Source organism: Prionailurus bengalensis, chromosome E2, assembly GCF_016509475.1.
Source record: "Prionailurus bengalensis isolate Pbe53 chromosome E2, Fcat_Pben_1.1_paternal_pri, whole genome shotgun sequence".
NCBI lineage: Eukaryota > Metazoa > Chordata > Mammalia > Carnivora > Felidae > Prionailurus > Prionailurus bengalensis.
The window spans coordinates 10,731,157-10,867,220 of record NC_057352.1 but is presented as its reverse complement, the minus strand read 5'-3'; the positions used below and the strand labels follow the sequence as shown (position 1 = coordinate 10,867,220).

The 136,064-nt window shown below is 56.6% G+C and overlaps 8 protein-coding genes across 18 annotated transcripts in view; 2 read left to right on the top strand and 6 right to left on the bottom strand.

Annotated features, from left to right (window-relative positions):
• Positions 1 to 2,588, top strand: part of CALM3 (calmodulin 3) — a 9,600-nt gene extending 7,012 nt beyond the window's left edge. For both annotated transcript variants that reach the window (XM_043600522.1, XM_043600521.1), the window contains exons 3-6: positions 1 to 89; positions 239 to 345; positions 586 to 721; positions 862 to 2,588. The exon at positions 1 to 89 is cut by the window's left edge and continues 55 nt beyond it. In XM_043600522.1, coding sequence (XP_043456457.1) covers positions 1 to 89; positions 239 to 345; positions 586 to 721; positions 862 to 890 — 361 coding nt within the window. In that variant the 3' untranslated portion in view covers positions 891 to 2,588. The remainder of the gene's footprint in view (positions 90 to 238; positions 346 to 585; positions 722 to 861) is intronic.
• A 4,953-nt stretch (positions 2,589 to 7,541) lies between these two features.
• Positions 7,542 to 11,445, bottom strand: PTGIR (prostaglandin I2 receptor). The gene is made up of 2 exons (XM_043600508.1): positions 10,331 to 11,445; positions 7,542 to 9,602 (listed from the first exon to the last, which is right to left on the bottom strand). Exons 1-2 carry the CDS (start codon positions 11,096 to 11,098, stop codon positions 9,216 to 9,218), a joined length of 1,155 nt encoding a protein of 384 aa, XP_043456443.1. The 5' UTR covers positions 11,099 to 11,445; the 3' UTR covers positions 7,542 to 9,215.
• Positions 11,446 to 17,314: 5,869 nt separating this feature from the next.
• On the bottom strand, positions 17,315 to 22,613 carry GNG8 (G protein subunit gamma 8). Of its 3 annotated transcripts, XM_043600534.1 has the most exons (4): positions 22,448 to 22,613; positions 19,779 to 19,974; positions 17,731 to 17,816; positions 17,315 to 17,512 (listed from the first exon to the last, which is right to left on the bottom strand). In XM_043600534.1, exons 3-4 carry the CDS (start codon positions 17,812 to 17,814, stop codon positions 17,384 to 17,386), a joined length of 213 nt encoding a protein of 70 aa, XP_043456469.1. In that variant the 5' UTR covers positions 17,815 to 17,816; positions 19,779 to 19,974; positions 22,448 to 22,613; the 3' UTR covers positions 17,315 to 17,383. The 3 variants fall into 3 exon arrangements, with proteins under 3 accessions (XP_043456469.1, XP_043456467.1, XP_043456468.1); XM_043600532.1 differs by lacking the exon at positions 19,779 to 19,974 and having other exon boundaries at positions 22,448 to 22,612; XM_043600533.1 differs by lacking the exons at positions 19,779 to 19,974; positions 22,448 to 22,613 and adding an exon at positions 19,502 to 19,756.
• Positions 22,614 to 27,468: 4,855 nt separating this feature from the next.
• Positions 27,469 to 37,242, bottom strand: DACT3 (dishevelled binding antagonist of beta catenin 3). The gene is made up of 4 exons (XM_043600484.1): positions 36,935 to 37,242; positions 31,044 to 31,140; positions 30,751 to 30,903; positions 27,469 to 29,747 (listed from the first exon to the last, which is right to left on the bottom strand). Exons 1-4 carry the CDS (start codon positions 37,181 to 37,183, stop codon positions 28,351 to 28,353), a joined length of 1,896 nt encoding a protein of 631 aa, XP_043456419.1. The 5' UTR covers positions 37,184 to 37,242; the 3' UTR covers positions 27,469 to 28,350.
• A 7,138-nt stretch (positions 37,243 to 44,380) lies between these two features.
• On the bottom strand, positions 44,381 to 91,225 carry PRKD2 (protein kinase D2). Of its 3 annotated transcripts, XM_043600456.1 has the most exons (19): positions 91,214 to 91,225; positions 78,354 to 79,178; positions 76,198 to 76,336; positions 71,197 to 71,328; positions 68,499 to 68,653; positions 68,180 to 68,402; positions 66,450 to 66,527; positions 66,217 to 66,370; positions 62,802 to 62,919; positions 61,964 to 62,041; positions 60,900 to 61,158; positions 59,270 to 59,322; positions 59,058 to 59,130; positions 58,463 to 58,569; positions 57,084 to 57,245; positions 52,805 to 52,903; positions 49,110 to 49,377; positions 45,165 to 45,250; positions 44,381 to 44,847 (listed from the first exon to the last, which is right to left on the bottom strand). In XM_043600456.1, the coding sequence occupies exons 2-19, from the start codon at positions 78,591 to 78,593 to the stop codon at positions 44,635 to 44,637; spliced, it is 2,637 nt and encodes an 878-aa protein (XP_043456391.1). In that variant the 5' UTR covers positions 78,594 to 79,178; positions 91,214 to 91,225; the 3' UTR covers positions 44,381 to 44,634. The 3 variants fall into 3 exon arrangements, with proteins under 3 accessions (XP_043456391.1, XP_043456390.1, XP_043456392.1); XM_043600455.1 differs by lacking the exon at positions 91,214 to 91,225 and having other exon boundaries at positions 78,354 to 79,357; XM_043600457.1 differs by lacking the exons at positions 76,198 to 76,336; positions 91,214 to 91,225 and having other exon boundaries at positions 78,354 to 78,458.
• STRN4 (striatin 4) lies at positions 81,879 to 108,483 on the bottom strand. 5 transcript variants are annotated; one of them, XM_043600467.1, is made up of 19 exons: positions 108,187 to 108,299; positions 101,448 to 101,565; positions 100,499 to 100,602; positions 99,898 to 99,971; positions 98,785 to 98,863; positions 95,777 to 95,974; positions 93,765 to 93,906; positions 90,396 to 90,555; positions 89,708 to 89,842; positions 89,251 to 89,366; positions 87,527 to 87,702; positions 87,401 to 87,448; positions 86,977 to 87,098; positions 85,649 to 85,819; positions 85,350 to 85,490; positions 84,811 to 84,909; positions 84,612 to 84,698; positions 83,077 to 83,312; positions 81,879 to 82,845 (listed from the first exon to the last, which is right to left on the bottom strand). In XM_043600467.1, the coding sequence occupies exons 2-18, from the start codon at positions 101,454 to 101,456 to the stop codon at positions 83,143 to 83,145; spliced, it is 2,031 nt and encodes a 676-aa protein (XP_043456402.1). In that variant the 5' UTR covers positions 101,457 to 101,565; positions 108,187 to 108,299; the 3' UTR covers positions 81,879 to 82,845; positions 83,077 to 83,142. The 5 variants fall into 5 exon arrangements, with proteins under 5 accessions (XP_043456402.1, XP_043456398.1, XP_043456400.1 ...); XM_043600463.1 differs by lacking the exon at positions 101,448 to 101,565 and having other exon boundaries at positions 108,187 to 108,483; XM_043600465.1 differs by lacking the exon at positions 101,448 to 101,565 and having other exon boundaries at positions 89,251 to 89,345; positions 108,187 to 108,483.
• A 112-nt stretch (positions 108,484 to 108,595) lies between these two features.
• On the top strand, positions 108,596 to 117,991 carry LOC122494929 (fukutin related protein). Its single transcript, XM_043600496.1, has 2 exons — positions 108,596 to 109,793; positions 114,878 to 117,991. Exon 2 carries the CDS (start codon positions 114,917 to 114,919, stop codon positions 116,402 to 116,404), a length of 1,488 nt encoding a protein of 495 aa, XP_043456431.1. The 5' UTR covers positions 108,596 to 109,793; positions 114,878 to 114,916; the 3' UTR covers positions 116,405 to 117,991.
• Positions 117,992 to 123,085: 5,094 nt separating this feature from the next.
• Positions 123,086 to 133,837, bottom strand: SLC1A5 (solute carrier family 1 member 5). 2 transcript variants are annotated; one of them, XM_043600488.1, is made up of 9 exons: positions 132,641 to 133,837; positions 129,864 to 129,906; positions 129,386 to 129,433; positions 128,320 to 128,486; positions 125,375 to 125,608; positions 124,803 to 124,997; positions 124,524 to 124,658; positions 123,477 to 123,898; positions 123,086 to 123,288 (listed from the first exon to the last, which is right to left on the bottom strand). In XM_043600488.1, the coding sequence occupies exons 1-8, from the start codon at positions 133,207 to 133,209 to the stop codon at positions 123,664 to 123,666; spliced, it is 1,626 nt and encodes a 541-aa protein (XP_043456423.1). In that variant the 5' UTR covers positions 133,210 to 133,837; the 3' UTR covers positions 123,086 to 123,288; positions 123,477 to 123,663. The 2 variants fall into 2 exon arrangements, with proteins under 2 accessions (XP_043456423.1, XP_043456424.1); XM_043600489.1 differs by having other exon boundaries at positions 123,503 to 123,898.
• Positions 133,838 to 136,064: the final 2,227 nt, after the last annotated feature.

Below are 136,064 nucleotides of genomic sequence, written 5' to 3'. Positions count from 1 at the left end.
CAAGGAGTTGGGGACGGTGATGAGGTCCCTGGGACAGAACCCCACCGAAGCAGAGCTGCAGGACATGATCAACGAGGTGGACGCGGATGGTGAGCCCCGTGGCGCGGGCGGACGGCCCCACTCTGGGGCACCTTCCTAGGGGTGACGGATGAGCGGGTGCCGCCGCTGCCAGGGCTCTGGTGTGGCCTCCCAGGGTCCGGGCCAAGAGCAATCCCGACTCCCTTCTCCCCGCTTCCAGGGAACGGGACCATTGACTTCCCGGAGTTCCTGACCATGATGGCCAGAAAGATGAAGGACACAGACAGCGAGGAGGAGATCCGAGAGGCTTTCCGCGTCTTCGACAAGGTAAGCGGTCCTTTGCCGGAGTGGTTCTGGGATCCGGCGGAGAGACGGGTGGCTGGGGCCCCGGGGTCACCGCTTCCACGAGGCACGGGTCCCGGTGCCGGCTTGCCGCGCGGCCTCGGGAGGCCCCCCTTCCCCTGCTGAGCGTGGGTGCCTGCCGGTCCCCGCCCTGCTGCCTCTCCCCCTGGGCCCACCCCCCGTCAGAGCTTCCGGTTCAGAGCCCTTCCCCGTCCCCACACCCAGGACGGCAACGGCTACATCAGCGCTGCCGAGCTCCGTCACGTAATGACGAACCTGGGCGAGAAGCTGACCGACGAGGAGGTGGACGAGATGATCAGAGAGGCCGACATCGACGGGGACGGTCAGGTCAACTATGAAGGTGAGCTGACGCCAGGCGCTTGCTCCGGAGCGGCCGCGAGGTGCGGCTTCGGGAACAAGCCCCAGGCCCCTGGCGCCTGGGAGGGCCGCCGGCCCGGCCGCACTCACCCGCTGACGCCCGCTCTCCGTTTCACTCCACAGAGTTTGTACAGATGATGACGGCCAAGTGAAGGCCCCCGGGCAGCTGGTGATGCCCACTCTCGTGATCTCTCTCTTCTCGCGCGCGCGCTCTCTTCAACACTCCCCCGCGTTCCCCGGTTCTAGCGAACACCAGTCGATTGACTGAGAATCTGATAAAGCAACAAAAGATTTGTCCCAAGCTGCATGATTGCTCTTTCTCCCTCCTTGAGCCTCCTCCCTCCCGTGCCCACCGTCCCTTCCTTTCTCCCTCCCCCCTTCCGTTCACATCTTCCGAGGCCTGATGCGTTCATAAGACGAAGCCCCATTCCCCTGAGGGGAGCCTCTGCCCTCCTCCTCCAGCCCGGGTGGCTCTCCTCCGTTTTGGTTTGTTTCCTTTCGTGTGTCATCTTATTTTGGGTGCCGGGTGGCTGCCAGCCCCGTCCCGGGACCTGCTAGGGAGGGGACGAGGCCTCACCCGGACAGAAGAGCATGCCTTTTACTGTTGCATGCAACCAGCCCCGTGATTCCGTGTGCACATCCCGGCAGCCTTTTGGGGCAGGGGTGCCGAGAGAGGCGTTCCAGAAGGACTTGGGGGGAGTTGAGGAGTTGTGGTATTGACTGGCTGTGGCCCAGGAGGGGTCGAGGGGCAAGGGAGTCCTGGAAGCCGGCGTTCTTTTACCAGTCGAGGGGGCCGACTCGCCGAAGGGGACGGACAGAGCGGACCACGCTCAGATCCCACCGGCCGCTGTTCTGAAACCATCCGATCGACTTCCTGAGGTTGGGCTGGGTGGGGGCCGCTCGGCCGGGCCGCTCTGCAGGTTGTCCACACCCGTGTTTCGAAAGCGATCTCCGGCTGTTCTGTAAATACCTGGTGCTAACGTCCCATGCCGCTCCGCCGTGAGGCGCCCGCCCGCCCGCACCGAGGTCCCCTCGCTGGAACGGGTGTGGGGATGTTGCTTTGTAATGTACAGGTTATCCTTTGGGTTTGGTTTTCTTTTTTCTTTCTTTCTTTTTTTCTTTATGCCCCTTAAAACTAATTCTGTCAAAGACCCTGCCGGGCTAGCCGAAGGGTGGGGAGAGGGAAGGCGAGCCCCACCACGCTCTCGAGAGAACATACCTGCAATAAAACGGTGTTGTCGGCTAGCTGCCCGGAGGACTGGCCAGCCGGCCCCTCCCGCTTCTCCGTGGTGACTTGGTTGGCTCCTTAACATCCGTGCTGTCTCTGTGCCCTCTCTCCCTTCGCCCGCCTGCCTGCCCCCACACTCCCCCAGCGGAGAGCATGATCCGTGACCTTGCTTCTGATTTTCGCCTCTGGGACAAGTAAGTCAATGTGGGCAGTTCGGTCGTCTGGATTCTTCTTTTCCTTTTTCTGTTCAGTTCATCTTGCCCCCCCCTCCCCACACACACACACACACACACACACACACACCCCGCCCCCAGGTCGTTCAAGTGGCTTTTCTTGGGACCTGCCCAGCTTTGAGAATCTCCTCACCCACCCTCTGGCTCTCAGCCTCTGGGGAGGGGAGGGGAGGGACGGGGCGTAGTGGGAGACCCAGCCAAGAGCTGAGGGTTAAGGGCAGGTAGGCGTGAGGCTGTGGACATTTTCGGAGTGTTTTGGTTTAGGTTTTGGTTTGTTTGTTTTGTTTTTTGTTTTTTTTTTTTTTTAAACCGGGCAATATTGTGTTCAGTTCAAGCTGTGAAGAAAAATATATATCAATGTTTTCCAATAAAATACAGTGACTACCTGACTTGGGTCTTCCCCTCTCGCCTCTGTTTCTGGGCCTCCTCCCTGCGTGGGCCCTGCAGCCCTGCCCTGGAAGAGCCTCTCCTCCATGCTCACTCAAGAGCCTCGTCCTTGTCACTGGCTGCCGAGAGGGAACCTCTGAGCTGGAGTTCTGATCCCAGCCAGATTTCACGGGTCCGGGTCGTTGAGGGCGGGATACTGATCCGGCCGTGTGGCCCATCAACTTTGCGCGCTCACCATAGTGATGGGGGTGCACCGACCCCTGTATCCGGCCGGCGAGGGAGCCCAAGATGAGGCCAGGGAAGGCCTGAGGCCAGTTCGGGCCACGAGAGCATCCCGTCCCATCGAGCCGAGACCCAGACCCGAAGGATGAGCGCTCGCACTGGGAGGGAGGCCGTCCCAGGGAACAGCAAGGAGGCAGACCCAAGCTGGCAACAGCAAGCTGGCTGAGGCCCAGCTGGGGGATTCTCAGGGTGCTCTGGGGAAGAGGTGACGTTCGCTGGGAGAGGGCGAGAGGGCACGAGCGCGCGGGACGAGATTTGAAACGAGCCCCAAACGACACAGGGGTGCAAAGAAACGGGGTCCGGTGGTTCGTAGGGGAGGCGCAGAACCATCCTCTCCGCAAAACCTGAGCCCCGCCCCCAACTGCAAATCCTACCTGCTCCCCGTTCCCGGGGGGGGGGCAGGGGATGAACCGTTAACAGACAGGGTCTAACTTCTGACCCGCCCACACTCCACCTCCTCCACCTGGCAGGAGGGAAACAGGGGCTGAACCCAGTGGAATTTAAAAAAAAACCCTACTTTTCGCTGCCCCATCCCTGGCCTTGGGAGGTTAGAGAAGGCCAGCAGCGGGGCCCAACCTCGGGGGCCTTCCTGGTGGCAGAGACATCAGGCCAGGGCTGGGCCTTCCCGCCGTGGGCCAGTCGCCGGAGCCCAGCGCCGCGGGTGCGCAAGTCGGGAGCAGCAGGCCATTCTTGCAGAGCCCCAGCTTCTGGGCCCCCTGTTTCTACCCTCTGGCTGTGGTTTGCCTTCTGGCGCAGTGGAGAAGGTGGAGTGTGATGGATGAGAGCCTGCCCCCCCCCCCCCCCCCCCCCCGAGAGGGCAGCTGCCCTCTTAGCTGCCAGGACACCTGTGGAAAATTCTGGTCTCACAGTTGAGAGGAAGACAAGTTTTGGTGACCCACGGAACTGGGCTCCAAGCCGTGTGAGCACTCGCTACAGTGAGTCCGCGGGCTCGCCAAACCTCAAGGTCGGTCGTCTGTGCCACTTCCTACCCGATAACCTGTGGGCCTCAGTTTACCATTCCGCAAAATGGAAAATAGTAATGATCCCGTAAAAGGGAGATCATAAAAACATCCACTTCAGAGCGCCTGGGCGGCTTAGTCGGTTAAGCATCTGACTTCGACTCAGGTCATGATCTCACGGTTCAGGAGTTCGAGACCCGCTTCGAGTGAGTCCCGCTTCTCTCTCCCTCTTGCTCTCTTTCTCTGCCTCCCGCTCAGTTGTGCCCTCTCTCTCTCAAAAAAGTAAACAAAACTGGTATTAAAAAAAAAATAGGGGTGCCTGGGTGGCTCAGTCAGTTGAGCGTCCGCCTTCAGCTCAGGTCATGATCTCACGGTTCAGGAGTTCGAGCCCCGCTTTGAGTGAGTCCCCTTCTCTCTCCTTCTCCCTCTGCCCCTCCCCTGCTCATGCTCTCTCTCAAAAGTAAACATTTAAAAAATATATTTAAAGAAAAACAACCCACCGACTTCAGAGGGCTGTGCCAACCACTTTCTAGACACATCTCATTTCATTGGCGCACGGGCGAGAATGAGTCCGAACGAGACTCCGCACCCGGTTGGGGTGCCCATGCTCTGCGCCAGGGCATCTGGCCCTAAAATAATGATCAAAATCTGGAGGGCCCCGGGCGGGTAAAGCCTCCTGCACCACACTTCTTGGACGTGGCCGAACCGGGTCCCCAAACCCCAGATCATTCGGATTCCCAAACACCCAATGCTTTTAACCACCGCCTCGCCTCGCCCTGCCTGCCCTGCTCTACTGCCTGTCATCGTTTTTCCCCCTTGGGCCCTATGTTTTGAAAGACTTTTACTCTCAGACAGGCTGCGTTATTAAATAATCATGACTTCGCCTTCCCATTCTTTATTAATCAAAGACACGTAGACGGCACTCGGAGCTTCTAATGGACACCAGGCAGGCGCTGAGGGAGCCGACTCCAGCCCCGAGTAGAGAGATGTTTGGAACGGGAATCATTTTCAGTTCAGACTCGCAGGTCTGCCAGGCCGGCTCAAACCTGTCCTTGGAAGGTGACTAGCTGAGGTGACCCAGCGCGGGGGGGGGGGGGGGCGCCCACCCAGGGCCCCCTCACTTCCCTCCCCCCCCCCCCCCCCCCCGCGCCGGTAGTGGCCACTGGGACCACTAAGTGTCATCCCCAGTGTGACCAGCAGGTGGGGCAATGGCTGTAGAAAGCCCCGGAGTTGCCCCTGGTGGAGACCAGTGTGTGTGTGTGTGTGTGTGTGTGTGTGTGTGCGCGCGCACCAGTCCCATCTGTGGGCCAGGCCGAGTGCCTTCCCAGAGGAAGTCCAAAACGACTAAAATGAAGTTATAAACGAACAAAGTCTCCTTCGCTTCCTGACACCCGCTCCACGCTAGGCAGGCCCCTTGGCTCTGCTCTCCCAGATGCCTGTGCTGTGCTCTCAGCACATCCCAGCTTGCAAGTTTGTATCTTTTCTGCTTCGCGTGAGGCTTAGTTCTGTGATGTCATCCAATTGGGAAGTGAGTGAGATGGGGCCAAGGTGGTGTCCCGTCACGCTATATCCCCAGCAGGCACAGAGCAGCCTCGGGCCCCCTCCCCCCACCCAGGGGGCTCCAGGGAATCTGGTGAGTTAATGATGAGCAGGAGGCTGAGGCCAGAGACAGCACCTTGAGGACGGAAACATTCCTCTTTCCCGGGCTCACTTTCTGGCAATCCTCAGGTCCCACTCAGCCACCCCCTCCTCCAAGAAGCCCTCCCCGGTGTCCCCGTAGACTGCACCCCACCCCCCACCTCTCAGCCCCGCCCACTCTGGACTATGGGCCTCAGGAGAACAGGGCCAGGGCTGTCTCTGTCACTGCCGTGTCCCCAGCACCACAGTCTCGACCTGCCCCAAAAGTGCCGAGAGTGCTGAGATAGGAGTGAGTGAGTCTTCTGGGAAGAGGAGTGGGACGCCTGGCTGGCTCGGTTGGTGGAACGTGCAACTCTTGATCTCAGGGTTGTGAGTTCAAACCCCACTTTGGGTGTAGGGATTACTTAAAAACAAAATTTTTAAGAAGAAAAAAGGAGAAGGAATAGGTTAAGCAGGACCTGAAGGGCCAGGGCGCTTTTGAGGGTCGGAAAAGGGGAAACACTGTTCCAGGAAGGGTGAGCTCAATAAACAAAGGGGTGGAGGCCACACAGGTCTTGCGCAGGCTCTCGGGGAAACCTTGGTTGTCCGCTGTGGCTGAGAAGACAGGGAGGGAGCTGTCCCTTGGCCGCCACCAGAGGGAGCCCTCGGAGCTTGGCAAGCAAGGGAATGACCGCTCTCGGCTGGGGACTGTGGAAGAGAATACACCGGCAGTCAGGGGTCAGGACACCAGCTAGGAGAGGAGTTTCCAAATCATCCCGGAGGGGCTGCTGGGAGCTGGGGCGAGGAATGCTTGAAAACCCCTGGCCTGGAAGATGAGGTGATGGGGTCGGCGATTAAACAGTGGGATGCAGAGGGGGGGCAGATTCTTGAGAAGTCAGGCCTGGTGGTTAAAAACCAGCAGGAAACCAGCCCCAAGGGGCGCCGTCCGACTCTTGATTTCGGTTCAGATCATGATCTCACGGGCTCTGCGATGACCGCCAGCTCGGAGCCTGCTTGGGATTCTCTCTCCGTCACTCTCTGCCCCTCCCCCACCTCAAAATGAACATTAAAAAAAAAAAAAAGCCATCTTAGGTATTTAATCTTCACTTCACCTCAGGCTTGGAAGCTGTGGGTTCAACTGCCCAGCCCTGTGCTGCCATTGAGGGAGCCCTAAGAGGCCAGATAGAACTGACCCACTTTCCGAGACAGCACAGAGAGAGGAGACGGGCGCCCCCTGGGGGTCTTGCCTGGACAGGCAGGCCCCCTTTCCCTGGCCTCCAACCCAAAATGCGCCTCTGCAGTCCCTCCACCCCCCACCCCATCCTTTCTCCACCGCCCTCCAAGGGCCCTTTGGGTGGGTTCTCACTGAGGCCGGGCCAGGTTTGGCGACAAAAGCCAGACCACCTGATGTTTCTTGGCCCCCCGTTTGGTTTTTGTACAAGTCAACCTTTTGATTATTAAATTCCACCAAGAGGTCACTCTGGCAAGACTGTCATAAAAGTTTCTACACACGCTCAATTTTTTTTTTTTAGCATTTCTTAGCATCACGTTTAGCATTTTGTTTAGCATTTTTTTTTTATGGTGGTAAATGCCCATAACATAAAATGTACCATTTTAACGCGTACAATTCAGAGACGTTTAGTATATTTTCAGTGTTGTACGACCATCGGCGCTACCTAGTTCCAGAACGTTTTGATCACCCCAAAAGGAAGCCCATGGCCATTAAAGACGATCGTCTGGGGGCGCCTGGGTGGCGCAGTCGGTTAAGCGTCCGAGTTCAGCCAGGTCACGATCTCGCGGTCGGGGAGTTCGAGCCCCGCGTCGGGCTCTGGGCTGACGGCCCGGAGCCTGGAGCCTGCTTCCGATTCTGCGTCTCCCTCTCTCTCTGCCCCTCCCCTGCTCATGCTCTGTCTCTCTCTGTCCCAAAAATAAATAAACATTGAAAAAAATTTAAAAAAAAAAATAAAGAAAAAAAAGACGATCGTCTGGACCTAATTTTTAACTCTCCCAGACACCCCTCTTGCTCCGGTAATGTGATTCAAATCATAGTGGCTGGGGGAAAAAAAAAAAAAAAAAAAAAGAAATGGGGAAACAACGGAAGCAAAGTGTTGCTTTTTCTCAACCCACGTTTCAAGCCACAGACAACAATAGCAGCGACAAGGATGGCAGTAACAGTAACGCGTCTTGGGGTATTTGTTCCAGGAAAGCACTGTGCTACGCTGCTTTCCAGGGGGAACGGGGTAATCCTGAGCACAGCCCTGTGAACTGAATACTACGTTATCATCGCCCTTCTGCACAAAAGGCAGCCAGGGCCCAGGGAGGCACAGCCACTAGCCAAGCGAGCTGGGTTCCGGAGATAGAAAGATCAACTGCACCCTTAGACTGTGCTTCCTCCTCGCTGTGTGACCCAAGGCTGGCGATTGCCCTCTCTGGGCCTTGACTCCAGCTTCTGTGGAAAGGCTCCAATAAGAGCAGGCTGGAGAGAGGGTGCACCCCCCCCCCCACCCTGCAGAGCAGAGGACTCAATGATGTCAGCTGCTGTTATCTCTATGGGAGGGCCATGCCTCCCTCTCCGGTCCCTCCCCAGGTACATATTTATGGTTTAACCCTAGAGCAACCGCAGAAGGGAATTGGGAGGGGCTGGGGGGAAAAGGCTGTCCCGGCTGTCCCTCTGTTCACCGCCTACCACCCCAAACACCACTTCCTTTCCTGTCAGTCAGCTCCCTCTCAAGCACCCTTGATCTCGGGCCTCTCTGTGGGCAGGCAACGGCCACGAAGCCAGAAGCCAGAAGGCTGGCGATCACCCCAGCGGAGTCCCGGGGCGGGGCAGAGACTGGTCTAGGGTCTCCAACACCTGCGGAGTCAGTGCCCGCTATTTGTGGAAGGAATCAATGACATTTTTGTGAGGGCTCCGAGGACACATGAGCTGAGGTCAGGCTTTGTAAGTAAGCGGGCGGCTGTTTACTCAGGGACAGGCACAGGGACTTGGGTCTGCGTCCCTGTGCCCGGGTGGTCCCTGGGATCCGTAACTCCCGTGCCCTTGTCCTCGGGCCGCCCTCGTCTCCGCCAGCACCCGGGCTCCCACCCCCACAGTCCACATCTCGCAGGCCACCAAGCCATGCAGCTTCCCAGGCACGTGTCCAGAGTGCCACCTAGCACATGACAATCTCTCCTTCCTCCGGTCCCCCCCCCCCCCCCGCCCCATCTCTTCCACGTCTGATGGGAAATCAGGAGTGAGGGGAGGCAGGGAGCTTGTCCAAGAATCTCTGGTTCTCATGAGGCAGCAGAGAGGGTGGCTTTTGGAGTGGCCTGGGAGAGGGCAGGGATGTCCCCTGGGGTTTGGGGGCGGGCCAGCCAAGCACCCCGAAGGGATGAGGATGAGAGCCAGAACCTGAACCAGAGCAGACCTGAGTGCACAGAAGCTTCTGGGAACTTTCCCGCCCTCTAAATATTTAGACAGTGAGATAGATGGGCAAGCGAGGACCAGAGCGGGCCGGCCAGGCCCCCGGTTATTTTGAGAGACCTGTTCTTTTTGTGCTCCAGGACAAACGTCCCCTCTGTCCCTCCCTCTTCTCCCAGAGCCTGCCGTGGCCACCCTGAAGAAGGAGCCATAGGGGAATAGCAGCTGATCACCCCCCGCATTCAAGGGGTCGAGATTCCAGCAGACAAGGACCCCGAGACTCATCCCCGCTTGCCCACCAGCGGCCGCGCCGCGCCTGTGTGTCCGGCTCCTGCTTCCGGGACACAGGGCAGGAGATCGCGGCAGCCGGGTCAGCAGAGGGAACAGGCTGCCGCCGACCCCTCTTTGGATGACGTTCCCGTGGTGCTGGCGGATCGCTGTGCCTGGGGTAAGCGTCCCCCCCGCCCCTCGCCCCAGGCTGACAGGGGCACCCATCTCTCCTCCTTCCCCCCAAGAGCAGTGGGGGCCCTTGAGTCCTTCCTCCCCGAGGCGGGCCGGGAGAGGGGTGTCTGCGAGTCGCCGTGGGCAGGCCTGGGGCACAGGCAGCACAACCAGGTCCTGAGCCTCTGGAAGACAGCCTTGCGGAAGAGGATGAAGACCCAGGGGTCGAGGATGGGGTTGAAGGCGTTGAACCGGAAGGCCAGGAGGTCCCCCACCTCGCTGCTGTCCGGGGCGATGGCCTGGGTGAAGCCTCGGACCTGGGGACAGGGCGAGGGCATTAAGAAGCACCCGCGAACCCCGCCCCCTCCCCCCCCCCCGCCCCCGCCCTCACGCCCCGCCTTCCACTTGGGTCGCTGGCAGGAATGAGGGAGGGGCGCCCTTTAGAAAAGGAAGGAAATAAGATAAGATGTAACCTAAGTGAGAAATGCATCCGGGGCGCAGAGGGAGAGAAAGTCCCAGGAAAGTCCCAGCCTAGAGGGACAGAGCTGGGGTTGTGTGGGTGTGTCCCGGGGCCGTGGCCCCTGCGCGTGTGTGTGTGTGTGTGTGTGTCCACACCTTCCAGCCTCTGAGTTGTCCGTAACCCCCGCCCCCTAAGGTTGGACGGCCCCCAAATCTAGCCCAGCCCTCGCATGTTACAGAAAGAGAAGCCGAGGCCCAGAATACAGGGCCGGATGACCAGGTGGCCTTGCCACGTTCCAGTTCCCCGGAGAAGCAGGCAGGGGCTCTGCAGGGAAGGGGCGAGGCCGGGAGAGTGGGGCTAGGGTGGGAAGGGCCGGGGTGGGGTGGGGGGGGGAGCACAGACTTCTCCGGAAAGCTGGGAGTTGCTTGGCCACGGACAAAGCCTCCGGCCTCGTCGGGGGGGGGGGGGGGGGTCTCAGCGTCCCCATCCGTGAAACGGGCGCAACCGCTGGAGGACAGAGCCGGGTGCCGCCCTCCCCCTCCCCCTCCCCCTCCCCCTCCCCCTCCAGCTGCGGAGAGGACTCACCGTGAGAGGCAGGGAGCACACGGCCATGATGCCCGTCATGAGAGCCAGCAGAATCAGGTGGTCAACCTCGTCCTCTCCCGCCCGGGGCCCGGGCACCAGCGAGCCCTGGTGGCGCCTCTGCCGGCGATACATGCGGCAGAGGCTCAGGGTGACGGAGCTGTTGCAGAGGACGATGGCGGCCACCAGCAGGGCCACGAGGCTGGCGTAGGCCAGCGAGAAGGCGCAGCCGCCCGGCTCCGTGGCGCGCATCCGGATGAAGCACCAGCTCCCCGGGCAGTACTGCTGATGTTGGCCCAGGCCCAGCAGGGGCAGCGAACAGAAGAAGGTGCAGAAGGCGTAGACGGCAGGCAGGGCGAGGCGGGCGCAGCGCGGCCCGTCCAGCTGGGCGTAGACGTAGGGGTGGCTGAGCGCCAGGCAGCGCTCCACAGCCATGGCGAAGAGGATGAGCGTGGAGGCCAGGCCGAAGAAGGTCATGGCGAAGGCGAAGGTGTCGCAGAGCGTGGGGCGGCCCCGGGCCAGGCCCAGCAGCGAGCTGTTGCGGGCGTAGGTCACGAACACCGCGGGGCTCAGGAAGCAAGTGCCCAGCAGGTCGGTGACGGCCAGTCCGGTGACCAGCACGGTGAAGGCCGAGGGGCGTGACCGTCGCCGCGCCCCCAAGATGCCTAGTGCCAGCCCGTTGCCCACCACGCCCGCCACGAACATCAGGGTGCTGGTGGCTGGGCCCACCGAGTCCCGCACGTAGGTGAGGTTCCTGCACGAATCCGCCATCCCCCCTGCCTCCTGGACTAGAGGGGTCCCGAGGGGGCGGGGGGGGGGTGGTGAGGGGGAGCCGGGTCTGCCCCCCCCGAGCCCCACTCAGATGCCCACCGTCCTCCGCATGGTCAACTCCAAGGTCCACCCGTCGGTCTGTCTGCCTCTCTCCTCTCTCTCCCTGTCTTTCCCCCTTCCCTCTCCCTGTTCTGTCCTCTCCCTTGCCCACCCCTTCTCTGCCTCTGCCTCTCCTCTCTCTCCCCTCCTCACCGCACCTCTGTCTGCCTTCTCTCTCAGTGCCTCCTCTGTCCCCCACTCTCCTGTCAGCCGAGGTCTGTGTCTGTCTGTGTTGGTCTGTGTGTGTCAGCTTCTCCCTGCTTCCCTCCTCCTCCCTCCCTCCCTCCCTCCTCGCCTGGGCCCAGCTTTTTCATTTCCTCCCTCTGCCCCGCCTTCCCCTCCCCTGCTTGCTCTAGAGGCACCCCTCCCCAACCTCAGGCTCTCTCCATCTCCCCTGCCCGGTCCAGGTGCCCTCACTGAGCCACCTGCCACTTCCTCGCAGGAGGGTCTCTCTCTGCTCTTCTCCCTTCCCCGGTGGCCCCGCGTGGGGACCACTGAATGTCACACTCGGGGGCACACCGGGACAAGACCTAAGGGGCACAGCTGACCGGTCCGAGAGGCCGTCTGGGGGTGGCCTCTGGGATCCATTCTGGGCTCCGGGCCCCGGGGTTAGGACACTGCCCAGGGATTGAGAAATGACCAGGAAATTCCTCCCCGATGTAGTGTTTTACAGGCCTTACTGCCATCTCTGTTCCCCGGACACAATTCGCTCCTTCCAGAAGGCTGGAGAAGGAGGTGGCCGAGCCAGAGGAAAAAATGCCAGTCCCTGGAGCCCATCCCAACTTGCAAGCTCACCCAGCCAGCTGAGTCTGGGAAGAGGGATTCGAGGGACTTGGGACTTGGTGTCGCCGCCGCCGTCGGGGGCGGGGAGTGGGGGGTTGGGGGGGTACCCAGGGCTTCCAAGAGCACCAAAGGGGAGCACCCTCCCACCCTCCGGCTTCTTGCTCCAGCAATCCCAGGCCCTTAGGCCAAGCCCTGGTGACCTTGACTTCCAGGAATAATTCTGGCCACAGACAGCAGTCCAAGACTCCAACATCACTGTCACATGGTTCTCTCCCACACCCCAAACACACCCCCGGCCACCGCCGCCCTCGGGCCAGTGTGGTCGGCCTGTATGTCCCAGCTGCCAGCACAGCCGGTAACCGGTCCTGGTTCCCACTGAGTCCACGGCTCCCCATTCAGCCTCCCCGCCCCTAAGGGCCCAAGACCCTGTCGGATACCCCTCAGGGGAGGCCCGTTTGAGTAGAGGGATGACAAACTCCATTTGCCCTGAGCTCCTGTCCCCATCCCACCACTAACTAACACCAGCTTCACGGGCCTGGCGGCCGACCGCGGCCAGTGGCCCATCCCAGAGCCCCCTTTGTCACAAGAGGAGAGCCTGTGCCCGTGTTGCCTCATGTCCAAGGCCAGGAGGGATGCTCCCGATCTCCAGGGCCGGACACTGGGTAGCTGCAGACTTCCCTCTCTGTACCCAGGCCCCCCAGTGACCACAACCCCCGCACCCCTTCTCCCCCTCTCCCTATCGCCCGTGCCCAGCTGGCATCCCGGTTTCCGGCCTCAGCTCCAGCCATAGCAGGGGCTCTGAGGGGGGGAAGCACCCGTGTGTATGGGCCTCAGGCCTCCTAGCTATGTGGTCCCCCCCCCCTCCGCCAACCTGCCACCGCCCCATGCTCTGCGGTCCCCAGACAGACCAGAGGGAACTCAGGAAGTTGTATCATATTAATGAAAGATGATGCCTGGCAGGCTTCTGTCCTGTCGAAGCATCAGGGGAGTTGGGGGGGGGGGGCGGGGGTAGCTCCGGTTCCTGGAGGCTCCCTCCCACTGGCTTCCTGTCCCCACTGGGGATGTGAAGCGTTCGGGAAGTCCACTCTGCTCCCATGCCCAGTGAGGCCTCACACACCCTGCCCCCCCTCCAGGCCTCAGTTTATCCACCTGTGCCACTGGGGGCCGGGAGTCCCGGGGCCAATTGTCAGTGCTGGACACACTTCCACTTACTTTCCGGGAACCCTGACATCCTGCCCAGCTAGGGCCACGCCCACAGCAAGGGCTACAAAGGGTTCCTCTTCCTGCAGGTGCCTTGGGGTGAAAGGTCGCCCCAGCTGTGCTATGAGGGGGCGGGCGGCTTCCACGGGCCGGGGAACCGTGGGAAGGAGCCGCCCCGGGTGGGTGAGTCAGCCTCCTCCCTCTCGCACTGGTCGAACGCGACTCAGGCGTCCCCAGAAGGACCACGGACAGAGGGGCAGAGGAGGGGACAGCCCAGGGACAGCTGGCGCCGGCCGGCACAGAACCTGGGCAGGGTGGGGCGGGGGTGGGGGGAGTGGGCACCCGGGGGCGGGGTGTGCCAGGGACCGTGGTGGATGTGTGACCTTCACATGCGTGTCTGTGTGGGATTAGTGTCACCCGGGTGAGCCTTGGAAGAGCGCTGTGAGTGTGTGTGTGTGTGTGTGCACTCTGGCGTCCCTTTCCTCGAAGGTCCACTCGCCCGTCGGTGTCTGTTGACCGTCTTGTTGAGGGTGTCAGCGCCTGGGTACCGGGGGCCCGTGGGCCTCTTCGTGGCTGTGTCTCCCGCGTCGGTTTGCAAGGGAAGGTTTGCTGCCCGGCGCCTTGGGAAGACACGGGTTCTGGAAGCACCCCCCTCCGCCACCTGCCGGCCACTTGCTGTGTGACTCTGGACAACGACTTGGTCTAGCTCGGCCCCTGATGTCCTCCTTCCTCAAGTGGCTGCCTCGCGCTTGCTGGGGGCGTGGTGTGGACAGTGGGGGCAGAAGCCACCCCACCCGCCTCCAGGAAGCCCTCAGGTAGCTGCTGGCGGTCGTTATTCCTTCCACGGACTCCCACCTGCTTAACTGTGTGCCCAGGGGGAGGGCCCCAGAGGGGCTCCGAGGCAGGGCGCCGTCCACGGCCCCCCTCGGTGTGCGGCAAGGGGACAGGGGAGGGAGAGGAAGGTCAGGGCTGGAGCCTGGACCGGCAGGCCCTCCCCTGAGTCATCTGCCCCCCCCCAGGTCTCCCCCACCCCTGCTTGTTGGCCAAGGCCTCCGGCTGCCTGCCTGGGCCGCATCTGGCCTTGCGGCTGAGCTCACGTCCCCCCACCCTTGCCCTGGGCCCAACCCTCTCTTGGCTCCCAACCTCCTGACCTTGCCCCGGGAGAAGGGAGAAGGATGGACCCACCCTGTACCCCTCCCGCCCCAGGCACAGACAGGAGTGAGCACAGCCGCGTCAGCTCTGACACCTGCCAAGCCTACCTGTCCTCCTGTGCCCTCTGGCCGCTGCAAGGAGCCGCTGTGTGCCCATCCTGACCTGTCCCTCATCGGCAGGTCCCAACACCTTCAGTCAGAGGCCCTTTTCCTCTGCCCACCGCCCTTTCCTGCACCACAAATGGGCCCTTGCCTACCCGCCAGACTGCCTCTCACCCCTGCTCCAGGGGGCTCTCCCCTGTCGTCCCTGCCCTGCCTTTGCGGGAGGCGGGGGTGCGCCCCTCGCTTCCGTCCTGCAAGCCCCCTCCCGACACCTCCAGTCGCTTCTGGAAGAGCTCATCCGTCGGCCCCCACTCCCACCTCAAGCCCCCACTGGCCAGGTGATGTCACCGCCCTGTGCCTGATGCCACGTCTGAAACATGGGGATAAACCGGGTCTTTGGGGGGGGGAAGGGGTTATCCAACAATCAAGTGAGGTTGGGGCTTCAGAAACAGGACTCCAGGAAGTGATGGTCACAGTTGTGGCTCGGGGCCACCCCGCCCCCAGACCCCTTCAGCAGAACCAAGCACTGCTCAGGGCCTGTGGGGTACAGAGGGAAGACAGCCTGGCAGGGGCAGCCCTCCGGGTTGGGGGTGAAGAGGGAGGGGACTGCGGTCACCTCTCTGCCTCTTGGCCTGGCTCTGACCCCAGAGCTGACCTCACAGCTGGGGCTGGCCGGATAGAGCAGCGGGTCACCAGAAGCCCGTGCTCCCAAGTCATACCCGCTAACAAGATTATCCAGATTTGCACGCATGGATGCTGGTCACCCGGGACCTGCTCTGTCCGGCTCATCCGGCCTCCCCCGCCTCCTCCAGGTAGACCTCCCTTCCTGCCCGCCCTCCCTTCCCCACGCGGGGTCAGGAAGTCAGGAGAAGGGATCTCCGCTATACAGCCCCAAGATTTCGAAGCTGAAAGGGTCTAAAAATCCCAACAGTCTAGGCTCAAGAGATCCTGACACTCGTGAGGTGCAGAGCTCTGGATCCTAGCCGGACAGGGGAAGAGGATTCTGGTCCCCCCCCCTGCCCCCGGGGTTGAAAGACTCCAGCATGCTGGCCCTCTGAGGTCCTGCAATTGGAGATTCCTTCGCCTTTCCGGTTCTAAGAGGCAAGGATGCCGGGTCTGAGAAATTCCAGAACCCTCTGGCGACTTCCCTCCTGGCATCCCTCCTCCCCAGCTCATCCTTGGCTCTCTCTGTCCCCAGTCTCCCCCGGGGCTCCCACAGACATGATGCAACCGGGGCTGGAGCCGGCTGAGAGGTGGGAGGCAGGAGGGAGATGTAATTACAGAAGCTTCTGCCTCGATCCAGCAGGAAGCTCGGAGTTGGGGCCCAGGGGACCCCAATCCGATGTGAATAATGGAGCGCTCGCCAGAAGCGCGCATGGCCCCCTCTAGGGAGGGGAGGCCCAGTGAGGGGGCTCCATCCAGGTCCAGGGGTCCAGCAACCCCCCACCACCCCGTTAGCCCCAAGCTGGGGAGCACAGGTGTTCCTCTGGAGAGAAGAGGAAGTCTGTGAGGACCCTGGGGGGGGGGGGGTGTCTAACTCAGTGGCCCTCCAGCCACCTCACCGGGTCTGCGGTCTGCGACTCATTTTCGACATTCAAGACATTTCCCACTCTCTTCATGCGGCGGTAAGAACCCCCTGGGACTCAGCCACCTTAACCAGCAGCCGGTAGGACAGGGGCGGAGACTCTGGTGAACCGGGAAGCCCCGGTCCCATCCCCCATCCCCCAGCCTCCGGGTCACCCCGAGGGCTTGGGCAGGCCTGAGGCCACCAGAACTTCCGATTTGGGAGAAGCCAGAAATAAGGACTTTTATGTGAAGTACTCCTATTTTTCAATTTGGCAACCAAGTCAAGAACATTTTTAAACGTTATGTAGGCCAAAAGTAGAGAACCAAAAAAAAAAAAAAATTATATATATAACTGCAGGCTATAAATGTCCTGTGGGCCACCAATGTGTGAAGTGAGAAACACAGAAAACTGTGACTGAGGCAGCCCTGTGTCCCCAGAACAAAGAAAACAACCACCGAAGGGAGGAACGTCACACCTCAATTTGTCTCCTCTCCCTCCGGCCACGCTTCTCTCTCCTCTGGGTCCCCAAGTGTTATTACCACCATGTCCCAGCTCAGATGTCCCCTCCTCCAGGAAGCCCTCCCCCGGCGCCCAAGCTGAGTCAAGCGCTCCCTCGGGGCTCCCCGACCCCAGCCCTGCCCTGTCTGGGTCATGACTATCTGGGGACGCGTCTGGGTCTCCTATTGGATTCTGAGCCGCACGAGGGCAAAGCCAAGGGCTGTCTCGGTCCCAGCTATGTCCCCGGCTTCACCCAGAACAGGGCTGGTCACAGAGCAGGTAGGTAGGTCCTCAGGGAGGGCTTGGAAGAGTGAACGGGACAAATGAATGAACAGAGGTCAGTGCTACGGACAGAGGTAAGCCCGGGGCAGGGGGTGGAGTCACTCAGGGGGAGGGAAAGGAGGGGTGGGCACGGGGGCTCCTGGAGAGGAGAGGGGCCAGCTCAGGGGTTCGGGGGTTCAGCGCTGGAGGCCACAGTCTACCCCTCATTACCTCCCAGCTGTGTAACTTGGAGTGAGGGGACCTCCTTTGGCTCAGTTTCCTCCCCTGCAAAATGGATACTATTCAAGTAGCCAGCTGCCTTCTGGGGCCGTGGGGATGATTAAATAAGTTCAGGGTCGCGGAGGGCCCAGTGCAGGACAGAGTCCGAGGTGCTCACTTCCTCCGGTACACCCTCCCCATCCACAACCCCCCCCCCACGCCACACATCCTCACCCCCAACACACTCCAAACACACTCAGGAGGGCCGTGGAGGGACAGGGTCCCCCGTGATGGCCCCAAGCTCTGTGCGTGCCTCAGTTTCCCCAAAAGCACAGGTACCACCACAGCCGCCACGTTTATTGGATTCACTCTTTGGCGAGGGAGGGGGTAAGCTGTGGCGAAGACTCAGAGCAGGACGCAAAAGAGGCGCTTGTCGCGGAAGGGGTTCTCTGCGGCGGGGACCGGCGTCACCAGCGGGTCGTCTTTGGCGTGCGTCTCGCAGAAGGCCAGGAGCTCGGCCGCCGCCTGCGACACCTGCGGACGCCGGGGCGCGGTCCGTTCTCCGCCCAAGGCCCCGCCCCCTCCCCGCCCCGCCCCGCCCCGCCCCTTCCCAGCCCCGGCCCTTCCCGGCCCCGCCCCCCGGGTCCCGCCCAGTTCCGGAGAGGGTCTTCCCGCGGGCCCCGCCTCCAACAGCGCGGGGTCCGGCCCCCGGCCCCGCAGCTGCCTCCGGCCTCCCCAAGCCCACCCCGCACCTTCATGCGATCGATGTTCACCTCCAGCTTCAGCTGTTCCACCGTCTTGCGGGCCTCCGCGATCTTGGCCATGTTGTTGGACATGGCTAAGGGCGGGGAAGAGTTTAAACGCCGGGCGGGAGTAGGGGCTGACGGGGTAGGCTAGGACAAGCCGGGGTCCCCAGGTAGGGGTGGCAGCGGTAGTGGGACCCGGGCGACAGGGGTGTGGATGGAAGAGCGTACGAATGGGGTGCCCGGAGGTGGAGGGAGGGACAGGAAACCAGAGAAAAGAGGAGGAATGAAGGGACCTACAGATGGGCGACCAAGAGGCAGGCCAAGGGAGGGCCAGAGGGGCCAGAGGAGGGATGGAGGGGTGCAGAGACGGGGTACCTAGATGGAGGGAAGGACAAAGACGGGCGAGGGAAGGCCGGAGGGAAGTCCAGTGATAAGGCTGCCTGGCAGGTGGAGGGAGGGACCGAAGAACAGGGCCACAGGTGCTGGATGGGGATCCAGGTGTCCTCAGCCCCCGGGGACCGAGCATGAGCCAGGAGGGGGGCCCTCCCCAGGCCAATTAGCGGCGGCTCGGGGAGAACAAGGAATTAAGATCGCGGCGGGAAGGGCGCAGAGGGGGCCTCATTAGGGCCTTGGCAGCAGCTGCCCCCTCCGGCCCCCTTGGGGAGCTCCCCCACGCCCGGCCTGGCCACCTCAAAGGCGCCTCTGCTCATTAGCCGCCCAACAGAGGGCTGGGGGTGGGGTGCGGCGGGCAACTCGGCCATGACTGGGAGAGGGGCAGAGAGGATGGAGAGAGGGACACATGGAGGGGCAGAGGGAGCCACAGAGTGACAGAAAGACCGAGGCACGGAAGAAATAAAGAGACTGGGCCCGGGAGAGAGAGGTGGAGGGATGAAGCGACGTGGGGGGAGGGGGGAGGGACAAGGAGAGGGGTCAAAAAAAAAAAAAAGACAGAGTGATCCAGGGGGGACAGAGGGGATGAAGGGACAGGGCAGGGACAGAGAAGGGGAGGTGGAGGGTCCAGGAGGGGTGGAGAGAGGGGGTGGGAAAGGATAGAGGGAGGGGCACATGGAAGGACAGAGGAAGGCACAATGATAGAGGGGCAGAGAGAGGCGTGGGGGGGGGGTGGATAAAGGGACAGAGGAGAGAGGGGACAGGGGGACAGAGGGGGATGGAGGGGCTGGGGAGAGACAGGCTGGTGGAGACGCAGACGTAGGAAGTCATTCATTCACTCATCCATTCATTCCTAGGGGGACAGATGGCGGCTGCGATGGGGCACAGGGATCCGCCGTGGGGTGAGACCGGAGCCTCCTACCTGTTGCTGCTCAGGGCCGGGATGGCAGGCAGGTGGCAGAGCCTGGGAGACCGAGTCTGGGTCCCCCTCCCCCCCCCCACGCCCCACGCTCCCTAGTCAGCCCCGCCCCCTCCCCCGAGGCGGCGCAGCCCCCGAGGGCCCGCCTCCTCCTTGCTGCCACCACCGCTGTCCCGCCCCCCCCCCCCCCGCCTCGGGTCTGTTTCTTTGGGTCCCCTCTCTCTGTCCGTCCCCCTCTCCATCTCTGCCTCTGCCACTGTCCCTCTCAAACACGCACGCACACGCTCACTCGCAGGGAAAGACAGTCTTCAAGGGTGCCTGCCCCACGCTCTGCACTCGTCCCGATGTCCCCCAGACCTCGGATGCGGGTCCCGCGCGGCCCCTCCAGCACACGTGCTCTCCCACCCCGTCCCGCCGGCCACCTGCGTCGTCCCGCCACAGACCACCCCTCCCAGCGCACGGGCTCACCCTCGCGGTCCCTCAGATCGACGTGCACGCTCTGTCCCGCGCGCGGCGGCGGGGGCCACGCAGTCTCACGACTGACCCGCGCTCGCTCGTCACAGTCGCGGCCCCTCCCCCTCCCCCTCCCCCCAGCGCCACACACGGGGGCTCCCCGTCTCTCCTCGTGTGGCCCAGCATCACCGATGCCGCCTCACGCGCCGCAGCCAGACACGCTGTCTCAGAGTGTCAGATGGGCACACACAGCTCGGCCGCGTCACACGCCATGTCTCAAGACGTCACGCACCTTGGCACGCAGTTGGAACTTCTGTCTGCCTTGTTCACACCCGGTGGCAACTTCACCCGCGCTTTCACCGTCACCCAGTATGTTAGGGACACACACGCACCAGGTCTCTCTCGTGTTGTCATCTCTGAGTGCCCCACACAGTGGCGCGCTGCCTCACGCGCTGTCCCAACACCGTGACAGTCTCTCGCTGTCCCACCTGCCGTGTGTCGCACATCGTCAGTTTCTCACAGTTGACCAGCGTGGCTGACACACACGGTCACACTCACGTGGTCCCTCTGTCACACCCATTGCCCGGGGCCCATCACGCTGCCTTCTCACGCCACCTCTGGGTGTGTCACACTCATTCACCCTGTCACTCTGTGACCCCCACAGCCCTCGTGTCCTCCCCATGTTGCACTCTGTGCCCTACAACCTCTCGCTGTCACATCCGGCCTCCTGATGTCACAGTCCCCCAAATGGTGTCGCAGGCACATCCAGCCTCACGGCGTGCCACACAGCCACCTGCGTGTCACGACCTCTCATGTCACACACTCCGTCGCACACAGCCTCTCTGCGTAACACACGGTTTCACAGACGCACTATTTCTGGTTGTCACAAAATGTCACCAGGTCACACAGCCACACACACAACGCCACAAGCTCGCGATAGTACACGCTCACACAGTCTCTTGGCGTCCCACGCCGTTTCCCGGGGTCATCAGGGGCACCCACAGGGTCTCTGTCTTGCACTGGTCACACCCCTGGGGGCGCCCATACCCAACCCTCGGGCCTCTCGTGACAGCCCCCGATGGCCACACGGGGGCGCCCGCGGCCCGCCGACACCAAAGCCGTAGGCGGAGGTGGAAATTGGGAGGGCAGGGCGTCCCCGCGGGGCCGGCGGGGGACGCAGACCTGGGAGGGACGCCGGGACACAGCAGGGTGGCGGGGCTGGAGGCCAGAGGGAGAGAACTGAAGACGCACTGGGACAGGAGAAATTCAAAGAGAAGGGGAGAGAGATGCAGGGAGAGGCCGAGAGAGACGGGGACGCAGAGACAAATTTGGAGAGATAGAGACCTAGGGACTAGGTGAGACAGAGACAGGCCGAGGATCGCAAAGACAGAGAGACAGAGACATGCAGGGTAGAGGAGAGACCCACAGACAGAAATGGAGAGGCCGAGACAGGGACCGAGAAACACAGACACCCGAGAGACACGCACAGAAGCGCACGGAGACACCAACTCGCAGACCAAGCCTCCCGCCAGGGACGGTGGCGGAGGTGGGGCTTGCGGGGCGCGCCTCGGGGGCGTGGCCGAGGGGCGATGCGGGGGGCGTGGTCAGGGGCGGGGTTCCCCCAAGGGGCGCGTCCGGGGGGGGCGGGCCAGGAGGGGCGTGGGCTGGCTGAGGCGCGCCCCAAGGGGCGGGCGCTGGGGGAGCAGGGGGAGGCCCTGGAGGGAGCTTCTCCTCGCCGTCAGCCCTTCCCTACGCGGTTTTGGCCGACTGGATGGGGACGCGAGCCGAGCGGGGAGGGGACACCGCCCGGGTGCCGGTGATCTGAGGGTATCCGACCCTGTCTCCCCGCTTCGCCCCGCCACCCTGCAGAAGCCACAGGGCCAGGTGGGGGAAGGGAACCGGGCTCACATCTGGAAAGCATCAGGCGCGCCGGACGTGCCAGGGCCCCGGGCCCGGCTGCGGAAGGGGGGAGGGGAGCCAGGGCGCCCTCGTCCTCCCCCCTCTGCGGGGTCTGCCGGCGCCGGGGAGGGGCCTGGGCGTGCGCCGAGCCTCTGCGCCTCCCGCAGCTGGTTTCCATCAGCGACTTTGGCCCCGGCCGCCCCCAAGGAGGAAACCCAGCTGAGAGTGGGGGAAGCCAGGGTGACGACCCAATCTCCCATCCTGCTTTCTGACGGCGGCCAGACGCCGGGGGGTGGGGGAAGACGGACGGACGGACGCTGCTCGCGCCGTACCTAAATGCCCTCCCTTTCTCGCCGGAGCTGCAGCCCCCAGCCGTCTTTCCACCCGACGTGTACCTTCAGTTTTCAGACGTGCAATCCCGCCTTGTGCTGCCCAGGAGTCGCCCCGGCCTCGTGAGAGCCTAGCAGGCAGTGGTGCTATTGTGCCCATTTTCCGGAGGGAGAAACTGAGACCCTGGATGCGGCTTCCGCTTTGACTTTAATTATTCAAGAAATGGGCCGTGAACGCCAGGAGTGGTTCTAGCGTCCCACACCCAATGGCCCACTGTATATTCCCGGCTGGGTGTCCGCGGGTGTCTCGCGCTCGACGCGTCCAACACTGAGCCCCATCCGCCAAACCCCCTCCTGCAGGCTCAGCCAGCTGATAGTAAATCTTTGGGGTCATTCTTCCCCTGCCCTGCCTCCCTCACGCCCCACAACTGATCTGGTAACGACTGCCATGAACTCCGGCTTGCAGTCTCTTCTCGCCTCCTCTGCGGCTGGCACTCTGGTCCAGCCACAGTTCCTCGCTGGCTTCCCTCATCCGGGGCCCCACAGGGCAGCCAGAGGGACCCCGTTTGAAAGGGAGCCCCCAGATAATAGCCCGTGTTGGCGAGGAGGTGGGAAGGAAAACGCACAGCCAGGGTAGGAAACAGCCTGGCAGTTTTTCAACAGGCTGAAGAGTCACCGTAGGTCCCAGCAATTCCAGCCCCTAGGTATCTACGTAAAAGAAATGAACACATACCTCCAAACACTTGTACCTGAATGTTTCCCGGCGGCTTTGGTCATAATAGCCCCAAAGTGGAAACAACCCAAGTGTCCGTCCGCCGAGGCGCGGAAAAGCTCAATGTGGTGTGTCCGTCCAGACAATGGACGATCATTCGGCGGTAAAAAAGAAATCAAGCCGTGGTACGTGCTCCCCTGTGGGTGAACTTTGAAAACATCATGCGGAGTGAAAGAGGTCGGCCACAAAAGGTCACTTATAGCATGATTCCCTTTGTATGGAATGTCCAGAATGGGCCAAAATACAGAGACAGAGAGAGTAGGTTAGTGGTTGTCAGGGGCTGGAGATACTGGATGGAAATATTCTTATTGGGATGGAAGTATTCTTCAATTGATTGTGGGGAGAGTTGTACAACTCTGTGAACGCACTAAAAGCCACCGAATTCGATTTGGGTGAGTGTTATGGTCTGTGAATTGTATCTCAACGTTTTAAAAAATGTTTCTTTATTTTGAGAGAGAGAGAGAGAAGAATCCCAAGCAGGCTCCATGCCATCAGCCCAGAGCCCCACGCGGGGCTCAAACTCAAGAACTGAGAGATCATGACCTGAGCTGAAACCAAGAGTTGGGCCACCCAGGTGCCCCTTGACTTTTTTATTTGTTGAGTAGGATTCAGGCCCAGCGTGGAGCCCAGCTGGGGGCTTGAACTCACAACCCTGAGATCAAGACCTGAGTTGAGATCAAGAGTCAGAAGCTTAACCGACTGAGATACCCAGGCGCCCAGATATGTGACTTATATCTCAATAGAGCTGTTAACCCTTTCACCTCCCCCCCCCCAAAAAAAAACCCTAAGTCCCTCTTGTGCTCAGAATTCTCCCATGGCTCCCACCTCCCTCCAAGTAAAAACCCAAATCCTCACCATGGCCCATGAGGCCCCACACAATGTGGTAGACACTACGATTCTCTGCCCCCCACTCCGGCTACTCCCACCCTTTTGTCCCTCACCCATGCTATTCGCATGCCTCACTTCCCCCACCTCCTTCAGATCTCTGTCCAAATGTCCCCTTCTCAGTGAGACCGTCCTGATGACTCTACTTAAAATCACAAACATCTCTGCTCCCTCACCCCACCCAATTTCCTCAGAGCTCTGCTCAGTTCTCCCCCATAATCCTTGTCACCTTTAGCAAATTACAGAATTTATTTATTTGTTATGTCAACGCCCCTGCCCCGCCCCCCAGCTCCCACGCCTGTAAGCAGTTCCTTTTGTAGCCTTCTAGAGAGAATCCATATAGGCTATGTGGGACAGCGCTTAAGAGCCTAGACTCTCAGGCAACCTGAACTTCCATTCTGGCTTTGCTACTTATCAGCCTCACGTAGGTTACTTAACATCTCTGTGCTTCGGTTTCTCCATCTGTGAAATGGGCATACTAGTATCCATATATCATCTCTCTAATATACCCTCGAGGCTGTGAGGATTGAGTCACTGAGAATAGAGTCTGGCATGCAATAAATGCTCAATTTCACAGTCAGCTGTTATTTTTTGTTTGGGGTGGGGTTTTTTTTGTTTGTTTTTTGTTTTTTTTTTAATTTTTTTTAACATGTATTTATTTTTGAGACAGAGAGAGACACAGCATGAACGGGGGAGGGGCAGAGAGAGAGGGAGACACAGAATCGGAAGCAGGCTCCAGGCTCTGAGCCACCAGCTCAGAGCCCGACGCGGGGCTCGAACTCCCGGACTGCGAGATCGTGACCTGAGCTGAAGTCGGACGCTTAACCGACTGAGCCACCCAGGCGCCCCATGTTTTTTGTTTTTTTAAGTAGGCTTCACATCCAATGTGGGCCTTGGACACAGGACTCTGAGATTATGAGCCACACGCTCTACAGACTAAGCCAGCCAGGCGCCCCACTGCTATTTATTTATTATTATTCTTTTTTAATGAGTTTGTACCAAAATCTTAAGAAGAAAGGTCATCCATGTGTACTTCAACCATTTTGACCCCTGTGGCCAGTGTGACCTTGGACAAGTCCCTTTACCTTTCTGAGTTGCCACTTTTATGGAATGAAGATGAGGCAAATATTCCCAAAGGAAGGCCTGACAAGCAGTGGCTTTTCCTGGCAATTTTTAAAAAATCTTTATTTATTTATTTTTGAGAGAGAGAGAGAGCACAAGCAGGGGAGGGGTAGAGAGAAAGACAGAATCCTAAGGAAGCTCCACACCATCAGTGCAGAAGCCGATGCTGGGCTTGAACTCACGAACTGTGAGATCATGACCTGAACCAAGATCAAGAGTGAGATGCTTAACCGACTGCGCCCCCCAGGCATCCCTTGGCCAACTTTATTTTACTTATTTATTAAATTTTTTTTCTTTAACGTTTATTCATTTTTTGATAGAGACAGAGTGCGAGTGGGGGAGGGGCAGAGAGAGGGGGAGACACAGAATCCAAAGGAGGTTCCAGGCTCTGAACTGACAGCACAGAGCCTGACGCGGGGCTCGAACCCACGGACCATGAGATCATGACCTGAGCCAAAGTCGGCCGCTTAACCAACTGCGCCACCCAGGCGCCCCTTGGCAAACTTTTAAAAATGACTTTTATTCATTGGTATGCAAAAAGAAATACTTGTTTATCCATACACACACACTGCCCACCCACCTTCTAGAATGGAAACTCCACAAGGAAGGAAACTTCTTTTTTCTGTTTTGTTCCTTGCTGTTTTCCCAGTGCCTCCGTGGGCAGTGGAGATGCAGGTGAGCACAGCTGGCCTGGTCTCCTGCTCTCTCAGAGTTCAAAGCTACCGAGAGGTGGACCCACCCATCTAGACACAAAGTCAAAGCAGAACAAATAACCATTCTCCACCTGACTGTGGGGTCAGGTGGGGGATGGGTTCTAGCCCTAACTCCCTCCTCCTTGCTGTGTGATCAGGGTAAGTAATGGCCCCTCCCCAAACTTCTAGTTATCCGTCCATGAAATGGGTATGATTATTGAACTTACCCAATAGAAATATGGGCAAAGAGTATGAACAGGCAATTCACTGAATTACAAGTGGGCCAATGAATATACCAAAGTATGTGTTGCCTCAAGGGAACGGGAGAGAGACATGCTAATTAAAACAGAACATGGGAGGGGCGCCTGGGTGGCTCAGTCCGTTGAACGTCCGACTTTGGCTCAGGTCATGATCTCACAGCTCATGAGTTCAAGCCCCACGTCGGGCTCTGTGCTGACAGCTCAGAGCCTGGAGCCTGCTTCAGATTCTGTGTCTCCCTCTCTCTCCTTTCCTCCCCCACCAGCACTCTGTCTCTCTCTCTCAAAATAAATAAATAAATAATTAATTAATTAAAAACTTAAAAAAAATAAAATCACAAAAGGTTAAAAAAAAACAGAAATGAAAATATCAGCTGAGGGCGCTTTTAGTGGGAGGAAGTGTGGCAATGTCAATTAAAAGTTTTTAATTTTTTTTTTTAATTCTTGAGAGAGAGAGACAGAGCATGAGCGAGAGAGGGACACAGAATCCGAAGCAGGCTGCAGGCTCTGAGCGGTCAGCACAGAGCCCGACGGACGAGGGGCTCGAACTCACAAGCCATGAGATCGTGAACCTGAGCCGAAATCGGATGCTCAACCAGCTGAGCCACACAGGCGTCCCTCAATTGAAAGTTTTTAAATGAGTGTACATTAATGACCAAACAATTCTATTTCTAGGAGTGAAGCCTACAGAAATACATACATATATGCACATAGAGGTATGTACAAGGACATTCCTGCAGCAAGGTCCCTAACAGCGAAATAATTGGGAGAGCTGACAATCCCACAGTGGACTCTCATGCAGCTAATAATAATACAGTGAGGGGGGCACCTGGCTGCCTCAGTCAGTAGAGCATGCACCTCTTGATCTTGGAGTTGTAAGTTCAAGCTTCACGTGGGGCGTAGAGATTGATTAAAAATAAAATCTTAGAGCGCCTGGGTGGTGCAGTGGGTTAAGCATCCGACTTCTGCTCAGGTCATGATCTCAGCGTTTGTGAGTTCCAGCCCCATTTTGGGTGAGCTCGAGCCCTGCTTCAGGTGAGCTTGAGCCCCACTTTGGGCTCCACACTCTCTCTCTTTCCCTCTCTCTCTGCCCCTTGCTCACTCACACACTGTCTCTCAAAAAAAAAAATTAAAAATAATAAAATAAATAAAAGCTTTAAAAAACAATCATTATACAACTATAGGAAAATGTCATCTAAATTGAGATGAAATGGACAATTTCCTAGACGAATACAACTTAGTAAAACTGACACAGGAAGAAATAGAAAAGTTAAATAGTACCATAACCATCAAAGAAACCGATTTGTTTTTTGTTTTGGTTTTTTTTGTGTGTTTTGTTTTTTGTTTTTTTTTTTTGAGAGAGAGAAAGAGAGAGAGAGAATCCCAAGCAGGCTCCAGGCTCAGCATGAAGCCCAACGCAGGACTCTATCTCAGGACCCTAGGATCATGACCTGAGCCAAAATTAAGAGTTGGACGCTCAACCGACTGAGCCACCCGGGTGCCCCCCCCCCATATCTAATTCTTAATTAAAATCCTTCCCATAAAGAAATCTTTGGACACAGATGACTTAACACCACCAAATGAAAATAATAATAATAGAATAAAAGTGATAAATAATGCAAATATATGGTTCAATTTATATATGTATATATGTACATATACATGGTATATATGTATAATATAGTTATATATTTATATAGTTACTTAAATTCACATATGTATGCAAACACATAAAGGGAAACATTCAAGGATACACATCAAACTGACTATGATGACTCTTGAGAAAAGAAATTTGGGTTGGCCCTTCACTTACATTTTTATGAAACCATGTTTGCGACCAAACGCAACTCAATCGAAGGTCAGATTCATTGTGGTAAAACAGCCCCATGGTAGGAAAATCAGGTTGAGACCCACCCTGAGATCTGCCACCTGGCTCTAGACCCCTATGTTCAAAGCAAATAGTAGTTGCTCACTAAACGTGAGTCCAAAGGAAAGCCATTTTACCACAGAAGGAGAGTCCACCACGTATGGAACAGTGTGCATTTATTTACAAAGAGGTTAGAGAAACACAGAATCTGGCCCCCCTGTGCACTGGGGAGTCACCATCGTCATAATAAATACAGTAATTTTAAAAAAGAAAAAAAAATACTGGATTGGAACAGCTGAGGGTCATCCTGGGCTCTCCCCACTCCCTTTGGGAGGGGGGAGAAAAGGGGGGGCATGAGATAGAAACCATCTTCCTTCCCCTCTTCTACCTCCTAATCCTCCATAACTGTCCCGGGATAGAGGCGAAAGAGTCCATCTTTCCAGGTGCTACCACCTCCTAACTGACCCTCAAAACCCCAAAGTCAGTGGTCCTTCCTTTCCCAGGGCACTCTGCAGGCACCACCCGGGTCAGACACAGCGTCTCTGACCACGGTGCCAAGGGGATAGCTTAAGAATCCAGGGACATGGATGGGGGCACTTTGTGAATGGGGGAGGGGCGGGGAGACACCAGACCTGGCCATGGAAAGGAGGAGCAAGAGGGCTCAGTGACAGTGGTGAACGGGAACAAACGGACTAAGTGTCTAAACTAAAATGGGGAAATTCGAACTGAATTACCCCTTCCGCATACCATATTACACCCATAGTACAGATGAGGAAAGTGAGGCCCAGACAAAGGGGACTTTCTTGCCCAAGGGCTGCAGAGCCAGCAGCTGAACTGGGTCAAACAGGGCTCCTCCCCCATTCCTCCCTACGGTGGAGGGGGAGCCTTTTCAACCAAGACTGCAGTGGATGGGGGCAGTGAGGAAGGGTCTTTGGAAGCAGAGAAAATGGTGGTCTTTGGAAGGGAGGTATGGAAGGGTCAGTGATTGGGAGTGTGGTGGTGCAGAGGCCATGAAGGGGGAGCCCGAGCAAACCCCCAAACTCACACTGTAGTCATGACCTTGAGTGAACCCGAACGGAAACGCAGTATCTTTTTCTTGAGCGCGTGGGAAGCCTTGATCTTCACAAACACTTTGGCGGGGCCCGCGGGGGCCCCTCCACCTGCACCGCCCCCTGCCCCAGAGGCTGCGGTGGCTGCCACCAGCTGCTGCGGCCACACCAGGCCACCGCTGCCGTCTGAGTCGCTGGATGCGGAGCTGAAGGCAGGCGACTCCCCCTCGCTGGCGCTCGATTCACTCTCCCCATAGCCGCCGCCGACGCCGCCGGTGGGACCCCGGCGTCCAAGGGGCCCCAGGCGCCCCGCAGAGCACTCAGAGTCGCTGCCCGCGCAGCCATAGAGAAGACGGCGCTGCGGAGCCGACGGGGATGGGCCGGGCCCCGGGCCGCGGGCTGTCGGGGCTCGGGGACGGCCGCGGCGTCCGTCCGCAGCGTCGATCTCCGCCGTGGAGCGCCAGCGGCGGCAGGACCCCGCGGCCTGCGCCGCGAGTGTGGGCGCAGGGCCGCGACGGGGCCTCGGCGGCCGGGGCTCTTCCCGTTCGGCCGTGGGGTACTTGGGGGGCCCCGGAGGCACCGCGGCCGCGCGGCCCAACAGGCTGGTCTCAGACTGGGAGCGCGCGGCCTTGCGAGCCCTGGGCGAGCCCCGGCGGCCCGAGGCCTCCGTCACGCGTCCGCGGCGGCCGGCGGCCCGGGGACGCTCCCGGGGTGGGGACTGCTCCACGCTGCGGCCACGGGTCAGTGGTGGCGCTTTGCGGCGCGCCGCGCGGCCGGGGAGGCCGCGGGTGGCGGCCTGCGCGCCCGGGATGTACTGCGCCTTCACCAGGCGACCCTCGGCCGGGCTGTCGGGGGGCGAGGGAGCGGCGGGCGGCGCGGCGGGCTCGGGCGCCGTCTCCGACTCCCACGGCGAGGCCCAGGCGCGCCCCAAAGGCGCCGGGCTGGCGGGACGGCCCCCCGCGCGCTCCACTGGGGGCTCGGGCGCGGGCCGCGCGCCTCCGGGGGGCGGGGACACGTCGGGCGGCCTCTGGCGCACGCTGTTCTGGCGCCGCGGGCCCCCGTCCGCGCCCCCGGGACTGGTCCGGGGCTGGCCCGCCCCCCGGCGGCGGCGCCTGCGCAGGAGCGCCGAGATGTAGCCGTCCAGGGGCCGCCCCGTGCCGGGGGCGTCCGGCGAGTCCGCAGGAGGCCGGACGCAGGGCCGCGGGCTGCGCAACGCCACGGCGTGCAGGGGGCTGGGCGTCAGGAAGGGCCCCGCGCGGGCCCGCCGCTCCGCGGAGGAGCAGGCCTCCGGGCCCGCGGAGCCCGCTGCCGTCGGGTAGGGCGCCGAGTACGATCGCGGCACGGCTGCCCGAGCGCTCACCGCCTCTGGAGCGCTAGGACTGGCGTCTCCTGGGGAGGGAGGCAAAAAAAAAAAAAAAAAAAAAAAAGGAAGAGAGTGGAGAGACTCTCGAAGCCCCTTCTAAGGTGAGCCTAGGAGGGTCAAGTTGCCTACCCCTCCTCCTCCACTGTCATCACAAACCCTGCTCTCTCTCCACCCCCCCCCCCTTCCCTCATACCAGGTTCATAACCAAATCTTCACAAGACCCTGAATGGTCTGTCCCGCCCCTGCCTCTCTGACCTCCATCTCTGACGCCTCTCCTCTGTAAGTTTAGGTCTCCGGCTACATTGGCTTCCTGGTTGCACCTGCCAGTCACGTTCCAGCCTCACGGCCTTTGCACTTTCTGTTCCCGCTACCTGGAACACTCTTTCCTGAGGATATCTGTTTGGCCCACTGGCTCACTTATTTTAGGACGCCACCCAAATGTCACAGTCTCAGTGACCTCTTCCCCGGGGCCGCGTCTTCTAAAATGGCAACTTCCTCGCCGATTCCAAAGAGGACGCCCTCCCTGGTCCCCTTCCCCTAACTTTCTTCTCTGTCTGTCTATATCTGACTTATCTTGTTTATTATCTGTCGCTCCCACTGGAAAGTCAGCTTCTTGAGGACAGGGGTCTTCCCCCACCCACCCCCACCCCCGCCACGACTGCATCCCTCACCACTAGGATAGGGCTACGCCGGCACATAGTAGGGGCTCAGAAACTTACTTGCATAAATGGACAACAGAAGTTCCTGTTTCCCGAGTGGCTACTGTGGGTGCCAAGTCTAATAGCAATTAGGGCTGAGGCTCCCTGAATATGCAAAACTTCCCTACGACGTAGGTGCTGTTATCAATCCCACTTTAACCGAGGGAGACACGGAGGCCCCGAAAGAAGCAACAGGCTCAAAATCACACGAAAGGGGAATGTCGCAGCCAGAATTCGAATCCAGGTCAGTCTGACTCAGAAGCTTGGGCTCAAAACCACTCTCCTACTGTCCATTCCCTGGTTCTCAGGGCCCCAACCCCACCCACCTTACCTAGGGACTTGGGCCTCTCGCTGGCATAGATGCCCCGGGGTTCAGCGGGACCCAGGCGTCCATAGGAGCCAGATCCAGAGAAGCCACTGTCCCCACAGAAGGTAGAGGGTGGTGAGTCTGGACCCCCCGTGGAACTGGGGTCTTCATAGAAGCCTGGATTCCAAGGAGAAGAGGAGAGGTCATCAGGGGCCTGGGCGGGGAAGCCCGGGGTGGGGGAAGGAAGAGACCAAGAGGCAGCCTGAGAGGTAGGGGCAGGAGGAAAGATGGGGGTATCCCAGGCACGCCCTGCTTACCTGAGCTGCGCCCGCTCTCCTGTTCCAGGCCCCCAGACTCCAGGCTCAGATCTCCCAGCTGCTGGCCCAGGTCCCAGATGAGCCCAGGCAAGGCCTCCTGAGGGCATGAGGAAAGCAGATTGGTCAGGATGCGCCCCCCAACCTCTGCCAAGGAGCCCCCCACATCTTCCCAGACCATGGGTAGGGTTTCACTTTGACAATGAGGCTCTGATTTCGGAAGGGTAAAAGCACCCAAGCCCCAGGATCTCCCCCCTCAAGTTCTCTGTCCCTTCAGCCCAATAGAAGTCCTTCCGATGGTCTAACTCAAGTCCTTCGTGCCGCAGCGACATCACCGTCTCTTGGGTGTGCTAAGCTTCAGAAGGCCTGCTCCCTATCAGGTGTTCCCTCCATTTGTGCTCGTGGCCCCTTAACACCTATTAGGATGTCCCTCTTCGAGCCTAAGCTCAGGTGGTCCAGCTGGAAGGGCAATTCGCTGCTACCTAGCAGATCCCTTGGCCATGGGGTCCACCTTCTCCAGTCCTTGACCTTCTCCTCTTGGATGCTCCCATCTCCCCCCACCGCCCCTTATCGGCAGCAGAAAGTCCTTCTGCAAGGCTTCCTTAAGTCCTTCCTGCTGCAGACCGATTCTTTCCCTCATATGGATACACAATAGGCAGACCACGACTCATGCTAAGTCCTTTGCTCCTTCTCTTGGGAAGAACCACTCCCCCGCCCCCCAACACCTACTGGCAAGTCCTTCTGTGAGTCTAGCCTTAGTGGGTACTACAGCAACAAGCCCCAGCAGGTTCCCTTGCCTGGGGGACGGCATCTTCCTCCTGCCCTTGCTTCATTCCTACCCAGAAGCCTCACCCCCCTCCTATCCTCCCCCCCCCCCCCCCCGTGTCTCCCATCGCCCCTCATCCCCAGGAGAAATTTCTGTTGAGTCTATCCCGGATCCTTCTTGCTGCAGGAAATGACCATTTCTTATCAGGGATGAATGAATGAAGGTGAAAACCCTTTTAGCGGAGCGGCGGTCATTAGCGAAGGGGGTGGGGCTGAAACAACACAGATGGGGCCTCTGAGACTCTAGGGCTTAACCCCATTTTGGAAAACAGATCCAGGAAGAGTCCCACATGGGTCTGGTGAGGCCAGAGGTGGCGGCAGCCGCGGGCCGACGGTTGACCCTCAGACAAAAGCGGCTTGTCTGGACGGCGGGCGGGAGGCAGGGAGGGGGGAGGAGCTGGGAGGCCAGGCGCCCAGCCCTGCCTATTTAGGGCAGAAAGACGGGCCGGCTCCCCCGCAGACGCCCCCCCTCCCTCCCCCAGCTTCCTACTCCAGCGGCCGCTCTCCTGGCCCCCCCCCCCCCCCCCCCCGTCCTCACCCCTCCCTCCCCCGCCCCCAGAACAGAAGCCCCCTTCTGGGCTTGTTTATAGGAGCAAAGTCAACAAATCGGTCCACTTTGGGCTCCTGCCCTGGGCCGTGCAGAGATGCTCAGGGTGGCGTCATCTTTGAGCAGAACCCAAGAGGGCAGCCCAACTGTGTCGTATCAGGGGTGGCTAGCAGCGTTCCCGGAGCGCCCACGTACCCCACGTCATGTCCCCCCTACTAATCGCCCCCTTGCTCACTCTGCCGTAGCCTCGTAGCCACACTGGCCTCCTTGCTGTTCCCCCCCCCTCCCCTCCCCAGCACGCCTTGCGCCTGGCCAGCTCCTACCTCTGTAAGATGTGTTTCCCCTGAATTTCCCCCTGGCTCCCTCCCTTGCTCGGTTCAGATCTTCGCTTCACAGGATCCCTCCTCTGACCAGTCTTTCCAAAATAGCTCCCCAGTCATTCTGCACCCTGTTGCCCTGCTTTCATTCCCCACCCCCACCCCCACCCCCACATGACCTCCTGGCTCAGAATGATACATTGGGTTGTCATTTGTTTTTTGTCTGCTCACTCAATGTCGTTCCTGGAAGGCAGAGCGTTTTGTCTGCTTTGTTGGCCCCAGCGTCCTTCCCCCACTTCCCCCACCCCCCACACACCCACCCCAAGCCCAGTGCATAGCACAGTGCCTGGCACAGAGTAGGCGCTCAGGAGATGTTTGCTGAAGGGATGAACGTATACAGCAGAATACTATGCAGCTGTCAAAACGGAAGGAGGCCATATGTGTATACAGGCATCACTCACATAGAGCTTCCAGGCGGAAAAGGAAAGGGCATAGCACCAGCGTGAGTCACAATTACCTGAAGGGCATTGTTCACGCCTAAATTACTGGGTCCCGCCTCCAGAGCTTCCAGAGCTTCCAGGCTGGAGCCCCATTTGCATATCTTGCAAGTCACCCCCCCCCCCCATCCTGCTAGTCCAGCGGCCACACCTTGAGAACCACTAGCATTGTCCCCCCAAGGACCTCACCCAAGAGACCGAAATTTGTGAGAAAGCAAAGCATCGGGCGCCTGGGTGGCTCAGTCAGTTAAGCATCCGACTCTTGATCTTGGCCCAGGTCATGATCTTACGGTTTGTGAGTTCGAGCCATGTGTCGGGCTCTCCGGCTGACAGCGCGGAGCTGGCTTGAGATTCTTTCTCTTTCTCTCTCTGCCCCTAACCCATATGCGCGCGCTCTCTCTCTGTAAATAAATTATTTTTTATTTTTTTTTCTCCGTTTTTTATTTATTTTTGGGACAGAGAGAGACAGAGCATGAACGGGGGAGGGGCAGAGAGAGAGGGAGACACAGAATCGGAAACAGGCTCCAGGCTCTGAGCCATCAGCCCAGAGCCTGACGCGGGGCTCGAACTCCCGGACCGCAAGATCGTGACCTGGCTGAAGTCAGACGCTTAACCGACTGTGCCACCCAGGCGCCCCTGTAAATAAATTTTTAAAAAAAATTTTAGTACAATAAAAATTAAAAAGCAAAGCAAAACACTACACTTCTTGGTATGTAAGCTGTGGAAGACGTCTGGAGGCTCTCACACCAAAGTGACAACAGTGTCGATTCCGAGGAAACCTGGAACAAGTTACTTCCCCTCTCTGGGCCCTGGTTTCCTCCTCTGCAACATGGCATTCAACTCCCTCTCTTATGGGGTGTCATAAGGATTAAATGAACTAAAATAGCAGTTTCTTTTAAGCTCTTAATAAATGCTAGCTTTGATTAGTACACGAAACCTCTGAATTTCTTTTTCTTTTTTTACTATTTACTTATTTTTGAGAGAGAGAGAGAGAGAGAGCACGAGCAGGGGAGGGGCAGACAGAGAGGGAGACAGACACAATCCGAAGCAGGCTCCAGGCTCTGAGCCGTTCAGCACAGAGCCCGACGCAGGGCTCGAACTCACGAACCTGGAGATCGTGACCTGGGCCGAAGTCGGGCGCTCAACCCACTGAGCCACCCAGGCGCCCCCAAAGTGCTGAGTGTCTCAACAAGGAAAATAGAAAGTCGTGTTTCACTCGTGTAATTAAAAATAAAGATGAAAGGATCGATTTGGGAGCTGGGTGGGGGGGGGGGGGGGTGAAGTTCTGCCCGTGTCATGTCGGTTCCCAGAAGGAGTTAAGGGGGACAGACAGGAGAGGCCTCCCCTTCCCCCGCACCTGGACCCTCCAACACCACCCTAGTCTACACACTCTCACTGTTTGTAAGTTTGACCCCCATCCCTTCCAGGTGCGAAGCAATGATAACTCTTTAAAAAACCAGAAGGATGTTGGCCTGAATCTAGCTCCCTGTGTACCCACAATGCCCCTCATCTTTTTTTTTTTTTTTTTTTTTTGCAAACCCTTCTGCCAGGGGACCGTCCGCCATCCAGGGAGGGTTAACATGCATGGGGTTACGACCCCTGGAGACCCCTTTGCCCAAGCGTTTCCAGACCTTTGTCCCCACCCCCCCACCCCCCCACTGCTTGTCCAATTCCCTTCATCTCTATTAGGAAGTCCTTCTGCAAGTCTAACTTAAGTCCTTCTTGCTGGAAGGGGACCCTTTCTCTTGGTGGGAGAGAACAGAACCCCCACCCCACCCCCATCCAGGATTCTTGCCTCTTTTCTCTGAATATCCCGCATCTTCACCTGCACCCCCCACCATTTCTATTAGAAACTAATCAAGCCTGGCTTCAATCTTTGTTGCTTCAAAGGGAGTGTATTCCTGGGGCAGGGGAGGGGGGCACAAGGGGGGGGGGGGGGGGGCGGGAGGGGGAAGTATCCTAAGACAGAGGCTCAGGGATCAGAGGAGGTACCCACACCCTCCTCAGAAGGACCCAGGAACCCCCAACGGCAGAGGAGTTTATATTTAGCGTTTCTCTGTTCCTCCCTCGGTGCCGCTGTCTCTCTCCCGCTGCCTGCCACCGCCTCCTCCCTGACGCTGGGACGGAGCTTTGCCTGGAGAGTGTGGGGGAAAGAGGCCTCTCTACTACCACCTCCGGGGGGGGGGGGGGGGTTAGGCAGAGGGGCGGAGAAGGGGGGAGACTTAGGGGCAGGGATGGGGAAGCTGAAGGACAGAGAGAGGAGACTGAGGCAGAGAGAGGGCGAGACTGAGGGACAGGAAGGAAGGACACAGCCTGCCCATCCCCGGGCTTTCTCCCTCTCCTCGTAGGGTGGGAGGTGCCTTCCCAAGCCCAGCCAGCTTAGGGGGGGGGGGGGGGGAGCGGGGTGAAGGCCCCCACAAGGCGTCTCCAACTTTGGGAGGGGGTGGGGCCTCCCACAGCTGTTTCTGTTTCCAGAGAAGAATGTGCAGGGTCCCGCTCCCAGTCGGGGGAGGGGCTGTGCGTGCAGCCCCGGAGTCTGGCTGCAGACCCCCTCCCCATTCCCCATCTGGGGCGGGGGCAATGGAGGTCAGCAGCAGGGAGAGCCCCCTCCCCCGCCACCCCGGCTCAGGTTTCCCCAAACGGGAAGCTCTGACCACACACAGGCTTGGGGATGGGATCTGCAAGGGGAGAGCCAGGGTCTGGGGCCTGGCAGGCTGGGGGGGGGGGGGGGGGGGAGGGGAAGAGAGAGGTGGGGACAGGGACTTGGGGCCGGAACAGAGAGGTGCAGAAATGCAAGGGAAGCCTGGGGAGACAGAGATAGACACAGAGGGTTAAGAAAGATAGAAACAGACACTGAAAGTCACAGGGATGTGGCAATAGGGAGAGAGAGTGAGGGGAATCCAGGAAGAGGTCAGGAGAATGAACAAATGACAGAGAAGGAGAGAGGGGTGGTGCTCCTTAAGTCCTTCCGGAGACCTCTGCCTCATTTTCCACCATGAGAGCACTCGGGGAGTTCAGAAGTCGGGCCCCCACGCTGCCTCAACCTGCCCCTTCTGGGGTTAACCAAGGCTGGGACCAGGTAGGAAAGGAGGGAAAGTGTCACCAGAGAGTAAAGATGACCGCGGGGTCCTCAGGGACTGCAAGCTTCCTCTCAGCAGTGATCCCTCCCGCAGGAGGCCCGAGGATCCCCTCCCCCCCCCACCCCGCCCCCTCCGGAGATCTCCAAGCACATCGGGACTTAGGGAAGATGGAGCCCTGGAAGCGGGGCCAGAGCGGGGCATGTTTGGATCCCGGCTGTGTGACCTTGGGTGAGTCACTTGCCATCTCTGAACCTCAGCTTCTTTCTCTGCAAAATGAGGACTATCACCCTCCTCTCCCCCAAGCTTCAAGAAGACAACGCATACCAAATACTCGGCCCAGGCTTGACACATACTTAGCGCCTAGAAGAATTTTCTTTGGGGAGAGGGTCTGTGCATTTCACGAGGCCCCAGCGGAGACGATGCAGCTCCCCCCCCCCCCACCTTCCCCAGTTTGGGGTTGAGGAGGCCAGATCCCGCCCGCCGCCCATACTCCTGGGTCTCCAGCCCCACCCCCTGTCCTCTCCCCCTCCCCCACCGCAACGGGTGTCTGAGCATCCAACCGAGACAGACAGACAGACAGACAGACACACACGGGGGCGGAGGGATGGACGGACAGGCGGCCCCTCACCAGCTGCTCCTCCAGGGCCGCTGCGGCCCGGCGCGCCGCCGCCGCATCTTCGTCCTCATCGGCGTCCTCCTCGTCCTCGGCCTCGGCGCCCCCCATTCCGGGCTGGGCCAGCCGCAGCGCCTGCTGCACGCGGTACTCCTGCCTCTCCCGGAGCCAGTGCAACTCGCAGAGCCCGGCCAGGCTGCCCTCCAGCCAGCCCCGCAGCCGGCCCCGCTCGGGGCTCACCGGGAACGAGAAGGCCCGGATCATGGCTGCGGCCCCCCACCCCAGCCCGGCCGGGCCCCACGGCCACCCCTCTCCGGGTCCCACCTCCCCGCCCCAACAGCCCGCCTGCCCGCCCGCCCGCTGGCCCGGCTGTCACCGTCTCATCTGCATAGGCGCCCGCCCATTGGGCCGCCCACCCGCGCCTTATCTGCATGGCCACGCCCCCGGCGACAGAGCAACCGTCGCCTATTGGCTGCTACCCTCCTTTACGAAGCTGCTCGGCGGTGCACCCGCGCCCCCCGACGCGACGCATGCTCGCAGCTTCCTACTCGCTTTGCTTCTGGGCGGCCTCGCCACGCCCCACCGCTTGCCAGCCTTTGGGGCCTGGTCACGCCCCCCTCTCGCGTCACAATGAAACAAGTCCGCCCTTGCTTCAATGTCATTGGTCCGTGCCTCCCGGGTCCCGCAGCTGGTTCCGCCCCCTTGCGGGCGAGCTCAGGCTACCATTGGACTGTCCCGCGAGAGGGGAAGGGGTGATCTATAAATAGGGAATGGGTCCACGTGACAGTTTGGCAGCTGTTCCTCTCCCCCCCACCCCTAGCAACCCTAAGCTGCTGAGGCTGTGCGGGGGGCGGAGAGGGTTATTGAGTCGAGCCCTGATTTTGCCTCCTCTTCCACGAAGCCTTCCCAGACACTCAGCTGTATAACCAGAGGACCAGGCTGGCTAAGACCGGCATCCTCCCATAAAATGATGCTTCTAAGCGGGACCGGCTTCACCGGCGTGTGACCAGCTTAAGAGGGCCCTGTGCTTGGTTTAATATTCGGCTGTTCCTGTCTTGAAATTCTTATTTTTTGAACAAGGGGCTCCGCATTTTCATCTTGCAGCAGGCTTCCCAAATTATGTAGACAGTCTTAACTTCTAATTAAGAGTCTGAGATCGATGACATCCCAAATTCTGGAATTAGAAGACCAGCCTGGGTGGAAGATTCTATAATTCGACCAGAACAGAATCTAAGCGTCTTTTGTCTCCCAGATCGCATGGGATATTGCGTTCACCATTCCACGATTCCAGGAGGCTTTGTTCTACGTTCTAAGAGGCTTTGTTCTCCTCTGTTCTCGACGTTCTGTGGTCCTAAGAGTCTGAGCCTGACTTTGGTTTCCAAGGTTCCCTCTGGCTCCCCTGGCTCCGCGAGCCGGGCTGGCGCCCCCTCAGGCGGCCAGCCTGTGTCACTACGCCGAGTGTGTCCCCCTACAACCTTCAAGATCTAGCTCCAGTGTTCATACCCATTTCTCAGACAGACCTTGACTCCCTAAAGGCCAGGCCCACAAGATCATATGAGAACCTCCCTCTTCTAGGACCCTCCTGCACCAGAATGCATTCTGGTCGTAAGCTGGAGAGGCGGTGGTACTCTTGAGAGCTAAGATTCTGGAACCAGACTAAGGGGAGGGGAAGGGCATGTGACCCCCACCCCTGCCCCTTTCTAGCTGTGTGACTTTGAGAAACTTGGTTAACATCTGTGCCTCGGTCTCCTCATCTGTATGATGGGGGTCATAACATTATCTACCAGATAGAGTCATTCTGAGGATTGAGCGAGATATTTGTCTAGAACCTTCTATGTAGAAAGAGCCACAGAAGGGTCTGATAAATAAGTACGAAATAATCTCGTGAGTCCCAATGAGCTTGGACTTTAGTAGAGGCAAACTATAGTCCATCCCCTCTTGTTTAAGACAGACCTAGACTGTCCTTTAACTGCCTTAATTTTCCAACAGTGGGGAGATGATCGAGATTCGTGATAGGTGGATCTAGGGAGCTCAGTCGCAAACAAGATTTTCTCAGTAGTTAGTGTCTGGGGTGATGTCAGGATTGGTTTTCCATCCCTGCTGTGTGTGCAAAGCCAGTTGAACCATTTCTTGCATAAAATGCTGGATCTGAAACTGATTTAGGATTTGGTCACTGGGCATTCAAAGATGGGTATTCCTAGGAAAATAAATAAAAAAAGAGAATTATTAATGGTTGAATAAGGGGGTAAAACCAAGATTTGAGGCCCGAGGGCAGCCAGTTGACAGGGTTGCAAGAAGGAGGTACAGAGAGATCCTTGGTTGATGGAGTCAGAACAGCGGTCACAATTCTGCAGATAACCTCATCGCCCCTCCACCTTTTTGAGTCTGTTTATCTAGAGAGCAGGGGGCATGCACGTGTAGGTAAAGGAGGGGCAGAGAGAGAGAGAGAGAGAGAAGGAGAGAGAGAGAGAATCCCAATCAGGCTCTGCACTATCAACGTAGAGCTCGATCTCATGAACCATGAGATCATGAGTTGAGCTGAAATCAAGAGTCAGATGCTCAACCAACTGAGCCACCCAGGCATCCCACCTCGTTGGCGTCTTGATGATCCCATTGATGATGAGATGTCTGAGGAGTCCCTGGAAATGAACATGCAGCAGAAACTTCCAACTGTAACATACAAGGCCCTCCCTCGGAAGCCCCAGACCTGGGCGCAAAAGTTGCCCAAACATGGGTGGAGGCCCTATTAAATCCTCGGGGCTTACTGCTAAGCATTTGGCTCCTCTGATGCTAATGAGAAAGGGGGTCACAGTCATCCTAGACCCTGTGTCGGTAGGGTGACTTTCAGCCTTCGCAGGATGTGGCTGGTCTCCTACATTTGTGGGGAATTCGGTGAGGGGTGGAGAGAAGAAAGAGTGAAGGTTAGACATGAATAGACTGAAGGGGGATCGAAACTCTGAAAAGGGCTCACAGGATTGGCAAGATAACAGAAGCCAGTCCGGCTGGTAGGTCGGTACCAGTCTGCAAAATCCTCACACACAAGGCACGCCTCACGGGGGGCAATCCAAGACTCATGGAAATAATTGTCTCATTTAGCTGAGGGGCTCAGCCAATAAATGCGGATTGAAGATGGGACAGCAAGGAGAAGATGTAGGGACGGGACCGGGGCCATGAAATGAGTCACAAGAGGGGTGACGCTGCTTGTTGCCAAGAGAAATTACGAGCGGCCCCCGTTGACTCGGGGTGGGTAGTGTTTTGATAGCTGGAAAATCTGGGTGAGTGCAGTGGGGAGGTGGTTCCTGCTGTTAGGGTTGTTATGGTCTGAAACTGAGTCCCGTGAAGGGGCAGGATGCGAAGGAGCCCAGAAATCCTGACTCATCGATGCTAGGGATAGGGAGAGGTCACTGTCACGACCCGGCGGTGAGTTAGAAGGAGTCTTTGAGGGGTACGTGAGACAAGGCTCAATCTGCCTGCAACCCATCCTATTTCCAAATCAGGTTACATGCTGACGGACTGGGGGATAAGACTTCAACCTATCTTTCTGGGGTCGGGGGAGGGGACACACTTCAATCCATCGCAGCCTCAGAAACCACTGGAGTTGCGTTTTAGTCTTGGGTCGAGATGCCACGAACGATGGGATAAATCCCTCCTGTGGCTACCGTGAGCCTTCGGGTGCGGAAGTCGGGTGCTTGTGGCTTAACGTCGTGGCAATGCGTCCCTAGACACCTCGTGTCTCTGGGGGGTACGTGTTGAGTGTCAGTGAGTGAGCCGAGCGGCGGGATCATCCACATATTGGATTTGGGGGGGGGGGTGGGTATGGCAAGAGGAACCACACCCCTCAAATGAGCATGCAGGGTCCCCGGAAAGGAAGAGGGGGTTTCCGTGACCTCTTGAGGCACTCCTGTCCCTGTGCATTGTGGACTGTCCCGGGTGAGAACAAAAAGATGGAGAATCTGGATGTAGAGGGAAATGAAAGAATGTGTAGACAGAGGAGGCGTTCGTAAGGTAAGCTGGGTGGTGCCGGAAGGGATAGAGAGGCAGAGACAGTGTTCGGATTGGGAACTCGCAGCGACCCAGGTTTGACTCTTATTTATGGCCTACACGTCTTGGCCTAGCCATATGCCAAAGTCTTGAGGGGTTTTTATGGACACGGAGAAAGCCTGTCAGAAGGGGATCCTTGGGGAGACTAAATCTTAACCCTCGAACTTGGTGTCCCTTTTCTTTACAGTCCCTACAAGCACCTCTATCAAGATCAGGGTTGGTAGGGGGCGCCTGGGTGGCCCAGTCGGTTAAGAGTCCGACTTCGGCTCAGGTCATGATCTCGCGGTCTGTGAGTTCGAGCCCCGCTCTCGCGGTCCGTGAGTTCGAGCCCCGCTCTCGCGGTCCGTGAGTTTGAGCCCCGCGTCAGGCTCTGTGCTGACAGCTCAGAGCCTGGAGCCTGTTTCAGATTCTGTGTCTCCCTCTCTCTGACCCTCCCCCGTTCATGCTCTGTCTCTCTCTGTCTCAAAAATAAATAAACATTAAAAAAAAAAAAAGATCAGGGTTGGTAGTATCCAATGGCCCTGACAGAATGGGCTTTTTTTTTTTTTTTTCAAATTCAAGGTGTGGGGCCTTAAGTGACACTGTGTGGCTTTGCTTTGATGTGCCCCGGCATCCTCATGATTAATGTTGGACTAACCTCATGGAATTCTGCAATCAAGGTATTTCTCCAGCTCATGTTACGGGTTTGTTTTTTTTTTTTAGTTTTTATTTCTTTATTCATTTAAGTAATCTCTACGCCCAACGTGGGCCTTGAACTGACAACCCTGAGATCAAGAATTGCTCTCGATGCTCTTTGGACTGAGCCAGCCAGGCGTCCCTCACATCATGTTTTTGATCGTCTTTCTAATTTCTGGCCTCAAACTTAACAAAACTAGTGGCCAAGATCGAAGCAGTGGGATTATCCAGGATCAGGCCTGAGTAGGCATTCTGTATATTTCCCAATGTGGGTCTGTCATTGGGGACGGATTTGTCTATCTGTTGTCTACCCTCCTGGGCCTTGGACCAATCAGTTTTATTTTTATTAAAAAAATTTTTTTTAATGTTTATTTATTTTTGAGACAGAGAGAGACAGAGCATGAACGGGGGAGGGTCAAAGAGAAAGAGACACAGAATCTGAAACAGGCTCCAGGCTCTGAGCTGTCAGCACAGAGCCCGATGCGGGGCTTGAACTCCCAGACTGCGAGATCATGACCTGAGCCGAAGTCGGCTGCTTGTTTAACCGACTGAGCCACCCAGGCGCCCCGGACCAATCAGTTTTAGAGGGAGAAGCATTCGAGATGGAATCCAAGAGACACTCTCCAATATTATCAGCTCGAATTATGCCTCAAAGGTATTCTCATTTATCTGGAGATCCTCATTGAGATTCATCTGAACTTCTTCTTTTTTTTTTTTTTTTAAGTTTCTATTTATTTTGAGAGAAAGTGTGTGTGAGTGGGGGAGGGGTGGAGACAGAAGGAGAGAATCCCGAGCAGACTTCATGCTGTCAGCACGGAGCCTGAGGCGGGGCTCGAACCTAGGAGCCATGAGATCATGACCTGACCCAGAATCAAGAGTCAGGCACTTAGCCAACTGAGCCACCCAGATGCCCCCCTCATCTGAGTTTTTTTTTTTATTTTTTAAATGTTTCATTTATTTTTGAGAAAGAGACAGAGTATGAGTGGGGGAGGGACAGAGAGAGAAAGAGAGAGACACAGAATCCAAAGCAGGCTCCAGGCTCTGAGCTGTCGGCACGGAGCCTGACGTGGGGGCTCGAACTTGTGAACTGCGAGATCATGACCTGAGCTGAAGCCGGACGCTTAACTGACTGAACCACCCAGGTGCCCAATGAACTTCTTTAAATCAAAGAGCCGTCGCTCTGGATTATCAACAGTAGCCAAACTATGGAAAGAGTCCAAATGTCCATTGATGGATGAAGAGAAGAGAGGGAAACAAACCACAAGAGACTCAGCTGCAGAGAACAAATCACGAGTTGACAGAGGGAGGTGGGTGGGAGATGGGCCAGATGGGTGATGGGTACTAATGAGGGCATTTGTGCTGAGCACTGGGTGTTTTATGTAAGGGATGAATCACTGAATTTCTACTCCTGAAACCAATATCGCACTCTATGCTAGCTAAAATTTAAATTAAACAAACAAACAAACAAACAAACAAACAAACTGAGCCTGGATGGCTCAGTCGGTTAAGTGTCTGATTCTTGACTTCGGCTCAGGCCGTGATCTCACAGTTTGTGAGTTCGAGCCCTCATCTGGCTCTACGCTGTCACTGTGGAGTCGCTTCGGATCCTCTGTCACCTGGCTCTCTGCCCCCTCCCACTGGCGCTCCCTCTCTCTCTCTCTCTCTCTCTCTCTCAAAAATAAATAAACACTAAAAACATAGTCTGGGTGACAATGAGGAGCTGGAGGGCAGGGGTCAAAGATGGAGCGATGTTCCCTCTGCCTACAATCTCAGGACCGGGATGAAGCTTGAGAAGTTAGCTCCGAAGACCGGCCTTCCCGACCACGAGGCTCGCTTGAGACTCACCCAGCCATACCCACTCTGGGTCTTCACTGTCCTGGGACGGGTCTCTCTCTCCGCTGGATGGTGAACCCCCTGAGGGCAGAGCCTGGGCGGTCTCAGTCACCACTGTGTCCCCAGCATCACCCACCACAGTGTGACAGACAGATGGATGACCCAGTGAATGAACACATTCTGTGCGTAGAGAAGTCACCGCATCGGTTTAAAAGAAAATACTAGGGGCGCCTGGGTGGCGCAGTCGGTTTAAGCGTCCGACTTCAGCCAGGTCACGATCTCGCGGTCCGGGAGTTCGAGCCCCGCATCGGGCTCTGGGCTGATGGCTCGGAGCCTGGAGCCTGTTTCCGATTCTGTGTCTCCCTCTCTCTCTGCCCCTCCCCCATTCATGCTCTGTCTCTCTCTGTCCCAAAAATAAATAAACGTTGAAAAAAAAATTAAAAAAAAAAAAAAAAAGAAAATACTAAATATTGCGCATCAGGTTTCTACTCCCGACCAGACTTGCGCTAACTGCATTGTTCTTATCAGTGGTTGTGATTAGTAGCAATGTCCCCAACCAAAACAGTGGATCAAACAAGCCATGGGGTTACTTTGCTCCAGACCCTCCGAGCCTCCAGTCGGGCTCCTGCATCCGTCCTCCCCTCCGGGCTTACTCCTTCCTTTTCGAACTCTTCCTGCTTTTCGCTTCCCCATCCTCCTGCTCCCCTCCGTACCTTCCCCCTTCCAGGCTTCCCTCCTGGCAGTCCTCCCTCCAGGTTTCCCACCCCTGTTGCTCCTTCTTCCAAAAGTCCTCCAGCTTCCAGCCCCCTCGCCGCCACCTCTCCCATCCCCCCCCACCCCACCCCCTGTTAGGAAATATCCTCTTTCCGGGTGAACTCCAGCTCCGTGAACAATAGACTCATGATACGAGAGTGCGGTGTGGCCAGAGACTCAGGCCATGGGGCCAGAGAGGAGTTCGTTTTAATTGCTGGGGAGTTCACGTTGCAAGTAACTACACCCCTCCACGGACACCCGCCGTGCTCCTCCCCCGGGGCGTGCGCCATCCGGTTTGGGCAGGAAGCCGCTTCTCCTTAGATGGAACAGTTCCATGAGATGGTGCGGGAGGGCAGCTCTCCGGGGACGGGAGGACAGCATCATGGGGCAGCCAGGGCGGGGGGCACGGGGCCTCAGAGGACGCTGATGCGCTCGGCCAGCCCCTGCATCTCGTGGTCCTGCGGCGGGAGGGCCCCACCGAAGTCCCCATCGGCGGGCAGGCCCGGCCCGGGCAGCGGGTGCTCGGCCACGAACTGCTCCCAGCGCGCGTCGTCACTCTCGTGCGTGATGTACCGCTCGCCCATCTTCCCCTCCAGCTCTCGGAGGTCCAGCCACGTCTGGTACTCCTGGGCCCCGGAGACCAAAGGTTAGCAGGCACAGAGCACACAGCGCCCGCACCTTAACCACCCCGCGGGGGACCGGCCGGGTACCAGGGAAGGTGAAGCCACGCCCTTCACAACCCGCCCAGCCAATAGAAATTCAGCTCCACCTCCTTCTACAGCCCAGCCAATGGGAACCTCAGCCACGTTCGCGAGCCACGGAAAAAGTACCTGCATCCTTCACCACCCGCACAGCCAATAAGCCATCTGGTTCCTCCCCTTACCCCAACCCAGCCAATAGGACCTCCCTCCCCCTTCGCCCTCAGCCCCGCCCCCTGCATCACCTGTAACCAGGGGTGACTGAGAGATTTGTCCACGCTGTAGCGCTTGCGCATCTTCACCTGCAGCAGGTTGTTGATGAGGTCAATGGCTGCACGGGAAGGAGACAGTTCAAGTCCTGCGCGCTGAGGGGCCGCCCCTCCCCTCCAACAGGCCACTCCAGCCTGCGTGCCTACCATCCGGGGCCTTCCCTCTGCATGGCCCCGGTGGCTTTGAAGCCTCACCTGCACCACTCGCTCACCCACCCGTTTCCTCATTAAATTACCATTTTGCCCACCCCTCCTCCGACGTTGCACACACACTAGCTCCTATATCTCTTCACCAAGACTCTCCCTCAGTTTCCCCATTTCTAGGTCACCTTCATAAGCTTTGTCATACAGAGGTGCATACAGGAACACCTGTACTACTCCTCGCTTAAGATTTTTCTTTAAGCATATACAGTGGCATGGAATCTGGTCATTTGCAACAAATGGGTGGAAGAGTGTATTATGCTAAGTGAAATAAGTCGGAGAAAGATAAATATCATATGATTTCACTCACATGTGGAATTTAAGAAGCAAAACAGATGACCATAGGGGAAGGGAAGGAAAAATAAGATAAAAACACAGAGGGAGGGGGGCGCCTGGATGGCTCCGTCGGTTAAGCATCCGGCTTTGGCTCAGGTCGTATCTCCCGGCTTGTGAGTTCGAGCCCCGCGTTGGGCTCTGTGCTGACGGCTCAGAGCCCGGAGCCTGCTTCGGATTCTGTGTCTCCCTCTCTCTGCCCTTCCCCCACTCGCACTCTGTCTCTCTTTCTCAAATAAAACATTAAAAAGAGAGAGAGAGATGGGGCACCTGGGTGGCGCAGTCGGTTAAGCGTCCGACTTCAGCCAGGTCACGATCTCACGGTCCGAGTTCGAGCCCCGCGTCAGGCTCTGGGTCGATGGCTCAGAGCCTGGAGCCTGTTTCCGATTCTGTGTCTCCCTCTCTCTCTGCCCCTCCCCTGTTCATGCTCTGTCTCTCTCTCTCCCCCCAAAAATAAATAAATGTTGAAAAAAAAATTAAAAAAAAAAAAAGAGAGAGAGAGAGAGAGAGGCAAATTATAAGAGACTCCTAAATACAGAGAACAAACTGAGGGTTGCTGGAGGGGAGAGGGTGGGGCGGTGGCTAAATGGGCGATGGGCATTAAGGTGGACACTTGTTGGGATGAGCCCTGGGTGTTCTATGTAAGTGATGAATCACTAAATTTTACTCCTGAGACCATTATTATACTATATGTTAACTAACTTGGATTGAAACAAAATTTTTAAAAATATATATTTTTGTTTAAGCCAAACCATTTGCCCAAGACATACCGTGAAGTGGACAATGCAAATTGAAAAACAGTAAGCTGCCATCTGCGTAAAAGGGGGAAATAAAAGAATATAGATCCACATATTTTCTTGCACTATTTTTTATAACTTTTTTTTAAATAAAAGTTTGTATTTATCTACTTGGAGAGAGAGGCAAGGTAAGAGAGGGAGAGAGAGAGGATCCCAAGCAGGCTCTGCACTCTCAGCATGGGGGCTGACTCAGGGCTCAAACTCACGAACCGTGAGATCCTGACTTGAGCCAAAATCAAGAGTTGGACGCTTAGCCAACTGCGCCACCCAGGTGCCCCTATAACTTTTTAAAAAATGTTTGTGTATTTATTTTGAGAGGGGGAAAGAGAGTGCGAGCAGGGGAGGGGCAGAGAGATGAAGAGAGAGAATCCCAAGCAGCCTCCACGCTGTCAGCACAGAGCCCACCGAGGGGCTCAATCCCACGAACCAGGAGATCATGACCTGAGCCCAAATCAAGAGTCGACGCTTAACTGAGCCACCCAGACTTGTAAAAAGACTTGTAATAGCCATTGTCTTTGGGAAGAATAATAAAGGACTGAGAATTTTCACTATAGATCCTTCTGTATATTTAATATTTTTGAGAGGGGGGAGGAGCAGAGAGAGAGGAAGACACAGAATCCGAAGCAGGCTCCAGGCTCTGAGCTGTCAGCACAGAGCCCGACCACGGGGTTCGAACTCACGAACCGCGAGATCATGACCTGAGCCAAAGTCGGAGGCTCAAATGGCTGAGCCACCCAGGCGCCCCCCTCCCATTCTGTATATTTAAATTTTTGAGCCATGGGAGTATTTAAACAAAAATCGACAGCATTCGGTTTCACATCACTTCACTTTTTAAAAATTCATTTTTCAAGGTGAAAATGAAAATATTACATCACCCTGGTCAATGAAAATCCAAAGATCACTTGCCAGGCGCACAAAAATAAAACGAAAATAAAACAAACTTATTCGACGGTAGTCAGCCAGCGGTTTCCTGCAGAAGGCCCAGAGACCGGCCTGTCTTTTAGGAAAAGGAGAATTGGCGAGTGTCAGGCACTCAAGACAAGCCATCACTCGTCCAAGGCTGTCTCCTTGATCAGAAGCCTTGAAGAACAAGGCCTCACTGTGTGAACCCCTCTGAGTACAGGCCTTACCCACACGGCCTCCCTCACACATGGCCATCCACACCAGATTCACTCTTACTGAGACTTCTGAGTGGGTCCCAAAAGACCACGCTGAGGACCCCCCAGTATTACTCTAGCGCTCGAGAATGCACATTCTTATCGCTTAGTGCTTACCTGTCTCAGGCCCACCACTGCCACCTTTTTCTGCGCTAACCCCCACGGCACCCCTCCCCGGCCCCCACCCTGCCTGCTCCATGAGGCCACATCCCTCTAGGGCCCTTCCTTCCTCCACAACCTTCTCTTCGCAACCTTCTCCTCACGTGATCCCTTCTCTCCTATTCATCCCAGTATTCCCAGAACCTAGGACAGTCAGTGCTGGGCACATAGTAGGCACTCAGCAGGTAGTTGTTGCATAAACTGTTCTGAATAGTGATTGTCTTCTTAGCCCCCCTCGCATACTCTGTCTTTCTGAGCTCCCCGGCTCCGGGACCTGCCCCCTTGTTCTTACAGCCCCCTCACGTGCCCCAGTATCTTAGCCCCGCCGTAGGCGCATCCCCACACCTGGCTGGGGCCCCAAAGTTACAAGCCTCCTGGGGCCCAAGTCACAAGATCCAGTGTCACTACCCGGCCACAACGCCGAAGCCCCCGAATCCCACTGTCCGTCTGGGGCCTGGCTCCCCTCACTATGCGTCCCCCATTCCCACCCGCTTCTAGGTTCAGGTGACTTTGGTCCCAGGACAGGTCCTTCTGGACAGCTTCAGAAACCCTCCATGGCCCTGCCCCTCCTCTCGCCACGCCCCTAAACCAGTCCCCTCCATCGCTGGACCTGCCCCCTTGGCCCCAGGCCCAAGTCTGCCCGGCACCCAGCAAATGAGCTGCCCTCCGGAGCCACTGCTTTTGCAAGGCTAACCCTTCCGGGGTCATAACCCCAAAGCCTCCAGGCCCCAGCCAATGCCATGGGAGGAAGGATCTGCCTCTTCTGGCCACCCCAGCTGTTTGGTTTCCTCAGGTCCAGCGGTCCCTCTCCTGGTCCCGCCCTAGACCAGCCAAACCTCGCTCAGGCCCCAAGGCGCCGTCCGTCCCCCGCTTCTGGAACACTTCGTTTCCTGTGAACTAGGAACCAGGCCTGACTGGTTCCACACAAACCCCTGAGTCCCCGCCCCAAGGTTCCAGGTCCAGGGCACCTCACCTTTTAAAGGACCGCCCTCCTTACTCAGAGCCTGGAGCCTGTTTCCGATTCTGTCTCCCTCTCTCTGCCCCTCCCCCGTTCATGCTCTGTCTCTCTCTGTCCCAAAAATAAATAAAAAACGTTGAAAAAAAAAATCAAAATAAATAAATAAATAAATAAATAAATAAAGGACCGCCCTCCCCGTGGCCCCACCCGTCGCTAGGCTCCACCCCCATAGTTGTTTCAGGGCTCCACCTCTTCTGCGGCCCCGCCCCCTCCGGCCCCGCCCCCTCCGCGCCCTCCGCCCCTCGCCTCCGCCCACCTCCGGAGGAGATGCAGCTCCAGGGGCAGGCTGGGTACATGAAGGCGGCGTTCTGGATCTGGTCTTTGATGTCCTCATCCTCGTTGAAGGGGAACGTGCCACTGAGGCTGACGTACATGATCACGCCCACCGACCACATGTCCAGGGAGCGGTTGTAGCCCTGGTTGAGCAGCACCTCGGGCGCCAGGTAGGCAGGCGTGCCCACCACCGAGCGCCGGAACGACTTCTCGCCGATGATGCGCGCGAAGCCGAAGTCGCACAGCTTCACCTGCAGAGGGCGTGGGGTGGAGGGTCTGAAGGAGTGTTAAGGCTGCACCCCACCCAGGGTCCCCACCACCACGCCCCTCCGTGGCATTCCAGACAAAACTGAATGCTGGTTCAGATCCAAGCCTCTCCTCCCACTAGTCAAGTGACCTTGGGCAAGTGACTTCCTCTCTCTGTGCTTCGGTTTCCTCATCTGTAGGAGGAGGGGGATCAAACCCGCCGACCTCAAAGGGCCGCCATGAGGATTACGTGAGTGTATCCATCTAAGGCGCATAGGGTAATAAATGCCCCGTATGCCGTGAGCGCCTAATAAATGCCACCTGCTCCTAGGCTTCCGCCACACTGAGCAGGTCTCTTAACCACCTCGTGCCTCTGTTTCCTCTTTTGCACAACGGGGATCCTAAAAATCCCCACCTTAAAGGGTGGTTGTATGGACTGAGAATAAATACATGCAAAGTGCTGGGAGCAGTGTCTAGCTCAATGTGAGTTTCAAGATCTCAGGGGCAGGACCCAACTCGTCCCAGCCCCAGCGAGGTCATGTGTATCGAGGATGTTAACAGCAGCTTCCTCTCCAGCTTCCCTGGGGATTCAGTGGGACACCCGCACGTGAACTGCTGACCGTCAAAGCCAGCAGACAGCAACAGGTGTTCGCCCAACTTTCCCTTGATGGTGGAGGCAGTCTAGGGTCACGGACAGGCTGTGGAGCCAGCCACACCTGGGTTCAAGGTCCTGCCCTCCTTCCCATCAGTTCATAGGCAGCACCCTCTCTATGCTGCCATCTCTGTTCATGTATTGTTCCTCCCCTGCTCAAAATCTTTTCTATGGCTCACTATGGCTCTCCAGAGTCCAAGACCCTTGGAGCCCCAAGCCTCTGTTGCCTGCCCTCGGCATCAGCCACAGCCCAACCACTGACTCGATGTGACAGCCAGGCCACCCTGTCCTGAGATCCTTTTCCTTTTCAAAGATCCACCCTTTTCTGCAGATGTTACAATGGAATATTACTTGGGAGTAGCGAGCCATGCGGCGACATAAACGAGCTCTGAAAACATCTAAGTGAGAGAAGCCAGACACAAAGGGCCTATCTAGCGTTGGATATTCTGTTTACGCAAAACGCCCAGAATAGGCAAATCTACAGAAAGTAAATTCATGGTTGGGATGAAGGGTGGTGGGATTGGGGGATGATGGCTAAGGGGTACGGGGTCTGTTTTGGGGGTGATGACATGTTCTAAAATGGGCTGCACAACTCTGTGAATACACTAAAACCCACTGAATTGTATACTTTGGGTTTTTTTTTAAGTTTATTTATTTATTTATTTATTTATTTATTTAAGAGAGTGAGAGAGAAGGAGGGAGAGGCAGAGAGAGGGAGGGAGGGAGGGAGGGAGAGAAAGAGAGAGAGAGAGGGAGAGAGAGAGAGAGAGAGAGAGAATCTCAAGCAGGCTCCACACCGTCAGCACAGAGCTGACACGAACCATGAGATCGTGACCTGAGCTGAAATCAAGAGTCAGACACTTAACCAACTGAGCCACCCAGCCACCCCCAAACTGTATATCTGAATCAGTGAATTGTATCATGTGTAAATTGTATCTTGATAAAGCTGTTTAAAAAAAAAAAAAAAACTCACTACAGGGCCTTTGCACAGACTGTTCCCCCTGCCTGGAATACTTGTCCATCCAAAAAAAAAAATAGACTCTTGCTCTTTCTCCAGAGAGTTTTTCTCTGACCCTCCAGTGGGCTACATAGTTATGTGAGCTCACAGAACCATGTCAGAGAACTCATTACAGATATGACATTATCGTGACAATATGATCAACATTTGTTCTTCTCTCTGTGACTTGCACTGACCCATACGGTGGCCACTGGCTATTTGTGGCTACCGAGCCCTTGGATATGGCAAGTGCAATTGACAAACTAGTTTTTATTTAATTTTCATTAAATTTCCTACAGTTTTATGTATAAAAACTGTGTTACATCCTGTGTTACATCCCAGGCTGCCACTAACACTGAACTTCTGGAAGCAGAAGGAAACTACGGGGTTGACATAAGTTGTTTCCACTGGGAGTCAAAATCTTTTACCCTTCCAAAATAAATGTGAATGAGAATAATATCCTCTTTTGCTATTAGAAAAAAATATTCTAGACTTAGCTATTGGACAGCTTTTAAATATGCTTGGAAGCACTTGGATAGGTCAATCTACTTTTCCAACCGCTAATTTTATGAAATCTAAGCGCAAAATCAAATATTTATTTTTTTCCCAAATCAAATATCTCTGATAAAAATTTCATATCTGAATTGAGATGTCCTCTAGGTGTTAAACACACACCCGATTTTGAAACTTGGTATGGAAAGAAAGAATATTTCATTAATAATTTTTATGTTGATTACACATTGAAATGATAATATTTGAATATATTGGGATAAAGTGTATTATTAAAGTCAAGATCACCAGGGGCGCCTGGCTGGCTCAGTCAGTGGAGCATGTGACTCTTGATCTCAGGGTTGTGGGTTCGAGCCCCACTTTGGGAGTAGAGATAACTTGGGGCACCTGGGTAGCTCAGTTGGGTGAGCATCCGACTCTTGATCTCAGCGCAGGTCACGATCTCACGGTTCGTGAGTTCAAGGCTCGTGTTGGGCTCTGCACTGGCAGTGGATAGCCTGCTTGGGGTTCTCTCTCTCCCTCTCTCTCTGTCCCCCACCTCCTGCTTGCACACTCTATAAGTAAGTAAGTAAGTAAATAAAATCTTTAAAGTTAATGTCACCAGTGCCTGGGTGGCTCAGTCGGTTAAGTGCCCGACTTCGGCTCAGATCATGATCTCGTGGGTCGTGAGTTTGAGCCTCACCTCGGGCTCTGTGCTGACAGCTCGGAGCCTGGAGCCTGCTTTGGATTCTGTCTGTCTCTCTGCCCCTCCCCTGCTCAAACCCTCTCTCTTTCTCTCTCTCTCTCAAATATAAAGTAAAACATAAAAATAAAATAAAAATCTTGAATGTAATTGGCCACAGAGCCGTGCAGAATAAAGACTACATTTCCCAGCCTCCCTTGCAGCCAGCCATGACCACATGATCAAGACCTGGCCAATGGGATGCTAGAAGGCTCCAAAAGGAAGGGGGTGTGCCCATTTCCTCCACCCTGTTTCTTTCCTCCTTCTCCCTATTACCTTTTCACATGATAGGGACCATCATGACCCTTGAAGACTGACAACATCACAGAGAGGCCAGAACAAGACAGCCGGAGCCGAATACCTGACACTAAGAAACTGCTGTTTCAGCCTCAAAATGCTTATGCTGGACACTACATGAGTGAGAAACATCCTCTATTTTATTTAAGCCACTGTTATCTTGAGTCTCTGTGTCCAGTTGGCCTATTCATAAAAACCCCCACCAGCCTCCAGTGTTAGCTGGACTTCCCCAAATCAAGCTGGGACGTAACTGACCTGAGGAAATGGGTCAGCGGATGCCAGCAACACGTTTTCTGGTTTCAAATCACAGTGGACGATGTTCTTGAAGTGAAGGTGTCTCAAGGCCACCAGGATCTGAGGGGAGGAGATGGGGCCAGTAAGGAACATAGAAAGGTCCCTGCCTCAGATTCTGACTTCCGCGGCCAGCCCTCCAAACCCCATCCGTGCCTCTCTCTGCACCCCTGAAGATGTCTCCCCAGGACCGGGGGCAGGGGGCATTGGAGCTCCGAATGAGAATCTCAGAATCCCAAAACCATTACATCCGAGCTAGGAGTTGGATAATTCTAGAAAGGCTCAGCCGGAGCAGTGGGTTTAGGAAGATCCTGAGATCCTCTGGCATGTGATAAGCTCCTGACAAAAAAGAACTATTAATGAGGCTCCTGGCTGGCTCAGCCAGTAGAGCACATGACTTGTGACCTCTGAGGCCATGAGCTCAAGCCTTCCTTTGGGCCTGGAGTTTACTTATAAAAGGTGTGTGTGTGGGGGGGATGCTATTAATAAAGTAGCAGCCTTTAAGGAAGTACTATTATGTGACCCCCTTTTTTAAAAAGTATTTTTCATCCACTATATAATATATAATATATAATAATATATAATATATATAGTATATATATAGTATATATACTATACTATATATATAATATATAATATATATAGTATAGTATATATACTATATATAGTATATATACTATACTATACTATATATAGTATACTATATATAGTATATATATAGTAATATATATACTATAGTATAGTATAGTATATATAGTATATATATACTATATATATAGTATATATAGTGTATATAGTATATATACTATATATATAGTATATATAGTATATATATACACTATATATACTATATATATAGTATATATACTATATACACTATATATACTATATATATTATATATATAGTGTATATGTATACTATATAAGTATATTATATATACTATATATATACTATATTATATATATAATATATATAGTATGTATATATACTATATATATACTATATATATACTATATATAGTATATATATAGTATAGTATATATAGTATATATAGTATATATAGTATATATATATAGTATATACACATAATATTGGGGTGCCTGGGTGGCTCTGTTGGTGGAGCCTCTGACTTCGGCTCAGGTCATGATCTCATGGGTTGTGAGTTCAAGCCCCGTGTCAGGCTCTGTGCTGACAGCTCAGAGCCTAGAGCCTGCTTCGGATTTTATATCCCGCTCTCTGTCCCCCACCCCACCCCAACTCGCACTCTGTCTCTCAAAAATAAACAAATATTAAATATATATATATATATATATATATATAATATATAATGAAACAATACAAATACCAATATGATCTACATTTTATATCAAAGGCTAGAGCCAGCCTACCTAGGTGGAAAATCTGGCTCTACACTTCCTAGCTTGTGGCCTTGGGCAAGCCACTTTAACTCTCAGGGTCTCAGTTTTCTCATCTGTAAAATGGGGTAACAGAAGTACCCATCCTCAGGGGTTGCTGTTGAAGTTTAAATGGGTTGACGCATAAAAGGTGCTTAGGACAGGGGCGCCTGGCTGGCTCAGTTAGTGGAGGGCAACTTTTTTTTTTTTAATGTTTGTTTATTTTTGAGAGAGAGACACACACAGAGCATGAGCGGGGGAGGGGCAGAGAGCGAGGGAGACACAGAATCTGAAACAGGCTCCAGGCTCCGAGCCGTCAGCAGAGAGCCCGACGCGGGGCTCGAACTCACGGACCGTGAGATCACGACCTGAGCCGAAGTCGGAAGCTTAACCGACTGAGCCACCCAGGCACCCCTGGAGTGAGTGACTCTTGATCTCAGGGTTGTGAGTTCGAGCCTCACGCTGGTTGTGGAGATTACATAAAACTAAAATCTTAAAAAAATAAAACAAAAAGTCCCTAGGGCAGTATCTGGCACAGAGCAAGCACTATGTTGGCTATTGCTGTTGTTACGGGCAGGACATGGGCCCCCTCTCCACCTCAGTTTCCTCATCTGTAAGATGGGGATTAGAGTAATACCTACCTTGGAAGACAGTTGTGAAGCCTAAGCAAGCCCGTGAGTAAAGGGCTTAGCACAGGACTTGGGGTAGAGCAGACAAGAGGCGGAAGGCAGACATCTGCAGAGAGACAGAGAGAGACAGAGAGAGAGAAGCACAGACAAAGAGAAGAAAAGATGGGAGACCAGAAAGAGAAAGCAACCAGTTGCTGAGGGCAGGCAGTTCCCTCTCTCCACATGGAGTCTGGATAAGCCCGCCCCAGTAGGCTTCTGTCCACACCCCACAAGCCACCCTAACAAAGACACAGTGCTGGGGAGAGCGAGGGTGCTGGGTCTGTATAAAGGAAGCACAGCACAGGGGATTTTGCAACCAAGAGAAGAAGCCCTAGAATCAGGTGGGGGACCAGCCCGTGAGCAGGCCTTTCTAGGAAGGCTGTAAAACCCAGAAACCTTGAAAGGCAACATTTAACATTGCAAAAATTAAACTCTTAATGGCAAATAAAAGCCATGAATGAAAGGGAAAGGAAAACAAATACTGGGATTAAAAAAAAAAAATTGAACAACACAAGTGACAAAGATCCAGTGTCCGTCATATGCAAAGAGCTCTTACAATTCAATAAGATCAATCCAACTGAAAAATGGGCAAAGGGTATATAAAACACAGGCCAATAAACATAGGAAAGTATGCTCCACCTGACCCATAATTTTTAAACTGCCAAATGAAGCTACATGAAGTGTTTTTCCACCTATGAGAGTGGTGATTATTTTATCCAGAGTTAGCAAGGACAAAGTAGACACCCTCAAATTGTTGTTGAGAGCAAAGACTGAAAGGGAGTTCAGAGAGTAACTGGGCAGCATGTTAAAAAAAATTCTAAAGCGCATTCCCCTGGACGCAGGAGTCCATTATCTGAAACGCATTCTATGGAAATTCTCCCACCAGAGCCCAGCAACGTTTGTAGACAAATAGTCACAGGAGGTTATTTGTAATGGTGGAAAAGTGAAAACAACCTAAGTGCTCAGCAATTAGGGATTTTGGCGATATCCGCCACGGGATACAGCTCAGGAAAAAAAGGCAGTTCGGTAACTACGTACTGAAATAAAATAGCCTTCCAGAAGTACTATTACAGTGAAGAAAGTAAGAGGCAGAGAGGCACAGATAACACCAATTAGTTGGACATTACTAGTTAAAAGCATAGACCCTACATTCAAATCCCACCAGCTGTGTGACCCCGGGCAAGTTACTTCAAGTCTCTGTGCCTCACGTTTCTCAACTGGAAAACGGGCGTGACAACAGCCATTGCCACAAAGGTCGCTATGGAGGTAAAATGGGTTAAAAACACTGCCCGGCACACAGTAAGTGCTCAATAAAGGTTCGCGACTGCATTATTTATCACTGTTATTAGCATCCCCCATCCCAGCCCTGCCCATTCTGGGTGATCACTGTCCAGGGCTGGGCTATCTTGATCGTAGCTGTGTGGCCAGCACTGTCCCCTCCACGGGGCGGGAACAGAGCTGAGGCCCAGGGAGTGTCTGTTGAACAATGTAATGAATGAATGAGCTCCCCACCTAAAGGACTCTCTCCCGTTCCCTTTGTCTACATGAATATTGTCAGGCCTGGGGAGCCGCATTATATAAAGTAATCCAAAATATAAACATTATTTATTATTTGTCTACACTAATAACTAGTATGACTACTAGTCTATTATTTTTACCTTTCTATTGTTATTCCTCTTTCATTAATCCACAGTCTGTTCTATTATGACTCTATTATTATTTTAAAAGTGTCATTCTGGGGCGCCTGGGTGGCTCAGTCGGTTAAGCGCCCGACTCCGCTCAGGTCATGATCTCAGTGTTCGGGAGTTCGAGCCCCGGATCGGGTTGTGTGCTGACAGCTCGGAGCCTGGGACCTGCTTCGGATTCTGTGTCTCCTTCTCTCTCTCCCCCTCACCCGCTCACAATCTCTCTCTCTCTCTCTCTCTTTCTCTCTCTCTCAAAAACAAATAAAACACTTAAAAATTTTTAAAAAATAAATAAAAATAAAACTATCATTCTGGGGCACCTGGGTGGCTCAGTTGGTTTATTATTTTTTTTTCTATTGTTGCTATTATTACTCTATTAGTATATTGTTTATTATCCGCGATTGCGACTCCCACGCGGGGAGTGTCTGCGGGGTCTGAGCGCAGGGCGGGTGGGGAGCCGGGCAGAGGGGGGCGGGGGCAGGGGAGGGGGCGCACCTGGGTGATGAGGAACTTGGTGAGGCGCTCGGGCAGCCGGCCCTTCTCGCTGGAGAGGATCATCTCGAGCATGTCCCCATGCAACTTCTCCATTACCACGAACACCTTCTCAGGCGTCTCAAACATGCAGTCCAGGTTCACGATCCCCGGGTGCCGCAGACTCTGGGGGTGGGGTGGGGGGTAGGGTGGTCGTCAGGGTCTCGGTGGCCCACGAACTTGGGACCCGAGAGGCAAGCCATGCTTCCATGGCTTCCAGACAAGACGACAAATAAGAAGGATGTCCCCGGGCGCCCGGAGGGCTCGGTCTGTCAAGCGTCCGACTTTTGATTTCAGCTCAGGTCGTGATCTCATGGTTCGTGGGTTCAAGCTCCGCGTGGTGCCCCATGTCCAGCTAGCCGTGTGGAGCCTGCTTGGGATTCTCTCTCCTCCTCTCTCTCTCTGCCCCTCCCCCCACCTTGCTCGCTCTCTCTCTCAAAATAAATAAATATTTTTTAAAAATGTCCCTGGGGCGTGAGCAGCTCCTTTCCGGGGGGTGGGGGAAGGGGCTTCCCACAGGCCCAGACAGAAGCACATCCCCGCACCACCAGGTATCTAGAAGGATCTAAATCTTGAAGTTCTGTTGAAGGTCCAGGGTTGGGGAGGGAAGGTCTGTCTTTTAAATCCTTTGCCCTCTCAGGGCACCTGGGCGGCTGGCTCAGTTGGTTAAGCATCCGACTTTGGCTCAGGTCATGATCTCATGGTTCGTGAGTTCGAGCCCCGTGTCGGGCTCTGTGCTGACAGCTCGGAGCCTGGAGCCTGCTTCGGATTCTGTGTCTCCCTCGCTCTCTGCCCCTCCCCTGCTCACACTCTGTCTGTCTCTGTCTCTCACAAATAAATAAACATTAAACATTAAAAAAAATTTTTTTAAACCTTTTGCCCTCTCCCCCCAGCCCTGCCTGGCCTAACCTCATTTCTCCCACCGAGGTCCCCACCCAGCCTCCTCCCGGAGCTCCAGACTCTGGTCCCATCCTCCAGCAGCAGCCAGAGGGAACTTCCCAAAGTATAACTCACCCATGCCCCTTCCTTGCTCAAAATCTTTCCACGGTTCCCCAGTACCCTCAGGAGAAAATCCACAGGGTGTGGCCCCACCCTCTTCCCTGGCCTCACCTCCCACCACCTCCCCACACATAAACCGTCTAGCAACCTTGGACTTCAAATTCCTAGAGGACTTCTGCTCAGAACACCTTCCCATCCCTTCAGTCTCCATACGCATATTCCCTCCTCCAGTAAGCCTTCCCCGACCACCCCTGCAGCCTGGGTTAGCCCCTGAAAGGAGGAAGTAGAAAGGGAAGGTCCCTCCTAGGTGGGGGCAGAGCTGGGCCCCGGAGCCCGGTGGTCACCTGCAGAATGGCCACTTCGTTCCGCAGCTGGCTTTCCTGCTTGGTGGGGAAACGCAGTTTGTCGATGACCTTTACTGCCACGTCCCGGCCTGTCTTCCGGTGCTTTCCTGGGGGTAGGGGAGGTGGGGGGTGAGGGGAGCAAGACCTTCCAGTCCTGGCAAGACGCACACCCCCCCCCCCGCCCCCCGCCCCAGAGGCACAGGCATAGTTGAACAAAGGTGGACAGAAGGTCATCAAGGTGGCTCTGTGGGGTCCCCAGGAGAGATGTGAGGGGTGGGGGGCCTTGGGGGACAAAGGCATAATGAAGAAGGTAAAAGACAGAGTTCTGAGGCGGTAAATTCGATTTATAGCCAATCAGAATCTCGGAACTAGCTCTGTGGCCGAAGGGCAGAATTTGCTCTGCTTAGTAATAACAGGAAGAAGTCCATTGGCTTTTCCCAGTAACAAAAGGAGAGCCCGTGACCATCCGCCAAGAGGATCTAGCCTTCTAAGTTCAACCAGAACAGGAGGTGAGCATGTGGTCAATCAGATAGGAAGGTCTGGAGCCCAGAACCCCCCCAGGATCCCCTCTGGATGAGCTCGGAAGCATCCTTACCTCCATAGACCACTCCAAACTGCCCCGAGCCCAGCACCTCATCAGGGAAAATCTGGTAGACGGTGGCGATGTCCTGTAAGGTGGGGACGGGGAGGGTCAGGAGTGCCAATGGGGACAGGGCATCGAAGAGACTGGGAAGGGCAAGAGGGCTGGGAGGCTGTGTGGGAGGCAGAGGCCATCCTTGGGACCATGGGGTGGGGGCAGGGTCTCACCACATTCTCTTGGATCTGGCTGTTAGACACGGAGATGCTCAGAGAAGCTTGTCCTATGGAGAGGGGAGAGGGGAGAGGGGAGAGGGGAGAGGTGGAGGTGGGTTGACCCCGGGCTCAAGAATATCTTCACCCACAACTCCACCCGGGTTTGAATCCAGGGAATCCAGCGCAGCTGCAGGCTGCTGACTTGTCCGTTATGAACCTCAGTTTCCACATCTAGAGAATGGGGATAACTTCAGGTGCTCCCTCATAGGGCCGGGGGAGAAGTAAACGAGATATATACTGGGGTGGGGGGCTCAAGAAGTGACGCCACGGATGATTTCGCCAAGCACTGCACCCCATGAGCTCAGTGCCCAGGGAAGCGTGCCGATCCCACCTTACAGAGGAGGAAACTGAGGCTCGGCGGGAAGGCACACGCTGATTCCAACATCTTCCCCCTAAGCTCGCCACCCGACCACCCAATCAGAGCCAGACATTTCCAAAGTTCTGATCCTTCTGCCATTTGGACATCTATGCCCTCCCCATTCCAGGCCTGGCCCTTCATCCTCCTCCACGGTCTCTCCGCCCCTGTTCTGCTCTCTCCTATCCAGCCTCCAGAGGGAGCTTGCTGAAGCACTAACCTGAGCCTGCCCTCCCCCGGCTCAAAACCCCACCATGGCTCCCCAGGGCCCTCAGGAGCAAGCCCAAGACACTTCAATGGCCTAACAGGCACCGGGCCATCATTTATTTCTTTGACTTCAACCCCCACCGTGATGTGTGCTCCCGACACCCTGGCCTCCTTGCTGGGCCTCGGATACAGCAGGTTCCCTCCTAGCTCCTGCCTTGCATTTTCTGTCCCCTCTGTCAGGAATGCGTGTCCCTGCCTCTGGACTTAGTTCAATCCTCCTCGACACTCAGTCTCAGCTCAAATGCCTCCTGAGGCCATGTCACATTACCCCGGAGCACATTCTACATCACACTGGTCATTCACACAGGATGATCTGATCGGTGTCTGTCACTCACTCTGGATTGAGCTCCAGAAGGCAGGGGCCTTAGACTTTCTGATCATCTTTTCCCCCTGCTTGAAATATTTCCCATTTGCTTGCCCCTCTTTCACCCCTCCTCAGCTTCCATGGCTCAACTCAGATGTTGCCACCTCCAGGAAGCCCTCCTAGATACCCAGGCTGGATTAACCATCCCCTCTGAGCTCCCAACAGCCCTCTGGCTCCCCTGTCCGCCCCCCCCCCCACTCTGGGTCGTCACTGTCTGGGGACAAGTCTGTCTCCCTTACTGGACTCTGAGCAGGTGAGGGCAGGCCCTGGGCTGTTTTGGTCACAGCTATGCTCCCAGGACTGTCCAGCACAGGATGGGCACAGAGAAGACACTCAGCAAATTCATGAATTAAATAGTCTGAACGCGCAATCTGGAGGAGTTGTCGCCACCTGGGACAAGATTCAGACAAGGGAAGTGACCTGTCCAAGGCCACACGCTGGGTGCGGGCTTAATAGAGATTTGGACCCAGGCCAGCTGAGTCCAGAAGCCACATTCTCCACTGTGCCACTCCCTGCCTTCTTCCTCGCTCTTCCCTTCCCTGGGACCCCACACCAACCCCCCCAGATCCATCCGCTCAGGGCCCAGGGTGGGGACTTACTGTGGGGTGTGTGGCCCGGGGTGCTGGGCGCATCCTGGAGGATGACGGGCATCAAGGCCTGGCGGATGGCCGTTTCCCAGCCCCGGGCGGCCTCGGCCCCCTGCCCACTGGGGCCCCCTGGAGCCCCACCGGGCGTCTCGCCCACAAAGTAGGTGACATTGGCAGTGACAATCTCGAAGCAGTGGGGGTTGGTGCCCGGTGGCACAAGGCTGAAGTTCTGGGCGGGCTCCACGGTGAGGATTTCTGACAGTGGGATTTCCTGGCAGGACACACAACCGGCACCAGTGAGGAGGCCAGGCGGACCCTGGGGCTCCGCACTTACTCAGAAGAGCACACAGAATCCAGGGTCAGTGGGAAGGGCCCGAACTGCAGAGGAGTCAGGAAAAGCCTCCCGGCAGAAGTTACATGAAGCAGAGATCAGAAAGGTAAGAAGAGGCCAGCCGGTGGCGGATGGTGTTAAGAGCATGTGCAAAGGCCCTGAGGTGGGAAAAGGCTTGTTTTCAAGGGACATATTCGATTCCCATCACATGCATGGTGCACAGCACACAGTAGTTGTAAATGAGAGTAAATGAAGGACATCAGGCTATGGCCAGGCCATGAGGGGCCTCAAGGGCCACAGGGAGGAACCCGGGTTTTGTCTCCAGGGCTCTGGGGAGCCATGGAAGGGTTTAGAGCAAGGGAGCACCAAGACTGTGGGGGCAAGGGCAGGAGCAAGGACACAGAGAGGAGACAGCCTGGAGCCCAAGGCAGCCACGGGAGGTGGTGAGCAATACTAATCAATAATCCACTAATTCCTTATAAAGTAATGATGATAACGGGGACCTCAACACATGCTAGGCCCCCAGCTAACTGCTTCTCGTCGGTTATCTTTGAATTCAGGGCAGCAGCCCTGCGACGAGGACTAGTCTTTGAGGTGCGAGACGTGAGACGCAGAGAGGTGAGGTAAGCCACCCGGGGTCCCCCGCTGGAAAGTGGTGGGGCCGAGCGGGGCCCATTTGCTGAAGACAAGCAAGCCGGCAGGCAACTGGGAGAGGAGTGGAGGAGGTCTGGGGGAGCTGGGCCACCTTGTAGTATCTGTTGGTCGTGTTGTTCTGGAAGAGCGTGATGCACTTGCAGTCCAGGCGCCAATAATGCCGCTTCCTCTGTTGGGAGAGGTGCCCCAGAGGGTGAGGTGGGGCGCCCTGGGCGCGCCTGGGGCTCCAGCCCTTTCCGGGGCCAAACCCCGCCCCTAGCCCTAGCTCCGCCCCCGAAGGCCCCACCCCTTCCGCCTCTGGGGACGCACTCTAACTCTAGCTCCGCCTCCCGCAAGGCCCCGCCCATTTCTGGCTCCAGCCCCACCCCCACCTCATCCCCTTCTCAGATTGATCTCTCCTCTCCCTCCTTAGCTTCGGCTCCACCCCACTTTGCCCCGCCCCATAACCCCTCTTTAACTTTAGGTCAGCCTCCAGCCTGGCTCCTCTGCCCCTAACCCTGCCCCACCCCTGTCTCCTGCCTGCCCCCCACTATAAGCCCTCCCGTTCCCTCCCTTCCAACTTCGCCCTACCTGGTACCACCCTATTATCACCCCCCCCCCCTTAATTACCTCTAGTTATGCTTCTAGCCCGGCCCAGCACCCCCCCCCTCTCCCCCCCCACCGCCATCCCATCCTCTATAACCTCAACCCTTCTCGCCCCCGCCCCTAACTCCAGTTGCCCGGTTCCGGATCCCATGCCCTCCCAACCTTGTCCTTAGCCCCGCCTCTTCCCTGACTCCCAGGGCCCCTCCTCCCTCCCTCAGAACCATCCCTCTGGTCTAGCCCCGCCTCCACATTGGCTCCGCCCACCGCAACCCATCCAGCCCCGCCCCTTCCCGCGAATCTTGCCCCTCCCCCAACTCTAGCTCCGCCCCACCCCGCCCACTCACCAGCGTGTCCTTGTTGCTGTAATGAACCACCCAACCCTCGCGCAGGGTGGTGCTGGATTTCCGTGTTGTGTGTCGCACCGACTGCACTACCCTCATTAGAGGGATGTACCCCAAGGAGCTGAGGGGGAGGGGAGAGGAAGAGGCGAGATGTTACCAGTGGAAAATACCCATGAGCACCTGGGACGGCGGGGCACATCTCTGGGCCGGCAGGAGTTGCGAGTTGGGGGCCACGCTTCGGTGGTTTCCAGGTTTCCCTTAACGAGGAAGGGAACTCTTGAGAGGGCCACATTAAAAGGCTGGCTTCGGAAGTCAGGCTGCCCGGCGTATCACCCAAGCTCTATGTGCCTCAGTTTCTCCACCCGAAGGGGTTGTTGTGAGAAGTGAAAACCCTTTTAAGGAGTTGAGCACAGTGCTCGGCACACAGTGAGCCTCCACAATGAGCCCGGTGATTGTGGAGCCAGCTGTGTAACACTGGGCAAGTGACTCAACCTCTCTGTGCCTCATTTGCCCTCATCTGTGCCCATGTTATTATTACACAGGGAAAACGAAGGCCGAGAGAGATTAAGAGACACGCTCGACTCCAGAACCAACAACCCCTTGAGCCCTGCACTAAATCAGGATTCGGGTGGCCCTGGCACTTCCCTTTGCCTGAGACTTGGTTTCCTCATCTGTGAAACGGGCTGCCTCTCCCGACACCCCCACGCGGCCCAAGTCCATCAAGATCCAACTCTGACGCCCTGTTATTCTGTTGCTCAACACTCCCAGGAAAGACCTGGCAGAAAGAGAATTTGAACTTCCAGGCAGCTTGGGTCAGGTGGCACCAGTAAGAAACTCTCTTCAGCCATTGTGACCTGCATACCAATCCCCCCCCTCTGGCCTGGTCTCCCACCCCATCCCTGCTCCAGCCACACCAAGCTCTGTGCTGTTCCTGGAACATGTTTGACGCTACCTCAGGGCCTTTGCACTTGCTGTTCCCTTTGCTTGGTAGGCTCTTCCACCAACTATCATCCACATGGCTCCCTTCCTCCCCTCCTTCGGATCTCTTCAAATGTCACCTCCTCGGAGAGGCCTCCTTTAGTGACCCAAACTAAAACAACACATCTTCATTCTCTGCCCCCTCCCTTTGCTTTATTTTTATTTCCTTTTGATAGCAGTTATCGATACCTGAGGCTATGGATGTGTCTGTTTATTACCGGTCTCCCCAACTAGAGTGTCTGCTCTATGAGGCTGGAGAGTTTTACAGGCTTGGTTCACTGCTGTAATGCTTGGGAGTCCAGAACCCAGTAGGTGCTCATTAAATCTTTACCGACGCACCGTGGAAGTGGCTGACCATCTTCACCACCTTTATGCCGCCCCAGCCCTGTGGGGTGACGTCACAGCTCCTTTCCCTTACTCATTATTGGCCAAAGCCACTGAGGCTCAATCTTCTAGCCTAGAAGTGGGGACGGTGATCCTCGTGGTCCTTATGGGAAGGATTTAGTTCAAGAACAAATGCTTCCCTCGCTGACGGTTTCAATCCACAGGTTACTCCTATTTATATGCGCATTACTGTATGAATGCAACGCATTAGTAATAGCATATAAATATTATTCTAAAACATATGCAAAAAAGTGAAAACATTTAAAAGATGAGACTAGGGGCGCCTGGGTGGCTCAGTCAGTTGAGCATCCGACTTTGGCTCAGGTCATGATCTCCTAGTCTGTGAGTTCAAGCCCCGCTTGACAGCTCAGAGCCTCGAGTCTGCTTTGAATTCTGTGGGGGGGGGGGGGGGGGGCGCGCGCCCCTCCCCCGCTCACGCTCTCTCTCTCAAAAATAAACATTGAAAAAAAAATTTAAGATGAGATTAAAAGTAAAGAGACACGGAAATGCTAATATCTTTCCCCAGGCTCTGGAAGGGATCACCCCCCACACACCCTCTCTCCCTCCCGGAGAGAATTCTTTAAAACCCTGTTTAGGGGCGCCTGGGTGGCGCAGTCGGTTAAGCGACCGACTTCAGCCAGGTCACGATCTCGCGGTCCGTGAGTTCGAGCTCCGCGTCGGGCTCTGGGCTGACGGCTCAGAGCCTGGAGCCTGCTTCCGATTCTGTGTTTCCCCCTCTCTCTGTACCTCCCCGGCTCACCCTCTGTCTCTCTCTCTCTCAAAAGTAAATAAACATTAACAAAAATAAATAAATAAATAACGTCCAGGATAAATATGAATTCCTTTTATAATTTTAAAATGTATAATTAGGGGCGCCTCGGTGGCTCAGTTGGTTAAGCCTCTGCCTCTTGATTTTTGGGTCAGGTCACGATCTCACGGTTCATGGGTTCGAGCCCCGCATCGGCCTCTGCCACCGGCTGGGCGGAGCCTGCTTGAAATTCTCTCTCTCCCTCTCTCTCTGCCTCTCCCCCACTCGCGCTTTTTTTCTCTCTCTCTCACAATCTCGCTCTCAGAATAAACAAATACATTCATTAATTAAAATTTAAAAAAATGTACAGTCGAGCAACTTAGTATTATTTTTTAGAGCTCCCATGCCAGAAGAAAGCCACTGCCTGTCGGGTCCCTGGGGATGGTTCTCCCCTTCCCCATTTCACAGATGGGAAGACTGAGGCACCAAAAGGGGAAGGGGCTTGTGCAGGCCGTACCAGTCAATCTGAGGCCAAAGTGGTTAAAAGAAAATGGGTAGTTTTCTCTCTGAGAAGAGCTAACTTTAAAGTTTATTTATTTTGAGAGAGAGAGAGAGAGAGAGAGAGAGAGAGAGAGAGAGAGAGAGCACATGAGCAGAGGAAGGGGGCAGAGAGAGAGAATCCCAAGCCAGTTCCCATACTGTGAGCGCAGAGCCCGACGTGCGGCTTCGGGGCTCAAACTCATGAACAGAGAGATGGTGACCTGAAACCGACTAAGCCACCCCGGCGCCCCAAGAAGAGCCAACATTTTTAACCCTTACTGTGTGCCAGGCACTATTTTAGGCACTTTGTTTGTATCTGTTGATTTTCTCCTTACGACAGTCCCCAAAGGTACGTACTAATTTATCCCCATCTTACTGGTGGGGAAACTGAGGCCCTAGGGAGGGTCGTCTCCTGCCTAAGGGTCACACAGCAGTCTGGTTCCAGACCCCCATGTTCTCATTCTTTGCACTGTCCCTTTGCAACACAGACTGTTTCTGCAAGGACCCGCCAGCGGCCGATCCCAGGGGCAATCCTCAGGGAGCGGGGCTAAGCAGCTGGGAGGCGGGAGGGTTTGACATTCTGCCTTTTGAACGGAAATGCAACCTGAATGAAAATACGTGTGTGTGAAAACTTTGTTTTCGATACACATTATTCAAGAGAAAAGGTAACGTTGAAAAATAAAGGTGTGGGTGCCCAGCAGATTTACAGGGTGATGCCAACCCATTCTAGCGAGAGGAAGGGCCTTCCCCCGAGGGTGCGCTGGGTACCTCTGGGCCTCGCCTCCCTCGCCTTCCTCCTCTTCGCTGGCGTGGAGGGCATTTTCCGAGTGGGAGCCCGGGATGACCCCGGAGTCGTCGGATTCATCCATGAGGGAGCTCTTGTCAGCCTCGCTGTAGTCAGTGGCCTCATCCATCGGCACATCTAGGGGCACAGGGGCATCAGAGGGGCCTCCGCCCGGCCCTGCCCCCACCCCCTTCCCGCCCAGCCCACAGCCTCTCACCTCCGTTGATGAGTGCCTCCCCCAAACAGTCGTTAGGGACGCGGGTGGCGCAGCGTTTGTGACAGTTAAACTTGCAGTCTGGTATGAGGACAGGGAACAAGCGGACAGGTGGCAGGGGAAAGAGAGGTCACCTGTAAGGGCTGAATCTTGACTCCTATCCCCCAGACCCAGAAGATGCTCCACTCGCTGTTTGGGGCAGGAAACCCAGCCGAACCTTCTCTGGCCATCCCTCTTTGAGCCAGTTTCCTTCTGAAATTCTAGAATGTAATAGGGTCTACCATTCCATGATTCTGGACTTTGAACACTCAGGAAAGGGTTTCCCAACCTCTGGCACTAAGGATATTTTGGGCTGGATGATCCTTCCTTCCTTCCTTCCTTCCTTCCTTCCTTCCTTCCTTCCTCCCTCCCTCCCTCCCTTCCTCTCTCCCTCCCTTTCTTTCTTTCCTTCCTTCTTTCGATTCTAGATTTCTAAGACTCCAGATTTTGACACGCAAGTTTCTAGAACTTGACACATCTACAATTCTACAGTTCTATGATTCTAGACTACCGAGCCTCCTTGATGTCCACGGTTTTAGGGTTTTCTATACATAAATTCTAGAATGCAGTGACTCTACAGTTCTGGACTGCGAAGACTCCAGAATCTGATGATTCCAAGGTTCCAGGATCCCATACACCTAAGATTCTAAACCTTAATGTTCTTATTGTTCTTTAGCTGTGTGCAGCTAAGATTTTGTAATGTTTTTGCTCCCATGAATCCTAGAATTGGACAGCTCTAAGTTTTTATGGATCTAGATTTCCGATTTTCTAGATTCTAGAATTCAAAGTTCCGTGTTCTAGATTTCTAGGACTCTAGGATCCCATGCTTCCCATGCGATGCTTCTAGGCTTCCATTATTCTCAAATCCGATGGTTGTAAAGTTCCAGTATTCTGAGAATCTATAACTTGGTAGTTCTAGGCTTTACGAACCTAAAGTTTCTGTGGTTCTTTTCGCTGAGTCCTACAGCCCAGAATTCCTGAAGCCTATGCTTCCAACATTCCATGGTTCTAGAATTCTCAAGATCTGCAATTTGAGAATTCCATGCGGGGCACCTGGGTGGCTCAGTCAGTTAAGCGGCCAACTTTCAGCTCAAGTCATGATCTCATGGTTGATGAATTCCAGCCCCACGTCGGGCTCTGTGTTGACAGCTCAGAGTCTGGAGCCTGCTTCGGATTCTGTGCGTGTGTGTGTGTGTCTCTCTCTCTCTGCCCCTCCCCCACTCTTGCTGCCTCTCAAAAATAAATAAACATTAAAAAAGATTTTTTTTTTTTAATTCCATGCTAAGTGGCTTTATAAAGCTAAATTTCCAGGCTCTGAGCTATCAGCACAGAGCCTGACTCGGGGCTCGAACTTACCAGCTGTGAGATCAGGACCTGAGCTGAAGTCAGGAGCTTAACCGGCTGAGCCACCCAGCTGCACCCCCCCCTTTTTTTTTTAAGATTTTATTTTTAAGTAATCTCCGCACCCAACACGGGTCTCGAACTCACAACCCCGAGATCAAGAGTCATGCGCCCTACCGCCTGAGCCAGCCAGGCACCCCCAGAATAGTGGGATTCTTACGGCCTGCTGGGAGCCCAGGAGAGAGAACCCCTAAGCTGCTAAGCCAGTGTATGTGTGTGTCGAGTGGGAGGTGGCGCGGGAGGGGGGCGTCTGGCCCCTGACCCCGTCTGTCTCCCCGCGGGGCCCCGCTGACCTTTGCACTGCAGGCCCTGGCGAAAGAGGCCTTTGAGGAGCTTCTTGCAAGCCTGGCAGACGGTGGGCCGGGTGTAGCTGTGGATGAGGAATGTGTGCGGCACCTTGACCTTGGAGAGCAGCATCTTGTCTAGCTCGATCGGGCGTCCCGTGTAGGAGGAGGCAGAAGAGGAGGAGGAGGAGGACGGGGGCCGGCGAGGCAGGAGCTCGGTGGTACTCCGGCTCTATCGGTCAGCAAGACGGGAGGGACGCATTAGTGCCTGGGCCCTGTCACCCGCCCGGGCCACCGCCACCGGCCCGCCCACTCCCCAGCCCCTCACCAGCTCATCGGCCATGCAGGGCAGGGACTCAGAGGTGCTGAGGCGCACGGAATGGCCACTGGCCAGAGACGTGGACGACAGGCGGCGCTTGCGGGCCCCGCTGCAGTTGTTGGGGATGCTGAAGGCGCAGCGCTTGTGGTAGTTCAGTCCGCAGCCTGCGGGGGGCGCCAGACGATCAGAGACACGCTTCCACCGGGCCTGGGCTCTAACGCTCTGCCCACCCCCCCTTTCCTTTTCCGTGAGTAGATCTCTCCGGAGGGCCCCCTGGTAGTGCCATTAAAGCCAATGAAAAGTTACAAGGACTCAATTCAGGTAGAACTGCTAGTGGCCTAGAAGGTTCTGGACCAGGCAAAGAACCAGGAGCGGGTGAGGTGCTCGCTGAGGGCCCAGGGCATGTGGATTGGGTCGCGGAAGAAGGGGGCCACAGCCACGTGACCAGCGGCCCAAAGGAAGAGTGCACGAGCAAGGACTGTGTCTTCCTTATTCCGACCTATGCGGACGCCAATATTTTGTTCTCTTCCTTCTATCCCCTCATCCCTTTTTTTCATACGGAACATTGTGAAGCCCGTCTTCTGGTAGCCAGGCGGTCATGGGCTTTCCCAAAGGTGGTGCTACCAGAAAAGCTTCAGGATGGCAAATGGCCGTTGTGTACAGGGAAACACTTTCCGGCGTTGACCTTTATTCACTCATGTCCTTCATTAGAATTTCAGAGTTTCATCCGTGATTCCGTGTGTGAGTATCAAGGTAGAATCAAACCCTCATCGGAAGGTGTCAAGTCTGACAGGAGCGCCTCACCTGCTCCTGGTTCTTTACCTGGCCCAGAACCTTCTAGGCCGGTAGCTGAGCTGATCTCGTGGTTTGTGGGCTCGAGCCCCGCGTCGATGGGGATTCTCTCTCTCCCTGTGTCTCTGTTCCTTCCCCACACACGACTGTGTGTGTGAGCGCCCGCGTGGGCACTCTCTCTCAAAAATAAACGTTAAAGAAACCTTCCAGATGCCAAGACGTCAAGAGTTGGATAGGGTGTCCTCAAAATAAATAAAAAAGCTTAAAAAAAAAAAAGATTGGATATGGTGTGTTTATGAGAGCAATATTGACAGCAGCTCTGAACGCACAGAATCAGTTTTCTGCAGGCCTGATATGGCTCTTATCCGAAGAGTCCTTAAACGCCACAAGTCTATTTAGGGCTGCATGGTAACAACTCTGGGCCATTCTGTAGGTCATCTGGTGTTCCAGACTCTAGATTTCCATTTGAGCATGACAGCCGCAAAGCTGGAGATCCTTGGATGACGGAATATCGGAAAACATGCCTCTAATAGAGGCTCACATTGAACAAACAATGGCGGGGCAGACGGTCTTTGAACAACGGATGGTCTTCCGCTGCTGTGTGTAGAGTCAAGGCGGGTGTGTGACCTTCATCTGCAGGCGGGGTGAGATCTCAACGCTCTGCCTCAGAAGCATCAAAGATAGGAAGAGTGGACCCGCGGAACCCGACACTCGGGCTTAACCTTGAGACGTTTGGGCTAAAGGAACACTGTGTGTTCCTTTATTTATTTGTTTTTTTAAGTATGATAAAATTAAAGACATGTGCATGGGTGCTTGTTGTAGACTGAACATGTGTCCACCGCTCCAATCTCATAGGATGATGCCCTAACCTGCAATGTGACTGTATTTGGAGATGGGCCTTTAAGGAGATAACTAACATTAAATGAGGCCATAAAGGTGGGGCCCTGATCCGACGCAATTGGGGTCTTTTATAAAAGGAAGACCTTTCAGAAGTTGTTGTCTCTCCACACGCCATGTGAGCACACGGCAAGATAGCAGCCATCTGCAAGCCAGGAAAAGGTCCTCACCAGGCACCAAACCCTGTCCGAAGCTTGATCTTAAACTTCCCCGCCTCTGGAACTCTGAGTTAGTGTTGTTTAAGCCAGTCGGCCTGTGGTATTTGGTTATGACAGCCCTGGCCCACTGAGGTGCCAAGTCAGTAAGGACTGGACTCTGATGGTCAGGTGCCTGTGTCAAATTGGCTAGGTTAGCATCCTCGGTAATTCAGACACGAAACGTAGGGACTGCTTGTAAAGGTGTTTGGTGGATGTGAATCAAGTCGGCAATCGGATGACTTGAAGTGAGGGAGAGTGTCCTAGTTAGGCTGGGTGGGCCCGTTTCCCTCGGTAGAAAGGTTTGAAAAGCAGAAGTGAGATTTCTCAGATGAAGAAATTCTGCCAGTGAACAGCAGTTTCAGCTTCTGCCTGCCCTTCCTGACCGGCTGCCCTATGGATTTCGGAGTTGCTTAGCCAGACTCCCCCTGACAGGGGCTTACAATTCCCTTACAGGAATTCCTTCCAAATATCCCTTAATATGTACCTCCTACTGGCTGTTTCTCTGGTCGATCCCAGTTGCAGGCTCCGCCTTCTTCCCCGCGCGCACATTCCCCTTTTCCTCTCCCACGCTCCTCCCCCTTTTACCTCTCCCCCGGAGCTCCACCTCTCAGGCTCCTCCTCCGGAGCTGAGCCCCACCCCAGACCCCGCCCCTCGCCCAAGCCCCGCCTCCCACCCCACCTCCTGTTCCTCCCCCATGCGGTGCCTCCCGGCCCTTGCCTCTGCCCCCGAGCCCCGCCTCCTACACCTGAACCCCACCCCAGCCCCACCCTCCTGCCCGCCCCCTACCCCTTGGCCCCGCCTCCAGCCCCTCTCCCCTCACCATCACACTTGAGGCCCTGGCGCACAAGGCCGAAGAGCATCTCCCCGCAGTGATCGCAGAAGGCAGGCGCTCGGTAGGAGTGAACGGTGAGGGCGTGGGGGCGGATCTGGAAGTCCTCGAAGGTGGCCGAAGCTGCAGGCAGCAGGGGGAGGCGGAAGGTTGAGCCCGGGCAGCGGAGGCTGTAGGGTCCTGGGTTTCTCACAGTCCTCCCGGCTGCAAGGCTTCATCTTGCCTGCCTTCATTCATTTACTCGCATACTACACTCTACCTGGGTTCAAATCCCAGTTTCACCACCGAGGCACACACCTATGCCAGGGACTGGGGATGCGTTGAGCGGATACAGAGATTCAGTTTTGCAAGATGAAAACACTCCTGGAGACTGTTGCAGGGAAGCGTGAATGTAACTAACACTACTGAACAGGAGACGCACAAATGGTTAACACAGTAAATTTATGTTACGAATATTTCACAGTTAAACATTTTTAAATCAAATTTAAAAGTACAGATGCCTAAGTCTCATCCTCAGAGTCTGCGATCTACTTGGTCTAGGATAGAGCTCGAGCCTCAAGAGAAAAAACAAATACCTATGTATCTCAATGTCCTCATCTTTAAAAGGGAAATCCAACAGGAGCGCCCAGGTGGCTCAGTTGTTTAAGCTTCGGACTCTTCGATTTCCGGGCAGGTCGCGATATCACAGTTCGTGAGTTAGAGCCCCGCATTGGGACTCTGGGCTGAGAGCCCCCGGCCTGTTTGGGATGCTGTCTCCCTCTCTCTCTCTGCCCCTTCCCCGCTTGCTCTCTCTCTCTCTCAAAATAAATTAAAATAAATAAATAAAGTTTAAAATGGAAATCCAACAAACATTTACTGAGTATTGTCCTAGGTGCTAGGGACACCACATAGAACAAAACAAACTCCCTTCCTAGCCTCTAGTAAGCGGGGGCAGACCCCCAAAATAAAGAAAATATAAATATTCCTATTTAACAATCACCCAATAGTTACCTTGTGCCAGGCACTGCGCCAAGTATTTTAAAATACTAATAAATTCAGGGGCACCTGGGGGGGCTCGGTGGGTTGAGACTCCTGACTTTGGCTCAGGTCATGATCTCACCGGGTCGTGCCTAGGGCTCTGTGCTGACAGTGGGGAGCCTGCTTGGGATTCTCTCTCCCTCTCTATCAAAATAAATAAATAAACTTAAAAAAAAAATTAAATAATGAATTCAGTTGTCTCAAGAGCCCTGGAGATATATCCTGCCATTGTCCCCATTTTCCAGATGAGAAGATGGCAGCACAGAGAGGTGAAACAACTTGCCCAAGGTCACACAGCTTGCAAACTGTGGAGCTTGAAATGGAACCCAGGCCAGTGCAGCTCCAAAGTTCATGCTTTTAGCACTGTACTTACTTCCTCGCTGAACTGTGTAACTAATAAAGTATACAGCTTGTGCCAACTATACTCAAATAATTAAAAAAACAAACAGTCAAGCAATTATTTCCTATCTCAATAATGGGACAAATATTTATTGAGAACCAACATGAGTTGCGGGCTCTGGTTTTCCCTATCATAAAATTACATATAAATAAATAAATAAATAAATAAATAAATAAATAAATAAATAAATAAACAAACACATATATATGTATACATATATTTATTTATTTATATGTAAATTTATATATAATTTGCTATATATATATGTATACATATATATGTGTATATATATATATATAGCAAATTATGTATATATGTTTATACAATATCTATATCCCAGAAATAAGTTACAACTACTCTCTCTCTCTCTCTCTCTCTCTATATATATATATATATGTACACACACACACACACACACACACACACACACACACATACACACATACAGCAGGCCAGAAGTCAATAAGGGCTTAGGAGAAAAATTAAGCAGGGAAGGGAGATAGGGAAGGTGTAAGTGGTCCAATGTTAAACAGGTGATTGAGGAAGGCCTCCAAAGGAAGCAAGGGTAGGAACCACGCAGGTGTCTTGGAAAGAACATGCCCAGTATCATAATAGTATTCTTTATAGATTCATTTTTAAATAATTTTTTGTTTATTTATTTCTTTTGAGAGAGACAGAGAGAGAGAGCGTGAGCTGGGAGGGGGAGGAGAGGGAGAGGGAGAGAGAGAATCCCAAGCAGGCTCTGCAGAGTCGGCCCAGAGCCCAACTTGGGGCTCGAACTCACAAAACCGTGAGATCATGACCTAAGGCAAAATCAAGAGTTTTACACTTAACCGACTGAGCCACCCAGGTGCCCTGTTTATAAATTCTTTCTTAAGGGCTAAATGAATATATGGAAAGTATTGAAAACACTATTCTTTTATTATTATTATTTAAGATTTTGTTTTTAAGTAATCTCTACACCCAATGTGGGGCTCGAACCCACAACCCTGAGATCAAGAGTCACATGTTTTACTGAGTCAGTCAAGCACACCGTATTTTTTTTAAGTTAACAAAAATTTTTCTTTTTTTTTAAGTAGAGGCTTGAACTCACAACCCTGAGATTAAGACCTGAGCTGAGGTCAAGAGTTGGACGCTTAACTGACTGAGCCACCCAGGAGTCCCTTAAGTTTTTTAAATTAAAAAAAAAATTTTAAACAGTGCTCTTTAAACAGACAACATAGAAAGTTGCTCAAGAACGGTTAGAATGGTTAGAATAGGGGCGCCTGGGTGGCGCAGTCGGTTAAGCGTCCGACTTCAGCCAGGTCACGATCTTGCGGTCCGTGAGTTCGAGTCCCGCGTCAGGCTCTGGGCTGATGGCTTGGAGCCTGTTTCCGATTCTGTCTCCCTCTCTCTCTGCCCCTCCCCCGTTCATGCTCTGTCTCTCTCTGTCCCAAAAATAAATTAAAAAACGTTGAAAAAAAAATTAAAAAAAAAAAGAATGGTTAGAATAAATCATTTTATTTTAGAATGATTTTTTTTAAGTTTATTAACTTATTTTGAGAGAGAGAGAGAGGGAGCAAGTGAGGGGAAGGGGCATGGGGGCGGGGAGAGAGAGAGAGAGAGGGAGGGAGAGGGAGAGAGAGAATCCCAAGCAGGCTCTGTACCATCAGCATGGAGCCCGACGTGGGGCTCGAACTCACGAACTTTGAGATCATGGCCTAAGCTGAAGTCGGGTGTTTACCCAACTGAGCCACCCAGGCACCCCATTAGCTTTTATTTTTAAAGTTTCATTTTTATTTTTTATTTATGTATTTATTTTTTAATTTTTTTAATGTTTATTTTTGAGAGAGACAGAGTGCAAGTGGGGGAGGAATGCAGAAGGTAGAGAGAGAGGGAGACACAGAATCCGAAGCAGGCTCCAGGCTCTGAGCTGTCAGCACAGAGCCCCAACACGGGGCTTGAACTCATGAACTGAGAGATCATGACCTGAGCCAAAGTCGGATGCTTAACCGACTGACCCACCCAGGTGCCCCTAAAGGTTCATTTTTAAACTAACTCTCATTCTCTTTCCTACCCCCGCCCCACTCCCGAAATTCAGTCTAATATTGAGCTATTTTCCTTGTTATTGTGTGACAGAAAGGGGACTCTCTTCTGTGTGCCAAGCACCGTTTACATACTCAGGGTAAAGCTATGAACAAGACAGGTTTACACCCCACTCTCGGGGAGCTGACATTTTTCAGGGAGACAGGCAAAAAACATGCACACACAAATAAACAAGGGAATTTCAGACACTGGAAGAAATGGCACTTAAGCTCAGATCCAAATAACAAGAAGGAGGTAGCTGTGAGAAGACAGGGCAGGGAGGGAGGCACAGAGGACAAGTGCACAGACCCAGAGACGGGGGACAGCTTGGCTTGCTCAAGGGACAGAGAACAGGCCAGCTCCGCCAGATCAAAGAAAAGTGAGGACAGTGTAACAGATGAATTTGGGGAATTGGCAGGGGCCAGATCATGGACATCCTTAAGACCATTTTAGGGGAGTACGCATTTTATTCCAAGGGTAATGGGGAGACATGGGAGGATTCTGAGCAGCCAAGTGTCATGATCTGACTTATGAGCTACTCCAACAGTCTGGGCAGGAGGTGACGGCCTCATGGACTAGAGGAGGTAGTAAGAAATGGACTCAGGATGGGGCGCCTGGGTGGCTCAGTGGGTTAAGGGTATGACTTCGGCACAGGTCACGATCTCAAGGTTCGTGAGTTCGAGCCCCGCGTCGGGAGCCCCGAGCCTACTTCGGATTCTGTGTCTCCCTCTCTCCCTGCCCCTCTCCGCTCATGCTCTGTCTCTCTCAAAAATAAATAAACATTAAAAAAATTCGTTGTTTAATGCGAACGGCTAGTGGGTGGCTAAGTTCCGGCTGAAAATACAGGTGCCCACACTACATCTAACCTCGCAGAGTCTGATTCCATTTAGCATTTCACGGGGCGGGGTGGGGGGAGGCACGGATAGACAAGGTCACATCTCAAGTGCACGGCTCAGTGAAGGGTCAAACTGCACACACCCCGTCACCAACATCTTGATAAATAATGGAAGTTGGAATCAGTCCCCAGAAATCTCCCTCCTGGCCCACACTCTATCCTCTCCGGAGACACCCACGTTCCTCCCTCCTAACACCGTATAGGGATCGCATCCTCCTCGGTGCTTCCTCAAGGAAATGATAACATACGTAGTCTGATGTCTAGCATCTTTCAGCTTTCGGCATTAGGAAGTGTGAGATTCACTGATGTTGCTGGGGTAGCCGCACAATATATTTACTCCTTCCCAGGCCGCGCAATATATTTACTCCTTCCCAGGCCGTGGTTTGTAAAAGCTCTAATTTGCAACCAGGGCTTCGAACCACTGGCCCCGACTTTAAGAAGCAGGTTTCTGGGCCCACCTCTCCCTTTCCCTCCTCCAGATGTCCCGTCTCACCTCTATCCGTTCCCCCCCTCTACACACACACACACACACACACACACACACACACACACACACTGCGCCCCGTCCCCACCCCCAGCTACAGGCTGTGCCCATAGGGGGGCCTCCACCGCTCACCCGACAGCACCACCTCCACCAGGTCGCCCTCCTGGATGTCTCCAACTGAGCGCACCAGCTGCAAGAGGTTGGCCGACGTGGGGTCATGTTTGAAGAGAAGGATCTTGTCGTAAAGGCCGTAGAAGCCACACTCGGGGAACTGAGGGGCGGGAGAGGGAGGCGGTGACCGAGAAAGGCTCCCCGAGCTGCCTTCAGCGGGCGGTCTGGAACGCTCCCAGGGCAGGGCCGGCTGCTTCCCCCGGAAACAGAGACCCCGCAGCCCTAGCTTCCTGCCTGCTCCCTCCCCGGTGCGGCTCGAAGCTCAGGCGGGCGGGGTGCCAGGGCCCCAGGTGTGCTGGGAGACAGCACCGCTGACAGAGTTTGGTGGCCGGACAAAGAAACTAGGGTGGGAGGGAGAGTGGCTCTGGGAGCGTGGGCATCTAGAATTTTCCAAGGGGGCGGGAGTGTGTGGTGAGGGGCTAAGCGAACACCCACTCCTTTACTCTCCCCGCCTCCCCAGCTTCCTTCCTGGATCTATTGTCCCTGTTACCTGGCTCCAAGCCCAGCACTAGGGTGGGGCCAGCTAGACGAAGGGGATTTAGGACATCTGGGGGGTGCGGGGGTGGCGGCAGGAAGGCTAGGGCTCAAGGGAGCTGGAGGTAGGGAGGGTGCCCCCCCACCCAATGCCCAAAGGACCCAGGTGTCCCAGTCCCTAGCTTGGGCTGGTTGGTTGCTGGGGGGGGTGGGGTGGGGGGGGAGGACAGGAAATGAAACCTGGTAGGACAGAAAGTGAAACAGCCCAGGTGGGGCAGCTGGAAAGAAGGGAAGGGACGTGCCACACCTGGACAGAGAAGGCACAACAAAACGGGGGCGAGGCCTGAGGGAGGAGGCAGAAGATGTGAGCGCCCCCCCCCGGACAAATTACCCCCAGCGGCCAATCTGCCCTCCAACCTACCCCACCCCCCACCCAGTTTTCTCACAGAGCCTCCGAGTTGGGTGTGAAAACTAGGCCTCTGGGTTTGGGGATTGGGTGGAGGGTGAAGGAAGCCCCATGTGTTCTTGTCTGCTGGGAGAGGGTTCAGGTGACAGGGCCTAGGCCCTGACTGCTTGGTCCGGTAGGTGGGGGGGAGGGGGGGCGGGGGGGGAGAGGGGGCTTTCTCTAGGTGTCAGTTGCCTTGTGTGTAAAATTGGGGGAGTTGGCTCGGTTCCTGAGGTTTCTCGGAAGCCCAAAGAATTCATTATCAGGGGTCTGAGAAGATTCTGGAACGTGGACATTTTGGGATTCCAACATGCTCACATGATAGTATTATATACATCTATCTCAGGTTCGAACATATTCTATGTTTGAGGATTTCGCCACCCCAGAGTAGCACGGTCTGGTATTTTCATGTTCTAGAAATCTAATACACGAGGATTCTAGTGTTTGAATATTTTACCATTAGGATTGCAACAACCCAGCATTACCAAAAGTCTAACATGTTCACAGTCTAGGATTCCAGCAGCCCAGGAATCTAATATTCTAACATTTTTACAGTCTCGAACTCCAACAACAGAGAATCCCACTCTCCTAACTTTTGACGTTCTAGAATTCACGCATTGAGTGCCACCTGATTCCCTCTGGGCCCGTGATCCCCAGTTTCTCACCGAGGTAAGGCTGGGGTTGGGGAAGGCCTGTTTTCATAGGCCGGCATCAGACCTGAGGAGTGGGGACAGAGTCCCCAGAGCTTCTGGGGGTTCCAAAGAGGTGCTGGCCCCACCACACACATCTCAGGCCTGGGGGAGGGCAGAGATTGGGCTCTGAGACCTCACTTACCCCACGGCGGCTAGTGCAAGCGCCCACACCCACACGTGTCACCCGATAGCCACAGCCAGTGCGGCTTGGATTTCTACTGTTTCCACCAAATGGGAGGTCCGGGATGGGCTTGAATGCGGAGGTCCCCCATCTGCTCACCCGGCCGGCCCCTTCCTTCCCACTTCTACCCCTGCCCTGGCCTCCCTCAAAAGGAGAGTGCGGTGAGGAGGCAACTGGGGGGCTAAATGCCCCACCCCCACCTCCCAGTCGCCCAAGCTTTCATCGTCCTTCTCCCTCCCCTATGCCGGGCTCCAGGCCACCTCTGGCAGCGCCCCGCCCCCTGCAGACCTCTCCCCAAGCTGGAGGAGAGACGCTGCCCCCTCACCTTCTGGTCCACGATGGAGCAAGCCAGCTGCTTCACATGGGCCAGCTCGGAGGCGGTGGGCAGCAGCACAAACTCGCGGGTCAGCCCGATCTGGATGTGGAAGGAGACCCCGGAGCTCGGGGCTGGGATCTGGGCCAGCTGCGGTGGCGGCGACTGCAACTCCAAGCCGCCGGGGGGCGGAGGAGACCCAGGCCCGGGAGAGCCTGGGAGCCCGGCGAGATGGGAGGGGGGGGCGGCCATAAGGGAGAGGCCCGGGACCGGCCGCCCGGCGCCCACCCGGGATCCGGCTGAAGGAGTCCGGGGACCCCGGGTCACTGGATCCAAGGGAGCTCGTAAGCTGGTAGCGGGAGTGCGGGGATCCCGGGGCTACGAGAAAAGAAACCTAGCAGGTTGAGGGCACTCGAGGATGGAGGGACCCTGGGAAATTAGAGAAGTGTGATCTAGTGGATCAGACGCCCGGGAATCATAAAGGAGAGATCTAATGGTTTGAGGCACCCAGAGATTGAGAGATTCTAAGAAATCAAGAAAATCTAGCAGGTCGGGATCTCAGGGATCAGGAGAGCCCAGGATCCAGAGGCCCCTTGGGGAGAGAAAGGCTTGAGAAGAGAGCGGGCGGAGGGGGTGGGGGGGAGTAGGATCGCAGAATCCAATGGCCCTAAGAAGAGGATCCAATTAAGAAGGGGGCCCGAGGGGATTCACCAGACCCTGGGGGTGGAGGACAGGAGTCTCTGAGTCGGGGATCGAGTGGATCCCAGGGATCCGACGGGCCCAGGGATGGGCAGAGGGATCCTGAGGGCCGGGTACTAAGGAGGGAATCTCACGGGTCTCAGAAGTTGGAGAAAAGTTCGGTCGGGGGCCGTGGAGAAGGGGGCGTTCCCAGCGGCGGTGGAGGGGGCGGGGGGGGGGCAAGGGAGGGTCGCCCGGCGCCGGGCGCCGGTGGCTCTTTTTCCCCCTCCAAAGTTTAACTCTGCGGCTGCGGCCCAGGAGGAAGTGTCCGGAGCGATGGCGCAGTCCGCCAATCCGCGCGGGCCTCGGTGACGTCGAGATGGGCGGAGCCTGTCGAGGGGCCGGGGGCGGAAGGAGAGGGCGGGCCCCGCACCTCCGAGTGGGGGCGTCACCTGCCCCTCCTGGGTCCGGGACTCTGGGGTGCGAGATGCAGGGCAGGGCAGGGATCCGGGACCGATTCCTACCCCCCAACACACCCAAGTCTGGAAAGTTAACTATTCCCAGAGTTGGAGAGGAGGGGCGAGGCACCCTCATCCCCGCCACAGGTCGCGGGGGCCCGGGCTGAGGAGGCGCCTGGCCCTTTAAGGAAGGGGGCCCGTCTAGCCTGGCCGGCATCCGGCGCCCACCGCAGGGGAAAGGGTGGGAAACTGGTGTCAGGTCCAGCCCGCTCCGGGATCTCTGAACTCGGTCTGCCTCTTCTCAGATCGTCGTCCTCCCCACCCCTACCCCACCCCGCCCAGGAGAGGGGGTGCTGTAGAGATCCCTCCCCCCCCCCCCAAGCCCGCTACACAGATGGGGAGGCAGAGGTCTCCAGATGGGCAGAAGGACCTTGACTCATGTCTGTCTCTGGCAATCTTGGCAAGGTGCATGGAGAAACCTGGAGGGGCTGGAGCTGGATTATCTGTGCAGGGAGAGTCAGACCCAGGGCCGACAGAGAAGGGGTGTAGTTTCCTTTAATCAGCTCGCCACTCCGCCCCAGCCCTCAGGAGTGGAGAGCCACAGACCGGGAGTTGGGGGGGGGGGTGCCTGAAAGGGCCATAGCAACCGGGGAAGACAACACCCCCACCCCCACCTCATAGAGGGAGAACAGTTTGTTCTCCTGGGGGAACTGTGCATGTGTCTGTGTGCCTTTAGGTGAGTGGCTTCCCCTCTCTGGGCCTGTTTCTCCCTCTGTTAGATGGGACCGATAGGACTGGACCCCAGAGGGTCTTTGTGGGGATTAATGAGGTTGTATGATGGCGCCTGGCACACAGCTGAGGTTCAGTAGGTGGTGGCCATCACTGTAATTTGCACAAATAAAGGGGTAGGCACCTCAAGCACTCAGGGGTTAAGTAGAGTATGTTCATTCAGTCAGTCGTCTCAGGAAGCATTGAATGCCGGCCTACTACGTGCCAAGTTTGTCCTAAAACAGTTCCTCCAGCCTGTTCAGGAGCAATTCAGACTCGATTTCTCTTCCCCAGCTAATAAGAAGAGTGGCTGCCATTAGTTTACATTCAGGAAACAGAACCCCCCCGTGGGGCATTACGACTTGTCCGAGATCACCACTGAAGCTGCTACCGCCCCCATCCCCTTCACTGAAGGTTCAAGGCCTGGCTTTGAGCTCCAAAGACATCCCAGTAGAGATGGGCCACCTGCCCGCCTGGGTTCCAGACCAGCAGGGCTGGCTGGGGCTGGGGGCCTCGAGACGGGCCCCCCTTCCCGGTAAAGGGCTGCTAGGGGCAGCTGAGGTCGTCGGTACAGTAGCGACTGCCACCACATCCGGGGGCTGGGCCGGCTGGGGCTGGGGAAGGAAGGAAGTCTGAGGCTGGAGTGAAAACCCAAACCACCACCTGGGGAAGCTGCTCAGAGCCCAGAGGGATGAGGGGTGAACAAGGCCACGTGGAGCTCACAGTTAGGCTCCTGTCAGTGTCACCTGATGGCCATCTGCCAACCTGCATCCTTCTTCAAGCGTTCCTGGGGCCCCGACAGGAGCCAGGTCCTACTCTGGGCACTGGGGCACAGCCCTTGACAACCCAGGGGGTGGGCCTTAGCATCGGGCACGTTGTACAGACTGTGCCGAGGGCCAGGGGTGTGCAGAGGGAGTCCCACAGGACTGGGTACAAATTCTGATGACCTTCTGGAGGCCCTGAGCAGCCCCCCGCCTGCACCCCGTTTTCTGTAACTTGGTCTAACGATCCCACTTTGGGAGGGTGTCATGAGGACCCAGTGAAATAGCACGTGAGGAACTTGGTGTGGCATCTGGTTCCCACTGGGTGCGTAACTGACCACTTGGGTCTGACCACCTTGGTGAGGGGAAGGGACTCCTCAGGGCTCCTCCCCGCATGGCGGGAGCTCTCCCTTCACCCTCCATGGTGGCTGAGGCTCTAGTAAGCCCAGGCCCACGTGGGGAGGACAGGCGAGGTGGGGAGTTAAGTACTCAGGATGAGCCCTCTGGCCTCCTACCACCCATCACACATGGGGGCTGGGGGTGGGGAGGGGGAGTCTCAAGCTGTCACATCATGTCATGTTTCTCAGGGCTCTGCCCCCAGGCTGCTGCTGAGGCCGCTGGGGAAGGAGTGTGCTCAGGAACAGAAAGGAGGGGCCCGGGGAGATTCGGTCCTGTGCCCCCATTTCCGGCCCTCCACCCACAACCCGCCCAAACCCTGGGCCCCTCTCTGGCACTCCCCCCCCCCCACCCTACCACAAAACCCCAACCCATCATCCCCTCCCTGAGCTCCACCCAGCCCAGGCAGAACCCATTACCCCTCTCCTGACGTCCCCGGTCCCCTGAGCCCCCTCAACAGTCAGCACCACCACCCATCTTACTCCAAAGGGTTTATTGAGACAAGTTTCACATCCAAGTCCAGGGCAGAGGGGACGGGGCTTATAAACAGGAACCTTGAAGGGGGCCCGAGGGCTCAGGGTGGAACCCAAAAAAAGAGTGAAATAAATAGAGGAAGAGAGTGGAGGGCCAGGAGAGGAGACACAGACTATCACACAGTGATAACAACATGGGTGGGGGCGGGGCTCCATTAAAATCCCATTTATTTATACAGATATACAGGGAGTTGTGGGGGACCAGGGGGACCCCCTCCAGCCTCCATGCCCCAGGGAGGGGTGAGACAAGGCCATCTCTCCCCATGGGTGACCCCGTGGGGGCTGGGGGGTTGCCCTTGGAAGAGTGCTGGGGGAGGGAGGGGAGAGGGGTGGGTGCCTCCCCCGAGGGCATCACCTGATCCCCAGGCAGTTACTGGCCCTGGAGGCGCTGGGTAGTGTCTGGAAAGCTGTGTGGAGGGAACTGGAGGAGAGGGTGGTGGACTGGGGCTAGCTTCTGGGGTGGACCAGGCCGGGCGCTCCCCGCTGAGGAGGACCAGGGTCCAGCTGGTGCCATGGCTTCCCAGGGGACCCAGAGCGGGGGCGCCTGGGGCTCTTCCCGGCACAGCTACCACCCAGGTCTGGGAAGAAGGAGGGGGGATCGGGGGTTCAAAGAGAGAACCTGGCACCTTCTGGCGTCTTGGAAAAGCTGATCCCCAAGGACACCCAGCCCTGGCTGTGCTGCACCCAAGAAAGCAGCTCAGATACCAGGACTGGGTGTCCGGGTGCAGAGAGGAAACTCCTCGAGGACGTCCGGGAGGGTAAGTCCTGAAGGAGGCTGCCCCCCAGGATGCATGGGGAAGGGGAGGCTGTGGGGGATGGCCTCCCAGGGAAAGGGGCATTAGCACCACCAGGTTCCAAGGCAGGCGGAAAGAGGCCGGGCCTCCGGGCCTCCGCCGAGGCTGGGAGTCGCCTGAGGGAGACAGAAGGGAGGGGAGACTGGAGCATGACACCCCGGGTACGAGAGGTCGGGCCACCTCCGTCCCCTCTCTCGACACCCAGGGCTTTTCACCTTGGGAACGTGGCCCCCTCCTGAAGTGCCAGGCAAAGGGATACATCTGAGCTCCCTCCCGTCAGGGGTGAGGACGCAGAGGGTTTCTAGAAGCCTTCCCAGACCAAGCCTCCCTCCTGTCCGGCCTCTCACCTCAGTCCCACCTGCCTGGCCCCGCTCCCCAGCCGAGGTGGAGGCCGGGGCGGGGCCAGGTGGGCATCATACGAAGACCTTGGCCAGGGCGTCGGCGCCTGCGCTGGCAATGAGGGCCTTGCTGGGGTGGCACGCGACAGCGTGGATGGCCTCCTCGTGCTTCTTGCGGTGGGCCGTGATCTCCTGCACGCACGTTTTGTTGTCCAGGCTCCACAGACGCAGGGAGCAGTCATGGCCTGCGCAGGTGTGGGAGCAGAGAGCACTGTCCCCCAGCAGGTACCCCGGCTTCCCCGAACCTCCCCCACTGGAGGAGCCTCAACAATGGGGGGGGGGGGTCTCCATCCTCTTGTCCCCCACCTCTGCCGGCCACCACCGCCAGCCCAAAGGAGAATGCTTTTATCCCAGGTGGCCGTCCACCCATTAGTTACCAAGTGTTCACCGGGCACCTGCGTACCAGGCCCCGGGGACACAGTGAACGTCCTGGGCAAAGCTGCCCACCCAGTGCTGTTGACGTTCCAACGTGGCCCCCGGTAAATGAGAAAACAGGAGGAGCAATGCCAGGCGGACAGCAGCACCGGCACAAGCTGGTCACCGTGATGACAGAAGGGCCACGGGGGTATGCGGAGGAACAGCAGGGGTGGCCAGGGGACGGGCAGGAGGCGGGTACGGCTGCAGCAGCCTGAGCAGGAGCATGGAGAGGAGGCCAGAGAGGGTGGAGCGGACAGGGCCGGGCCCTGGGGCAAGAGCCCCCTTCAGAGACGGCCCGAATTCTGCGTCCGAAGGACCAGGCTGGCTGTGGTGGAGGCTGGCTCGATGTGTCCCTTATATACGGAGGACCTGGGCCCTGTCCCAAATCCTCTCTGCCCTGGGCTTGACCTCCCTGACACCCCCTCTACCGGCACCTGCAGGCACAGCTGCTACCGTCACCAGGCAAAGACCCAGCCACGATGGGACCAGGCCCGTCCACGTGCTCTCCCACGCCCTCTGTGTGCTCGCTTGCAACCCCCCACATACTCTGACAGTGGGGAGCAGAGGTGAGCGGAAGGAGGCCCCTCGCCCATGGCACTCCTGATGGCCCGGCACACGCTTCACCTCCCTTCCCCGTCTGCCCACATCGCACCTCATCCTTCTGAGGCACAGCCCCGTGGTGGCCGGGCCCCAGTGCCCTTATCCACGGAGCACGTGGCTCCAAATGCTAACAATCCTGTGGGGACTGAGAGCCAGACACGCTCGGACTTGTTCCTGCAGCCAACCCACCACGCTCGACCAAATCACGGAACCTCCACGAGCCCGTTTCCGCATCTGCACGCGGGTATAACATACCCTGCCGACAGCGTGATCTGGATGAAGCGGGAAGACGCACGCAAAAGCTTCCAGTGGGCTGAGCGTGCACGGTCTCTGCCGGGAGGCTCCCTGCCCCTGCCCCCCTGCGGGAGGGGGCCCTAGAATACACCCTCGTGACCAGTGCCCGCATCTCTTCCTCTTCGGCTCCCACACACCCTTGCTCCTTAGGAGCCAGGAGAGCCCCCACTTACTTCCCGACATCAGGAACACGCCGTTGGGGTCCACGGCTAGGCAGGTGACCGCGTCCAGGTGGGCAACCATAGAGTGCACGGATTTCCCTGAGAGGAGAGAAGGTGGGCGGCAGGTTACTTTCCCTTGGCGGGGAAGGTCAAGGGCCCGACGGGACACCGTGAGCACGAGCGAGCGGGGACCAGGAAGGCTGGGCCTCACCTGTCCGGCTGTCCAGGAAGCGGATGCCTCTGTCGTCGTGAGCGGTGATGGTGAGGGGCTGGTTTGGGTGACTCACCACCTGGTTGATCTGGGTTGGGCCTGGAAGGAGAGGAGGAGAGGGAAGGATGTCGGGGAAATCAGGGAGACCAGGACAAAGACCAGAGGAAGAGAACCACGGCTCCACGGCCTGCTGTCTGCTCAGCTGGCCGGGGGCCCGGGCTCCCAGGCCTCTCCCTTCCCTGGGCCACAGCGCTTCATCCGTAAGACGCCTGGGGTGCCACAGGATGGGTACGAGCCACCCATAAGGGCCATGGATTCTGCCAAGAGGCTTGGCGGGCGAGTTCCTGATGATCTCTGTCCCCTCAGCCCTCCCGAGAGCCCGGCAGCTGCTGGGACCTTATCTCCTTCCCACCCAGAGCCCCCGAGGGGGTAGGGGAGACATCTTCTGCTGATGAGACACCGGCTCAGCAGAGCCACAGGAGGAACCGGGGCCCTGGAGGCATTCAGATACCAGCCCCTGTCCCTGAGGCCCCTCTTACCACTGTTCCCCCGGGATTCCAACGAGAGGAGGGCACTGCCAGCCTCCAGGTCGTACAAGACGGTGTCGCCAGAGCGGAAGGAGGCCACGATGTGGGCGGGCTCGGTGCTGGTGAAGGCCACTGAGGTGGGGATCCCATGATCTGAGGGCACAGGGAAGGGAGGGCTGCTTAACAGACCTGGTCCTGCCCTGGGGCTGCGGGACGGGACTTGGGAAGCCTGGGCCCCTCGTGGGGAGGCATGTTCCTCTGTGACGTGTTCCCACGCCCACCCCGCGCCCAGCCCTGCTCCCCCGACTCACCGCTGGCTGTGAGGAAGGTACAGAGGCAGGTTGGGCTGCTGCTGCTCGGGTCCCAGATGCGGATGGTGCCGTCAGCAGAGCAGGAGGCCAGGCGCTGGGAGGTGGGGCTGAAGGCTAGGCCCCATACAGCGTCCCCGTGGCCCTCCAGCACGTGGCTCAGCACACTCGGGTCTAGACCCAGCGGAGGAAGGAAACAAGCTAGGTCAGGGCCAGCGGCCCCACCCCAGACAGCTCCAGGGCACCGACCCCTGCTGAGAGCCAGGCTGCCCGGCTTAGCCGCCCATTCACCCAGCTCTACCCAGACTCCTCCTGCCCTCGGAGCCGTCACCGCTGGAACCCGCCGCAGCGGCCGCGCACACCCTGACCACTGGCTCTGAACAGAAGCTCCAAGAGGGCAGGGATTCCCTTGCCACGCCCGCAGGACCCACCATAGTGCCTGGCACAGAATGAGCGCTCAATACACAAGTTTTAGGACTCGGTGAAGGGGAACAATGGTGGCTCTGTGGCCCCAAGACCCTCTGCAGCTTGGGACTCGTGAGTCGTGCCCCACTCTGCCTGCCTTGGCTCCTCGCCCCCAGGGCGCAAGCCCTGCCCAGTCTCTCTAAAGCCCTCTGATCCTTCCCACCTCTGCCTCCCCCGTCACTCAAGTCCACACGGCGTGCTCTGGTCAGGCCCTGCTGACCCCCAACGCGTGGCAGCTCGCATGGCCCAGAGCACAGACTACCTGGGACTGACCCTTGACCTTTTACGGGGTGGGACTGTTCTTGGGAAGACACAGACCTCTAAACTCTACCACCACAAAGCAGTAAAGAGCCACGCGTGCGACCAAGAAAGTTATCGGAAGAGGCATCAGAAGGAGGGGGACGTACAATAAATAGCAGTGCGGTCACTTTGCCACTTAACTCTTAAAGGGGTGCCAAGGATCAAGTGCAGACTTCCTACGGCCTGGCCCAACTAACTTGTCCCCTGTCACCTGCTCCACTTCTCACCGACTGCCTGCACTCGGCCACAGGAAGACACCGGCAGGGCCTACCAAGCCCCTGCATGGGCCGGTCCCCGGCCCCGGTGTGGATTCCGAGTCCGCTCACCTGCCAGCTCCTCTAGGAAGCGGCCCCCCAACGCCACCGCTTTCCTGCCTCGGCCCATCTGACCCCCGTCACAGGCTGAACACGAGGCTCCGGGCTCACCCGGGCTGGGGGCACACGGTGCGCCCCCCGCCCCCCGCCGCCCCCCGGGCCCCGCATCGCTAGGCACGGGTGGGCACTGAGGGAACGAAGAGGCTCCGGTGGACAAGGGGGGTGGGAGCCAGAGGAGGGAGCCGTCCTCACCGTAGCCGTCATAGGGGTCCACGTTGAGGTCCGGAATCTTCCAGCTGTGGATGCGGGCGTCGGCCCCGCCGCTGTAGCAGTACTCGCTGTTGCTGCCCATGGCTACTGCCAGCACAGGGCCCCTGAAAGGTATGAAAGTGGCGAAGGAGAAATGAAAAACTCAGCCTCAGCCCTCCTCTGGCCCCCTCCATGGGATCTTGAGGTCCTCTGCTAGATTTTTCGAGGACGGCCAAAAGGAATCCGGCCTCCGGGGCTCCGGTGGTGCCCCCGGACCGGCCTGCCCCTAGCTCCCCACACCCATCTCCTCCTCCGAAGGCTGCGCCCAGAACCGGCCGTGGGAGCGCCGTGTCTGCAGAGCACCGGGAGCAAGGGGGTGTGTGTGCAGAGGGCCGGGGCCAGACCGCCTGTGGGGGCGCTTCCCCACCTGTGAGCCCGGAAGGCGTGGATAGGCTCCACATCCAGCGCGGCGTTCCTGGGGGAGGCAGAGGAGCCGGATGTCACCGAGAGCCCCTCCCCTCCGCTCCCCCCAACCCGGGGTTGCCGCCCTCACTTCTTGGCCGTGACAGCTTTCTGCAGGTTCCAGAGCTTGAGCGTGCCGTCCTCAGAGGCGGTGAGCAGGGCGGCCTGGCTGTGGTGGAAAGCCAGGGAGCGCACGCCGTCGTAGTGTGAGCGCAGGGTGAACTTGGGGTTCCACGTCTTCTTAAAGGCATCTTTGCTGTCAGAGAGCTGGGGTAGGGGGAGGTGCCTCAGCGTCCCCACGGTCCCGCAGACACGGACTGACATCCAGGAGGCCAAGGACGGGTCCCTTCCCCACCCAGACCCACAGAGGGGGCTTCGGGAAAGCAGTCAAGTCAGTTTGCCCCGCGGTGCCAGGTCCCTGAACCGTGAGTACCCGAGCAGCCTGACCGCCTCTGTGGGGGTCAGTGTGGCTTTCCTAAGGTGTCAAGAGAGCAGGACTTAACCAGATCAGGGGAGGGGACTGAGGGAGGACACTGCATGAACAAAGTCCCTGAGGCTGCAGGCCAGATCTAGAGCCTGAGGGGAGGCCTGGGTTGTAGAAAGCAAGGGAGAGAGCGGCAGGAGCTGGGGCTGGAGCCACTTCTAGGAACCCGTATCTCATCCTAAGTGAAACAGGGAGCCCTGGAAGGGTTTAGAGCAGGGAAATGACACGGATTGGATGTAGGAAGATACGAGTGGCTGCAGGGGCCAAGGGGCCCTGAGAGAAACCTCTCAGGCAAAGAGAGGGCACAGAGACCACATGCTGGGGAGCGGAAATGGGGACAGGTATGCACAGAAGGGAGAGACTGGGGAGCAGAATTAACAGGTCGCTGGGGGAGTCCCAGAGACCCTGCAGGTGCCCTGGTGGATGGTGGTGTCACTCTCTGAGCAGGGGACCCAGGGGCAGCCCATGGGGAAGGAGGATGAGCAGACTGTCAGGCGAGATGCCATGTCCTGCCCCAACACGGGCTCCACAGCTGATCAAGCCCTCGGTCTGGGCTCTATCCCCAAAGGTCCCCACTGCAGCTGTCACCAATGCCCTCGTACTTTAGGGCCAGAGGCTCCGCCACTGTGTGGTTACCCCCTCACAGGCACACACGCCTGCTCGAAGCCTCTACTTCGGCCCCCCTTCCTGGCATCTCACAGCAGGGCCCACAACCCTGCTGGGGAACCAACCGCTCGAGATCCTGCTGAAAGCTGTGGTGAACGTTCCTGGGGGAAATGTGCACATACACCCGATGCAGAGACCAGAGGGCCAGAGGCCCATCTGTGGGTCTGGGGCTCAGAACACCGGCCCTAAAGGCCTCCCTGTCACCCCGGCCCGCCTGCCTACCAGGCCCCATCCACGCCTGGTTTTTTGGTTTCTGGCTGTCAAGTTCAGCTCAATTCCTATCTCCTGCACAAGTCCACTTCCCCACGCTGTGCCAACCCAGAGCCCCCTTCCCCTTCCGATGCCGTCCTGCCCTGCCGCCAGCCCATCCGGGGCCTGGATGTGAGGGGCACGTAGGCCAGGGGTGGGAGGGAGCACTGCCTACAGGAGATGGCAGGGGCCGAGGTGTCTTCCAGACCCTGTGCCTCGGCGACCCTGTCAAGCCCCGTGCCGAGTACATGTCCGCACCCCTCTGTACAACAGGTGAGCTGCTGAATGACCTCACGGCGTCCTCCCGCTAAGGGACCCAGCGCAGGCCAGGCACCCGGTCAGAGCTCAGCAAGAGTGGGCACAGTGCGGGATGCCCAATGAGGGCCTGTGGGGGGTAGGGCACCCCAAGAACTTACATCACAGCTGAGGTCGTTGTCGTTGGTGACGGTGAGATCTGCCAAGTCCCCCAGGCTCACCTCCCCGCCCCCGATAGTGTCCATGATGAAAACGTCTGAGGAGAAGCCAAAGGAACCTGGTAGGGGGAGGGGAGGGAAGGGGCGGAGAGGGGCAGGGAGAGAGAAAGAAAGACAGAAAGAGGCAGAGGAGGAGATAAGGAGTCAGAAAGAGAGAGGGAGAGGACGAGATCAAGAATCACAGCTGGAAAGAAAGAGACAGGGCGAGACAGACAGACAGACAGGGCAGGACAGACAAAAAAAGAGGGAGACAGACAGACAGACAAACTTTTGGGACAGGGAGGCTGCAGACTAGAGGCCAGGCTTCGACCCTGAGGACACAGAAGCCCTGGGCTTAGCTCTGCAGCCCCCCTCTGCTATGGACCCCAGGGGACTGGGCCGGGGGGGAGGGGCCGCTTACCTTCGTGTGGCCGGGGCTGGGGTGTGCCAGGAGGGGGACCGGTCACTTTAGGGGGCAGCCCATCCACATCCCGAAGGTCGGCCAAAATTCCCTGGAGTTTGACCCGCCGGCTTTCTGCAGGGACAAAGCACGGGGCTGGAGCCCGTGTTCCGGTTCACCTTAGCCACCGGAGGCCTCTCCTGCCAACGTGAGGTAGCCGGAAAGTCCTGACCAGGGAGCGCCAGGGCTCGAAGTGGGAGTGGGGTCAGGCAGAGGAGGCGCACTGAGCTAGGATGCTCTGTGGTGCCAGCCTTGCAGGGAACTCAGTCCCCGGCCATCCTGTGTGACGGCCGAGGGCCTCGTGGCTCGGGGTCACAGAACAGGAGAATGCAGCCCTGCCCTGCCTGCCTCTGCCTGCCAGGTCCTCGTCCTGTTCCCTCCCCGAGGTCCAAGAACTAGACGCTTGCGCGGAGGGCCAGAGGCCCCGTTCCGGGAAGAGCTGGGCCCGCCTGCGTCCCCACAGGGATTTTCCAGGGAAGGGGTGAGGGCCCGGCCGCCACGGTGTGGGGCTCCTGCTCTCCTCGGCCACCCTCCTCTCAGGAAGCGTATCCGTCCGGTGGAGACCCTGGGGCAGGAAGCAGCTGTGGGCGGCCGCGTGTGCCCCTACCTCGCCTGGTGAGGACGGCTGGCCAGAAAACCCTCAGCTTACCCAACTCGTGGTGGGTCCCCTCTGCGGCACATCGTCGAGGGTCCGGAGAGCCCTCCCCATCCTCTCCCGAGCCCAAGAAATCGAACTCGTTGATGGCATCTTCAGAGTCATCCTCCTCGTCCTCGTCCTCCATTTCAGGCACCAGGGCCTTGGAGGGCAGCTGGGCATGGAGGAAACCAGACGGGTCAGGAGGCTCCCGCCCGCAGCGCGAGCCCAAGCCCAGGCCCGCCGCGCCTCCAGGAACCAGCTGGCCCTGCCTGGAAGAGTCCCACACCGGACACAGCTCCACCTCCCTCCCCTCGTGCCCTTCCCCGGGGCCGGGACGCGCTTTGGTGGCAGCGCTCCCCCTGCTGGCAGCCTTCAGGGGCCGAGGCGGCCCCACAGCTCGGAAGTCTCTTCCTCCTCCCGTCCACCCCACCCCTGCCCCCACCTGTGATCCCCTCACAGGCCCCACCCTCCCCTTCCGCAAGCCTGTATGGAGGGGGTGGGGAGAGGCAGACAGCAAAGGCCGCCGCAGGGCAGAGGGGAGAGCCGTATGTGCCTACGTGTGTAAGCGAGTGTGCGGAGATGCACGATTCGAGTGGCACGGACGCGCGGGGGTGACGGTGGCAAAGGCTTATCGAACTCCGTGCCAGCCTCTACGCGTTCTTCAGCGCACCAAGCGAGCTTCACCCGTGTGACTTCACAACCTTGTGAAGAGTTGGCATCGCTGTGCTTATTCCCATACTACAGATGAGGAAACCGAGGCTGAGCAGCGAAGCCCCGCATCCCAGGTCCCCGGTCCAAGCCGTTCTCGAGACGCTGAGGCGGCTCTGGACCGGAAGATCACCGAGGGTCCTCCGAGTCTCCCTTCCATCTTGCTGGGTGGGCTGAGGCTCCGTAGCGCGCGCCACCTTGGACCGAGAGCGCACAGCACCGTCCCCCCCGCCCGGAGGAGCAGGATGCCAGGCAGGCGAGGTCTTCCGCAGGGTCACGACCAAACCCTCTCGTGTTCCTCCCTCCGCAAGCCCGGACCCCATCCCAGACGTGGGACTTCGGAGCAGCACGGCACCCGCATTTCCCCACGCGGCCCGGCCTTCCACAGGGACACCCGCATCCGATCCTTCACCCTCCTGCGGTGCCCGCGTCACCACGTCGTACACAAAGTGCCGTCCGGGGGCTGTGTGCGCGCAACCCCCACGGCTGCCTGAAACGACTCAGGGGGGTTCCAGGATTTTCAACGACAGTTCGGGTCTCTCTCTGACTTCTGCTCTAGGTGCTGGTGTCAGAGCACACCCCGGCCCGGCATGGGGACTCTGGCGACCACCGGCCTCAAACACCACCCCTTTCGGGGAATCTTCTCCCTCCCAAGTGTCCCCGGACTGGACCAAGTCCAGGCACTCACAAGGCCAGCTTCAGTCAGACCGCAGGCTCCTCGAGGGTGTGGCTGACAGCCCCCCCCCCCCCCGCCCCCACGCAGGCCCAGCACTCCAAGCCGGCACAGCAGGCTATGAATCCGTGGAGTCACAATCGCTCAGGCGTCCGTGAGGCGCCAGCCACTGGCCTGTGTGGGAGGACCAGAGGGACAGGACGAGGCGACCTCCTCCTCCTTCCCTCAAGGATTGGCCAGCGTGCCCAGAGAGGCCCCAGTGGGGCCAGAGCTCTGCAAAAGCATGGAAGCGTAAACAGGCGTTCTCCAGGGCCCACGACACAGGTGTCCCGTGCAGTTCTGTTCTGCCCACCGTGCCCAGCGCTGCGAATACTGCCACCACCGAGCACTGGGTGCGGCCAGCCCCAGCGTAGCCAAGGACTCCACAGGCACGAATTCACGTTAAAGAAATCCTCAACAACCCAGAGACAGAGACAGCGAGCCCCCGAAACTGCCACTAAGACAAAGAGAATCACATGCCCGAAGGCACACGGCCAGGCCAGTGGCCGCTGCGGGAGCCTTAGAGGTCTTTGGAAGAACAGTCTGGTCACTAAAGGTCTCCTGGGTGAGACAGCGGGCCCGGGGAGGCGCGAGACCCCTGTCTGATGAGCCTCCCCCGCAGGGCCCGCGGGACAAGTGCGGGGACAGACACAAAAGCCCGAGGGAGTGTAAGTCAGCGATGATCTCTGCTGGGAGGAGCAGAGAGGAGCAGGCAGGCCTCCCAGAGGAGGATGAGGTAAGAGCTGAAAAAGGAGTGAAAATCCCAAGAGGCACACCGAGAGACCACGAACAGGATCAGAGGCCCCAGCCTCGGAGACATCCTGATTCTCCCGGAACCCAGCTCCAGCGTCCTGGCTCTGTGCGTTCCCCAAGCGCCTACGCTAGGCGGGACCCTGTGCTGAGCCGCACCGGGGACCCTGGAGACAGAGCTGTGGCAAGGACAGACGTGGTCCCGCACAGACGTGGGGACACCAGACAGGGAGGACCCAGAGCGGTCCGGGTCCAGATGGCTCCGACCCTGCCGAGGGAAGGGGAGGAAGGGCCGGTGAGAGGTCAGAGAAGGTGGCGTGGAGGGGCGGCGGCGGAGGGGCGCTAAGGTGAGGCTGAAGGAGGCAGAGAAGGGCTCTGATGGGAAGGCCCCACACAGGCCCCCTTCGTGCAGCCCGCATGGCAGCACGTCCCTTGGCACAGGACTGCTTACCAGCCCTCCGCCGGCTGCCGGCTCCCCATGCCAGGGACCGGACCTCTCTCTCCATGTCGCCGCTGCTAGAGCAGAGCTAGGTCCGCACAGGCCCAAAGCGAGGTTTTTTTTTTTACTGGACAGGTGAGGTGAGCCCACATCATGCCTGGGGACGGTGCCACCGAAACGGCAGGAACACGGTGGCTCTGGCAGTCGAGGCGCAGGGGTCAAATGGGGCATGGGCCATTATCTTGAAGCCAAGCTGAGATCTGGACTCTGGCCTGCGGGGGGTGCCCCTGGGCCTCGGTCTCGACGCAAGGGCAGGATGGACGCTCAAAACTACCAAGGCCCCCACGGATGCCCCAACCTGGCCCCGGGCTGCCCGCAGCGGCCATCCACGCCGGGGGCTGGGTGCTGGGAAGAGAAGAGCGGGAGGACACTCGCTTGCGAGCACACTAAGTCCCCGCCTGGTAGTGCTCACAGTCTATCGAGGGAGAAGACAGAGAGCCACGTGGTGTGGGTGATGGAGGTCAGACTAGCCCAAGGGACAGAGCGCGCGGAGAGGGCAGCGTGTGGCTGGCCCAGTCTGGAGAGTCGAAGCCTCTCGGAGCTGAAGAAAGGATGGGAGGAGACGGGTGGGGGAAGACGAGGCCCCGACGGGTGACCGAGGCAGGGGCGTGGCCAGAGACACGGCCCCAAGAGCACCCAGGGGGGGCACTGTGCCGCCGGCACCCAAAGCAGGGGGGCCCTCCCGGGGGAGGGGATGGGGCGGGGAGCGCACCTTCACCCGCTGTTTCTTGTGCTGCACACTGTCCAACTCGTCGTCCTCGTCACTGTCCTCGTCCTCACAGCTCTGCAGGAAGGGGATCTGCTCCAGCACCGAGCCGCTCAGGCGCTCTTTGCCATCTTTGCCTGCCGCGTTCCTGCCCACGACAGGGGGGCAGGGGGGGCATTAGTCCCGCCAGGTGGCAAAGCTCAGAGGTGGCCAGAGCCTGGCCCCGGCGCTCAAGGGGGCTGAAACCACCATGATCACACACGGGGCTCCGATCGCAGCCTCTGACCAACAGACACTCACCCCACCCCGACACCTTCACGTGCCGGGTCAGGAGAGTGGGCCGAGGAAGTGTCGCTGACTCAGCAGCCCCTGTTCCCACGGCCCGGGCAAACCACAGGCGCGGATCAGGCAAGCGGCAGACGCGCCCGGCGGGAAAGATGAACCGGTCACTCTGAAAACGCCCGGGGCCCCGTGGGCGGCCCAGCCGTCAACGCACCTGCACCCTCCCGACTGACACACGGCCTCCCATTTCCACTCCTGGCCAACCGTCTGATGCCTCCAAGCGGATAATGGGTTTTAACAAAAGGGTTATTTGCCCAAACCTGACTCCAGGGCAGAAAAGTGGGTGGAATTCAAAGTTCAGATAAACACAAACATCCTCCTTTATGGCCACGGGGCCAATGCTCCGGAGAGTTCCTGCCAACTGCCCAGGTCTACGGTCACTGCCCGGAGGACAGATCTTTCCTCCGGGCTGCCAAATCCGGCACCGCGTCCTGGCCGCATGGTGTGCGGCCTCCCAGCAGAGCATCTCTGGGGTTTCCTTCGGCAACACGGCTGCTGCCTCTAGCCTGCCAACCCCGCCCGCATGCTGGTGAACTAGAGGGGAGTTCGGAGTCCAGCCCCCACCACCCCCACCCCATCTCCAGGCTGGCCACGCGTCACCTGCGCTGGGGGCCGCCCGGCCGCAGACTCCGCCCGCCCTCGATGGCCCCCTCGACGCTGCTTCCACTCGGCTCCCCTGTCGCAGCCAACGCGGCTCCCGTTGCTTGGCCCGAACCCCAGAGCCACCCCTGGTTTCCCTCCCCGCCCCGACATCCACTCCTTCCAAAAGAAAACCCACGGGGAGGCTGGCCGCTTGGCGCGCCCTCCGCTTCTCGCCAGGACGCCGCAGGAGGCTCCCAGCCGCACTCCCGCTCCTGCCCTCCAGCCCTTCCTCCTCGAAGCCGACCAGCACACCGGATTGTGTCACACCCCCGCTCGAAACCACGGGCTTCCCACAACCCGTAGAGAAGAATCCAAGCTCCCTATCGTGGCCGGTACAGCCCCATTTCATCTCACTCCTGAGATTTCAGCCTCACCACAGACCACAGCCCCACATGCTCACTCCCTGCAGCCACACAGGCCTGGCCGCGGGTTCCTCAACGTGCCAAGTCTCGCGACCCTGACGGGCGCTGTTCCCGTGGGCGGCTTACTCCATCTCCTGCGGTTCTCTGCCCAGATGTCACCCTGTGAAGAGGCCCCCCGCCGCCCACTCAAAGCAGGGCCACTGCCCATCACTCTTCCTTCTTCCCCTTCTGCACAGCACTGAACGTCACCAAATGCTGAGGAACAACTACCAGTGAGACGACGAACAAGTGAGAGCTCCCCAGGGCGGAGGCCGTGTATTCTGCTCCCCACCGGGGGCTGGGGGTGCCACCCAGGCTCTGCCTTCGGCTGCTGCCCCACGTGCCGAGCGGTTTAAGGCCTGAGCCTCAGAAGAAGTGCCGTGCCGGACGTGAGCCGTGACGCGAATCGGCACGAAGATGACGCCACGGGAGCACGTGCAGGGGGACCCAGAAGAGAATCCAGGGATCCCACAACGAAGGCACTGAAGGCTCTGGAGCAAACGGACCCACAATACCCGCCAGGAAGGAAGTGGCCACCAGGGCACCAGGGAGCACCGTTGGCTTTTCTGACATCGGCCTTCATCAGGAGGGGACACAGAGGAACAGACCTGCCAGGCCTCACCAAGGGCTCACCTTTTGATCTGCTCTTCGATCTGTTTCACCAGCAGCGACTCACCCCCGCTGAGCCCCCCGGGGCCTGGCGTGGCCCTGGAGCCACCTTCGCTGGGCTCCACGGCCCCATTGAGCTCCAACGAGCGACCTAGTAGGGACCGCACGCGTTTGGACCGCATGTCCAGGATGGTGTCCGTATAGCCCACCTCCTCCAGGTACCTGCAGGGAAACAGCACTGGCGTGGGTCAGGGGTCTCCTGCAAACTGGGACAGACTTTTTGGAGAAGCAACTTAAGACGACACATCAGGGGGCGCCTGAGTGGCTCATTCGGTTAAGCGTCCAACCTCAGGCCAGGTCATGATCTCACGGTCCGTGAATTCGAGCGCGGTGTTGGGCTCTGTGCTGACAGCCCGGAGCCTGGGGCCTGCTTCGGATTCTGTGTCTCCCTCTCTCTCTCTGCCCCTCTCCCACTCCCACTCTGTCTCTCAAAGATAAATAAATGTTAAGAAAAAAATAATAAAGACTACACACCGGTATTTTTTTAATTAAAAAAATGTTTAACGTTTAAATTTATTTTTGAGAGAGGCAGAGTGTAAGTGGGGGAGGGCAGAGAGAGGGAGACACAGAATCCAAAGCAGGTTCATTCTGAGCTGTCAGCACAGAGCCCGACGTGGGGCTCCAAACCCATGGACCATGAGATCGTGACCTGAGCCGAAGTCGGATGCTCAACCGACTGAGCCCCCCAGGTGCCTCTACACCAGTATTTTAGATTTCCTTTTTTTAAGGTTTATTTTGAGAGAGAGGGAGAGAGAGAGAGAGATGGAACACACACATACAAGCAGGGGAGGGGCAGAGAGGGAGAGACAGAATCCCAAGCAGGCTCCACGCCATCAGTGCAGAACCCGATGTGGGGCTCAAACTCAAGAACCGTGAGATCATGACCTGAGCCGAGATCAAGTGTCGGATGTTCAACGTACTGCACCACACAGGCGCCCCGGCACGGTATTTTAAATAAGCATACCCTGGCCCCGCTGTTTCACTTTCAAGTCTATTTCCAGGAGAAGCCTTTATACACAGGCACAATGCAGCCACACAGATGCTTGCCAGGATGTTGTACATAAGAGCCAAAATGCAGGGGCCAAGCAACATGTCCACTTAAGAGGACCATGGCCGCAAATGACTGATGGGGACGCTAGGCAGAAAATAAAGGAGGCAGAGTGCCAAGACGGCCACAGTAAATGGTTTCACCAAATAAGTTATGCGATCCATATAATTCAGTTAAAAAAAAAAAAAAAAGTGTTGGGGCGCCTGGGTGGCTCAGTTAAGTGTCCCGACTTTGGCTCAGGCCAGGACCTCACGGTTCACGAGATCAAGCCATGAGTCAGGCTCTGAACTGACAGTGTGGAGCCTGCTTGGGATTCTCGGGCTCCCTCTCCCTGTGCCCCTCCGCTGCTCCATCTCTCTCTCTCCCTCTCTCCAAATAAATAAATAAACGTTTTCTTAAAAAGTGTTAGGGGCGCCTGGGTGGCTCAGTCAGTTGAGCGTCCGACTTCGGCTCGGGTCATAATCTCACGGTTCGTGAGTTCGAGTCCCGTGTCGGGCTCTGGGCTGACAGCTCGGAGCCTGGAGCCTGCTTCGGAGTCTGTGTCTCCCTCTCTCTGCCCTTGCCCTGCTCACACTCTGTGTCTCTCTCTCAAAAATAAACAAACAACAACAACAAAAGTGTCAATGTGTGCAAGAGTATAAGATCACACACAAACACATTTGAAGTATGCCCCCCCCACAAGGCCTGGAAAGAGACAGACACACTAAACTCAACAGCAATGACTTTCAACCTTCAGAACAAGGGATTCGAGATGTGAAATAAACCTTTACAACTTACTCTACTCACTTCTACAAATTAGTTTTTATTACTTCTGTAATTACAAAAAATGGAAACTAGCTGGGACTAGTCTAAAAGTTAAAAATAGGGGGAAAAATCAATTGTCGGTATCTGTGGCTTTAAAAGATAAAAGAGTCCCTCGCTGGTCCTCTGGCGGCTCCTCAAGAAGCCTTTTATGTTCACCATGACCTCGTCCCTTGGGGACCCCGGAGACTGCCCCTCACACACTGGAGCACACCTGCCTTCACCTGCCGTGTCATCTAGAGTGCCTGCCTGTGTCCGAGGTCCCCTCTACCCCCACAGGGGAGAGGCAGGGAAGCACGGTGGTGAAGAAGCTGGGCTCTGGGGGTGGACCCCCAAGATCACCTCTCGGACCCTCCACTTGCCGGCGCTGTCGTCTTATGCAAACGCACGCCCTCTCCGCACCCGTGCCGTTAGGGGAACTCTAGGAGCTTACCGCACAGGAAGTCTCGCGAGGAATCAACGTGAGCGCGACATTCAGCACAGCGCCAGGCACATAACAGGCGCCTGGCAGGTGCTGCGTGTTACAACCATTCTGCTGTGACTGCCTGCACACACTGGAAGCTAGCAACGTGCTTCCAGATATTTAGCTTAAGGAAATCAGGGACATGGGGGCGCCTGGGTGGCACAGCCGGTTACGCATCCGACTCCGTTTCGGCTCAGGTCATGATCTCACAGTCCATGAGTTCGAGCCCTGCATCGGGTTCTGCTCTGACAGATTGGGATCCTCTCTCTCTCCTCCTCTCTCTCTGTCTCTCCTATGCTCTCTTTCTCTCTCTCTCAAAATAAAGAAACCTAAAAAAAAGTCACTTCTTCAAATAACAAAAATAAAAAAACACAAACCTCTTTAATAATAAAACACCCCCTGTTTTAAAAGCCAGAGGCCTCTGGGGTCACTTCTCAAGAGCAAAGGTCCCCCCATGTCTGCCTCCTGCAGCCAAGTCTTCCCTCCAGGCCAGCCTCCACCCACAGCACGACAGGCCAGCAAGGATCCAGCAAGGACAGTTCGATGTCCTCCAACCACCCGGCGGGGACAGGGAGGCCTATGGAGTCTTCAAGTTGATCTCCCAAGCCAAACACGTGCCTCTGCCTACCCCAGCCCGGCACCCCTGCCCTGCACACTCACTGTCGGAGAAGCTGGCGCCCCTCCTTCCACACCAGCGGGCTGTTCTCCAGGGTGACCGACTCCATGGGGCCATTGGAAACTGGAGGGCGGAGACAAAGGAGGCAGGCTGTCTTGGGGTGCCGCCACGTAGCCATCCCCTCCTCCCCCTTCCTCACCCTCAAGCCCTAATGAGTCACTATCAGGTCGCTGTCACAGGTCCTATCGCGTCCCTACCTGACGGCGTCGGAAACCTACTCCCCTCTCCCCTCCACGCCCTCTACTCTCCTTGCTATTTTCCCACACGGGAGTCCGATCCTGTTCGGAGAGCGCATATAGAGCAGGCTCTGTACTTCAACTCCGGTTCTGCCATGTTCCGGCTGTGTGCCACTGAGCAGGCTGCTTTACGTCTCTGAGCCTCCGTTTCCTCTTCTGAGAAAATCAGTTAATAACGGTAGCACCTACCTCTCGGGATCCTCATGAGGATTAAATGAGACCGTCTGTTTATTTTATTAACTACTCACTCGGCATCAACCAGGCTCCTGACTGGGCACCTGGGTGACATCAGTGACCCAGACCCCTGCCCTGTGGAGCTCCTGTCCTGGTAGGAGGGGTCTGACATAAATAACAGCATGGCTGTTCACGCGGCACCGAAGGCCTCGCTGGGTCGCCCAGCTGGTCGCCTCCACTACCCCCACACCACTTGTTCCAGTCTCACCCAGTAACTCCCTGTCCCCTGACATACCCTCCTCCACATCGTCGTGCTTCTGTACACGCGTCCCTCTACCTGGCACACCTGCCCTCCTTACCTGTTGGTGAACAGAGCCCTCTTCCAGGGAGCTTAGAACATTAGGGACGCTGTCTGTCGGTTTCACGGAGGGACGGCAGGCAGGACAGGCCTTCCTCACTCCCCACCTCGCTATCCACCACCCTCCCCACTCTGGGGCCCTGCAGAGCAGCCCACGAAGAGGGGCGCTGAGAGTGAGGTTCAAGCCCTCCCCAGCCCCCCCACTCGGCCAAGTCTGCTTCCTGTGGAGCGAAGTAAGAAAGAGGCGACCCCACTCTGAGCCACAACGTCACGTTCAGGGTTGTTGGGAACGGAGGGGTGCCAAGTAGGGTGGATCTGACGGTGGGTACCTTGTTCTGCCAGTTCTGGCTTCTTCTCCCCCTGGTTCAGGTCTGTCCCGAACTTCAACTTGTGATACTTGGCCCTAAAAGAGCAAAATGATTACTGGAGGACAGATGCAGAAGAGCGGACTGGGCCAGCACTCACCTCGGGCGCCCCAGATTCCAGGGCCCCCCCAGCCCACTCTCCTACCGCCCCCACCCCGGCCTTCAGGAAGCAGCGCTGGTGGGAGAGGCACCACACGTGGCGTTGAGAGGGACCCACTCTTTGGAGTCAGGCAGACTGGGGAGCTACCCCGGCTCCAGGAGACCCCGACGAAGTCCTCACCCTCTGGAAGCCTCACCTGGACCCATGAGGCGGGAGGAAGGGGCACGAGGGGGTGAGCATTCGGCAGGGGCCGCCGCCACTATGAAAACTGTTAGCGGCCGTTATCCTGAACTCCACCTACGGCGCCCTCTTCTGTCCCCCCGACTGGAACCACACGGCGGTGGGCGACGGGGAAGAGAATGCCAGGCTCCAAACCTCCCTCAGCCGGAAGGCATGCGGCCGGCCTCCTGAGCCTCCATCCGGGCCTGACTTCAGAAGGCAGGATTCCAGGGCAGCAGGGCTCACCTTTCCTGCTTCAGGGCATACTCCAACATCTTGATCCGTCGCACCAGGTCTGTCTTGAGGTTCTCTTGCCCTTTCCTTTCTCCCTGGAGGAAGGCTACCTGAGCCTGGAGGGACAGGAGGGAACGGGAAGGCAGCAGGGCTCAGGCTCACTGATGTGTGTCCCTCGCTCACGCAGGGACAGTCAGCGCCAGCCCCTACCCCCACAATGACATGCAGCAGCCACTTCCTCAGGCGTGAAGGCCCCGAGCCAGGGTTCAATGGAGCAGCGACAGGGCATGCTGGATCTGTTTCCAGAGTCCCCTGCCATGTGACCCACCGTGAAAGAGCTGAGGAGGAGTCTTTAACCCTTGCAATTAAAATGGGGCCAGCTCGGGCCTAACGTGGCCCCTGGCTTTTGGGGAGAAGCCGGACCGGGGACGAAGGCGGGGGACACAGGCATGAGGAGCCCTGGGCTCCTTCTCCCCCACCCTAAGGCAGGTGCTGTCCCCTACAGTGCTGGTGGAGGTGGCGTCTCACTATTTCTACCAGAGCATCTGTCTCTGGGAGGCGTAGGAAGCTACTTCTGGAGCTTAGGGACAAGAGTGGGTGGCTCAGCTCAGCTCCCGCTCCAATGCAAAAGCTTTACCACCCAACCCCCACCGTGGGGACCACGCGTCCCACCGGAGTCTGCCCAGGGTGAGCGAGACATGCCACAGACATGACCCAGGGCCCCTGCCAACCACTTCACACCGTCTGCTGGCATGGGCTACCCCAGTCTGCTCTGGTCTGTCAACAGGTCTTTTGGAGACACTGGGCCAACGGCCTTCGAGGCAGGATCCTGGCCCCTGACCATGTTCCAGAAGTCCTGTGCCAAAGCCCTGAGAGCAGGGCTCAACCCTGGCTTCTCCCCAAGTGCTCCACTGTGACAGGCTGGGACAGCCTGAGCTCCAGGCCGGGCTCGGCCACTTACTTGCTGCATGATCTTAGGCAGGTCACCGGCCTTCTCTGAGCCTCCATTTCCCCTTCTAGAAAATGGGGCTCACGAGAGTGCCTGCCCCTCATGTGTTAAGTTCTTCTCAGTCCGAGGCCTAGCACAGAAGAAGGGCTAATAAATGCCAGCTCCTACCTATCGTTTTTATTCTCCCTGTCCGTTCTTCCGCAACGCTGAAACGGGCCCAGCTCCTTAAGGGAGTGAAGAGCCCTCTGAGACCCAAGCCCCACGAGCGAGAGGTCTGTGGCTTACAGGCCTCCTGCCCCACAGGCGGCTGCGTCGTCTTCGCAGCCGTTCCCCAAACACCACGTGCTTGCTGGAGGACTTCAGTGACTCCACCAGAAGCCCCGGGTCTGGCCACAGATCCCTCTTCCGGGCCATGACCATTCTCAAAGCCCTGCTCCAGGACTGTTTCAGTAGCCTCTCGGATGCCCGCCCCCCACAGCTCTCCCTCTCCTTGGGGCTCCAAGGGCCATGACCTATCTGCCCTGTGCACTTGGCAGTGCAGCACAGCCCGTGCCCACAAGCCAACTATCGCCTCTGTCGTGCTCCAGGGACCAGGTCTTTCCCTCAGGTTAGCTGAGAACTGAGCAGGTGCTAAGTAATGCCTGGCACTGGCTGAGAACCAGGGAAACAGGCACGCTCATATTCCGCTGGTGGGGTCATAAATCGACGCACCCTTCCTGGAGGGCAATTTGGCCATGTTTATAAAAATGTCAAACGCACACTCCCTTTGTCCTGACAGGTCCACTTCCAGGGATGTAGCTAGCCTACAGCTGTAAGTGCAATGTAGGCTTCTTTTTGAGAGAATAAAAAAGGATATATGAGCATTGACATAAAACAAAGGTTTCACGTGTTCACCCGCTGACACCAACTAAGCTCCAACTAAGACTGAGCTCCAACTAAGTATCAGATACAGCTACAGACAGAGAACAGCACTAAACAAGATGAGACGTGTGTTACAGAGGGGAGGGAACAAATAACAAACAGATCGCCATATGTCACCAGGTACACTATGGGGGGGAAAAAATCCTCCATCCATTGAAGGAATGGGACTCCCCACCCTGCCCTTGTGAACATTGTTTTCGCTCTACGTTTTAAATTAACACAGGGGCGCCTGGGTGGCTCAGTCTATTGAGCATCCAACTCCGGCTCAGGTCATGATCTCACGGTTCATGGGTTTGGGCCCCATATCAGGCTCTGTGCTGACAGCTCAGAGCCCGGAGCCTGCTTCAGAATCTGTGTCTCCCTCTCTCTACCCCTCTCCTGCTCACACTCTGTCTCTCTCAAAAATAAACAAACGTTAAATCAACACACACGTACGTAAATATCTAAGGCTAGACAGGCGGACTCTCGTGTGATCACCATCTTGGAAGTCTGAAATGTCTGTCCTTTGTGTATCTTTTCAGTCACCCAAGTCTACCCTGTCCCGTCTATTTTAGAAGGTGGGGGAGAGAGGTGGAGAAGAAAAGGTCGATCGCCAAACACAAGCTCTGAGTTACCTCCTCACTGTCCTCCCTACCCTCTGTGGCTTCCACAGCGAGTGTTCTGGTTCCCAGGGCCAGTACAGCCTGCTGAGAGCCTCCATTCATTCCAACATCCAGCACCTGTGACAGCCAGGTCCTGCATGAGGCATTCGTCTGAGTGGTTCCTGGCCCCACAGAGCTCTCAGTGCAGCACAGGAGACAGGCAGGAGCATCGACAACCAACACACGATTTGACTACGGCCACGGTGAGGAAGCAAAGGGTGTTATGGGACAAGGGACGCCCAACCCGTTTCTGGAGTCAAGATGCACAGTTCACCCAAGATCCGAAGGCTGTCAGAAGCCAGCCAGGGGAGTAGAGTGGCTGCTGGAAGAGGGTAGAGACAAGATCTGTGCCCACAAGCCAACTGTCACCTCTGTCCTGCTCTAGGGACCAGGTCTCTCCCTCAGGTTAGCTGAGAACTGAGCACGTACATGCTAAGTAATGCCTGGACTGGCCAAGAACCGGGGAGACAGGCACACTCGTATTCCGCAGGTGGGGTCATAAATTGAGGCCAGTGTGGCCACATCAGAATGTGCTACAGGGTTCACGAAGAAAGGCAGAGAGGCTTGTAGGCCCGAAAAAGGACCGCAGACCAAACTAGGGTTCGAAGGTTGTCCTAAGAGCACAGGGGAAGCCATGGAAAGGTTTCAAACAAGGGAGAGATGGGATCAGTGCATGTTACAAAGATAATTCCAGCTATACTATGGAGAACTGATGGCCTGGGGGGAGGGGCATGCCCACACAACTGAAGGCCAGTCACAGGAGGCAGTCCCAGAAACGCCAGGGAGAAATGACAGTGGCTCAGACTAGATGGGGGTGCTGGGTTACTGGATCTGAGGTGCTAAGGAGGCAGGACTGATGACACAGGTGACCTCAGTCTGTGGGGGGAGAAAGGGAAGTCAAGAACGTGCCAGACCCTCACACATGCTCAGCCTGGCCCCTGTATCTCCTTGTTACCACCACGTCAAGTCCCCATCTCCCTTCTCCTAATTATGGTGCAAGAACCTGGCTCAGCCCACTCTGCTCCGCTGTCCCTTCCCCAGTTCCTCTGGCAAAGGGAGGAGAGAGAGAACCACAAACATGTGGTCGAAGCCCCGAACCAACTCAACAGAATCCCATGGAAAGGGGAAGTGTCAGGGGCCAGTCCCTCCTACCTCTGAAAATGCCGGCAGCCCGTGCTGTCTGTCTGACCTGAGTGCCGTGGTAGGCTGGCAAGTAAGCCCGGGATCTGGAAGTTTCTCTACCCACCACATCCACCCACTGCCACTCCCTCTGGCCCGACTGTTAGAACACCCCCTCCCCCACCCCAGATCCGTGCCCAAACTCAGCTGCCACCTCTCCTGCGGCTGCTCCCCCTTTCCAGCCAGGCAGCGCGGAAAAGGCTTCCCGGGAGCCTCAGCATCTCAGTCCTCCCAGGAGCTGGTGCTGGGCTTCCTGTCCCAGCCCCCAGTCCTGTGTGCTCCCCTTCTGGACCCACCTAGCCCTGCTCCTCGATAGCTCGCAGAGAGGACGCCCTCCCCCATGCGTCGGAGCCCCTAGTGAGGCTGGAAGTGGGGAGCGGCCAGTTCCACACCTTCCCTGCTGCCACACTCACCGCTACTCCCCCTCGCTGCTCCTAAGTGGGCATCCAGCTGAGAGTCCCCCGAGAGGTTCCTCCTGTCCTCAAGCAGCTCCCCTCCCCAGAGGTGCCATGGGTCGATAAGCGATAGGGTTTGTATGTGATCTCTCGTGCTTACTTGACCCCGAGTCGATTTACCTTAAATTCGCAACACACATTATCTACAAAACACAAATATTTGCGACTTCAACTTACGTTGTCATTAAAATATTTTATGCTTTCTCGAAACGATCACTGTGCTTCAAGCAGAGGCACCCCATCAAGTACCCAGCTTGCGTGTGAACGTGTACACGGTTCTCTGCAGCCTCCTGTGCACACCCGCCTCCTCTGTTAGCCTGGAAGTTTCTGAAGGGCAGGAACCGCGCTGCCTGCCTCTCAGAATCCCCCACCTGACAAAGTCCTGCGTATCGTCAGACCACATCCGTGCCACCTCCCTGCTCCAATCCTTGGGTACCTCCTGGCAGGACCACACGAGGGGCTGCCTCGTCTAGCGCACACTGATGCTCAGCAGGTCCTGTGCCAGGAGCAGCTGTAGCTCAGCTATTTGGAGAAAAGGCATTCAGGGCTCCTCGCAAAAGTCTGACACAGCACAGGCCTTAAAGGACCTCACGGGAGGGAGAAGTCACACTTCTGTAAGCAAGCGGTAAGTATTCCGGGCACAGGTATGCAAAAAAAGGTGCTGCTATTGGGGGTGTGACTGCGGGGTAACCTGGCAGAACCCATCACCGTCTCATAAGCGTATCTATGCTATCATCCCATCCACCTGCCCTGCAAAGACAGTCACCGCCACCATTTCTGAAGGAAAAACTGGAAACAGGCTAAAATCTGTCCACGAGGTCATCTAAAGGAGGAATGGTGCAAACATCCAGCCCAATGTAGTTATCAAAAGTAACAAGAGAGCTCTCTGTGCTGACAGGAAAGGAACATCAAGACACAGAGACTGTGAAAAAAGTCACAAAATGATACGTATAATAGACCTTGCAAATCACACAGGGCAGAGCTGAACTACTTTTACAGCAATAACAGTTTCAGGGGAGAGCAGGGAAGGGACAAGAGGGGGACCTTCCCCTCTCACTCGTAAGTACACACTCATATACGTGCATATACACACACGCAAACACTCCTGAGATCCGTGCGCTTTTATTAATGGGACGGAACGACCAGCAAACAAAAATACAAAGTAAGTTAACGCCGCAGCCTAGACCTGGGAGAGCCTCACTGGGTCCTGTTCGTGAGTTCCTGCCAAGAGCCACTGAGGGAGGGAATAAACGTAACTCTTCTCTCGTTCATCACAAATACGGGACAGTGGTAGGGTGGGTGCTGTAGGGTGCACCGGCATGCGGTCCCAGAGACCAAAATGCAATCCCAGGTCTGCCTATGACTGTTTGGATGACCCTGAGGAGGCCACTGGGCTTCCTGGGAACAGTTTCCTCATCTGTACTGGACAGCAGAGAGGTATAGAGCATGTGCTTTTAAAAGCCCATAGACCGGCCCTTCTACCCACAGGCTGTGATCCTAGATCAATCACTGACTGTCCTAGAGCCTCCCTTTCCTTTTGGGATTCTTTTCTCAAATAGCAGGGTGGTGGGGGGAATGCTATTACTTACCCTTGCTGAATGCTGCAAGGACTAAACGAAACCACGTCTCTAGCTAAAGCGCTTCATACAGGCCTGGCACCTCCTATGCGCTCACTGAACAGCGGCTGGCATCAGTTTCAGCAACAAGCTGAATGAGGGCAATGACACTGGCCCTGTCTACACAATGGGGTATTGAGACCTGATGAGAGATGTACGCTGGGGAAGAGCTCCGGAAACTGCCTCCTCTCCCACCTCAGTGCCGAGCCCCAGCTACCACACAGCTGAGATCCCTCCCTAGGGGTGGGAGAACTGCGGAACGCTCTCTTTATTCTTCCTCTGGACAAAATTCCAATCAGTTATTTGGGGGGCGCCTGGGGGGCGCAGTCGGTTAAGCGTCCGACTTCAGCCAGGTCACGATCTCGCGGTCCGGGAGTTCGAGCCCCGCGTCGGGCTCTGGGCTGACGGCTCGGAGCCTGGAGCCTGTTTCCGATTCTGTGTCTCCCTCTCTCTCTGCCCCTCCCCCGTTCATGCTCTGTCTCTCTCTGTCCCCAAAATAAATAAACGTTGAAAAAAAAAAAAATTTAATCAGTTATTTGGGTCCCCACATCAACTGGACAGGAAAACAGTGAGCCGGAAGGAGAGAGATGGGCTGCTAGAATTGGTACCAGCTCCTGCTAATTATACCCCAGCCCAGGAACCCTCAGAATCCTTGCTGCCCATCCCCGGATCCCTTCATATCCTCACAACTCTGCCGCCCCAGCTCTGCTCTGCGGAGCGCTCAGCAAGCGGACCCGCACTTCTCAAGGTCACGTAACCCAGGCCAATTCCTCAAGCTCTCCCAAACATCATCCCTGGGCACACTCCTCTCCCAAACTACTCCACAAACCATGGGGTCCTCTCCCGGAAACTTCCACAAACATATCTCCTCCCGGGGTCCTTCTGAGAGGCTTCTTCTATGCTGTCTACCTGCTCTGCAAAATGCTCCCCCTGCCATCTTCCAGGTGCCCCTGGATTCCTCCTCCCTGTCCCCATCCCGGGTCCCCTTATCTCCACGTTGGACGCCAGCGCACTCCAGTCCAGGGTTCTCCACCTGACATCTGCACACACCTCCCGTCTCAAATCCCCCCTCCTCCCGCCCCCTCCCCCACACCCACTCACTCCCAAAACTAGAGTTTCCGCTCCGCAGCCCTTCCATACAGGCTCCTAGGGCAAGTCCTGGCCCTGTCCATGCTTCTGTCCCCGGGGACGCCTCCCTGCACTGTTCAGCCACACAGGCCAGGCCTCCCCAAAGTTCCCTCCTGAAAGGGAAGGGCACACATCTTCCTCCTGGACCCCTCGAGGCTCTCCTCTCATCCCGAGTCCTCATACAGCCGTCTTTTCGTTTCGCCTCCACCGTCCAAACAAGCCGAAACACACCCCGTCCCAGGCTCCCTGACTTCCTCTTCCTACGCAGGCCGGTCCCCGGCTCGTTCCACTCTGGCCCTCGGCGGCTCCCACGTCCCCCCCGACCTCCGCTCTCTCCCCTCTAAACCCCATCAGGCTCCACCTCCAACCCTCACCTGGTCGAGGACGGAGGTGGGAACCCCGGGGCACCCTTCCGGCTTCCGCTCACTCCCAACAAGACCCCCCCCCCCAACTCCTCCCACCACCCTCCGCTGAGTTCTCCTGGGCTCCCCTCGGGGCCCGAGGCCCCTCTCCCGGGAACCCGTCTGCCGGTCCGCTCGCTCCCACTCCCGCTCGCAATCGGGTCCGATGCCCTGCGCGCCTCCTCTCGGCCGGCCCCGGTCGGGCTCTCCCGCCCCCTCCCGCCTCGAGCCGCCGGGTGCCTCAGGAGCCCCCTCGGACGGCCCCTCTCTCGGTCTCCGGGCCGGTCGCGGTCCCCTCCCGCCCCCCCGGCCGTCCCGGCGGCCATTGCTCCAAGATGGCGGCGGCGGCGGCGGCGGGTGAGGCCGGGCCGGGCCGGGCGGGGGGTCGGGGGTCCCGGGGCGGCGCTCACCTGCAGCTCGGCGCGCTCGGCCTCCCAGCGGGCCTTCTCCGCTTCGAAGCGCGCCCACTCGTGCTGGATAAAGTGCAGGATCCCGGGCAGGCTCAGGGGCTCGGGCCCCGCTGCAGGCCCCGGGCTGCCTCCGCCGCCGCCTCCCTTACCGGCCGGGCCGGGCCCCGGGGCAGCGGCAGAGGCCGGGGCCGCCCCCGTCGGGCCGGGGCCCGCGCCGGAGCCAAGCGGGCGGCAGGAGGAGGCGGCGGCGGCGACCGCGGCGGCCGCTCGCTCCTCCATCATGGAGGCCCCGGGGCCGGCCCGCGCGCCCGCTGTGCCTCGCGCGCCTGCGCGGCCGAACCCCCCCCCCCCGCCGCGCGCGCACCGCCCGCGCGCGCGCTTGGCGGGGGCCGGTGGGGGGGCCGGTGATGGGAACGAGGCCCGGCGCGCGCCTCGCCCACCCGGGTCGACCCCGAAAGCGCGCGCGCGCGCGCGCGCGGGTGGGCGGGAGGGGGCGGGACGGAAGCGCGCACCTCGAGGAAAGCTCAAGAGACCCAGGCCCAGCACTAGGGTCGCCCCTAGGAAAAGCGGGACTTTGGGAGGGGCCGTTTCCTGCCCCTTCGCCCCAAAGAAAGATTCTAACCCCCTCCAGACCCAAATGCCACTCTCCTGGACAAACAGTGTCAGAGAGAAAGGGCGACCACCAAGGGTGATTTCTGGCGATGGCCCCATCCTCTGATTCCTGGCCGGGGTCGGTAGTCATGGTAACCCTTCCGCGGTCTGGAAGCCTCCCCCTTTGTGGTTATGAAGTCCCAAACCTGCCCTGTCACTGGACTTGGGGAAGGTTGCTAAGGTAACCTAAGCCCCTGGTGGTCCTTCTGCCCCCACCCTCATTCGGTTACTATGGCAACCTCACCTAGCAGTCAGGTAGCAAGGACCCCAGCCCCAAGGACACTGACTGCTGAGAGAACGCCTCTTTCCCAGCCCCTCCCCCTAGCCGCCCAGCTGGCATTACCATGGTAACCGGATCCCCCCCTCTTTCTCGTCGTGGGAGGCCTGTGGCCCAAACCAACCAGGTGTTTTTATTTAGAGGAGAAGATGCTCTGCGGAGGACTAGTTGCTATGGTTACAGGGCCTGGCCCAGGAGGTGGAGAAGGGCAAGGTCAAGCCCTGGTTACTATGGTAACAAGAGCAGCCCGACCTCCCCCCCTCTACCCCCCCCCCCCTTCCAGGGACCCTAGGAACCAGGCCCACCAAGGCAGGGGATGTTTTAGGATTGTGTCTCAGGATGGAGTGTGTCTAGGGAAGGTGTTGTCATGGTAACAGCTCTGGTCACTTCTAGCCCCACCTCTCTGGACACATTCATAAGAAAGGGATGGTTATAGGTCGCTGTGGCAACTGACACCCTTCCCACCCACTCCTGAGACACTCCAGGTGGTGCCTGAGCTTATGGAACTTCAAGAAAAAGTATTCTCTGACCTTCTCGCTGCCACTTCTGTAGGTAAGATGGAGCCGTACTCTCTTGTGCAAAATTGGCTGATTTGGGGTTTTCTGGTCCTCGTTCCCTCAGCAGTGCATGTGAGCTGGTCTGGAACCGCCCACCGGGAGCTCCCACAGCAGCCTAGGAGGTAAGAAGTCCCACAGTGTCACCAGCACTCGGGTGGAAATCGCCCTTCTCCCCAAAGCCGTTCCTACACATCGCTCATTTTCTTCACCTGCCACATTCGCACCCCGCAGATGCAGCAGCTAAGACTCAGTCCAGATCAGAGCTCAGGCCGGGTGAACCTAGGCCGGAAGGGAATCTGGATCCACTGACCCTTGTTTGATGGGACATGGAGAGACACAAAGTCTCCTCTGAACTGTCCTCTCCTTCCCTGACCCCCTTTCCTCTGCCACACCCCCTGCTGGTCTCCTGACCTATCTGTAAGTTGTGAGTGTGGTTTTTGTCTGCTTACCTCTGGAGGGCCTGCCCAATGACTGCCTCCGTCTTTCCGAGTCCCCAGAAGAGTTAATGGGTTGAAGTATGGAATATGCCATATTCAGCTTTGAAAGCACCTGCAGAATGTTCGCTGAGGGTGGACAGAGAGCTGGGCTGTCTTGAGTGGACCCAAGAGGGATAGCAGAGTTTATTGGTTGAAAACAATAAACTGGACAAAGACCCTGGACAAAACTCGCCAGGTTTGGGAGTCACATCTGGGTCCACCATCTCCCAGCTGTGTGACCTTGAACGAGTGACTTCACTTCTCTGTGCTGCAGTTTTCCTCATCTCTAAATGTGATCAGAACTTGAAGAGCAAACAAGTTCCTATGTGTAAAGTGCTTAGAAAGGGGTCTGGCGTATCACGACTGGCTAGAATCGTTGATAGCATCATCCTGATGGGATTCAGAGAGAGAACATTCGCACCTTCAAAATCATCATGTCATCCACTTTGCCTCGATAAAGGAGATTTGAGCCTTCATAGTTGGGGAAGCCAAGAGCAACCTAGTCAGGGGGCTGGATGATTCCTTTCTCTTTATTCTCTGGTGGCTTCGCTTGCTCGTCTGACTGTCATACTCACTGGTCTCTGAGGACCCCATTTCTGTCCTCTGTCCGGCTGGGCACCTTGGGGCCTAGAGTCAGCCAGACAGAGCATTCCAATAGCCAGGGCCTGAGAAGTAGAGACCTGAGTTCTCCATGGTTTCTATCTCTGAGCCCCACGTTCCCCATCTGAACACCTAGACTCAGTCACTGGTGCCACACAAATTTATTAAGTACCTGCTATGTGTCAGGCACGGAGCTGTGCCCTGAGTATACATCAGGGAACAAAATAATAAGTGAAATCTACGTGATAACAATGAGGGGAGAAAACGCAGGGATGGGTGGGGCGCACGAAATACGTGGTTGACAGGGAGATGCATTTTGAGAAAGAAAAGGCAAAGAGAGGGCTCACTGGACAGGTGACATTTGAGGAGAGGCCTGAAGGCCAGGAGGGAGGAGCCATGTGGAGACCTGGGGATGAGCTTCCGGGCAGAAGGAGCAGCTGATCTTTGGCCGTGGTGTCCCGGATGTATTTGAACACTGGCGTTCGGCGGGCAGCGCGGCTGGAGCTAAGAGTGGGAGGGGGTGGAGGATCAGACAGAGCCCAGGGGGCCCCGGTAAAGACTCGGCTTTTCCCTTGAGTGAGTTGTGGGCCACAGAAGGGTCTGAGCAGACGCAGGACGGGATCTAATTTGAGTTTTAACAGGATGCCTCTGGGCACTGAGTGGGGAACAGACTATTGGGAGATGCGGGCAGAGCAGGATGATGGTCTCTTTTTAGAATCTTCAAAAGGTTCCGAAACTATCCATGGTCTCTCCTGTGCTTCTATGTACATACGCTCTAAGCGTCTAAGATTTTTAAGACCCCGAAGATTCTGTGGTTCCAAAGTCCCCCCCCCCCCCCAGTAATGTGAGGTCAGGGTTGCTGTCTGTCTTTGTGTGCCATGTGTCCACTGCTGTGTCCCCAGTGCCTCAAACAGTGCCTGGCACGTCGTAGGAGTTCCACAAACAGAGGGAAGGACTGAAGGAAGGAAGAATCAATCTAAGATCCAGAAGGCAATTCCAAGGCTCTAAAACTTAAGTTGTTAGGGCGCCTCGGTGGCTCAGTCAATTAAGTGTCCGACTTCGGCTCAGGTCACGATCTCAGAGTTTGTGAGTTCAAGCCCCGCATCAGGTTCTCTGCCATCAGTGCAGAGCACACTTCAGATCCCCCCTCTCTCCCTCTGTCAAAAAATAAACATAAAAATAAAAGTTGCTCTTAAAGTGCAACTTGGGTTCTTAAGTGTCAGCCGAGGCGAGTCAGAGAAGGGGAAACAGGCCTGGGATGGGTGAAGAGAGATAGGAGCCTATTCCTGGTAGGAGATAGAGAGGGAAGAGGCAGGAAGACTCAGGCCACATAGTGCAGAGTTTGGCTTCAGGAACTTGAGGCATGGGGGGCCCAGGGAGGACTTCTGACCCAGCCTGGGGTTCGGGGAGGGCTTCCTGGGGGAGGAGCCATCAGAGCTGAGGCCTAAAGCGTAAGTAGGCGTTCTCCAGGAGAAAAGAGGCATGGGGAGGAGGGGTGTTTGGGAGGAGAAGCAGAAGGAACAGAATGTCCAAAGGCTGAGAAATAAGATCTGTTTGAGGCGAAGTCCAAGGTGGCTTAGGCACAGAGTCTGACACATGGCAGGAGACGGGGGCTGGACCCGGTGGGCCAGCAAGGGACAGGTCACCCAAGAGCTCGCGGGATGTTGTAAGAAACTTAAACTTTCTCCTCGGGTTACCGAAGAGCCATGGCAGGTTCGGACCAGGGAGGGAGAGGCCAGGTTTGTGCTTTATGAAAACCTCTCTGGCTGCCACGAGGAGGGGATTTAGTCAGGAGACCAGGGAGGGGTGCCTGGGTGGCTCAGTCAGTTGAGCTCAGGTCATGATCTCGCATTTGAGGGTTCAAGCCCCACATCAGGCTCTCTGCTGTCAGTACAGAGCCCGCTTCAGATCCTCAGTCTCCCTCTCTCTGCCCTTCCTCCGCCTCACACATGCTCGCTCCCTCTCAAAAATAAATAAAAACATTAAAAAAAAAAAAAAAGGGAGACCGGGGAGGCTGAGGGGGGATCTGGGTGGACCCGGGCCCAAGGGGGAGCTTTGGTCAGAAGTATTTAGGTGGGTGGGAAGATTAGCTGGATCTCTGATGTCACCCTTCCCGGGAGGAGTAGAAACCCATGGAAATCCCTCATGGAAAAACATTCTGAGTATCTACTCCTGTGCCGGTGACCAGCCAGAACGTCAAAGTTGTGCGGGGCACAGGGAGACAGCGCCACCTGGAGGTTGCTTAGGAGTGCGGCCAATGAATGAAGAGTGGGCGTCCCCTACCTCCCCAGCCTCTTTTGGGCTGTCCCACTCCCCTAAAAAAAAAAAAAAAAATTCTAGGGGGACCTAGGTGACTCCGTCTGTTAAGTGGCTGACTCTTGATTTCGGCTCAGGTCGTGATCTCATGGTTCGTGAGTTCAAGCCCCCTGTCAGGCTCTGTGCTGACAGCAAGAGCCTGCTTGGGATTGTCTGTCTCTGTCCCTTCCCTGCTCATGCTCTCTTAACAAACAAACATTGAAAAAAATTTTAGTTGTGGGGGCGCCTGGGTGGCTCAGTCGGTGAAGCATCCGACTTCGGCTCAGGTCACGATCTCACCGTTCCTGAGTTGGAACCCCACGGCGGGCTCTGTGCGGACAGCTCAGAGCCCGGAGCCTGATTCAGATTCTATGTCTCCCTCTCTCTCTGCCCCTCCCCTGTTCGCGCTCTCTCTCAAAAGTAAACATTAAAAAAATTTTTTTGAGTTGTAATAAAATACACAAAGCAAAATTTATCATCTAAACAAATTTTTTTCATTTTTTACATTTATTTATTTTTGAGAGACAGAGCATGAGCATGAGCAAGGGAGGGGCAGAGAAAGAGGGAGACACAGAATCCGAAGCAGGCTCCGGGCTCTGAGCTGTCCACACAGAGCTCGACACCTGAGCCGAAGTCAGACACTTAACCGACTGAGCCACCCAGGCGCCCCTCATCTAAACAATTCTTAAGCGCATAGTTAAATAGTGTTGTATATATTCGACATTATTGTGCAGTTTCCAGAACTTTCTCAATCTTGCAAAACTGGAAATCTATACCCATTAAACAACTCCATTTCACCCTCCTCACAGCCCCTGGCAACCACCTTTCTACTTTCTGGCTCTAGGAATTTGTTAAGTTTATTTATTTTGAGAGCGAGCGAGCACGGAGGAGGGGCAGAGAGAGAGAGAGAGAGAAGAGACAGAACCCCAAGCAGGCTCTGTGCTGACAGCACAGAGCCGGAGGTGGGACTCGAGCCCATGAATCGTGAGATCATGACCTGAGCCAAAATCAAGAGTCTGATGCTTAATGGACTGAGCCAGGCAGGCGCCCCTATGTTTCTAGGAGTGTGATCCAGTCCGTGGTGGTTTAATTTAATGAGTAGGCAGTATTAAAAATCGGGATAATTCTGATTTAAGAAAACATTTCTAGCTTTTCTTGCAAAACCAAACCAATCTGGCCGACCATCAGATGACCAGATGGCACAGAAATTGAGGAAGTGAGAAGGGGACTGTGTGGGAGGGGCTCGGTGCCCGTGCTGCAGCCTCCCCCTGCAGCCCGGACAGGGTGTGAGAGGGACAGGAGAGAGAGATCAGGAGGGGCTCCCTGGAGGAGGGAACGGTGGAGCAGAAGGTGCAGCCTGGGCTCGGGGGAAGGAGTTGGGCATTTCTAATCGAACCCAAAACAGAATGAGAAGTCGACAAAGAAAAGGATAAGGAATAGGTGGGATTGAACAAGGAAGAAGGGAAGGTGAATCACTTGATAAAAACTTGCTAAGCACCAGGTCCTGTGCTGGGTGGAACGTGGGACCCAGCAGTGATCGAGACCAGCTCAGGGCCGGCCCTCATGGGTCTCACAAGCCAGTGGGAGGATGCAGACCTGCCCCCACGCAGTAATGACGGAGAGTGGTGGACTAGGGTCGGAGAACCCAAGGAGCTGACGGAGCCCAGAGCGGGGTGGATGGGAAGTCAGAGAGGGCTTCCTGGAGGAGGGCAAGTCAGAGCTGACACTACATAGAGAAAGGGCTGGGAGAGAAGGGCAATGCTGAGGATTAAGGAGGTCTGGTAGGAGGTTTCTGACAACCAGCTCCAGCCTCCCCTTTCATTCTTCCTCCCCAGGATGCCCTGGAGGCCCAGCTAGGGCCCGACTTTGGCCCCATGCGGCTCACCCGCTGCCAGGCTGTCCTGGCAGCCGCCATCACGCTCAACCTCCTGGTCCTCTTCTATGTCTCGTGGCTACAGCACCAGCCCAGGAACTCCCGGGCCCGGGGTCCCCGCCGTGGAGCTGCCGCCGGCCCCCGCGTCACCGTCCTGGTGCGCGAGTTCGAGGCCTTCGACAACGCGGTGCCAGAGCTGGTGGACTCCTTCCTGCAACAGGACGCGGCCCAGCCGGTGGTGGTGGCCGCCGACACGCTCCCCTACCCACCCCTGGCCCTGCCCCGGGTTCCCAACGTTCGTCTGGCGCTACTCCAGCCCGCCCTGGACCGGCCCGCCGCCGCCTCGCGCCCCGAGACCTATGTAGCCACGGAATTCGTGGCCCTGGTGCCCGACGGGGCTAGGGCCGAGGTACCGGGCCAGCTGGAGCACATGGTGGAGGTGCTCCGGGCCGGAGGTGCACGCCTGGTGGCCGCCCCGGTCGCCTCCGCCAACCCCGCCCGCTGCCTGGCCCTGAACGTCAGCCTGCGCGAGTGGACCGCCCGCTACGGCCCCGCCCCGTCCGCGCCCCGCTGCGACGCCCTGGACGGGGACGCCGTGGTGCTCCTGCGCGCCCGCGACCTCTTCAACCTGTCGGCGCCCCTGGCCCGGCCGGTGGGCACCGGCCTCTTCCTGCAGACGGCCCTCCGCGGCTGGGCCGTGCGGCTGCTGGACCTGCCGTTCGGCGCGGCGCGCCTGCCCCCGCTGGCCACGGCCCACGCGCGCTGGAAGGCGGAGCGCGAGGGGCGCGCGCGGCGGGCGGCGCTGCTGCGCGCGCTGGGCATCCGCCTGGTGAGCGGGGAGGGCGGGCGGCTCGAGTGGTTCGGCTGCAGCAAGGAGACGCCGCGCTGCTTCGGGACGGTGGTGGGCGACACGCCGGCCTACCTGTACGAGCAGCGCTGGACGCCGCCGTGCTGCCTGCGCGCGCTGCGCGAGACCGCCCGCTACGTGGTGGGCGTGCTGGAGGCGGCGGGCGTGCGCTACTGGCTGGAGGGCGGCTCGCTGCTGGGGGCCGCCCGCCACGGGGACATCATCCCGTGGGACTACGACGTGGACCTGGGCATCTACCTGGAGGACGTGGGCAACTGCGAGCAGCTGCGCGGCGCCGAGGCGGGCTCGGTGGTGGACGAGCGCGGCTTCGTGTGGGAGAAGGCCGTAGAGGGCGACTTCTTCCGCGTGCAGTACAGCGAGAGCAACCATCTGCACGTGGACCTGTGGCCTTTCTACCCCCGCAACGGGGTCATGACCAAGGACACGTGGCTGGACCACCGGCAGGATGTCGAGTTCCCCGAACACTTCCTGCAGCCTCTCGTGCCCCTGCCCTTCGCTGGCTTCGTGGCGCAGGCGCCTAACAACTACCGTCGCTTCCTGGAGCTCAAGTTCGGCCCCGGGGTCATCGAGAACCCCGAGTACCCCAACCCGTCACTCCTGAGTTTGGCGGGAAGCGGCTGAGGCTCCAGCGACCGCTCCTGGGGTCGGGAGAAGAACGCTCATGCGCGGGGAGCTGGCCTTCGCTTCGGCGCCGCTGGCGTTTGGTGGGCGGGCCGGGGATGCCCAGCTGCCCTGCAAGGCCCAGCACAGGCCCGGACGTCGAAGACCTACGCTGCCCAAGATTTCCGAGAGCGTGGGCTTTATTCAGAGCACGGACACTTTTTGTAAAGAGGAAAGCGTGTGGGTTCTGGGCTGGACTGCCGCGACCAAAACCCCAGCTCTACCACTTGCGACTTAGGTGGGCCTGGGCGACTGTCCCAGCTTCTCTGTGCCTCAGTTTCTTCCGGGATTCAATGAGCGCCCTCTGTCCAGCTCACAGTCGGTGGGGCACTTGGTTGCTGGGGCTGCTTCCGCCAGCAGGGGGCGCCGTTGTCCTGCTGTGGGGCCAAGGCGCCGGTAAGCCTGTCCCCTCCGTTGTTCTGTTGCTTTCCTGACTCTTGAGTCTCAGGCCTCTCTAATCCCCTGTGTCTTGCAGGACCGGATAACTATCGCCCTTCGAGAGCCCCGGGAGGTGCTTGCTGCCCTTGACCTCCTCTTCCGGAGGAGGGAACAGGCTCAGAGCCCTGAGCTGCAGCTATGGTTAAGAACCGGCTCCTGGATGCCGGCCCCACTCCGTGCTAACGGTGTTACCTCATTATTTCAGCTCTCTGCACCTGTTAGCCCACTGCAAGGCCGGATAAACAGTCGTCATAACTCACGTTACTCAGCACATACCGTGTGCCAGGCATCCTTCTCAGTATTTCACACAGATTCACTGATTGATGTCTCACCCCCAGGTCCTGAGGTGAGAGCTGCTATTATTTCCATTTTACAGGGGAGCAAACTGAGGCTAGAATGGTAAAGCCATTTGCCCAAGGTCAGACAGCTTGGGAAGTGACCGAGCAGGGACTTGAACCCAGGCAGTCAGTCTGGAGCCCACACAGAAGTTGGACACTATGCCCCTCTCGGTGGTACTGCTCTGCGTCTCCGAAACTCTGCTTTGCACCTAAGAAATGGAGGTGACTGGGTGCTGGGTGGCACTTGAGTGGTAAAGGGGTCAGGAATCAAGGCTGGGGTTGGCTCCTGGCTTGGCCACTTATTTTCCTGGTCATCTTAGGCAAGTCACGGCCTCCCTGAACCTATAGGTCGGGTGTGGGGGATCGGTGTCATTGCAGACACATGAAGCCCTAGGAGGAGGAGACCTCACAGGCCAGCAAGAGGGAAGACGCATGCAAATTTGTCCCAGTCTCCTGAGACTCAGATGTCCAAAGCCTGACTTCTTAGAACACAGCCTCTGTTTTTAGCCACTGAACCCGCAAATGGCCCCGAGACTGTTGGGTTTCCGTGGAGCGTTTGAGAAACATACGGGGATGATCACGGGGTGCTCTTGGCTCTCCAGAGCCACGGCCCAGGGATGGAGACGTCCCATAATATGCAGGGCGTCTCCACCTAATAAAACATCGTCCCTCGTCACGTGCGGTTTTGAAATGCCCCACAGGGCATTCGTGAAGGATGTGTGATGTCCAAAACCTTTTGTAACAGGTACAGTAATATAAATTAATATATCAGTTAATATATGCATCCGTCTATTTAAATATTTCTTTTTGATTCTCTAAAGAATGGAAACGATCCCTCTCTGTATACATATTTCTTTAAATTGTTTGCCAGGAACATAAGCTGAAGCTCACATCGTTCTTAATCGTTGCAATGATTTTGTTTTATTTAGACACTTATTTAGAAATTGTTGGTGTGATTTCTTGACACAGCTATATATACATATATATATTCGTATATATTTATGAATATATATATCGCTTATTTATTTATTATATAAAATATATATAAAGTAACCCTGCCTTAGCTGTGATTTGATAAGGGAACCACATCCAAGTGCTTCTGGCAACTTCCCACTGAGCTCAGTTTCATCAGGTGACTTGGGGTCTCAATAGATCATTTCTCTTGGCATTATCCACGGCGTTTTGGTGTTTTCTCCTCTCCTCACTGTTCTTGAACTATCAGCAATTACACTAAAATCTTTTGCAGCCTCTCTAATACTGTGTGACAGCTTTGTGCATTCGCTGTCTTTGTTATCGATTAAGTAATAATATGGCAGAAAACCTGCTGCAGCAATTAACTTGAATTAATGAGTTTATATGAGGATGTGTATTACTGAGTTTAGTGCTTTCTCTTGTAGCTAGAACAGAGATGTTTCGGTATTGTAAAAACCAGCACATTCATACCAACGTCTACTAACCAAATTTTAGCCTCACTCAGAAAACCCTGGTTAAGAATCGTCGGAGCCCAGGGTGGTCCGGCCGGCTCAGGCAGAAGAGCATGCGACTCTTGATCTCTGGATCGTGAGTTCAAGCCCCACCTCGGGTGCAGGGATTACTTAAATAAATAAAAAGTAAATAAAGTTTAGAAATCGAAAGGGGCGGCTGGGTGGCTCAGTCGGTTAAGCATCCAACTTAGGCTCAGGTCATGATCTCGTGGTCTGTGAGTTCGAGCCCCGCGTCGGGCTCTGTGCTGACAGCTCAGAGCCTGGAGACTGCTTCAGACTCTGTGTCTCCCTCTCTCTCTGCCCGTACCCCACTCCCACTCTTGTCTCTCTCTCTCTCTCTCTCTCTCAAAAATAAACATTAAAATTTAATTAAAAAAATTATCTGAGCCCAGAACCGAACTCTCCATTCATGCAAACACAAAGTCCTTTTTGTAAGGTTTTAATACGTCCTAAATGAGGCAAGTTTGTATGGTGTTTTGTTCAAAATCCGGCCAAGGATTGTCAACAATTTCTGAAAATCATGTTCTGCATGGCTCTTGATAATCAAACACCAATAGCGTGTGTTTCCAGCCGGCGGGAGCTGCCTACATTACCCATGTAAATATCTAGCTACCTCCTTGGGTTCTCGGTTCTGCCCCACAGATTTTCGTATTAAAATTCCTGTTATAAATTATCGTTTTATTTCTTTTTTGTTACATTTACGACAATAGAGAGATGGGGGGGTGTGTGGGTTTTTTTTTAAGTTTATTTTGAGAATGCAAGCACAAGTGGGGGGTGGGGGCAGAGAGGTAGAGAGAGAATCCCGAGCAGACTCTGTGTTGACCAAGGTGGGGCTCGAACCCATGACCCGTGAGATCAGGACCTGAGCCGAAAATCAAGAGTCAGATGCTTAACCGACTGAGCCACCCAGGCGCCCCTAAGAGATTGTTTTTAAAATCATGTGCAGGGGGCGCCTGGCGGGCTCCATCAAAAGAGCATGTGACTCTTGCTCTCAGGGTCATGAGACTGAGCCCCACACTGGGTATAGAGGTAACTAAAGTAAACTTAAATAAAGTCATGCGCAGATGAGTTATATTATCTATTTCATTTCATTCCATTTCAGCAGAGCCAAGAGGGTTTTCCCAGAGCCGATAGTCAAGCCATCACATGCGCTGGTGTGGCCCTCAGGGTGGTTCAAACATGAAAATATCAGATTATAGATTCAACCTGTTGCTAAACGACCACTGCCATGAGCCCCCCCCCCCCCCCCCCGGTATTATCACTCCCCCGGCTGGACGTGGGGACTCCCTGGATCTCCCTGACCCCGGCAATCAAGGGGTTAACACTGGGCATAGATGGAGGGAATGGGGCCCCCTGTCTTAAATGCTGTTGGATGGTCCACTCCCTTTAGGAGCAGCAAATATTTGTGTACCCTTCGTGGGCACTGCAAAATATTTGCTATGGAAAGTGGAGGGCAGGCAAAGAGCCATGTACAAATGCACCTTTATATACATTAGCCCCAAGCTGGAAACCACCCAGTGTCCATTTCGGGTGAATGGATAAACAAACGTGAAGGGTGGAGAGCAGAATACTCTTCGGTGGTTAAACACAAAAAGGAATAAACCGGTCTGTGCAAAAACGTGCCTAAAAACTCGAAAGGCACGATACAAAGTAAGAGAAGCCGTGGCAAAAGGCAACATACTATATAATTCCACCAATGCGAAACTCTAGAAGAGACAAACTAATCCTTAGTGACCCAAAGCAGATCAGTGGTTGTCCGGGCGGAGGGGGATAGACTGCAAGGAGCAGCAGGAAATCTGGGGGCGGTGGAAGTAAACGTATGCATCTTGTCAAAACTCATCCAATTACTGGGGCGCCTGGGTGGCGCAGTCGGTTAAGCATCCGACTTCAGCCAGGTCACGATCTCGCGGTCCGGGAGTTCGAGCCCCGCGTGGGGCTCTGGGCTGATGGCTCAGAGCCTGGAGCCTGTTTCCGATTCTGTGTCTCCCTCTCTCTCTGCCCCTCCCCCGTTCATGCTCTGTCTCTCTCTGCCCCAAAACTAAATAAACGTTGAAAAAAAAATTAAAAAAAAAAAACTCATCCAATTACTTACTTTATTCTTTAAATTCTCTAACGTTTATTCGTTTTTGAGAGCGAGCGAGTGGGGGAGGGGCAGAGAGAGAGACACAGAAGCTGAAGCAGGCTCCAGGCTCAGAGCTGTCAGCACAGAGCCCCGACGCGGGGCTCGAACTCGCAGACTGCGAGATCATGACCTGAGCTGGGGTCAAGTCGGCCGCCCAAACGACTGAGCCACCCAGGCGCCCCCCCCCCCATCCAATTACCTACTTTAGCAGATGCACTTTATGGGATGCAAGTTATACCTTAATAAGGTTGACCCCTCCCCCCTACAAAAGTCCAACCGCCCTAGAAACGTTGTCGCTAGGAGAGACAAAGCTGTCATCACCCTGTGTCTGCCAGTCCCCCACCCCCATCCTGTGACTATGAGCCTAGGACGCAGGTCCAAGCCTAGTGCAGGGCTGGCCTGAGCACTTCCTCCCAAGCCAGGCTTCTTCAAAGGAGCAAGAAGGGTGTCCCCAAAAACAGGGGTGGATCTGGCAATGGCGGAAGGGAGCGGGAGGTGGGAGCCGGGCCCCGGAAGGTGGCCTCACGTGCGCTTTGCCTTCTGCTCTTATGTAAACTTCACTAGTGGCCTTTGGGTGAGGCACACACATAACAGAGCCATTGTCACCAGAGGGTGAGACTCCCTAGTGCTCACACAAGGTCACACAGCTGGCAGGTAGCAAAAAGCAGGATCTGAGCTAGCCTAACAGCCTCTTCTAGCCAGGCGGCTCTGTAGCTGGAGCCCAATTCATTCATTCTGCAAATGTTATATTGAGTACCTACTACGTGCCAGTCCCCACGCTGTGCCGAGCATACAGTGGTGAACAGGACTAAGGTGGTGGGCACGTTGTAGTGGGAAACAGGTCTGGAGCACCTGTCCACACTGAGGAGGCCTGAAATGGTTCCTGACCCAGATCAGCAAAGTAGTGGCATGTGCCCAGCAAATCTTAAAAAATGGAATAGAAAGAGGTGCCTGGGTGGTTCCGTTGGTTAAGCGTCCGACTTCCACTCGGGTCATGATCTCATGGTTCGTGAGTTCGAGCCCCGCATCTGGCTGGCTGCTGTCAGCATGGAGCCCGCTTCGGATCCTCTGTCCCCCCATCCCTCTCTATGCTCCTCGCCCACTCACACTCTCTCAAGAATAATTTTTAAAAAAATGGAATAGAGGAAAAGGGAAATACTATTCTGTTGGGCTTGTCTGGGTTACGTATTCCTCGTATATACACATATTCTATATACAGTATATATATTACCTATGCATGTGTGTATCTCTTTAAACAGGCACCCTTCATAATCTAAATCTAATCCATTCCCAAAAAAGCATCAAATGGAAAAACTGAGGACAGTCAATTATTTTAAGTGGGGAAAACCGTGCCCTCCCGGCTCCTTCCAGGAACCCCAACCATCTTCCCCAAATACCATTAAAACCCTTCAACACTTTTATAACCACCCGCCAAGGATTTGAGCCTAATAGAAAGCACTGACTGTATCAACCGCTTAACTATTCAACACTTAAGGAGCTCATTAGTGGTTATGTTTGTGTGTGATACACAACAGTTTTGCACAGAATCAGATATGAATTAGACACTGCAATGATCACGCGATGGAACTAAATACACAAAAACAAACCAACAAAAAGATGCAAAAGATACCCCAAGATACCATCTACAATTGGACTTGGGTTGGTGGTGCCTCCCGGGCACCTGGCAGGAGCCTACACAGGGCCCTAGGAAGGGGGAAGATAATTATTAGTAATGTATAACACGTTTCAGCAGCATACAAGACAGGATCGTTACCAAGTGAGCCACAACTGGGCATCATCCACATCCCGGACTCAAAACACTTGCACGGCAGGTTTTTTATTCAAACAGCAAATTCTGGTTTAAAAAAAAAAGCAGGGGGAGGGAAAGCAGGTCATTACTGCCACTATTGGATAGAGTTCAAGTATCAGGGAAGTACCCGTAAGTGGCTACAGCAGAAAGTCAGTCTCTTCCCAGGAGTGAGTTGTCCATTTTCAGCTGCAAGATGGCATTACGTGGGGTAAAATCGCGCGCATCTTAAGTGTGCAGGCGAACTTCCCCAAATGTATACGTCTGTGTGAGCATCACCCGCGTCGAGACACGGAACATTTACGAGATCGCTTCACCGACTGAGCCACCCGGGCGCCCCTTCAATGGTGTTTTTTTGACAAACAGGTATCTTATTTCAGTGGATTCTGACTTGTCATGTTTGGTTTTTTTCTGTGTGGCTTATGCTTTTGGTCTTAGAAACATCCGAGGAGATACACTTGATAGTTTTATTGCTAAAAAATGTCCTTTGGAGTGACAGCAGTATTTGTCCTCAGTCTCCCCCACCCTGGCAGGGTCCCCAGGAGTGTTTGTTACAGCGGAGGGAACAGAGGGCCTGAGGACAGGGTGGGATGTACCATGGAGCCGCAAAACACACACACACACACACACACACACACACACACACACACACACAGCTACAGCCACCAAAATAGCCATCGACCCACTGGAATGTCCTACCTCTCGATGAGGGCAGAAATCCACATGGTGACCTGTGCCTTAAGATGAGGGGGCCAGAACGACACTATTTCTCCATCATGTTTCCTAACTTTGGGTGGAAACAGGAATTGAGGACTGGGGAAGATCTGGGGAGATAGATACATACACACACACACACACACACACACACACACGCCTATACCCCAGCATCGAGGCTCCCAGATCTGATGTCAGGGAGAGAGGCTGGGACCCTGGATCCCTTAAGTGTGCAGCAGGAAGGGCCTCCAGAACCCCGGTTCACAATCCCAATGTCCAGAGTGCCCCCATCAGCGCAGGGAAAGTCCCCATGGGGTTTACATAACCGACTCCTTCTCGCAGGGGTCTGCATCCCCAGCAGATCCCAGGCGGTGTTTGAGGAGGGGGTTCCCCTCCTCAGTGGGGGCGGGCAGTGGAGCCAGGGGCATCTCACTCTTCACTTGGATCAACTCTGGCACTGAACTCCGCATCTCTGCACGATCTATGTAATTTTGGAGGAGTCCCGCCCCAAAGGCATCACCTTCCACATTGAGGACTGTGCAGGATCGGTCCCTGAAGAACAGGATAGGGAAGTGAGTAGGAGGGGGGAGGGGGAGAGGGGAGGGGAGAGGGGAGGGCCTAACCTTCCCACCTCTCCTCCCCAATCTTTTTTTTTTTTTTCCGAGATAGAGAATCCCAAGCGGGTTCCGTACTATCAGAGTGGAGCCTGAAACACCGCTCGAACCCACGAACCAGGAGACCATGACTTGGGCCAAAATCAAGAGTCGGATGCTCAACCAACTGACCCACCCAGGCGCCCCCCCCCCCCCAAGATCTTGAGGTCCTCGCCACACCCTCCTTCATGGAACACTGTTCTGCTTCTAGATCCAACTCATTGCTCTATCCTCCCAAATATCCCTTCCTCCTAGAGCCTCCAAGATCTTTTCATCCGGGATCCAAGAAGCCCCCTACCTCTCTTCTTTTCCATGAAATATAAGCGCCCCATCACACTTTCTTTGCCTTAGAACCCCAAAGATCCCTTCTTTCCTTCTGATTAGAACGCTCAAGATGCCATCCCCTTTCCTCTGGAACTCCTTCCTTCCTCTACTCTCCTCCTCGGAGGCTCTCGATGACCTGCTTGTTCATCTCCTTTCCCAGGGTACCCCTTGGGCCCCTGAAGCCCCAAACCCAAACTTACACTAGCCAGTCCACAGCCAGGATCAAGGAGATGTCGTGAACTGGCAGGTTGACTGCCTCCAGGATGATGGCCAGAGTGAGAACACCTCCAGACGGAATGCCCGCGGCCCCCACGCTGGACGCCGTGGCGGTGACCCTGGGGGAAGAGAAGGGCGGTCAGCGAAAGATCTCGGTAGGGGGAGAAGCTGCCACGGGAGCCCTGCCCCCCTCCGGCCTCTGTCCATTCTCGGGGGAGGGGTCAAGTGGGTCCGGGGTCCTAGCTGCAGCCACCCACACTCACAGGATGGTGATGATCTTCACAAAGTCCAGGGGTTGCTGGTTGAGCTGTGCGATGAACACTGCGGCCACACACTGGAAGAGCGCCGCCCCATCCATGTTGACGGTGGCACCGATGGGTAGGATGAAGCGGCTGATGTGCTTGGCGACGCCATTCCTCTCCTCCACGCACTTCATCATCAGCGGCAGCGTGGCCGAGCTGAGCAGAGGCACGTCAGTTAGCGCACTTGACCCGCCCCCTGCCGAAGCCCCGCCCAGACCGCGCTGGCCAATCAGCACAAGCCCATGCTCTGCCCGCCAGCCTAGACCCCGCCCCCCGCCAGCCCCGCGCCTCGCCACCCCCAGCCTTCTGCAGTTCTCGGCCCTTCTCTTCCCAGAGCCGAGGGGGGGGGGGGGGGGGGTGGAGGGGGTGGAGGGGGACGGTTCCAGGACCTTACGAGAAACTTACTAAAGTATGGCCCCTGTACCCAGATCCAACGTCCCCAGATACGAAATTTCAAGGGTCTCCAGAAAGCTGATGTCCACTTAGGGCCCCTTAGCTTAAAAATCCTGCATTGGTCTGCCCCAAGGCCATACCTAGAAGAGGTCCCGAAGGCAGTGACCAACGGTGTCACGATACCCCACAGGAAGCGGTAGGGGTTTTTGCGGGTGAAGAGGAAGTAGATGAGGGGCAGCACCAGGAGCCCGTGGATGGCGTGGCCCAGCAGGCAGCACAGGATGTATTTGCCGAGACTGGTGAAGAGCAGCCCCACGTCCTCCACTGCCACGATCTTGCCAGCCACCAGGAACAAGATGCCCACGGGGGCATACCTAATTACACAGGAGACCCACTGCAGCCTCTGACTACGTGCCCGCCCAGGGCCGGGCTTTGCGCTCAGTGCGCAGCCGGACCACAACCTCCCTCGCGGGCAGGAGACACCCAGATCCAAGTGTGATTGAGTTCGGGCGCCTTCCCTGCCTGCCATCCTCCAAGCTCCATCCCCTTGAAAATAGGGCAGAGGGGAAAAAAAAAAAAAAAAATAGGTCAGAGGGGAGGGGCGCCTGGCAGGGGGCAGGGGGCAGGGGGCTCAGTCAGTTACACGCCCAACTTCCGCTCAGGTCACGATCTCGCAGTTCCTGAGTTCCAGCCCCACATCGGGCTCGCGGCTGACAGCTCAGGGCCTGGAGCCTGTTTCGGAGACTGGCGTTTCCCTCCCTCTCTGCCTCTCCCCCGCTCACGTTTTTTTCTCTCCCAAAACTAAACATTAAAAAAAAAAAAAAAAAAAAAAAAAAGGAAGAGAATAGAGCAGAGGGAGATCAAAGAAGCCTGGGAGCCTCTATTGCCAGCCGAAGTACAATCGCCAACCAGATTTGGACTTAACACGTGCCCCCCCCACCCCATGCGTGAGGCATTTACGTTTTCTGGGTTCGTGGTTATAGCAGCTAGGATGATTTACACCGATTCAATCTCTCCCCACGTCCATGCAATATAAACAGTCCGCGGTTCAGGTCTTAGTAACAAGCCGTAGATATAAAGTGGTTGAATCTTTACCGCAATCCCACGAGGGAGCCCCTCTTTTAGTCTTTTGAAGCTGTGGTTGAATTAAAATCTCACAGGTCCGTCAAGCAGGGACATTAATGCTACCAGCCTCATAGGAATGTCGGACGTTAATGAGGTGCTAGGTGAAAGGACTGGAAAGCTTTTTGTACACAATAAGTGATCTATGAACTTCTGCTGGAATTATTATCGCCCTTTCCTGGAGCAAAGATCCCAGGGGCGCTTGTGCCTCCCAGCCAGGAAGCCTCCCAAGACTGCCTCTCTGTTTGATCACTGCGGCTTGTCGTCTCTCAAACCCCTTCCCCTCTTTGGTAACAGAAGAAAGGCCGCATTTCCCAGCCACCTGTAAAGCTAGGTTTGGCCAAATGCCCAAGCTCTGGCCTGTGGGATGTGCCCACAAGTTATACAAGTGACGTACTTGATAAAGATTAGTGTTGATCGGAGGCACGCTATAGGGCAGGCAGTGCCCCAAGGACTTTACACGTTTTTCTTTTGTTTAACGTTTATTTATTTTTGAGAGTGAGGGAGACACAGCGCGAGCAAGAGAGGGGCAGAGAGAGAGAGGGAGACACAGAATCGGAAGCAGGCTCCGGGCTGTCAGCACAGAGCCTGACGCGGGGCTCGAACTCACGGACCGTGAGATCATGACCTGAGCCGAAGTCAGACGCTCAACCGACGGAGCCGCCCAGGCGCCCCAGGACTTTACACGTTTTAACTCACTTGTGCCTGGAACTGTCAATCCCATTGTCCAGATGGGGAAACCGAGACACAGCGAGGTAAGTAACTTGTTAGAGGGCACGCGGGTGGGAAGCGGCTTGGAGCCTGCTCTTACCCACCCACCACCCTGACTCTCTGGCAAGGAGCCTTTACGAGGTTGTGCAGCCTCTTAAATGTCGCCTGCACCAGAATCAGGATGGGGCGGGGGCGGAGGGATTTGTTAAAAATGCAGCAATCCTCGGGGCGCCTGGGTGGCGCAGTCGGTTGGGCGTCCGACTTCAGCCAGGTCACGATCTGGCGGTCTGCGAGTTCGAGCCCCGCGTCAGGCTCTGGGCTGATGGCTCAGAGCCTGGAGCCTGTTTCCGATTCTGTGTCTCCCTCTCTCTCTGCCCCTCCCCCGTTCATGCTCTGTCTCTCTCTGTCCCAAAAATAAATAAACGTTGAAAAAAAAAAAAATGCAGCAATCCTGCTCCCTCTCCTGACTTCCCACCTTCTCGATCTCGAGATCCTGGATCTCGATCCAGGGAAGGTAGAAGCCAGAGGCCTCTGCACATGTGAGATCATTTAATAAAACTGATAATAATAATCATCATAGCTAACATTAAGTAAATGCTCAGCAGGTGTTAGGCCTTTAAAACATTTTGGGGCGGGGGGGGGGGGGGGGGGGGTGGGGGCGGCGCCTGGGTGGCTCAGTCGGTTAAGCATCCGGCTCTTGATTTCGGCTCAGGTCACGGTCTCACCGTTCGTGGGATCGAGCCCCGAGTCAGGCTCTGTGCTGTCAGCACAGGACCTGCTTGGGATTCTCGCTCTCCCTCTCTCTGCCCCTGTCCCACTTTTGTGCTAGCACGTGTATGCAGACACGCAAGCTCACTCTCTCTCTCTCAAAATAATTAAAAAAAAAAAAAAAGAAACCACTTTGTAAGCGCTTTACCTTTACCTCATGCCACTCGTCTCCTGTACATTCGATCACATCTAAGTCTCTGCAACTGAGATGCACTAGCTAAACCGGGGCCACGGCTTGGCTGTCCTTTCGTCACTTTCCAGGAGGGTCCGGAAGGTGCCCCCGTCAGTCTGAGCTCCCATGGGATACGGCACCGTCCTCACGTTATAGTGAGGAAACTGAGGCACAGAGAGGGTAAGTCACTTGCCCAAAGCCACACAGCCAGGGGACGGTCGACGCTGGGTGCGGGTCCAGGCCGTGCGGCTCCAAGCAGCAGAGGGAGGGTTGCCCGATCCCACATGCCCAGCCCCCACTCCCCCCACCTACCACATGATCCAGGAGACCAGCACCATGGTGGCGTCATTGAAGGAGTTGAAGAAGCGGATAAGCAGCTCTCCCTCGGGCCCCAGCTTCTGCAGGGCCACGCCAAAGATAATGGCAAATACCACCAGGCCCAGGATGTTCATACTGTCTACCTCATCCCCAACGGGCACCTTTGGGTGAGGAACAGATCAGAAAGGGAGGAGGAAACTCAGTCAACCTGCGCAGTCACTAAGGGCCTGTTCTGGGCACTGCTGGGACCCAGCACAGACAAGATGGCTCCTTGGGTCCCTTCCTCCCAAGGCTCACGGTCCAGGTCCTGGGGAAACAGACCTGTCATCAGGGACCACCCACGACGGCTGGAATAGGGAAACCCAAGGTAGCGTGGGAATCGAAGGGGTTGCCGGCTTGGTTGGGGGGAGGGGGATCAGGGAGGGCTTCGTGGAGGAAGGGGCAGAGATCTGGAGAATAGGAGGATGAACCAGGTAAAGAGCGGCGGTAGAAGGTTCTAGAGAGAGGAAACAATGCGCAACAGTCTGGAAAGGGCAGCAGCTCGGGCATTCAAAGAGCAGAAAGAAACCCACTGGGGCTGGAATAGGCCGGGCAGAGCCAAAACAGGAAGCTGGGTGGGCGGCCGGGCAGAAGCCCGATTCTGCAGGGTCTCCGGGATTGTGGCCAGAAGCCTGGGCTTTCTTCTGAGGGCACTAGGGAGCCCAAAGGGGCTGCAGGCAGGGGAGAGACAGCGTCAGGTTTGTGCTTTGGAAAGACCACTCTGGCTGCCAGGCGGAGGAGGGTAGGTAGGAGAGGGGGGCTCTGGGGGCAGATCATCCCAGGGCAGGATGGGATTCGGGCAAAAGAGAAGCCCGGACCAGGGAGGGAGAAGAGGGGGCCAAACGAAGGTACCAGAAGAGACAGAAACGGGGGAGAGGCTGCAGAGAGTGTAAAACAAATACCACCAGCTGTCTGAAGACAGGGGACAAGCAAAGGCCGGGGTGGGAGCAAAATGGAAAACCCACAACAACAGGCCAAGGGATGCACCCCTTCCTCCCCCCATCCCTTCCCCTGCTCTCACCTTCACCTTGGTTCCGTTGATCCATCTGCTTTCATAGACGGTACTGTACTGCAGGTGGGGTTGGAAACGGTCAGTATCCATGGCCGTGGAGGCTCCCCCACCCTGTCCTGCCCTAAGCGCCCCCTAAACATGATCTCCTTCCATCCGCGCCAGCCACCGCCCCGAGGCAGGATTTTCTTATCAGGCGCCCATTTTCCAGAGGCGGAAACCGAGGCTCGGAGGGGAAAAGGCAGTTGCCCGGGGTCACGCCGCTGGAATTGGAACCCAGAAGGGGCTCAGAACCCGCATGCTCCTTTCTCGAGGAGGGGCACGGGATGGGTTTCGGAGGTTCCCCAAGGACCCTGCGAGATCGTTCAGAAATATGCGGGCATGTGCCCTTGGCCAGGCAGCACCGTAGAGCTGGCACCAAGGGGCTCCAACTGGCTCTCCCCCTCCTTGCCCGCCCCCCACCCCTCGGGACACACCCCCAAGGACTCACTGAGCTGAAGGCTGCGGACACCAGGTTGGAGGGGAAGATATTTCTGCAGAGACAGACACGGGGGGGGGGGCGTGTTATTAAATACCACGGGGGGGGGGTTACGGGGCCGGGGGGGGTGTCTGAGGAGCTGGGTTGGCCTCTTGCGATGGGAAAAAACTCGGGAGGCCCCACTGGCCCCCAGGCCCCAGCCAGGCTTGGTCAGGCAGAGTTGAGCCCTGGCCTGCACACTTTTCCAGGGTGTGGGGAGTCTGAGCTGGCCTCCCAGGGCCCCCGTGGGGTGGCCGGCCAGCCCCGAGGGATTGTGGACTGGCCGTAAGGAATGCTGGCTTCCCAAGGCAGGCTGGGGCAGGGTCACCTGGGCCTCAGCTCCACCCCGGGCAGCAAACTTAATACCCTGGGCGTGTTGCATCAGCCAACTTCCTCCTGGAGGGCCGAGAAACGCTGCAGCCCTGGGGCCGGGCTGAGAAAGGCAGGGGACGGGGGTGCATTGGAAAAGGGGTAGTGAGAGAGGGTGACAAGGGATGGCGGTGTGTGCGCGGCAGCCCGCATTCAACCCCACTGGGCGTGTCAGGGGATCAGCGGGACCCTGACCCTCTTGCGTCTCGGAGAGGTTAGAAAAGAAGGGCTGAAGCGTCCACGGTCCCTGCAGTGCTTGATCTAAAGCCACTCGTGTAATCCTGGCTCAGGGATCCGCACCGTCATCCCCATCTTCTAGAAAAGGGAACCGTGGGGCGCCTGGGTGGCTCCGTCGGTAGAGCATCCGACTCTTGATTTCCGTTCAGGTCTGGATCTCATGGTTTGTGAGACTGAGCCGACCCTGAGACTCCGCACTGAGCTTGAGATTCTCTCTCTCTCTCAATCGCTCTCCCTCTGTCCCTCTCCCCCACCCTCGCGCGCTCTCTCTCTAAAAATAAAAAATAAAAATAAAAAAAAGGAGGGGCGCCTGGATGGCTCAAGTCACTTGAGCGGCCGACTTCGGCTCAGGTCATGATCTCGTGGTTCGGGAGTTCGAGACCCGCATTGCCGGGCTCTGTGCTGCCAGCTCGGAGCCCGGAGCCTGCTTCGGATTCTGTGTCTTCCTCTCTCTCTCTGCCCCTCCCCTGCTCGCGCTCTGTCTCTCTCTCGCTCTCTCAAAAATATATAAACATTAAGAACAAGAGTACTTAAAAACAGTAAAGGGAACCCAGACAGCTGGCTGGAAGGTCCCAACCACTCCTCACCACGTGAGTGGGGGAACGGCGGTTGCTATGGGTCCCTAGACAGTTTCTCATGTCAACACGTGAGAAACTCGGGGGCAGAGGTGAGGGTTCGGACTCGCGGGACAGGGTCGGTGCGCACGTGCTCTTGAGTGTGTGCCTAGGTGACGCTCGATGCGCCGCTGTGGTCAGTGGCATCCGCGAGTGGCCGTGTAAAGGGATGTTAGTACACCGTGGGTGAGCACACGGGTGACAGGCGGTGTAAGGCCACGCGTCAGTGTGAGACAGGCCACAGCTGTGGCTGGGTGCCCGAGGGCCTGTGTCCAGCTCCGCGTCAATTGGCCAGAAAGCTGTGTGGTTCTGAGACGTTCCAGAAAGGTCTCTGAGGGGCTGGCCAAGTGTGAGTGACTTCTCTTTTGGCACACAGGGGGAGCCTGTACACATACCCATCAACAGCCCTCGAGTGGGTGTGCCCTTGGCCCGGGAGGCCCGTATCCACCCAGGCCTGGCAGGGCTGGGCCAGGACCCAGCTAATCTCGCCTCGCCAGGAGACGACCATCCACTGCAGCTTTGGGACACCAAGCCGGCCCCAGAGTCTCATCTCAGCCTGCGCTGATACCCTCCCCCCCCCCCCCAGAGGCTGGGAGAACCCTGTTCTGTGACTCATCATTTCCTCCCCCCCCCAACTTCCTGGAAGTCCCCAACCCACCTGGAGACACTGAATCAGGAAGTCCCAAAGGCAAGGCCATGTGGACCCAGGGGTCTGCCCTCCTCAAAAGAGAAGAACTATTCTTGGGATGGGGCGGGGGGAGCAGAGACCAGAAGGCAAAGAGCCTGCTCTCTTTCTAACCGGTCCCTCTGGCCCCCGCTTCTGGGCCGCCTGGTGTTGGCTGGGGGGGGGGGGGGGGGGGGGGGCGAGAAATGGAATGGAAAGTCTTTGGAGGTGGCAAGATTTAGCAGGAAGATGTAAAAAGGGAAGTGGCCAGGGCCCAGCCCCGGGGAGGGAGGCTGAGAAAAAAATCTGGCTGTGTCCGGGTAACAGGGATGACACATAATGTGGGGGAGCCCTGGGACTGGGAAGAGGGCCTGGCACAGGTCACTCAGATCTCCTCAGGTCCCCTATGAACTCCTCGGGGGTCACAAGCTCTCTGACTCTGGACTCAAACCCTGAGGCCCTGAGCGCCCCCCAATCCCCTCCCAACTCCCCCCAGAATCCTCGCCCCTCACAGAAAAGCCTCTGTATCCCTTCCCTCCCCCACAAACTCCCCAAGCATTACTTTCTTCCCTCTACAAGATTTCCTTGTCTTATCACCGTCTTGCAGCGTCCCCAGGCGCCCCCATTCGAAGCCTCCTTCCCCAGGGGTCTGTCCTCACTCGCTGGACTCTGACCCTCAAAGGGCCACACCATCACCATCCAGCCCTGGGGCGGGGGCGGGGGGGGGGGGTGTCCGGGCTCTGGAGGACTCAAAACCCTCTAGCGTTCGCGTGGTCGCTCCGGCCATCCCTAACACGGGTCCCCTCCCCACGTGGCTTCCCCGCCCCCGCCCCTCGACGACTTCCACCGGGCGGGCGGGGTCTGACCTCACAAGATCCAGGAACGAATCGAGGACTTCCTTGCTGGGGGCCTCTTCCTCGGCGCCCGTGGCGCCGACCGAGGCGTTGATGGCGGCGAAGGTGGCGCCCGGCCGCAGGGCCAGCGCCAAGCCCACGCCGAGCGCGGACGCCAGCAGCGTGGTGACCAGGAAAAAGAGCAGCGCCCAGGCGCCCAGGCGGCCGAGCGCGCTCGAGTCCAGGCTGGAGGCGCCGCCGATCAGGCTGCACACCACCAGCGGCAGGATGATCATCTTCAGCAGGCGCAGCAGCAGCTCGCCGGGGAAGGCGAAGGCCGCCAGGCGCGCGGGGCCCAGCGCTAGCGCGCCACCGGCCCCCGAGACCCCCAGCCCCAGCGCCACGCCTGCCACCACGGCCGCCACCGTCAGCAGCACCAGCAGGTTGGCGCGAAGGCAGCGGCGCACCCGCTCCCGGGAACCGCAGCAGCGGCCTCCTGCCGGGTCGGGGTCCTCTTTAGGGAGCAACGTCGGGGCACCGTTCCCGGTGGGCTCGGCCGCCTCGAACCCCTTGGGGTCTCCGCGCGGGGGATCGGCCACCATGTTGGAACGCCCCCCGGAGTTCTGCGGCGTCCGGAAGCTGCGAGCGCTTGGGGGGCTCCTTCCTGGAACGCCGACGTTCCTTAGAACGGAGAGTTTTGTAACACAGCCTGAAGGCTGGAACTTTGGAGGGTTCCTTGGAGTTGGGAGTTCACAGCGCCGGGGTTCCTTGGCTCGTGGGAGCCGGAGTGTCTGAGATCCCGAAGCTGGGCGCCGAGGCTCCTCTGCTCTCCCAGGTTGTGTCCTGCGCCCGAAAGCTGGGAACCCCTGGGTTTCTCGGCCCTAGGGATGGGAATACAGGAGTGTATCAGGCTGGGACAGGGGGTCTTGGGCTCTGGAAGGCTGAAGGCGTCCAAGTGGCAGAGGTCCTCAAGAGGCCACGTCCCGGTAGCGCCGATCCGGGGCGCCGGGGTCCTGGAAACGGAGGCTGGGAGGCTTGAACCTGGGGGACGGAAGACAAGAGCTCCAGGAAGAGGGGAGTTAGGCTTTTGCGTCTGGAAGGGGAGATCCAAGCCCCTGAGTGCGGAAGGCTGCGGTCCGGGACCCTGGGAGGTAACGGCCACCGATCCCAGGGGCAGCTCGCGGGCGCGCCGCGCAGCTCTGAGCCCGCACGGCGGAAGCTGCGAGAATTAAGGGCAGGGGCGAGGCTTGAGAAGGCGGGCAGCGAACCGCGGGCGCCGATTGGCGGCAGTGTTTAATGGGCCATTCTGCGAGCGAGAGGTGGGGCTGAGGCCAGAGTGGGGCCAATCAACCGTAGAAGGCAGACTGACAAACTCTCTATCGAGGGGGCGGGGACACTGGGGGGACGGGGGCGGGGCCCTGTTGGGGCGGGGCCTAACGAGCGAGGCTTTTTTTTTTTTTTTCCCGCCAAAGGAATCGCGACGCAGGTGGGGGCCGTTAACCGACAGCAGTTCCCTGGCTTGAGGGTCTCTAGAAAGTGCAAGTGGTCGGCAGGTGGCTCAACCCAGCGGCGACGGCTCCGCCCCGAGTCCAGTCTTTCGTCGCCCCTCGGAGCTCAAATTCCTCGAACGTAAAATGCAGATGAGGAAAAGCTCATCCCGCCCATGACTGGCGTTAAGATTTCAATTAGATGGAGTTATTTATTCAATAATGTTAACAAGGAAAACAAATAAAATGTTCCCGGGGCGTCCGGCGGGCTCAGTGGGTGGAGCCTGCCTGCGACTCTTGATCTCCGGGTTGTAGGTTCGATCCCTACGTTGGGTGTAGACATTACCTAAAAATAAAATCTTAAAACACGGTTTTAAAATAAATATTCCCAGTTCAGAGCCCGACGCTTATCAATAATGGCAGTTCCCATATTAGGGTGGTAATCCACTCACCCCTGGGTATGCAATTCATAATTCACTCGTTAAAAATTAGAATCCACTCATGTGCTAATGATTTCACAAACGCTTTCACCAAATATTTCCCCCCCACATTTTATTATGAGAAATGTCAAACATACAAAAAAATTGTAAAGCATCTTGCAGGGAACACCCATATCTACAATTATTTCATCAAATTTCTCTGTCGTGTGTATTATCTATATTATAGGCATAGATGTCAGTATCTCGTCTATATTATTTCTTTTTTTTTTAAACGTCAAACTTTTTTTTTTTCCAACGTTTTTTATTTATTTTTGGGACAGAGAGAGACAGAGCATGAACGGGGGAAGGGCAGAGAGAGAGGGAGACACAGAATCGGAAACAGGCTCCAGGCTCCGAGCCATCAGCCCAGAGCCCGACGCGGGGCTCGAACTCACGGACCGCGAGATCGTGACCTGGCTGAAGTCGGACGCTTAACCGACTGCGCCACCCAGGCGCCCCGTCGTCCATATTATTTCTATCCACTTATCTCCCTATCCATTCATCCATTCACTTTTTAAACTTCATTTTGCTTAATTTTTTTTTGTTGTTTATTTATTTTCGAGCCCTAAAAAATATGGTTTGGGCTCTGACCAGCTCCGGGTGCTGCTGGTAAGTTCTCCCTCCTGATCACCACCAGCCCTAAACCCAGACCCACTTGGGAAGGAGCTTTGAGAACTGTCTTTGAGAACACATCTGCAGGATCTCAGCCAGTGGGGCCAGGCTGAGCTGAGATCTGCCCAGGCTCTGAAGCACGTGCCACCCCAGGCACGTTGTGGCCCTGCGAACCTCCTACGTGTGTCTCTCAGACACTCTGCGTTCCCAAATCTTCCCTCCTCCACTGCTTTAGAAAGCCCCCACCCCCTTCTCACTCTTACAGGCTGAAGTTATTTTCATTTAACAAACTCCTGCTCAGCTCCTGGGCTTGGCTGTGCGCGAGAAAGTGTGGGCGCTAAAGCTACCGAGGCATGGGTTCGAATCCGGCCTCCGCCACTTGCCGGCAGGTGCAAAGCCCTGAGGCGGCAGGAAGAGAGGCTTCGGCCCCATTAGAAATGTTGTCGCCACTAATCCTCGAGACCTCAAGCCCTAGTTTTTCTGATTTGGGAGCAGACGGAGGAATGGGGTTTGCTGTGGCCCAAACCCCCTACCTGGGCAGGGAATTTGAACTCGGGTGTCTCTGACCCTAGGCTGCGCCCTCAACCCCTATGGGACACTATGGCTACCCCTGCACGTGGCTCCTCCCGTAAGCAGAGGCATTTCTGTCGAGGGACCATCATCTATTCTGAGCACAATGTCAGGCTCTGTGATGGATGGTGCTAGGACCCTGTCCTGCGGGGACTCACAGGACAAGTGGGGAGACCACTCATCCCCAGAAGGTGATGACAGAGAGAGCAGGGCTGGGATGGGCAGCCCAGAAGGGATGCTTGACCCAACGCGGGGGTCAGGGAAGAAGGCTTCCCGGAGGAGGAGACATCCCGGCTGGGATAGCAAAGA

Excerpts from the sequence above, each read along its gene's own strand:
- STRN4 (XM_043600463.1), bottom strand. The coding sequence starts at position 108,468 with ATGATGGAGGAGCGAGCGGCCGCCGCGGTCGCCGCCGCCGCCTCCTCC. Across the intron at positions 87,703-89,250 it reads ACAACGACCTCAGCTGTGAT|CTCTCTGACAGCAAAGATGC; the intron begins GTAAGTTCTTGG and ends CCCCTACCCCAG. Across the intron at positions 85,820-86,976 it reads GGACCCCTATGACGGCTACG|ACCCGAGTGTGCTGAGCCAC; the intron begins GTGAGGACGGCT and ends CGCTGGGTCTAG.
- DACT3 (XM_043600484.1), bottom strand. The coding sequence starts at position 37,183 with ATGATCCGGGCCTTCTCGTTCCCGGTGAGCCCCGAGCGGGGCCGGCTG. Across the intron at positions 30,904-31,043 it reads GGAGAGCGGGCGCAGCTCAG|GCTTCTATGAAGACCCCAGT; the intron begins GTAAGCAGGGCG and ends CTTGGAATCCAG. Across the intron at positions 29,748-30,750 it reads CGAGAGGCCCAAGTCCCTAG|GAGACGCCAGTCCTAGCGCT; the intron begins GTAAGGTGGGTG and ends CTCCCTCCCCAG.
- LOC122494929 (XM_043600496.1), top strand. The coding sequence starts at position 114,917 with ATGCGGCTCACCCGCTGCCAGGCTGTCCTGGCAGCCGCCATCACGCTC.
- GNG8 (XM_043600534.1), bottom strand. The coding sequence starts at position 17,814 with ATGTCCAACAACATGGCCAAGATCGCGGAGGCCCGCAAGACGGTGGAA. Across the intron at positions 17,513-17,730 it reads TGAACATCGATCGCATGAAG|GTGTCGCAGGCGGCGGCCGA; the intron begins GTGCGGGGTGGG and ends CGGCGTCCGCAG.
- PTGIR (XM_043600508.1), bottom strand. The coding sequence starts at position 11,098 with ATGGCGGATTCGTGCAGGAACCTCACCTACGTGCGGGACTCGGTGGGC. Across the intron at positions 9,603-10,330 it reads TGTGCTCCCTGCCTCTCACG|GTCCGAGGCTTCACCCAGGC; the intron begins GTGAGTCCTCTC and ends CCCTGTCCCCAG.
- SLC1A5 (XM_043600488.1), bottom strand. The coding sequence starts at position 133,209 with ATGGTGGCCGATCCCCCGCGCGGAGACCCCAAGGGGTTCGAGGCGGCC. Across the intron at positions 128,487-129,385 it reads TCAACGGAACCAAGGTGAAG|GTGCCCGTTGGGGATGAGGT; the intron begins GTGAGAGCAGGG and ends CCTCACCCAAAG. Across the intron at positions 124,998-125,374 it reads GCCTTCGGGACCTCTTCTAG|CTCGGCCACGCTGCCGCTGA; the intron begins GTATGGCCTTGG and ends GCCTCTGCTCAG.
- PRKD2 (XM_043600456.1), bottom strand. The coding sequence starts at position 78,593 with ATGGCCGCCCCCCCCTCCCATCTCGCCGGGCTCCCAGGCTCTCCCGGG. Across the intron at positions 59,131-59,269 it reads GCCAGATCCAAGAGAATGTG|GACATCGCCACCGTCTACCA; the intron begins GTGAGACCCTGC and ends CCCACCTTACAG. Across the intron at positions 52,904-57,083 it reads CCAAGTTCCTCATCACCCAG|ATCCTGGTGGCCTTGAGACA; the intron begins GTGCGCCCCCTC and ends TCCTCCCCTCAG.